The 110,611-nt window shown below is 35.7% G+C and overlaps 8 protein-coding genes and 2 pseudogenes across 15 annotated transcripts; 4 read left to right on the plus strand and 6 right to left on the minus strand.

Annotated features, from left to right (window-relative positions):
- The first annotated feature begins 7,569 nt into the window (after positions 1 to 7,569).
- LOC137741418 (beta-glucosidase 12-like) lies at positions 7,570 to 17,247 on the plus strand (annotated as a pseudogene).
- Positions 17,248 to 17,306: 59 nt separating this feature from the next.
- LOC137741417 (uncharacterized) lies at positions 17,307 to 21,673 on the minus strand. The gene is made up of 4 exons (XM_068481135.2): positions 21,101 to 21,673; positions 19,552 to 19,835; positions 18,909 to 19,136; positions 17,307 to 18,178 (listed from the first exon to the last, which is right to left on the minus strand). Exons 1-4 carry the CDS (start codon positions 21,525 to 21,527, stop codon positions 17,654 to 17,656), a joined length of 1,464 nt encoding a protein of 487 aa, XP_068337236.1. The 5' UTR covers positions 21,528 to 21,673; the 3' UTR covers positions 17,307 to 17,653.
- Positions 21,674 to 26,610: 4,937 nt separating this feature from the next.
- On the plus strand, positions 26,611 to 29,128 carry LOC137742683 (uncharacterized). Of its 3 annotated transcripts, none has more exons than XM_068482611.2 (7): positions 26,611 to 26,850; positions 27,166 to 27,426; positions 27,530 to 27,649; positions 27,732 to 27,890; positions 28,179 to 28,351; positions 28,614 to 28,719; positions 28,929 to 29,128. In XM_068482611.2, exons 2-7 carry the CDS (start codon positions 27,205 to 27,207, stop codon positions 28,956 to 28,958), a joined length of 810 nt encoding a protein of 269 aa, XP_068338712.1. In that variant the 5' UTR covers positions 26,611 to 26,850; positions 27,166 to 27,204; the 3' UTR covers positions 28,959 to 29,128. The 3 variants fall into 3 exon arrangements, with proteins under 3 accessions (XP_068338712.1, XP_068338713.1, XP_088535066.1); XM_068482612.2 differs by having other exon boundaries at positions 26,645 to 26,844; XM_088678940.1 differs by having other exon boundaries at positions 26,711 to 26,850; positions 27,175 to 27,426.
- A 2,409-nt stretch (positions 29,129 to 31,537) lies between these two features.
- On the minus strand, positions 31,538 to 34,700 carry LOC137741375 (uncharacterized). 2 transcript variants are annotated; one of them, XM_088679123.1, is made up of 7 exons: positions 34,244 to 34,700; positions 33,451 to 33,660; positions 33,211 to 33,354; positions 32,977 to 33,096; positions 32,794 to 32,880; positions 32,135 to 32,687; positions 31,538 to 31,941 (listed from the first exon to the last, which is right to left on the minus strand). In XM_088679123.1, exons 1-6 carry the CDS (start codon positions 34,601 to 34,603, stop codon positions 32,139 to 32,141), a joined length of 1,470 nt encoding a protein of 489 aa, XP_088535249.1. In that variant the 5' UTR covers positions 34,604 to 34,700; the 3' UTR covers positions 31,538 to 31,941; positions 32,135 to 32,138. The 2 variants fall into 2 exon arrangements, with proteins under 2 accessions (XP_088535249.1, XP_068337194.2); XM_068481093.2 differs by having other exon boundaries at positions 32,977 to 33,099.
- Positions 34,701 to 40,063: 5,363 nt separating this feature from the next.
- LOC137742673 (transcription factor bHLH122) lies at positions 40,064 to 43,758 on the minus strand. 5 transcript variants are annotated; one of them, XM_088680472.1, is made up of 7 exons: positions 43,389 to 43,758; positions 42,262 to 42,984; positions 41,528 to 41,868; positions 41,274 to 41,447; positions 41,075 to 41,140; positions 40,924 to 40,992; positions 40,064 to 40,795 (listed from the first exon to the last, which is right to left on the minus strand). In XM_088680472.1, exons 2-7 carry the CDS (start codon positions 42,857 to 42,859, stop codon positions 40,745 to 40,747), a joined length of 1,299 nt encoding a protein of 432 aa, XP_088536598.1. In that variant the 5' UTR covers positions 42,860 to 42,984; positions 43,389 to 43,758; the 3' UTR covers positions 40,064 to 40,744. The 5 variants fall into 5 exon arrangements, with proteins under 5 accessions (XP_088536598.1, XP_068338702.2, XP_068338700.2 ...); XM_068482601.2 differs by having other exon boundaries at positions 43,377 to 43,758; XM_068482599.2 differs by having other exon boundaries at positions 40,155 to 40,795; positions 41,528 to 41,874; positions 43,377 to 43,758.
- Positions 43,759 to 65,240: 21,482 nt separating this feature from the next.
- LOC148692649 (PKS-NRPS hybrid synthetase cheA-like) lies at positions 65,241 to 67,432 on the plus strand (annotated as a pseudogene).
- Positions 67,433 to 72,599: 5,167 nt separating this feature from the next.
- Positions 72,600 to 74,188, plus strand: LOC137741706 (uncharacterized). The gene has a single exon (XM_068481416.2). The coding sequence runs from the start codon at positions 72,885 to 72,887 to the stop codon at positions 73,986 to 73,988; it is 1,104 nt and encodes a 367-aa protein (XP_068337517.1). The 5' UTR covers positions 72,600 to 72,884; the 3' UTR covers positions 73,989 to 74,188.
- A 4,992-nt stretch (positions 74,189 to 79,180) lies between these two features.
- Positions 79,181 to 85,663, minus strand: LOC137742041 (uncharacterized). Its single transcript, XM_068481778.2, has 12 exons — positions 84,257 to 85,663; positions 83,692 to 83,894; positions 83,401 to 83,598; positions 82,971 to 83,042; positions 82,712 to 82,807; positions 82,350 to 82,429; positions 82,118 to 82,193; positions 81,603 to 81,813; positions 81,184 to 81,380; positions 80,723 to 80,828; positions 80,497 to 80,586; positions 79,181 to 80,385 (listed from the first exon to the last, which is right to left on the minus strand). The coding sequence occupies exons 1-12, from the start codon at positions 84,774 to 84,776 to the stop codon at positions 79,643 to 79,645; spliced, it is 2,592 nt and encodes an 863-aa protein (XP_068337879.2). The 5' UTR covers positions 84,777 to 85,663; the 3' UTR covers positions 79,181 to 79,642.
- A 3,197-nt stretch (positions 85,664 to 88,860) lies between these two features.
- LOC137743507 (uncharacterized) lies at positions 88,861 to 94,187 on the minus strand. Its single transcript, XM_068483410.2, has 8 exons — positions 94,066 to 94,187; positions 92,498 to 93,503; positions 92,062 to 92,251; positions 91,518 to 91,621; positions 91,317 to 91,419; positions 90,915 to 91,222; positions 90,229 to 90,534; positions 88,861 to 89,706 (listed from the first exon to the last, which is right to left on the minus strand). Exons 2-8 carry the CDS (start codon positions 93,422 to 93,424, stop codon positions 89,299 to 89,301), a joined length of 2,346 nt encoding a protein of 781 aa, XP_068339511.2. The 5' UTR covers positions 93,425 to 93,503; positions 94,066 to 94,187; the 3' UTR covers positions 88,861 to 89,298.
- Positions 94,188 to 102,152: 7,965 nt separating this feature from the next.
- On the minus strand, positions 102,153 to 103,746 carry LOC137742296 (serine/threonine-protein kinase UCN). The gene has a single exon (XM_068482127.2). The coding sequence runs from the start codon at positions 103,671 to 103,673 to the stop codon at positions 102,441 to 102,443; it is 1,233 nt and encodes a 410-aa protein (XP_068338228.2). The 5' UTR covers positions 103,674 to 103,746; the 3' UTR covers positions 102,153 to 102,440.
- Between the last annotated feature and the right edge of the window lie 6,865 nt (positions 103,747 to 110,611).

Raw genomic sequence — 110,611 nt, forward strand, 5'->3', positions numbered from 1 at the left:
TTAAGTAATAAATATTTGAATTCTAATGCATGAATAATTTGAAAACACAAAGCTTTGAAAGTCAATATGTTAAACTGGCAAACATATATATAAACTTGTTGCCTCTTTTGTTCTTAAACTCAAGTAATATAAAAGCCAATAATGTAGAAATCCAAAGCAAAACATTCATAATAATGCGCTGGAACAAAGTGTAAATGGATTCTTGTAAGTTTGGCTATGGGTTGTCCCACCACATCTACTACACTTCTTCACTATCTTTTCCTGGCCCTGAGATGAGATTTTGTTTATCTTGCGTCTTCTAGATACAGCTTGTTTACTTGGAGGTAAAACAACTTTATTATGCACCTATTTCGACACACTCCGTTCACTCTTGTTTCCAATTGGCCAAATGGGCAGGCATATACTATCATAATTGCATTGGTTGTGTAGAACTGGGATCATATGTTGTATATTGATATGTTGCGACTTCAACATGCAGCAGTTGCCACTGATGGTGAAGAGAAACTACATGCAATTAGGAGTTCATCTTCAGATTCATTTAGAGGATTTGTTGAGACTATATAATGGACTCTAGTCCGGTTTTGCAGAAAGAATTTCACGTACCTAGTTAACCACGTCATCTTGTTTACAATTAATCTTCATCATATTTTATATCCCTAAGTTGCTCATGCATTGCTAATGTACTAAGATTATAAATTAATTTGGACTAACACGAAGAAGTTTATATATACCATGCATAAGATCTTGATGAATAACTTTGGTTGACATTATCATTGCTTTCATTTGACCATTTATTTATTGGCTATCAATCCTCATCCACCCGTTGTCACACTCCGATCATGAGATTCTTCCAGGATTGACACGTAACATCATCAAGTACTTGTTGAACTATCATATCTCGCTCCCAAGACATGACCAAAATCTACCAACGGTCCAATATCGTAGTAACATTTCCTTTTATTTCATGGCTGCATCTAACCTCTGTGTTAGACTGTCTACGTACCCTAGAACGGAATTAAGTCATTCGCGGTTCACCTTTTGATAAGTTTTGGCACTCTAGATGGCACTTTCAAACAGAAATAACATAGAGTTTTAGAATCATTCAATTTCTAGAACTCAACGATATGATTCACTAGGTTTCAATCTATTTAAGGAAACCATATATCGGCCAAGATTGTCACTTCTTTTTTCACAAATATCATATTGCTTTCAACCAATAGTTCCACAATTACATCAAATAATAAATTCAATGAATAAAAAATGCACAATATTAACATCTAATCACGTTAATCAACCAAAGCTCAAATATCACATCACTAAGTTTAATAAACCAACCTCCACAAGGTTTGCCATATTTCTCTACATGTAATCCATATATCCATTATCATAACCTTAAGTTACAACAACAAGAGTAACCTTGAGCAACTTCTATCCACAAGATATAGGGTTCAACGAAGATAGAGTTCCGGACCACTCAACGGAACATAACTCTAGAATGTGTATGGTCCCCAAATATGGATTAACTGGGCAAGACCACTTATGGATCCAATGTGACAAAGTAGGCAGTGACCTCCTAATGCAGATTAACTAGGAGGAGTCACCCCTAGAATGCTTATGGTCCCTCAATGCAGATTAATCAGACAACACCATAGGCAACATCTAATAGTGTGGTCCTCCAATGCGGATTAACCAGGTAAGACCACCTATGGAAGTAAACCGAATAGGCAGCGACCCCAAATGCAAATTCACTAGACAGAGTTACCCCTATGATGTGTATGGTCCCTCAATACGAATTAACCAGGCGAGACCATAGACATACCTCTTATAGTTAATTCCCAATGCAGATTAACCAGCAAAACCACCTATGAGAATAATGTAACCAGGTAGGCAGTGACTCCCCAATGTGGATTAACCAGATGGAGTCACCCCTAGAATGAGTATGGTCCCCCAATATGGATTAACGAGACATGACCATAAGCGTACACATAATAGTGTGGTCATCTGATGCAGATTAACTAGGTAGGATCATCCTTAACTACTTCTACATGGTGCACTATCCTCACCATGCATCACACGTTAAATCAACATGAATTATAATTGTTAACATACACACTATCAATCCACAAGGCAAACGAATATCTAATCACACATACGACAAGTTCTATGGAATAATTCTAACATGGTTTTAGCTCATATTTTCTTCCTAGCAATCACATATATCATTTATATCTTTTAGTAGTTCAATAAACACGTAAATTTCGGTAAGGTGTCACCCTTACACAAACCGAAGCACACATGCCCCAAAATGGCTTGCTAAACAAACTATGCCCACTAGGCTCTATCAGAAAACCAGTATGTCAATTTCAATATTTAGAAATGATTCGAAACATTTTAACCAAAAGTCAACCTTGGTCAATGTGGTCAACGCCGGGTCTAGAATTCTAAAAATTTAATTTGGAAGATCCGCACATCGAATTTTCGATCCGTAAGTTTCTAAGGTCTTTAAAGAATACGTACATAACATACTAAAAATTGGTGTCGGTCCTTCGATCAAACTTTCGTTTGCTACAATGGTCAAGTGGCAGACCTCAATGAAACTAGGTTCAAACGACGTTATTTCATCAAACAAATTTCAAAAATAGTATTAGAGTATGAAATTTAGCTTAAAAAGACTACGTGGTTTCTTGGATCATGTGTTGCCGCACGTTGCAACCAGCGGCCACGACTCGTAGGAAAATTCACCTAACTCCAAAATATCTCAAAGTACACGAAAATGAACATCTTGAGAAGATGAGTAAAGTTTGTACCTTTGTTAGATCCAAATTTTTCGGGATATGTCTAAAAGCCGTGAAAAAAGACCGAAAAATCAAGAAATGACTGATCGTCGATATGACATCACCAGTGTTCTGGCATGGTGAACTTGGGTTGTGCTTTTCTCCTGGGGTCGATGAGAGTCAGATGATGGTGGTAGATAATGTTAGAATTTGCAGGAATGAAGAGATCGTCACCGTGAGCTTTGGGAATCCAACGAGTTTGCAGTGAAACATGGACCAAAACCCGTCGAATTTGGGTGGGAATGAAAGCTAGGAGGTTGCTGAGTAGCTTACAGGTGGTGGATCGATGTGATTCACCGGAAAAATCATAAAAAAAAAGGAGTTTTAATGAAAAGCCCATGGTACTGTTCATTTTAACGAAAAACCACATTTTTACACTAAAAAGTCAATCCTGGTACTATTCACTTTACCTTTTATTTTTTCCTTATCATTAAAACTCAAAGTTTTCAATCCTTTTTTATTAGTTTTCCTTAAACAAAAATTGATGGAAATGGCATCGGAATTTTTGCAGCAATCGGATCAGAGAACTAGGTCAGAAATGGGCCACGCGTGGTAAATAGGTCGATTGGTCACCTTTCCCAAAAAGTGAGACTCGCTATTTATAGTAAGTCCCAAATTACTATTTCGAACTAATTTTCGATGTTTGTAATAAGAATATACTCTAAGCAAAGAGGAAATAGTATTTTCCATTAAAATTATGAAACTATTATTAGCACTTTAAAAATCTCATTCTATACTTTCATAAGGGTATTTTTCTTTCTAATTATAGAAAGTTTGGAGTGTCAAATAAAATTTTTTGAGTGCTGATAACAATTCCCTAAAATTATTGTACATTAGATAGTAAAAAGTTGAACCCTTTTCCTCGCGTCCCTGCTGCTTATGGAGTCAAATTTTGTTTGGCCCCCAAAATCTCCAATGCTAGCAAAGACATCAAAAGAAATGATAGTTCAACAAGGTTGCTGGTTTTGCTTTTCGATCGATGCTTTCATTTCTTTCCGGTTTAAGGTGCAGAAATTCAGAAGATTGCAGAAATTATTAAAAGTTACAGAGAATAATGAAAACAAAAAAGTGATTGAGATTCATTCCTCATTTTAAGGTAGTTTAAAGATTGTGTTTTGAGAAACCCTTATATTAAGGGTATATTAGTACTCTTACATTAAGTTTTGGTTAAAATTATTATAGAATTAGAATTGTGGCTATAAAGTTATGTGGGGATGAAAGGAAAAATTACACTTAGAGTATACTTTTAATGCTTTATATTATATATTGAAACAACATTTTTTAAACATTTAAAGAGAGACAAAAGTTAATACATGTGAAAAATGACATCATTGCCTCTTTTTTTTTATCTAGAGTGTAAGTTACAAAATTACCCTTTATAGTGGAAAAGTCTTTTTTCACACTTATATCTCTTTAACTGTTGCTCATTTCTCTCTCTTTCTCTGTTCAATAAATATTGGTTCCATTTAATTATTCAAATGAATGAATGAACTTGTGGATCTATGACCTCTACCCAGTTTACTTTCATTCCCATTCCTAGTTGGACAATTAAAGTTCCCATCTAGTTTTAATTATTTGTTAGATGGGTATAATTCCCTTCTTTTTTTCCCTTTTCAAGTTCAATGTGCCTTAAAATTGGATTGAACGATGTTCTTGTTACTTTATAGTATATGATATTCAAATCAAACATGATTTATCACAAATAACCTTCCATTGACCAATTTAAGATGAGTTTCAAATCAAACAAATTCTGAATTAGAATACTTGGCCTTTGCCTTGCTTCTCTCCCCCAGAATTCTATTGTTTTATTTCAACCTCTGTTAACGAAAAAAAAATTCTATCAAAAATTTGAATTCATAAAATGAAAAAAAAAAAAAAAAAATACAAGAACTGGATTTTGCAAATGTAAATTTATCGAACACACCTACGACTTAATAAACCAAAAGATGAATTAGATAAATTTCGTAAACATTGTCATTTATCATATACGGGTTGAATTGATTCTGCAAAAATGGTTGAAGATGGGTACTGATTATGTAAAAACGATAGAAAACGGGTTGAATTGATTCTACAAAAAACGGTCGAGGACTAGTTGAACTGATTCTGCAAAAACTGTCAATGATGGGATGAACTAATTCTGCAAAAATGTTGAACAAATTCTACAAAAATTGTCAATGACGAGTTGGACTAATTCAACAAAAGTGGTTAATGATGGGTTGAACTGTGTTGAACTAATTTTGCAAAAACGGTCAAGGACAGGTTGAACTAATTCATAACAAATGGTCGATGATGGGTTGAACTGCGGACTAGTTGAATTGATTATGCAAAAACGATCGAGGACATGTTGAACTGATTCTGCAAAAATGGTCAAGGATGGGTTGAACTGCAAGAGGACGAATTGAACTGATTTTGCAAAAATGGTTAATGACAGGTTGAACTGATTCTGCAAAAACGGTCGAAGATGGGTTGAATTGATCCTGCAAAAATAGTCGACGATGGGTTGAATTGATTCTACAAAAATGATTGAGGACAGATTGAATTGATTATACAAAAAAGGTCGATGAATGATTGAACTAATTTTGCAAAAATGACCGAGGTTGGGTTGAACTGATTCTAATAATAAATGATACAAACTAATTTTGCATATAGTTTCAAAACTGATTATGCAGAAATAATGGAGGATGAGTTGAGCTTATAGCACATTAATTTTGTTGGAGTTGTGATGGCTTAGTTCTATTAATAGCCCCAAAGCCTTAGGGGTATGGCTGGTATTTGAAAACATTGTTTCCACGTTTTTGGGTTGTACTTTAGTTGTTTTTATAGTTTTGTCTCTCATTGACATGTTTAAAAACTAGTGAAATTCTTTGAAATATAGTAAAAGCTTTTGTCCGTATATATACATCTCTCTTTAAAATTTTGTTATTTTTCCAAATTTCGCATTATTTAGAGATTTCTTAACTATATGTTTCTTAGAGATTTCTTAACCATATTTATTGACTAATATTAAGGGTATATGTTTCCAAGTTTCCCTCTTTCAACGAATATAACATTTCTTAGAAATTTCTTAACCATATAAGGCGTAAAAGAAAATTGAATTGACAAAATGTACCCACGTAAAATATGTGACAACTGACAACATGAGAAATTAAACTCACATAAAGTACTAAAAGTCCAATTTAGACACGGAGAGAAAATAAATTTCAAAATTACCCACGTCCTTATCTTAATTAGGATATGATGACTTGGATAAAAGTCAAATTTTTATCTAGATCATCACCATAGTTTCCCTTGTTGCTATATATATATGAAGCGATGCGATGTTTCCTGATCTTCCCCTTTCTGTTTTCTTTGCATGGTTTCAGGCCCTTCTCTTGTACCAATTGACTGTTTCTCTTAGTCTTTATTTTAATTTTAATTTTTGATTTTTATCATAAATGGTCTTTAAGATTGACCAACTCATCATTTTGGTCCCTCATTTTCAAAATCAATCAATGTCGTCCTTGACATTCACTATCTCACATCAATTTGGTCATTCCATTAAGATTATGTCAACTATTATGTTAGTTTGTATGTGAAACCCATAAATCCAATAAAATGGTGACGCATAGATTACACAAAATAAGTAAAAGCTTTTGTCCGTATATATAAATCTCTCTTTAAAATTTGGGTATTTTTCCAAATTTCGCATTATTTAGAGATTTCTTAACTATATGTTTCTTAGAGATTTCTTAACTATATGTTTCTTAGAGATTTCTTAACCATATTTCTTGACTAATATTAAGGGTATATGTTTCCAAGTTTCCCTCTTTCAACGAATATAACATTTCTTAGAAATTTCTTAACCATATAAGACGTAAAAGAAAATTGAATTGACAAAATGTACCCACGTAAAATATGTGACAACTGACAACATGAGAAATTAAACTCACATAAAGTACTAAAAGTCCAATTTAGATACGGAGAGAAAATAAATTTCAAAATTACCTGAGTCTTTATCTCAATTAGGATATGATGACTTGGATAAAAGTCAAATTTTTATCTAGATCATCACCATAGTTTCCCTTGTTGCTATATATATATGAAGCGATGCGATGTTTCCTTATCTTCCCCTTTCTGTTTTCTTTGCATGATTTCAGGCCCTTCTCTTGTACCAGTTGACTGTTTCTCTTAGTCTTTATTTTTATTTTGGTTTTTGGTTTTTATCACAAATGGTCTCTAAGATTCACCAACTCATCATTTTGATCCCTCACTTTTAAAATCAATCGATGTCGTCTCTAACATTCACTATCTCACATCAATTTGGTCATTCCGTTAAATTGATGTGCGGTATTGAAAGTCAGAGACCAAATTTATCTAATTTTGAAACTTAGGGACCAAAATGATGAGTTGGATTAATGTCAGGGACCATTTGCGAGTGTAACCACATGTCACCATTTCATTGGATTTGTGGGTCCCACATACAAACTAACAGAATAGTTGACAGAATCTTAATGGAATGACCAAATTGATGTGCGGTAGTGAATGTCAGGGATGACATTGATTGATTTTGAAAATGAGGGATCAAAATGATGAGTTTGATCAATCTCAATGACCATTTGTGATAAAAACACTTTTTTTTGTAATGCAATTGTAAGGGCATTGTACATAGCTGAACTAGTTTTGAGCGTTAATTCTTACACCCAAAGTCTTGTGTTTGATTCCTGTCACACCCTGAAGACACTCTTACCAGAAAACTATGGCGATGCAGTTACAATGTTGGATCGTATGCCTGCTTTTACTAATAGTGTTACTATTAGACAAGTAGAAACTTAGTTGAAGTCTACTTATGTTTGTAATCCTAGTTGTAGTTGTATTCCTAACTTGTAGGGATAATATCCTTGCTGACCTAATTATGTAATTGTATATATTCATGTTTCACGAATAAATGAAATACTTCAAGCCAATATATTTTTTCTACATGGTATCAAAGCAGGTTCTAAAACCCTAGCCTTTTTTTAATTTTTTTTCTCGGCAGCCTTCTTCTACCGTTCTTGTTCTTCCATCATGGGAGACAATGATAACATCACTCATTTTTTCCTTCATCATTCTGATCATCCTAATCTTGTTCTTGTCTCCAAAAAATTGAATGGAGATAATTATACCACTTGGGTACGTGAAATGCAGATTTCTTTAAGTGCCAAGAACAAACTTGGCTTTATTAATGTCGACGTTGAGGAGCCCTCCGCCTCTGAGGATCATGATATGCACGCGGCTTGGCGTCGCTGCAATGATATGATTCTTTCTTGGCTTTTTCATTCTTTGGATCTTGAGCTTACCGAGTCCGTTCTCTTCTCTACCACTGCTAAAGCCGTCTAGGACGACCTTTACGAACGGTTCTCTCAAAGCAAAGCCCCTCACATATTCCAACTCAATCATGAACTCGCCACCATCTCCCAAGGTACTTCCTCAGTCTCCGCCTATTTCACTCGTCTCAAAGGTCTTTGGGATGAACTTGCCTCGTATAACGAACTTTGCACCTATTCTTGTGGCACCAAGAATGACCGACAACAGCTTATGCAATTTCTCATGGGGCTCAATGAGTCATTCTCTGCTGTTCGGGATCAAATCCTTTTGATGAACCCTCTGCCCACTGTTTGCTAGGCTTGTTCCTCAGTTTCTCAAGCAGAAAAACAGCATTCGTTGGGCTCCCTTCGCTCTGCAGACTAACCGGCAGCTATGGTGGTCTGTGGCTCTTCCTCCCGAGCATCATCTGACCGTCCTCCTCTTCACTACACCTACTACAACTATGACTTTCACACCTAGGATAATTGTCACAAACTCCGTTGTTATCCTGTTGGTCATCCCCTCCATGGGCAACCGTGGAGGCCACCCTGTCGCTCCTCCACATTTACTACAACAGCCGGATCTTCATGCAGCCATGCTGCTGACCCTCATGTGCGCAGCAGGCTACTAATAACAGCACTCGGCCCATCAACAGTCTCCAGGCCCATAATGCAACTGGACCTCCCTCAGCCCATCAAGTGCATGGCCCACCCACTTTGAAGGATGTTCAGGTTGCCATGCCACAACTTTCTGCGGAACAACACTTATGTGTCTTTACTGCCCTCACTGATGCTGCAGCCCCTCCTTCGTCTCCTCAGGCCCATGCCATTTTTAATGATGACTTTGCCAAAGGTTTGTTACCTGTAGCTTCTTGTCATGGTCAATGGATCATTGTCATGGTCAATGGATCCTTGACAGCGGCGCTACCGACCATATTACTTCTTCCGCTTTACGTTTGGTTCATACTTCCACTTCACATTTGCCACCTGTTTCTATGCCTAGTGGTGCTAACGCTCCAATTACTTTAACTGGCACTCTTCGTTTAAATTCCTCCATTAATTTGAAAGATGTTTTATGTGTCCCTAATTTTAAAGTGGAACTTTTATCGGTTGGTAAACTTACAGATGGATTATCGTGTTCCGTAACTTTTTTCCTTCTTGGTGTGTTTTGCAGGACTTGGTTTCGAAGGCGATGATTTGTGTGGGTCAGTGACGTGGTGACCTCTATTACCTTGTGGCTCTTGCCTCCTCTATCCCCACCTGTCACCCTCTCTGCAACGCCATCAATATCTCGTCCTCCCTTTGGCATAGGTACCTTGGTCACCTTTCATCTACTCGTTTGCAAGTTTTAGCTTCTAGTTTTCTTAATTGTTCTTTTATTCTAGTCATGTTTATGATGTTTGCCCTTTGGCGAAACAAACTCGTCAACCTTTTGGATTAAGTTCAATTTCAACAACTTTTCCCTTTTCTTTAATCATTGTGATATTTGGGGCACGAATCATCAATCTTTCATTTCTGGAGCTCATTATTTTTTAACCATTGTGGATGATTTTTCTTGCTTTACGTGGGTCTTTCTTATGAAACATAAATCCGATACTCAACAACACATTAAGGATTTTTTTGCTTATGTCACTACTCAATTCCATACTAAAATCCAATGCATTTGTACTGATAATGGTGGTGAATTTTTTTCTTTATGTACTTTTTTCTCCACCAGTGGGGGCCTCTTTCAAACTTCTTGTGTTTATACCCCTCAACAAAATGGCATTGTTGAAGGTATACATCGACACCTTATAGAAACCACTCGCGCCCTTCGCTTCCAATCACATCTTTCTCTTAAATTTTGGGGTGAATGTGTTCTTACCGCTGCTTATCTTAGTAATCGCCTTCCCACCCGTCTTCTTCATAATAAATCTCCCTTTGAGATTCTTCACAACAAACCCCCTACCTATGACCACTTCTGCGTCTTTGGTTGTTTGGCCTATGCCACCTCTATCCTTACCCCCACTAAATTTTCCCCTTGAGCCCATCATTGCATTTTCCTTGGATACCCTCATGGACAGAAAGCCTATAAACTATATGACCTTGAAACCCATCGCGCTTTGACCAGTAGAGATGTAATCTTTCATGAAGATTCCTTCCCTCATGTCGTTCATCACACCCATTCCCCATCCCCTATGCCTACACTGCCCCTTCATGTTCCTCTGGACCTTTCTTACCCATCACTTTATGCCACCATCGCGTCTTCACCTACTGCCACCTCACATGCTCACCATCCTTCCCCTATCCTTTCGGCCACACATGCTCCCTCATCCACCTCCACTTCCACGCCTCCTTCCTGTGCTATTACCTCTTATATCAACCCTCCATCTACGTCCCACTCGACCCCACCTGTTTCCTTCACTGACATCACCCCAGATTCTTATCCCTTACTCATAGACCCCCCAATCTCTCATCCTACGCAACCCCCTGATGCTCCCCAACCTCAACGCACTTCTTGCCGTACCCATAAACCCTCATCCTATTTAAAAGACTACGTTTGCTTGTAGGTGATTTTGCCACCACACCAATCCTCAACTTCGCAGCATGGTTCTGCCAAAGGTACGCGATATCCACTTTGTAATTTTCTTTCCTACCGCCATTACTCTTCAAAACATCTTTCATTTATTAACTTTGTTAGTCGGAATGTGGAGCCCTCATCCTATACCAAGGCTACTAGTGACCCTAATTGGCGTTGTGCCATGACTGAGGAACTTCAAGCTTTACATGACAATGGTACTTGGACTTTGACTACCTTGCCCCCTGGCAAAATTCCCATTAATTGTAAATGGGTGTACAAGCTGAAGTATAATTCTGATGGTTCCATTGAGCGTTATAAAGCCGCTTGGTTGCTAAAGGCTACACACAGGCTGAAGGTATTGATTATCATGACACTTTTTCTCCTACTGCTAAGATGATCACGGTACGTTGTCTTCTCGCTCTTGCAGCTAGTCAATCTTGGTCTCCTCACCAGCTCGATGTTAATAATGCTTTTCTGCATGGTGACTTGCATAAGGAAATTTATATGTCTGTCATCCTGGTCTTTGGCAACAGGGGGAGAATCTTGTGTGTAACCTTCACAAGTCTTTTTACGATCTCAAGCAGGCTTCTCACCAATGGTTTGCGAAATTTACTACTGCCATTCTTTCCGCTGGCTTTCAACAATCTAAAGCTGACTATTCATTGTTCACCAGAAAGTCTAGTACCTTTTTCACAGCCTTGCTCATTTATGTGGATGATATTGTGATTACTTGCAACGACGTCAGTGCCATTGATTCTCTAAAGTCTTTTCTCCGTGATCATTTTCGAATAAAAGACCTTGGTGATTTAAAATATTTTTTGAGTATTGAGGTTTCTCGATCTCAGCGTAGGATTTATATTTCACAGTGTCAGTATGCATTAGAGATTTTCAAGGATTATGGGTTTCTGGGAGCACGGCCCATTGCTTTCCCAATGGATGATACAAAATTATCCGATAAAGGAGAACTCCTTAAGGATCCTGAAAAGTATCGACGCTTAATAGGACGGTTGATTTACCTTACCATAACTCAGCCGAATATCACCTATTTTGTGCATGTCTTGAGCCGGTTTATGCACGAGCCACGTGTACCTCATATGGATGTTGTGCTTCGTGTTGTTCGTTATTTGAAGTCTACTCCAGGTCAAGGCTTATTATTCTGTTCTGACAATCAGACTAAGTTAGCTGCATTTTGTGATTCTGATTGGGCAGGTTGTCCTATCACTCGCTGTTCGACTACTGGGTATTGTGTATTCTTGGAAAATTCTTTGATTTCATGGCGGACGAATCGATAGAAAACTGTTTCACTCTTTTCAGCTGAGGCTGAATATAGGGCTATGGCAGGTGCTTGTTGTGAGTTGATTTAGCTTCGGTTTCTGTTGAAAGATTTGAGCATTCCTTTCAATGGTCCTTCCGTTTTATTTTGTGATAATCAAGCAGCGTTACATATAGCCGCCAATCCTGTTTTTCATGAGCGGACTCGTCACATTGAAATGGATTGTCACTTTATACGAGATAAGATTGTAGATGGCACTATAGAAACCAAGTATGTTGGTACAACACACCAGTTGGCAGATTTGTTTACCAAGCCTCTCGGGAAAGACAAGTTTTCAACTATGTTACACAAGTTGGGAGTTCTTGACATTCACTCTCCAACTTAAGGGGGAGTGTTAGACAAGTAGAAACTTAGTTGAAGTCTACATATGTTTGTAATCCTAGTTGTAGTTGTATTCCTAACTTGTAGAGATAATATCCTTGCTGACCTAGTTATGTAATTGTATATATTCATGTTTCACGAATATATGAAATACTTCAAGCGAATATATTTTTTCTACAGTTACTAATTAGCATTGCATTGACAAATGACAAAGATGCTAATACAGATCCGCACATTGATTGTGGCTTTCTCAGCAGAAGTAGTTTTGAACCAGGGTTCGTATTTGGCACAACTTGCGTCTTATCAGGTCAATCCCTTTCTGAGGTTGCCCTTTATTTGTGGCTTTGTATAACTACTAGGGTTTATTTTTATTTAAATTAGCATCCATGTATGCATGACTATCGGCATCGATTTCTTCGTTGTGTCGACCTCTTATGTGTGTGTGAAAATATTTCAGTTCGAAGGTGCTGCAAAAGAAGATGGTAGAGGACCAAGCATATGGGATCCCTACACGCACATCCATCCAGGTCTCTCTAATCAATTACCAATTAGTTGAACTTACGGATAAACTTGAGCTACTATTATCTGGTGAAATTGAATTCATTCATTTCAAAGAAAATTGTGTAGTTCTCTCACATAATTTTTTTAGGGTTAAATGCAGAAAGAATTGTAGATGGTAGCAACGGAGATGTCGTTGTTGATCAATATCACCATTATAAGGTTAAATAATCACAGAACTTTGAAGCTTATGGAAACACTTGAAACTGAAAGACAAGAACCTTCATTTTGAGCTTCTTTCTTTTAATTATTTTTTCTTCTGTTATTAATTATATGTAGGAAGATGTCAGGATTATGAAGAATATGGGGTTAGATGCTATAGGTTCTTTATCTCATGGTCTAGACTGCTACCAAATAAGTTGATCCAACTGAATCATCGTATTTTTTGTTATACAAATTGTTATATCTAAGGGGATGTGGGAATAAATTGGTAGTGAAATTCGTCATTTTTGAGATTTGAACATAAGATTTCTCACTTGTAAGTGAGAAACACCATTAAAATGTAGTATTAAGTGACCGAATTCATCGTATTCGGTTGGGAGTCTTGAGACCAATCATCATTATTATTATTGTGCATAACAACTGAATTCTATTTTGTGCGTGTAAAATTTTGAGTTATTTGCTTATTTACTTGTTTTGTACTAATTATTAGATAGACAGTTAAGCGGCAGTGTGAACCCGAGAGGAATCATATATTACAATAATCTCATCAATGAACTCCTACGCAATGGTGAATTCTTTTACCTTAATTACATATAAAATTATGCTACGCAACATGCATTATTGCACCAAATGATGTCTCATTGATTAAATTTGTGCTTGAATTCAAGGTGGAATTTGATTAATAATTATAATAAAAATTTATATGACGATGAATTTCACATTATTTGGTGCACAAATTGATGTATGAATTAGATGTACGTAGCACTACCTATCAAATAATTAATATTTAACAAGAGTTACATCCACTATTGAAATATTAATTTAATCAAACTTTCATATAGGTATAAAACCGGTTGTGACACTCTTTCATTGGGATCTTCCTCAAGCTTTGGAAGACAAAAATGATGATTTCTTAAGCCCTTGTATTATGTAAGTGAACAAATTTACGTGCCAAGTTTTTCTTTTGGTGCAAAAACTTTACCCGACGACCATAACTTTGTCCGCTGAATTGTTTTCATTGGGCCAAAGATTCTAAAGAAATTCAAATATTGACTATTTTTGTCACATCCCGGTTCGGATCCCCACCACATCCCGGGCTCGACTCCACCATAGCACGATATTGTCCGCTTTGGACCCCAACCACGCCCTCACGGTCACTGTTTTGTTTCTGGGAACTCACTGAGCAAAACTTCTCAATGGCTCACTCATCATGAGAGTGCTCTGGCCCCTTTCTCACTTAACTTCAAAGTTCCTACGGAACCCAATGCCAGTGAACTCCCAAAAGACCTCGTGTTAGGTAGAGATGGGAATATACACATAAGGCTTATAGGATCCACTCCCCTAGGCGATGTGGGATGTTACAATCCACCCTCCTTAGGGACCCGACGTCCTCGTCGGCACACTCGCACCGAACGGCAGAGTGGGCTCTGATACCAAATTGTCACATCCTGACCCGGGCCCCCACCACATCCCGGGTTCGACTCCACCATAGCATAATATTGTCCGTTTTGGGCCCCAACCACGCCCTCACGGTTTTGTTTCTAGGAACTCACGCGAGCAGAACTTCCCAATGGATCACCCATCCTGAGAATGTTCTGGCCCCTTTCTCACTTAACTTCAGAATTCCTACGGAACCCGAAGCCAGTGAGCTTCCCAAAAGGTCCCGCGCTAGGTAAAGATAAAAATATACATATATGGCTTACAAGCTCCACTCCCCTAAACGATGTGGGATGTTATAGTTTTTGCCTAAGGAACATAGATATTCCGTCGGGTAAAGAGTTTAGCCCGATGAATTATAGTTCGTCGGTTAAAACTTATTTCTGATAGTGGATCGACCATTTTAAATAAATATTAGTATATATTAATACATTTTAAATGTGTATCTGCAACAATCACTTTAGAGATTATGCAAAACTTTGTTATAAGGAATTTGATGATTGAGTAAAGCATTGGATCACGTTGAATGAACCATATAGCTTTACAAATAACGGTTATGCAATCGGGTCTCATGCACCAGGACGTTGCTTTTATTGGCAAAATCTAAATTGCCTCTCCGGGAATTCGGCAATCGAACCATACTGGGCATCACACCATGTCCTTCTTGCTCATGCACCTGCTGTAAAAGTGTACAAGGACAAATATCAGGTGTATTAATTTATTAGTTTTTTTTTGTTTTTCTTAATATTAGGTCCTATTTGAGAATTCTACACAAGTTAATAGTATTAGGTTGTACCTTTTCTGGCTCTTAATAATCAAATTCATGTTCTTGTGTGGGCATTTCAAAAAGGGGTCATCGGGATAACATTGCTTACACATTGGTTTGTTCCTGCTTCGGAGACAAAAGAAGATAAAAATGCTGCATTGTGATCTTTGGATTTTATGTTTGGATAGTAAGTATATTGTTTGGTTTATACACAGACTCAATTAAATTTAAAAGTATTTGTCAATTTGCTCCCGAATTTGTATAGAGCTATTAATTTTACTCTTGAATTTTTAAAAATTTTCATCTAATTTTCTATCTATTTCATCACGCGGACAAATCATGATAACTATATAAAGGCAAAAAGGATAGAAAATTAGATGAATGAAAAATTTTAAAATCTAACAGCGTTGGGGGTGGGGGGGGGGGGAGTTGTCTATTTCTAAAAGTTCAGGGTTCATAAGGAAAATTGATAGCTTTATACAAGTTCCCCCAGGGGGAGCCAAATCGATAAATATGCCTAAAATTTTAGGTTTTAGGAATTGGAATTTCTATGTTCTTGGGTAGGTATGTGGAGCCATTGACAAGTGGGGATTATCCACAGAGCATGCGATCTCTTGTTGGAAAACGATTCTCCGTATTCACCAACGAAGAATCCATGCTGCTAAATAGGTTTTGATTTTCTTGGCTTAAATTATTATACTGCTAGATATGCAAGCCATGACGAACCTAATAATTCTTACAATATGCAAGCTACATAACAGACCCTCACGTCAAACTTACAAGTGAGCACAAGTTGAAATTAAGCTTTTCTACTTTGACAAATATGTTCTTACAATATAATTGGATTCTAATATCCATTTTTGTCGTGGCAGCTGAGCTCAATGGAGTCCCGATTGGTCCACCGGTACACATCAAATCATTAGTGTTTTATATATATAATGTTTTCTACATTCAAACATAGCTCTAAAAGATCTTAACTAATTTCGTTTGTGTTGCAATCTACTTCAGATTGGTTATATGTTATGAGCTCACGATCTATTACTCTACATAAAAGAAAAGTATAATAATCCACTCATTTACATTACTAAAAATGGTACGTAACCAATACTTTTAAGCATTAATTATTGCATCATCAAGATTTGACATTAATGGTGTGAAATACAATTATGAAAAATTTTCTAGAACATTCAGGGAGCATCCTATATTTTCACTGTTAAATCTTAATTTTGTATTGAAACATGCAGAGTATGAGATACTAAATGTGCGTGATAATGCATTATATTGTAGGTATATCCGAGTTTAATGATCCTCAATTAAGAGGAGAATTCTCTACCCTCCTATTCTCATTCGCTTCAATCCCCTATTCTCACACATTATTTTTTGTCTAATTATCTCTATAAAAAAAAATCAATATAAGATGTTGACGTGACTTAACCATGATCGTTCAAATAGAAGTGCATGAAAGGGGTAGAGAGATTAGGATAGTAAAGAATCCACGTCCCCTCAATTATCACTTGAGGAAGCCTTTAGTGATACTAATAGAGTTGACTACTATTATCACCACATATTTTATACTCAAGCTGCAATCAAGTAAGTGTTTATTATGACACGTGGTGTACTGGTCCGGGTTTCCGGCACACTAAGAGATATCTTAGCTTTTTCTCACTATGGTTAATTAATAATTACATTGTCTTGAATGTTTCTGAGTTTTCCTGCTTTTACTTTGGTGTAGAAATGGTTCCAAAGTGAAGCGATACCTTGCACGGTCATTACTGGACAATTTTGAATGGGAAATAGAATACACTATTTGGTTTGGTATCAACTATGTGGGTTGTAATAATGGATTAAAAAGATATCCAAAACTCTTTGCATACTGGTTCAAAAGTTTCCTCAAGGACTCGAGAAGTGCGACAATCCGAAATGTTAGAAACACCAAATTTATGTATGAAATTTGAAGATCGAATTAAATAGATAATAAACGATTGTCGAGTTATCAGTTCTTTAATTACTGAACTTATAAGCAAAACCATTTATTAAGAAAGGTGTGTAAGTGAAAGCGATCAAATCCTGCTGTGTGAAATAGTTCTATATCTCTCTCTCGTATACTCTGTATTAAATTTAGCTAAACAATGCCTATTTGCAAATTTGCAAGACCTCTATGCATAACGATATAAAAACAAAGAGAGGATGGGGGCTTCCCCTTCTCCGAATGTTGCCAGAATCGCCCGGATCGTAGAATCCGAGCTCGAGCTGCAAACCGCTTTATCGCGAGAAGGGCGTTGTACCTTTTTGGAGTATACACCAGGGATTCGAGTTGACATGAAAGCAGCATTACAAATGAAGAACCAAAAGAACACATAATCATACCCAATTGCTTGAAAGTGCAAAATCATGGAATCTAAAAGAGGACTCTCCAGCTGTATCTCTCTCAAGCCTGACCTCTGATAATCTCTCAGTCACACCTTCGCTACTACTCTCGTCGAACGCTTCTAGTGGCAGTGGTTGTACTTGGTTCTCATTCGGATGTCGAGCCAATTGAACCTCAGGTGGCAATAGCATAATTGTTGGTGGGGAGATACTGCTCCTAAACCTAGTTTGGCCTCCGCTTGAAGAAACGACTGCTCGATCCCAGATGAACACGTGAAGGGAAATTGGAATCTTGGCGTGACGGTGAAGTGATAGCTTCTGGCTGAGCGAAATGGTGTCGAAGCATCGAATTGCTCCTGTTGAGGAAACCATCCATGGGAGAACCTTCTGGTTTGAAACCCTTGAGACCACCAGCAACCTTGATGCATCCATTGCTTCCTTGTACAAGTTGCTTAGCCCCGATCGAGTTGAAGGTGCATTTTCATCACCATCAACCACTGATGAAATGTAAATAAACCCCTGCAATCACAAAAATACTCATTTACAAGCCAAACCATCTAGTAGTGCATGGTCCATCAAGAAATGTTAGAGGGACTGCATTTGTTTACCAAGTTATAGCTTAACTAGCGTTTACATAAGATTTAATTGATTTTTAGTTGAATGCTCTCAACTTCCTTCATCATGGACATCAACTATCCCATATATAATACTGTGGTGAACTCAAACCTTTCCCGAAAGTGGCCCTTTATTACAGTGATGGAAATGATTTGAACCCTTGTATGTTGGCGTGGATTCAAACTTCGTCAGTGGCTAATCTAACATCTAATCTAATAAAATCTATCATTTGACCAAAAACAAAAAAAAATGTCAAATCTTTCCTTAATGGAGAATTAGGCAATAGGGGATCATATTATGTTGCATCCAACATATACTTACTACACAAAATTATTGTAAAATTGATTGTAAATTAGTACTTAGAACAAGCACATCAACTTTCACAAATCGAGTAATTTTGTGCCTAATGGAAACTTGATCAAGGCGAGGGGTTAGTTGATCATATTATCTGGAGATATGTGACAGGTGGTGAACCCTAGAATCCACTTGTTACTCATAGTTATTTCAACTAGTTACAACGGACACATTAATTGTGACATAATATGATCAAGTCAATCACCTGCCCAATATACAATTGGTAACAAAGAGGAATTGGTCATGGAGAGAGAAATGAATTAATATACAGTATATATACCTCTTCTGTGCGGCTAATCGCAAAGCCAAGCTTGACATCACCTTCTTGTAATTTGATATCAACTGCAATTTCACCACCAAGAGGAGCAAACCAAAGGCGAACTGCTCGGACAACACCAATGTCAACTCCATGGTAGTCCTCAAAACCATATAAGCTAGCACTTGCAAGATCAGCCAAGTCAGACAATGACCCCGCATTTACAGTCGAAGAAGCTGTCTCTCCAGAAATCTGTCATATATTTCACTCCTCATCAGACATACATATAAGATATACAATTATGCATTTTCTTTCCCTTGCGCTTCAATGAAAATCTCACTTTTGCCTTGAACATGCAACTGCATGACTTTTCCCCCTCCTGTGCTCTTTGTATCTCAAGTTACCCATTTTGTCAAGTCGATCAAGAAGATCGTTAACTTGGCAGATGTGCAAACTCGAAAGTTGGCATTTTCTTTGTTTTGCACGAGGTTCCACAACAATAACCAAGTTAACGATGTTCCTAACCAACTAACTTATGGAAGGGTAGCGTGAGACAGAGTACATATAAGTCAAAGTCACACAATTGTAAGTTCAGGGAGAAAAATGGAAAGTTCCGCAGCACAAGGGCATATAAACGAAAAAGCCTTTAGTGTGTGTGATTAATCACCTTGGTGAGCAAGGACTCAGTCTGGATGTTCATGAAGACAACGGGGACACCGGCAGCCTGGGAGGCATTCAGCCAGACATTTGCCCTAGCAAGGGTGTCCTCTAAGTCATTGTAGCGAGAAGCAGATCGATCTGAAGCCTTTGGAAGGAAAAGTACAGATAGAAAGCTACTAGAGTAGGGAACTGGTAGCAATTCCTGCATTCTCCTTTCCCATGGATATGACACATACCCATCTTGAAGCTTAGACCTGGTCAATGCACTCACCATCCGCGAGTTCCTTGAAGCTGCACATTGAACACATGCATATATGCATGCAACTCATCATCTACTAATTTGATTTCACACTTCTTTTTAGAAAAAGAAGAAAGTAACAAGTTAAACAAGTGTAAGTAAGAATGTGGGTTTTGATTTAATTGATTCTGGCACAAGTTTTCTGTGTTACTGCTTGTAGTTTCTCATACAAAATTTTAATTAATTCCTAGTTGCAGTAAGAAAATAAAACATAAGAAATATACAGTAGTTTTTTCCTTCCGTGAAATCAACTTATGTGCAGGCAGGCTCACAACTGACCCTTTGGTGTTCAAACTGCTCACAGGTTTTAAACCTAGTCATGATCCATAGAGATCGACTTATCGAGCATGAGAAAATTTTATATGAAACGTTGTCACATGGTGTTATAAATTAACTCAAATTTTAACACTTGAGTATTAATTAAAAAAATATGTGTGTTATAACACAAGTAAAGCCTAGTTTTCTAGCATTTAAAAAATAACATGTGTCACATAATACTAGGGCCTAGTAGTATTTCTTTTCACTTGTAAGTGAGATTTTTTAGGTTAGAATCTCGTGAATGATGAGGAACCCTGTTATAGCCAGACAAACTAATTACTCATAACTCAACAAGATCAATCGCACATACATAGTGTTTATTGTTATAGTGCAAATAATTAACTAGCTTAATTTAGAATGTTAATCCTATTATTCGATTTACCTTAGCTCTTCTAAAGTGAAGCAACGATCAAACAATAAAAGCTTAATTAAACTGTACATTCTGAACATTTTACTAATAAAAATGGCTCAAGTGTCACATTACTCGTTATATTACATTATATTCAAATAAAATTAAAAGATTTTTGATGCGGTTCCTAAACTAAACTATAATGAGTATGTATTGAATAATGGAAGTTAGGTGAAGTGCATGAAAAGAATAAAATGTTTCAACCGATCGAAGCTGTCAACAACCAATTAGGTTTGGTCTACTTATAATTTTCAACAAAGAGGAAGTCATGAGTTCTCACGTGGACTTGTTTTGTGCTACTTAAAGTTGGTTTGCATTCATACGACAAACACACATTCCATTGAAAATTATGTGCACAAAGGAAAGCTAGGCGTCGATAAATCATAATCATAATTAACATGCCACAATCACCAAGTGGGGGATAATTAATCACCAAAACAATAAAAATTTATAAAATATTAACAATAATTCATCTTCCTTACATGAAAGAAAGGCAGTATAGTGATAGTCAACGGATGATCGTAATAGTACCTTGGATCTCGAAGCAGTCGGCTTCCGTCCGATCGCAGAAGCCGACAGTGTAGTTAGGGTCCGCAATGGACCTGAGCATGTACTGCTTGGTCCTACCGCCCACTGAGTCATTGGGGACTATACAAGCCTGCAACTCGGCGAACTCATCTCGTCCGCGTCGGATACGGACGAGAATGGAGGTGTCCTTGGCCTTGAAGGAGGCGTGGAGGATCTTCTGGACACCGCTCCTTCCGTTCTTAAACGGCGACTTGACGGTCATGGAGCTTCCAATACGAAGCTCCTCGACGATATCTCCAGTTTGGAGCATGTCGCCGGTCCACTCGTCCGCCTTGGAGCTGCCTTTGAGGCACTCGATAGAGAGCACCACGGGTGATTTCGGCTCTCTGGTTGGGGAGTCCGAGCTTGGCTGCGCTCTGTCCATGGTCATCAGCTCTTGATGATGTGGTGCGTTCTACGCTTGCATCTCATTTAATAACATGCGCACGAGAGAGAGAGAGAGCAGCGGAAATGGTTTGGATTGAAGGGATTGGAAAAGGACTAAAAAGTCAATGATTTGGTGGGAGGTTATGGGCTGTTCTGATATCATTTCACACTCGGAACTCAATTTCTACGAATTTTCAGAGGGATTTTTTAGCGTACGGAGACCACATATTTATGTCATGAGTAAATTGAAGTAACGATTCTTTAATTAAAAATTCATTATTATTGGTCCCTTAACTCATCAAAACGTGTATAAATGATCTTTTTCGTCAACTCCGTTAAAATTTTGTTAAAATGAGTTATGTTGGAATGATCATTGTTACAATTGGGTTAAAGTTAAAGGATCATTGCTCTAATTGAGTTAAAATTGAGGAATCATTTCTCTAGTTGAATTAAAGTTGAGAGAACATTGATAGAATTTCTCTTATTTGATTTTTCATATTTGCCTCTAGATTTAGCCTCACGTGCATGGTATGTGACTCATTTTGACGGAAGTTCTAACGGAGTTGACAAAAAGGACTATAACTGCACGTTTTGATAAGTTGAGGGACCAATGATAATGGATTTTTAGTTGAAAGACCATTACTACAATTTACTCTTATATAACAACCACTTATAAAAAAAAAATTCATCTACTTATATTATGACACTTGATATATCGAACCGTGTTCTCAACGTATTAAAAAATTTCTCAAATTTTCTCTTTTGTTAATAGAGAAACTTTCACGAGCACGTACCAAGAATTTAAAAAAAAAATACAAGTATTATAATTTAAATAAAATAATTATTAATATTTCGTGACAACGTTCAAGAGACATAAAAAAATTAGGAGTTTTAACGAAACACTCTTGCTACTGTGCACTTTTAATGAAAAACTACATTTTTATCTTTCTCTGATATTATTTACTACACCTTTATATATCATTTTTCATTAAAACTAAAAAAATTTTGAACTTTTAGTTAGTTTTCCTTAAAAAAAAAAAATCTATTTTTAATGTCATAATCACATGTCCTGTACTTGAGAATAAAATAGGTGATCAACTTGTAATGTATCCTGGTTAATGATGCTTTGTTGAAACCATATGATGATAATATATTTCTTTGCGTTCTTTCTCTCGTATAAGAGAAATGCCAAGTATACTAATTTTTTATATTAAATTTACAAATTATGTGATGTGTCTTTAATTAAAAATAAATATGTTAATTAATATTTAAGTATAATCTAATTATCGACAATCACGTCATATGGTTTACAAAGTATAATTTAAATAAATGATCTTCCTAACATTATCCTTATTGGAAACTTGATTTGGATTTCATCCGGATCTAAATTGTGGGGATCTTAGGAATGCTCTCATCTTAGTCATTCATCGTTATCTTGTGGTCAGAAACTATTTGACTTTTTTTTTTAAAATTAAACACAAATATTACTTGACGAAAACTAACCGCACGATATATGATAAACGATTAAGATGTGAAGATTCCTATGACCTCTAGGATCCTCAGAAAATGGATCCGGAGAGTTCCCCTTCCTTGGAAACTAATCTTTGCAGAACAGCAGAAATCATATTACTGTATATTGGGATTGGATAAGATCATTGACATTAAGGTGTGGGCATTTTACAATGATCCATTTACTATTCACTGCTTGTTTTACTTTCGCTTGGGGTTCAGCCTAAGGTCAATATAACAATAGTAACACTTGTTAGCAAACAGCTCTAAATACAAATAGATAGTGCATATTCTGAGGTGAGTGAAGTGATATATTCTTGATATTTACTGTCGCAAATCTAATATTTAGTAAAAAAGAATTACATATGCAATGTAAGTAAATTTTTTGCTTAAGTCCATGATAAAAAAATTATTTGGATCAGAGGCGTTTTTGTTTGCATTGGGTTGAAGAACTCGATTCCTTAACACCCCGAAAACACATATGCCTGTTAAAAGATTAATATACGTGTTGCTGAAAAAGTCATATGTGTTTAGGTGTTTCACTTCTTACGAAACATTTCATTAAGTTAACCGTAGATGATGGACTACAACTGATTATTAATTCAAGTGACACATTGCTTCAAAGTTTTTTAACTGGCAAATTGCAAAATTTAGAGTAAAAGTTCAAGGCAATTTGAGAATTGTCCTGCCAATGTAATGTTCTCTTCCTTTTTTCTTACAACCTATATGCATCTTCTTCTTGCTAGTGAGCACGTTCAGTCCTTCTATGTAATCGGTGGAACCTACCCATACTACGAACTAATGAAAATTCTAAAAAATGGTGGGTACCAAACATTATTCATGAATGTTCCACCAAAAAAATTTCAATAATATATATACCAATTTAGGTCTTACGAGTCGGATAGTCGGATTCAAATGGTGGGTACCGTACATTATTTTGAATAATATTATTGATCAATGTTTGACCAGTCTATTTGAAATGAAGAACCGGTGGTTAGAGTCCAGGACTTGTTCAACATGAATTCTTTACATAATTCTCTCAAAACGAGTAGGGGAGAAACACATGTTAGTATTCTGTCCAGATGCAGGTTAATCAACTTGCCATGATCAACAACTTATTCACTCAAACGATCACGTCAGCATCTTCATTATTATCGGGGAATGAGACACCCAGCCATTTTATTTTGATATGTGCATATATGAGTAATTTTTTATGGGACTATCAATAGAGGTGGTAAATCAACTAATTGAATTATTAATAAATATTTGTTAAGATATGCTTAATTTGATATCATCATAATATATATGAGATTGGTAATAACATTAATGGTGCAATGTGAAATCAAATTAAATAAGTTTTAATATATCATAATACATTTAAATTGATAACACCGCGTTTCATTTAACCTTCACATCCTAAAATTTCTCTTGCTTTAGACACCACTTTGAAATAGAAAGGTAGTGGCCCACCATAGTACCATATACAATGCATGTGGTAATTAAGCTTACAAGGGGTGACAAAATAATAGCCCACCATGACATTGAACGACCCAACCATTTTCCAGATAAGATTATCATCATAGCACGTTAAGTATTGTGTGAGACTTTTGATAGATTGAGCTAGGGACAATATACATGACGTTGCAACATGATGAATGAATGACGATGATATTTGAAGAGCCATACCAACCAATAATTTGGGATTCACATTTTTAGTAAAAATGAACCCACTAATTTAGCCTCATAATTTGGAGAGATTTTAGCGTGTCGAAAATACGGTCAACTACACCAAATATTATAATACAATTGGTTAGAAACTTTAAAAAAAAAAAATTCAACTGATTGTATTATGACACTTAATGTATCCGATCGTGTTCCGGGCACATTGAAATTTTTTTCTATAATTTGGGGTTGACATTAATTTTAAGTAGGATCACAATGTCCTGTTCACCCCGGCCTTCTTTATTTCAGTATGCTAAACAATAGTGAGCTACCCCAAGAGTTTTATTTGGGGAATGATTTTTACATCACTTTTTCTCCACTATCTACTTGAACAAGATATTTATTTCCGAAGTACAATGTGGTACACCACGTCTTATAACATAAGTATACAATGGGGTGAGCATTTTAATGGGTGTACCGAACAACCTGACCAACCCAGCCTATCTGCGTGTTCACTGTTTGTAAAATCTCTACGTAAAGATGTGTTTGTGTTCGAGACTGATCCAACTGTGGATCCCAGCGCCAATATCACTAAGGAGGCCAATGGCTTGAAGAGCTCCCTACTAGGGAAGCACAATCCCATTCTGGTGGAGCACAACACGAAGACAAACGATATGCCCTTATTCAGTATCCTTTAAGTGATAACAAACTTATCACTCTCGACCCTAAAGCGGGCAAAAGGGTTTCTCTGGCGCCCCAACCCCCGCGTCTCGACCCTTGTTACCTTAGGGGCATCAACTTGGCTCTTTTGCATAAGGAATCTCCTCAGAACTGTCCTGCATTCCCCTCTGAACCTCCCGATCTTTAACAGTGGAAATCGGGGATGGGGGTTGGGTAATATTTGGTTGTGAGGACGAACGGGCCGGGACGCAGTTTGCAGGGGTACCCTATGCAAGTCTATCTCATGTCAAGTGACTATATTACTTTGGTTTGTTGGTTCATTCTATATTAATTAATTTGGCTACAATTTTGGTGGGCCACCAATACTACAGGGACTTGTTTTCAAACCCACCGGGAAGCCTTGGACATCATATATATACAAGGACTATACCATTGTAAGTACTAGATATAGAGCACCACGGGAGATGCTCTTAGGCCTTTCACTGTAAGTCGGAGTGAGTGTTATACAATTTATATAGGAATTCAGCAGCCTGAGTTTCATATCTATAACATTAATGTTACACTAAGTGAGTTCAATAGCTATGAGAGTGAATACTTTTTTTACAAAGTTAGTTTGGAAGTGTTACACTCAAGTTTAATAACACAGTACAATATATTAATATCACACTCAAAATTTCCGGCCTACTATAAAAGCATGAATTTTTCGGCCTACTATAAAACTGTGTTTCCTATATGAGTTTCATATATTAGTATCATACTCACTTTTATCGGCCTATTGTTAAAGGCCTTATGCATAATTTATACATGTAGCTGCAAATATTCACATACATATAATACTTATATCTCAAACATATAAGTATCGGTAATGTTAGGAAGATCAAAATTTAATTAAATTTAAAAAATAAATGATGTGTTACTAATAAAAAATAAACACGTTAATCACGTTTAAGTGATAATATTATCATCAATAATTACATATTTTAATTTGCAAATTTAGTTTTAAAAACTTCTAAAACTATGTATTGTAGTCAATCCATAATCAACACTCCAAATAAAATCCCCCCCACGCCGGTACAAAAAAAAAATGATAATAATGAAAAAAATGAAAAAAATGGATCAAATTAGAGTAATAATAAAACGACGCGGAAAGCAACGTCGTTATTAGAGTTGGCTTGCAAGTAATAACAAATTGGGAAAAATCCGCCAAAGCAGAGGAGGATTTTCGTACGCCAGTTAACAATTAGCAGCCAGAAATATTCTGAAAATCTTGGAATCAAATGGAATCTCCATCGTTTACCCAAAAAAAAAAAAAATTGGAATCTCCATCTCCGTAGCCCTCCATACAATAATTGGTGGCCTCAAAACCCCTCAAAATTCCACAATCACCCCACAAATCTTCACTTGGATAATAATTTGTGTCAGAAACCTGTTTGGTTCCCGGGAAAATTCAACTGCTCGAAACGGTAAAGGTAAAGGTAAAGGAGGAAGCTTTCTTTCCAGGCTTCATATTTCACTTGAATTAATCAATTATCCATTTTATATGTGCCTTGTGGAATTACAAAACTGCTGAATTTTGAATATGGTTTTTGGGTTTTGTCAAAGGTGAGACCTTTTTTGATGGATTATGCTTATTTGTTATCAGAAAAATGTGCAATTTTGAATTTGGTTTTTTGGGTTTTTTTTTTTTTCTTTTCTAAAGATAAAAAGTTTCAACTTTGTGATGGTTTATACTTGTTAATTATTAGAAAAGTACTCAATTTGGAATTTGGTTTTTTGGGTTTTTGTAAAAGGTGATATAGCATTGTGATGGTTCATCAAGTTCTGCAACCATGCTGATGGTGTATGCTTCAGGAGCTATTACATATACAGATTCTGCTCATAATTTTTTACAGCATGAGGCAGTTTTACCCTGCAAGACTACCCATGTGAATTTCTTGAACAAAATCTCTATTTGTACTAACCCAATTGGAGCTCCTTGTAATTCTGCACTCTCTGCTTTCTACTTGTCATGGAGAAGTCGTAATCAGCTAAACAGCCCCAAGAAATGGCTAGTAAGTGTTTCTGTAAGTTTCTTTTGTTTAAGATTTTCAGAGAAGGAAATGGAACTTGATATTTGTATGATTGTTTGATATGTTTTGATATTTCTCATTGCAGTGCCGGATGCAGGATTCGATTCCATCTGATGATGAGTATCGATCATCGCGCAACATAGCAATCAGTTTATTTAGGCGGTACAGGAATGTGGTCGACCGTGGAGGAGGTGCCAACCTAAACGTATATACAGAATTCGGTGATATTTTGTGTGTTTTGCTTTGTTTAATTTCTTTCACAACTGATGTTTCGTTTGGTTGATCAGGAGTTCATCAGTGCTGGGGTGAATGCTTATGCACTGGGCTGCACAGACGAGGGATTAAGAAAAGAACTGCTTGATATGAAAGAATCTGGTGTTGAAATTGAAGGAATGCAAAGCTATGGTGGAACCACCAGTTTGAAATTCAAGATCGCATCGGAGGAGGTAAACTCGCTCTTTAGTTATTAACGTTTACCCATTTGTCAAAATGCAACCATTGTAGTATACATTGATACATTATCTGAATGACTATAAGGATTGGAATATGAAGTTTTTTGCCCAATTCTGATGATCTTTGTGATCTCTTGACTAAACTGAGTGTCAGTCATAGTCTAGTGTTGGAAATGTAAGAAGCAGGAGTGCGTGTTAAGTTTTCTGTTGGTCATGATTTCGACTTTTTTCCTCTTACGGTGAATGATTAGTTCCCTTTTCCGTCTTTTCTTCACAAAGCAGGTTGATGAGTGCATTCTGTGGTTGAGCATTATATTCATCACCATATTGTGTACGCCACAGCCAACAATAGTTAGATGGTCATCCATACCTCCAGTGTCGGACGAAGAAAGGCTTAAATGGAAAGGCTTTTGTGCACTCATAGCAAATGCGTATTATGTGAGAGGAATGGCATGGTAAGCTTCTTTCAGCATATCCAAATCCTACTTTGAGTTATATATATCATAATCCGTATTAAACATGGCTGAATTTCTGCATCCGAATCCTACTTTGAAAATCCGGATTTTTTCTGTTCAAGCACACCGCTGTGTATTTCTCAAGTACATGCTATGACAACAAATTATCGGCCTCCACTTTGACCTTTTCAAACTATTCTTTTCGTGCAATATAAACCGGTTGTGAAGGTTCACCTCTTTGCTTAAACTTTTTTCCTTGAAGGCTTCCAGTAAAGACACTTCAACTAGAGCAAATGGCAGTGGTTGGACAAGCCGAGGAACCATCAGTTGTTGCAAGTCGAATGCGATTAGTTTTTAGCACACTTGAGGTTAGCTGAATATATTTCATTTTCTTAATTGAGAATGTGTTTAATATCAAGCCCCTTGCCCTTGTGGCGATTTCAGCTCTGTATTCTCCGTGTTGCTAATCTAATTTCTGTAATCTGTTTTTAGATGGTATTGAACCAAATTAGGCTCTGCCGTAGAATATGTGATAAGGAATTGACTGTGATGACCGAAAAATTATTTGCTTGTGCAGGTTGTGAGTCCACACTGGCCTAGAGTTTAGCGGTTCGGTGTCAAGAACAGATGACATGCCGCCCGTATTTTTACATTTGTAGTATGTGAATCTGTATGGCCTAAACCTTTTCCACTTCAGAATGGAAAACAGGGGAAAATACCATAGCCTCGTAATCGAATTTTTATTTATGAATGTGAAGAATTTCATTGTTTTGTTCACATGTTCTTTCAAAGGTTAAAAAGATTGACTTGCATCACAATCTTGTGCTTTCATGCCATGTCACAATGAAAGAAGAGGGCTTCCCTCATGGTATGCAGCTTTTTCTGTCATAGCATGAATTTCTCAGACCTATATAGTCTGATTCTTATATGTACTAGAAAAAATATCGACAACAGGGATGAATACCCGGAATTTCATGTATTGTTTTTCTCATTAACTTATTTTAATGAGCCGAAATCTCACTCACCGGCCTAAACAACGAGCAAACACTCAAACGTCAAAGTAAGGGATCAATCAACGAATAAATGAGCTCGACTGAGGAAGGAGAGAGGGGGGCAAGAACCATGCTTTCAGAGAGAAGTGCTGGTCTAAATCTTATCAGAACTGTGAGAATAACTGACTAAGCCATGTCATACTGACATCGTCCCTTTGCCTCTTTTACTTGGAATAATCAAGTATTTGCTTATCTAATTTCTCTTCTTAATTAACACTGATCACACTAGAAGTTCGAATTCCTCCTAAGATTAGGAAGTTTAACCCTCCCTTCACACCAACTTTAGACATGATAAGCTCCTCTTATGCGCACCATCAGGTTTCCAACCTTCATTCATTCTACGAATTTCTCATAACCAATAATACTACGTAGACACACAAAATTGACACATTTGTTTAGGAAAAATACAAGTGGGCTCGACTCTTGTATGTGTTAGTTTTGTATGTCTAAATAGCATCACCCCGACAATTGATATCTATATGCCCCAATTCTGAAAGGAAAAGCAAAAGTGGTGAGAGTGGAAAGGGAAACCTAAGCTAGTTTCTTGAAAGGCGATCTCCAAGTCCAAGGCCATTCATGATGTCTTTCTTGAATTCCGAGTCTTGAAAGCGTACGTTAAGCTTTGAGATCAAAACCCTAGCCTTTCTTGATTCCCAAGTATTGGACGAGCGTGACATCGAAGTATGGAGATGCAGCAGCACAAGAGAAGAAAGATGAAGATGGAGAAAGGGAAGGAGATAATTAATGATGATTCTAACACTTTGTACCTGTGTTTTTGTGAGAATATGTTGGATGGCACAATTGCTTACGCTCTTCATGCCATTGCTTTGAGCCACGTATTGGGAGACCCGCGGCCGCATTTAGGTTCTTCAACATCATTCCTGGCCGCGGGTCTACACCAAGTGGGTTAAACTTGAAGCGAAGGCATTCCCGACAATATGGGTGCGGGTGTCTTTGGCTCCAAAATTGTTTTGCCGGCAGACTGAAGGCCATATTCAGCAGCTTACCACCCTACCTCACAGAAACATGTCTATGCCTTCGAAACTGATCCCGCTCTCGATTCTATCATCAAGCAGCCTCCCATGAAACAAGGGAAATGTGGTCCCATGTCATTGGAGCACAAGGATAAATTCTATCACGTTCTCCTATGTTGGACCCGGTTGGTCTCCCTAAGGAACCCGCTTTCAAGGTTTTCGACCCTAGTGTGGGAAAAAGGGTGCCTATGCGACGATCCACTTTATCTAACTGTAGGCACCAACATCTTTGTCGCGTCATTTGGCTCGTCTTCGTGTAAATATGTGTTTGTCTTTGAGACTGATCCCAACGGTGGATCCCAACGCGGGTATCGTCAAGCATCCCCAGCATGTCTTCAACAACAGTCCCCTACAGGCTACAACAAGGGAAAAGACACTGCTGATGGTGGAGCATGACGGAAATTTATATGTTATTGCCTCTGATCCTTTCAAGAGCGTGATAGGCACCCCCGCAACACCCTCTTTCGAGGTATTTGACATCAGGAGGGAAAGTTGTTGCCTCTTCCCGAACCTCCATTTTTCGACTACTCTTGCTTTTCAGACTGTTATAATAATCCCTACCCTTCTATTAGTTATACAATTGTAGGCACCAACATCTTTGGCTCATCTTCAGATAGTCCTCTGTTTCGCTTCGATTCTTAACACGCATGGAAGATATGCAGATGCCACTTAAATTTTTACCTCCTGAACTTCCCAAAACATTTGACGATCGAACAAGTTGTTCCTAGGATTCTGTCCGTCTAGGAGGTCAAAAAGTCTGCCTTGTTTTGTGACTTCGTCCCTGTACTGAGAGCCATTCCACGATCGTCATGTACATGAAGATTTTGAACTAAAAAACAGCTTACAAGACAGAAGAGCAAAAAGGTCGGGAAGGTAAGGGTTGGTCTCGTAGTTTTTGAACTTAAACTTGCGGAGAGTAGGGACGCCTTAGATGTCAAAATATTATCTCCTTTTCTCATGTTCGGGGTTGAGGCTTGTTTCATTTCTTCTACATCTCTACCACCGTCCTTCATCCCTCTTTTCGCTATGTATTTCCCCTCCATAACTAACACAAAAGTGAAAACTAAAAATAAAAAACGAAATGGTTATTAAACGGTCTATTAGTTAATCCGGTGTTCGATTATAATCTATGGGAAAATTGGTCACAGCTTGAGCTTTTTACAAAGCAAATCATCTCTACATCATCATTCCTATCCTCTCTCTCTCCTCCATATGTTCTCAAAGTTGCATCAGATTGACTTGCATCACAAGTTTCCACAATTCATGCTGTATGAAACATATTCTGGCTAATTAACAAGATCTTCCGCTGAAAGAGCAATTCACAATGTAACCAGACGATTTCCCGACTTCTGCAGCTCTGCAGTTCTCTGATAAAATACAAAACTCTCTCAGCACCTATAATATATATCTATATACTACCTTGATTCTTATATCTACTTCAAAGTATCATCGACGCCAGGGATGAATAAACTCAATAGTTGCATATGCCGTTCTCCACATCAACCTACAAAAGGTAGACAAGACAGAGATATATGAGAGTACATTTTGGATAAGAAAGTACAAGTTGAAAATCTTGAACCCTCACCTCAAAACACATATTTCGGGTCACCCCCACCCAAAAACAGACCATTATTGTTTGATATTTTGAAAATCAAGTAGCTAATTGACCTAATATTGATGACAACAGCAACGTCTACCTTTCTATGCCCATCTTTTCTGTGGAGGAGCATCCTTTCGTTCAGATATAGAACGCCTTCGAATGGTCTTTTTTGAATCCCCACCAGCTGATGTCGGCCTTGGCCTTGAAAATTGAGTGGTACTGGATCTTGTGATAGGGCTCATTGGTTGAGATTTTGGGCTTGCCGGTTGAGATTTTGGACTCATTGGTAGAGAAGTTTTGCTCACTGAGTGTACTTGCCTTGAATTCATGGTGATCACTTTTAGAGGATTCAGTGGGTGGGATTTTATGCGACTTTTAGTTGGTTTTACCTTCGAAGTTGAGGCTTTTTCGGGCTCTGGTTTCTTAGTTGTTTGAACAGGGTCAAGGATCTGAGGAACCTTTCGAGTTTTAACAACAGGAGGAGCTGGTGATCGAATCCGTGGAGAGCAGTCTGAATCAGAAGATGAAGGGCCAGTAGTACTATCCATATCATAAAGGATGTTGTCCATCATGTGATGGATTCGTTTATCATCATCATGTGCATCTGGGGAAGAGAAAGAGGGTCTCTGAAGCCTTGTAAGGTGCACTACCTGTATATGTATATACATATTGACAATTTGACATGAATAACTCAAAAGTCAAATACATTATTTTCCGTAATTCTGAAACCCCACGCCTTACTTCGCAGCTCCGTACCTTTTGTTCTAGAACTACCATGTCCCTCTTTAGTCTTGTAATCGTTGAGTTCTTTCTACGTATTATGTCTTCTAACTCTGAAATCCTCTGATATGAATGATAAGAATAACTGTGATCAGTCAAAGACAAAATTTGGCAATAGAATTATAGAAGTACAAAACGAGAGCAAAAGAGGGAGGTTGCCTTTGAACCGGCACTTTCAGCTGACTGGAGTAAAATGGTCAGCTCCTGTATGGTCCCATCTTTCTCTTCACAATCCTTCTTGAGATTGTCTATTTCTTGTTCAATAGCTATGGCGTTTAGCTGCTGAAATCACAACGAATTACATCAAGAACATGAAAAAGTCACGCCTTAGAAAGTAGAAACTGCCATTTCTGGTAAGTTTTGCAGACCAAAAGATGAAAGCAGTTCCATTACCTGGAAGTCTGCAGCAGAAGTGACACTTGAGCACAAGTCTGATAAATCTGACATCCGGCGCTCCTCTTGCTCTTGTACATTTGGCAGAGACACTCTATATCGTAGTATATGATCCCCATCGGAGGCTTTCTCAGCATTGTTATCCTGATACCAAATTAAGAGATTGACCAGATCAAGATTTCTGCATTAGTACAAGATAACTCGAAACAATCTATGCAGCGACAAGAAACAAATTCTTACCACCAACCCATTTGGAAGGTCACGATGTTGATCACAGAGCCAACAACCACAATCAACAAATTTGATTTTATGGGAACTGAAAGATTCGTTGCGTTGCAGTTCTACATTTTCGAGGGTGGAAGGAACAAGAGTTCCCGAGTGATCCTTAATGTTATTCATCTGCTCGCACAGGCTGTCAAGCTTCTGCTGCATGCTTGATAATATCTGATCCTGGTAAACAATTTGACACAAGAATTTAAGTCAAGAATTATATTTCACCACTCGAAGGTTCTCAGCATTTAACAGAAAATCATACGCGAATTCAGTTAACTCGAAAGATTGATACTTTACTCAAAAACAATATCAAATCTGATATTTAAAAATTTAGACAAACACTTCGCTGAACCGAAGATTTCAATATCAAATGTATATGAGAATATATAAAATGAACTTTAACGAACTGTTTTCGATACCATTCACTTTAACGAAAATCATATTTTTATACTAAAAAATCAATCCTGGTACTATTCATTTTCCTTTTTCTTTTGTTTTTCTAACTATTTCCATTAGTTTTCTTATATAAAATTCATGAATAAAATTAAATTGATATTAAAAACACATGCCCAGTTATGAATCTAACCTCCATAACTACAACAGTTAAAATAAATATACAGAGAGAATCATGATTGAATTATACAAAATTTCAAAATTTATTAAAGAAAACGTCTAAAGATTCATAATTTAAACAAACCCAAATCAGCAATTAAAGAGAGAATTGAAAATTTAATAAACCCAAATTAATCAAAGTTCAAACCCGAAGTTCCACAGATTTCTTCAGCTGCGAAATGTGGCGGTTTTTCTTCGACTCGGCGGCGGCGACACTTATCACGGCGACGAAGAGGAACCTCTGGAAGGGGGTAAACAGCTCCCAAGCCGCGGCTTGCTCTGGGCTCAAGCCACCTTTAATGGCTCGAGCCGAGCTGGCTTCGTCGGCATTGACCATTCGGCCTTCGAGGTTGACCCAGGCCAGCTTCCGGCGAGCCGGCACGGGGCGGCTCCGCTCATTGAAGCTGCTTGAGAGGCGGCGCTTGGAAGAGGGCGTGCGGATTGGGGTTAATGTGACCCGAACCGCGCCGAAGCCGCCGGAGGGGAAGTCTTGGTCGGACACTTCCATGGCATGAAGGGCGGAGAGGAGAGGAGGGGGAGAGAAAGAGAGTGTGAGAGAGAGGAGAGAGAATCGACCAAGTTTTAAAATGCTTTTTTTTGGGAAGTTGTTGGTATTTTTTTCAAATGCTTTTGAATTGAGAGGGAAACCGCAATAACCGTTTGTCCAACGTCCCTCTTCAAACGTTGGAATTTTTCTCCTTTTTTTCTTTTCCATATTTTTATTTTTGATTTTTCTCTGAAACTAAATATTCAATTTATCAAGAAAAAGTACTTTTATTTCTGGGCGTAATCCAAATAGAGTTGTTTTCTAAATACCTAGAATATGTTAATTAGTCATTTATTTAGGTAATTTAGTCATGAATTTAACGCTGATCTACGTAGACATGTTTTAGTTATTATAATCAAATTATTTTTATTAAAGAAACTGCAAAAATCTCGTACTAATAGAGAAGATCAGATGTTACGAGATGCATGAATTGGAATGAAAATGAAATACGGATATCATAATCATACTCAATTTGTTAGCATTATTTCTCACTTCTTTTTGTGATTCACATAAAACAAATTTGAATGCTATAAAATACAAGGGCATAAAGCGTCTATAGGTGACTTTTTATGTCCATCGTCAAATACCAGGGTCAACCTGGACAGGAAGTGAAAACTACCAAGCTGGAGTATGGTAGAGGCAGAGAGAATATTCGGCGAAGTGAAATGCGTAGAGATCGGAAAGAATACTAACGGCGAAAGTACTTTGCTGGGCCGACACTGACATTGAAAGACGATTTGGGGGATATTGGTAACAATTAGCGAGTTGGAGGGCTCAAAATCAAATTAAAATTTTAGAGGGCAAGTATAACAAGATCTAAATTTTAGAACTTCAGAGTAGACAAATATATTTTGTGAAAAAGCAATTAAATAGTTAATGTCTTGTTCTTATCCTTATTTATTGGGCTTTAGCCCATGTAAACTTTTGGGTAAAAGATAGACAGAGGCCCAAAAATGCCCAAATGTTCCCAACCCAGATTTTAGCCCAGCAAAAATGAGGTGATGTATCCAAAAAAACCCAAATATTCTGCATGAGTGTTCTTTTCTTTCATTAAACCAACCACACAAATCAAGAGTACGTATCTCTTTTTTTTTTCTTTTTTTTTTTTTTTTGGTCAAACAATAAATTTGTTAGATTAACCATTGAGCCGACGTCATCATACAAGGATTCAACTCATTTATACCACTATGGTAACGAACCACCTATCTTTTTCTCTCTTGAACGATTAGAATTGGAAATATTTTTTTTTTCTTCAGTAAATTAGAGGAAAATAAGGGGATAACTATAAAGAAAACAAAAGGACATAAATGTTTTATTCCACAAGGTGATTCGCTATACGCTGGTTGAGAACGGGGCATACCCTACTACTCATAAAGCTTAGAACATACTTAATTTAACCTCAACATAAGTTGTGATAACAAATTACTCACCCAAATAAATATAAAGAAAACTAATGAAAATAGTTTGAAAATTTTAAGTTTTAATAATAAGGACAAAATAAAGGGTAAAGTGAATAGTATCAGGATTGACTTTTTAGTGTAAAAATATGATTTTTCGTTAAAGTGAATACTACTATGAGTTTTTCGTTAAAACTCCAATAAATATAGGGGTTTTTTGAAATGGGTCCAAAGTAACTAAAAATTGGATCTATTTCAAAAGTTAAAAATCACTAAAAATTGAACCTATTTCAAAAAGTAGTTTATAAAATTAGACCTATTTCAAATTTTCTCATAAATATAACCCTAACCCATGAGATCGGTGTAGCCTTTTGCCTAATCTCTTTCCCAATACCAGAAAGTGATAGATTCTCTTGAGATAAGACCTCAATCTTAACATAACACTTGGCCTGTGAATAGAAAAGGAGGACAAAAGTTATTGATTTAGGATGAGGATCCCTTCTCCTGGTCCTCTTTGTGAGGATCGTAGAGATCCTCATATTATGGTCATTCATCGTATATCATGCGATCAGTTTTCGTTACATAGTATTTATGTTTAATTTTAAATAAACAAATTTAAAATGATTTATGACTGCACGATATACGATAAACGTTTAGGATGTAAAGATTCCCACAACTTGGATTTGGATGGGATCCATCTCCATTGATTTATTAATTTAGTAAACACCACTAGGATCCTCTCCGGATCCTCTTCTAGAGGATTTCGGGATCTGTAAATCGTGTTCGTTCATCATACATCGTGCGATCAATTTTCATCAGTTACTATTTGTGTTCAATATTAAATAAAATAATTTAAATGATTTCTGATCTCACGATGTATGATGAATAGAAACGATTTACGAATTCCTGAGATCCTCACAAAGTAGATCCTGAGAGGATCTGGATTTTTAGTAAACATACTCATGTTTCGGTTACATGGTGGCAATGCCAATTGAAAAAGAAAACTAGAAAATAATATTAGACCAAAAATGTTTTTCTTACTTTCTATGTGTACCATTGTTTGTTCTGTTTTTTTAATATAGATGAGATTTACATGTGTTAGTGTGCTTTACCTCTATTAGAGAGATGATACAAATAGAAAATAAATGTAATACTACTCATATTACACCGAGCCTTGCCGACCTTGTTAGAACTTAACAGTAAACTAGTAGAGGTTCACCCCATATCAGCAGTCATGCATGTTACTTAATTTTTTGATAGGTATTCAAACTCTCTGATTTTTTTTCAATGGTAATTAGAGAGTGATTTCCTAACGTGCTTAAAAAATTCAATGACCAAGATCTAACGACTAACCGAAATTTTCAATAAACAGGACACATCGAAAAATTATAAACTTTTCAATAAATGAGGTTTGTGTGGGTCTTTTCAACACCAACAGGATCCTCTCAAGATCATTTTGATGAGGATTCCGGAGAGGATTCAAGAGATCCGTAAATTGTGTCTGTTCATTGTACATCGTGCGATCAGTTTTTGTCAAGTACTGTTTGTATTTAATTTTAATAAAAATATTTAAAATAATTTCTAATTGCACGATGTACAATAAATAAATATGATTTACAAATATCCGAAATCTTTACAAAGAGATCCGGCGAGAATCTGGATCCTTTTCAACAAACCAAGTTTAGAATGCCATTCTGTATTAACTAGTTGGGAGGCGGTAGCTTCATCATGCAGCTAGAAAGAAAAAGCTCCCCACTTTTCATAAAAAAAATAAAAATAAATAAATAAATAAATCCTCACTCAGAAAAGAAAGTTATGTAATTTCATGTTTTAGAGAGAGGATTCTCGTCAGATTTTCTTTGTGAAGATTTCAAAGATCTTTAAATCACATTCGTTTATCATATATCATGCGGTTAGTTTTTGTCAGGGACTATTTATATTCAATTTTAAATAAAAAAATTTACAATGATTTCTGATCTCACGATATACGATTAACAGATGTGATTGGAGAAACCAGCGAAGATCCTTCTGGAGGATTCCAACTAGTACACCTATATCTCTCTCTTTCCAACTAGGAATACAAATTCTCTTCGGATCTCATTGTCCAGAGCTCAAGGAACAAGTAATTTGAATTGTTCAAATTAAATTTGACGGTCATCATTAACTCATTTCGATGATCCATCTCACACAAAGTAAGAGTCCAAATCTTTTTTTTTTCCTCTTTTGAGCTATCCAAATTCTGAAAAAAGTTCGAAGTTCTAGACTATAAGGTTCGAAGAGGATCCAAAATCCTCCAACTAGTATCTGTGATGACCAAATACACACACACATATACATACGTACACATATACATACGTAACATAAATATCACACACACACACATATACATACGTACATAAATATATATGAGCGTTCTGGGCTTCCAGGGAATAAAAACAAGAAAGCAATCTCTCTTTCATGGGCAAGGAAATACAAGTTTTGGGAGGGACGTGACATCAGATATGACATGGCAATCACTTACATGCAGAAGAAAGTGAGTCGCCTCATCCATTTGGTCCAGCTTGTTATAGCCACTCATTCTTCCAACAATCCTTCTTCGCCAAGGCATCCAGCCTCATTTTATCAACTGGTTTTTCTTTTCCTCATCTCTTCAAACTTGAAAAAGCTCCCACTTTATGCTTATGAAAGCAAAGTTGAAAAGGAAGCTGCAAAGAAAAAATTCGAAAGAAAAAAAGAAACAACTCATGTTTTTGCTATAGCCTTCTCACAACATAATAACATGTTACGAGTCTACAACCACGAATAATAAAATAAGTCTTCGTATCAAATTTTGTTTAGGTATGATTCATGGTGGGTTGATATGTTTATATAACACGTTAATTGAAGATTCGAGTCGGTGTTCATTTGCAAAACATGATAACGACTCTTTATTTTTGTGAAATATGTTTTTTTATTTATTATTTAGTCTTAACTTAATTGGATTCTTGTGTATGTTTGTTGGTGAAAGGTTGGACATTTGTTACATGATGTTATATTTTGATATTATTCTATATATTTTATTTGTTTGGTGTTTGATTGATAGAAGGAATGAAGAAAAACGAGTAAACATGTGAAACACAACACAACCAACAAGATCTGCCAAAGAGATTGGGTTTGATGTGGATCGGAGAGAAATAGACTGTCAGAAGACCGGATACATTAAGAATATGCCGATTTGGTGTTTGAGCTCCGATTTAGGTCCGTGATACTTTTTTAGAAAGGGAACGACGTCATGAGTCAAACTCACCGCTTTGCTATGATATACGATGATTTTGGTCATCTAAAGTCATTTTAACCTCCAAACAGTGTTTATAGTTTCGTAATAAAATTGGACCTTTCGGTTTCCCGTCCAATTAATGTTTAACTAATGACGTTTTAATACTTAGAGTCCTTTAAGTTGTTTCATGTGGTTGTAATCTTTATTTAAATCATCTAGATGTATCAATAATTGGGAACCGGATCTCCTCCAAACCCAAAGGAAATGAGTCTACTCATCAAATGATCCGGACCATTGAAATTTAATCTAACGGCTACAAACAGGAAGATCCTCTAAATTTATAACAATTGTAACCGTTAGATCAAATTTCAATGTCCTGAATCATTTGATCCTTGGGCTCAGTTCCTTTGGATTCGGAGGGGATCCGGTTCCCAATAATTGTATTCATTCAATCATTAATCAATTCAATCCTTTGGAATTTTTCTCAATTTTCTGATGGATTTTAGACTTATTCTTCAAGGAATTACGCCGATAAGCCTTTTAATTATTTTGTGCTGCGTCAAAATTTATATACTTTGGAACGAGAAGTTCAGGCTTTAAAATTTTAATTTAATATAATTTTACATGACATGAACATTATCATTAGAACACGATACGCTATGAGATGTCTAGTTCAATAACCCCACAAAACCAACACACATCTACCATAAAGAAACTAGTATTACGAGTGGTCTCCTTGTTGCATAGAACAAGACAAAGGCCAATAAATTTAGGATGCCAACCATGTTACTCTTACATAAAATATGCATTTCTTTGAGTTTCATCTGGCCCTCCATACCCATTTATAACAACAAAAAAATGAAATATTTGAACCTCCATTATTGAATCGAAAATGGGCAACAAGAACAGTTAGCATCCTTGACTGCATGGGTGCAATTTGATGCCTAAAAATAAAAGCAAAGAGAGAATGCTCATTTAGTAATCATGTGCTCTTTAATTTGCTTCACTCATTTTTCCTCCAATTATACCAGGAAAAAGCATGTTTGTCCGTAGACGTCGCCATGTGTTCTCACTTTATATGTTACTTTCTCACATAACGTTGCATAATTAGAATCTTTGTGTAATTCCGTCTCTTCTGATGGGAAGTGGGGATTTGATAAATTGCTTGAGCTCCACAACCATAAGCATGTAACGTCACATTCACCACAGAATATTACTATACAGCATGCGTTCTTTTAATGCCAGCAGTGGGTTTTGGATCTTAGACATCAACTTTTAGCAGCCCCTTTTTTCTTCTTTTCCCTCTCCACCCACATAAAGAAATAACCGAACTGTCAATTTTTAAGTACAAAAGAGAACCCCAGATAGCTCCAGCGGCCATCTATCTTCTTTCCAACTTCTAATGGTTCTGTACATGAAAAGCAAAGTCCCTCCTACATTTTGGTGTTGCTACTGCTGCTTGTTTGAACAGGTACACTTGGCACGATTTTCAGAGAGCGTCTGGAAAAATTTAACCGAAAAGAAAGGACAAAGCAGTGAGTGAATAGGTTACAAATGCAAGTCAGAAGTGTTTGAGCTACACAATTTGTAAATTTTCGTGATTCGATTTGATTTTTTATAAAACATACCTGGACTTGAGTTTTAAGGTCTTTAATGTACTCAACTGCCAAATCCAACATGTCTGAAGTGTTTGTTTGCTGCAAAGTAAAGACATTAGATGTTTTGAGTCTAGTGCACACGCTAACTGGTTCATAGATCGAATGGCATTGAAGATTCTACCTTGTCCATGTTCGGTACAAGCTCTTGCAGTTTCCTCATTCGTTCGCTAATTCGAGTTCTTCTCACCTGACCGGAACAAAAATAAACATTTTGAGCATTTTAATTTAACATACATGTTTCAATGGTGCTTTTCGTTTAAAAGCGTTTAAAGCAATAAGAAGAGTGTACAATGTGTGACATTAAGACACTAAAACAGTACCCTCTCAGCAATGCTTCTTGGGTGTGTTGCACAGCCCCGCTTTGCTCGAATCTTACAAGGAACAGAATCTTGGAGCTGTAAAAACTTTTCAATGGCAGCCATCTCAGTGGCTGTTTTTGGCAAGCTCAAGTGATGAGCTAGAAGTGTAGGAGGGCGACTTCCAGCCTCTACATCCTGCATGACAGCAACGAAAACTATATCAGACACCAGATAATACACAACCAAGCACATTACATTCAACACAAATTTGGTACCTGAGTTTCGGATGGACTTAAACCAGTGTATGCTTTCACATCGTCATCCCTAAAGCCTGTTGAACCGCTGATATCATCACCTAGAATTGCAGAGTCATCCCATGAATCCATTGGGAAACCAGTCACATAATTGTTACCGCGGCCATCCCCAAAAGCTCCAGCATCTTGACTATTCGATCGCATTCTTTTGTTCCCAATTTCAGAAATCGGACTAATTAGCCCCGATGTAGATGGTGGAACTGAAGAGAAATTTTTCAACCTGCTTGCAGGAGAAAAAGATGCTTCTTCATTAGTGCTATCACGTGCTCCGAAGTTTCCCATTCCTCTCAATGCAGCATAGCCTGCCACTGCCAAATGCTAAGTATCATTCACAAATCGATTCCATCATTTTTATTTCGAATCTAAACTAAGACTAGAATCAAACAAACCCAAGAACCAGAAATATTGCTTCTTTCATAAAATGTTCGGTAAAGATTTCGTAAGCAACAGTTATCACTAAGCCACTTTATTTCCAACTGATTTATCAGAATGATATCCGAAGTTCATTAATTTTCTGTATAAAATCAATCCATTCAAATAACAGAAAGCAAATACAATTCTGCATACGGTGAGAAAATTAAGCATCCAAAAACCGAAAGAAACAAAAATCTGCCTCGCAATAATCAAAATTTACTTGATTTAGCACCTTTTTCCTTTTGAAATTCATCTATGCCGAAAAACAAAAAAGAACATACCATCAATGTTCACATTGGAGAACCATCCAGCAGGTGAGCTACTATGCCGAATGAGATTGGAATTCGCGACACCACCACCGGTTTTCATAGGAGGCAAATGACTTCCCCTCATTGAATAAGCTCCTTCATTAGCTGATGTCAAGTTCTGATTAGGTAAAGGCGGTTTTGCCGCTGGACTTTGGTAAAATCCTTGAGCAACAGATGAATAGTTGTTCAAATTGCTCTGCTGCTGTTGTTGCTGCTGCTGCTGTTGCTGCTGCTGATGCTGTTGAATCACCTCCATTTCATCATCCACCTTAGGCACCAAAAATTGTGGTTGCTGGTTATTAACCTGTGTTGCTACTTTGTGTTGTGATGCAATTTGTTCTGTTCCTTCACCACCGCCACCTCCTCCTCCTCCATTACCACCACCTTCACTAGCCAGAAACCGGGACAAAATCCTCTCGGTTTCAGGGCTAGAAGGCCGATTGAGAAACGGCTCATAAAGCTCTGAGTCCAAAATGTTTGTGAAATATGAGCTGGGAGCTGACCGGTACCGCATCAAGCCAGAGTTCATGTGCTGCTGGGGTTTGTGATGCTGCTGAAGATCCGATTCCATTGCTTCCTTAATTCTTCAAATTCTCATCCAAAAATAGAAACTTCAACAAAGTAATAAACTTCTCCTTTTCGATTTTTCTGACCAAAATCAGATCAAATCATAAGTAAAACCTCTGGCTCTTTCCCCTGCAAAAATTCTCAGAAAACAAAACAAAAGAACCCAACTTTTAGATACAACCCAAGAATTTAAAGCTACCCAAAAGCCAAATCCATGTAAGTTTACTTGAGTGAAAAGATAAATTGATTCTGCTATAAAAGTAAGCTTCTGAAACCAAGAAAAAATGGGGAGAAGAGACACTAAAAAGTACCATTTTTCATTGTTCACTCAAAAAAATTTCTCACAAATCCCAACAACCACCTAAAATCTACCAACAACCCAATTTTCTATTCCTAAAATCTCAATCACCCAAGTAAAGAAGATAACATAAGAAATCCAAACAACCCACTGAAATCAAGCACAGTATCAGATGATAGAAGACAAAACCAAGAACTTAAGCATAACAATATAAAAAACAAACCTTTACACTCACACACTCTCTCTCTAGAACTTTGTAGAAAATTTTTCTCTCTCTAGAGATTTGCTTCTTCTTTCTCTACAGGTGCTAGTGCTGGTGCTGGTGTCGGGCATGGAATATTATTGAGAGTGGTGGTGGAGTTCTCGTTGAAGCCAGTGAGTTAGGAGACATAAATAAAAGGGAAACCCACAATTATAAAAGTAATAATAAAACCATTTGTTTCCTCTTCAATTAGTTAAGCCAACCAGAAGTAACTGAGGACTGAAATCTAGTCCCTCAGATTTCGTATGTTTACATTTTTTACATGACCATATTGCCCTCGAAGACTGGTCATTATCACAGAAGAACCATTGAATTTTAAGAGAGAAATGGCTGCATTCAGATTGAATGGTGGGGAGCAGAGGCATAATTAATAAAGCAAGAGAAAAATTGGCTGGATTGTGTACACGTTAGCCAAACACAGAAATGGGGCTGGGGTTTGTGTGACAAATAAAGAACATAATCCAATCCCATTTGCAGCTGAAAAGCAAGGTTTTTGGTGCGGTGGATGACCACTAGGTCATGGACTATATGCTGCCCTTCGTGATTGTTTGGACCACTAGTATTGTGGGTGCTGTTTTAGACAGAGACAACGTAGTTGTACACACAGGGAACTTAGGGATTTATTGCTAACGTACCGACATTATATGGTATACAGATGTACAGATGCGTGTGATCAACGTATTCTACGTGTATAAAAAGTTAGGTATGAGGAGAAAAGTGTGAGTGAACTAAAAAACTGCTGGTATACCTTTCTGTAGAGGAACTGGTGAATTCACATTAGGGCCGGTTTTGATTCACCTTTTTCTAGTTTTGCTTATTTTTTTAGAGAGTTTTAACGAAAAGCCTATGGTACTGTTCATTTTAACGAAAAATCATATTTTTATACTAAAAGATCAATCTTGGTACTATTCACTTTACCCTTTATTTTGTTCTTATCATTAACACTCAAAGTTTTCAAACCCTTTTCATTAGTTTTCCTTATTTTTTACGTATGAAGCAGACCGAGTTCTTTAAGTTTTCGTACTTCCCATTACCATTTCTCTGTAAAATGTGATCACTATGCTCCTCCCATGTAATAAATGTATTTCAAGTTTTGGGATTGATCTGCAATCATTTGATGCAGTTTCAATGCACTTATTCCCAGTTTCAGTTTTGTGAAAGTAAGCAGCCTAATCAGGTAGGCTTTTGGTTTCAGTACTTCACGTTGCCAAAGTGTGCAACTGAATCAATCCATTTACTGGTACAAATAAAATTAGAAAATGTTTCCTTGATGTTCTCCTTAACATGATTGCCGTGTGGACAAGATGCTCTATCAAAATGCCTCAAAGAAAAATTCCTAGATCTGTCATTGAAGAGATGAAAAACTTTATTATCACCTTGTGTACAATGATGAGCCTATCTTTCTTATCATGCACTTGATGATTTTGTAGAAGAATAGTATATAATTTCTTACTCACAATTTATCGGCAAGAATTTTTTTTTTTCTTCTAAGTTTACTTAGATGATTGTAGCACCAATTGTGTTTAATATTGTGAGAATGGAAAACGAAAAAAAATGAGTTGTGGTGGGTATATATCATATGTCATATATGTGGTTTTGCTTTTACTCTCATGGTGGTCAACACTGGTCTTGAGATTAATGGAAGCACCTTTGAACTATCGTAGCAGATGAAGCAACTCATCAAATGGCTTTGGCTTTTTTCTTTGTTAAATCTGTTGTTAATTTTAGATTTTAATTTTGATCATTGAATTGAGTACATTAGTGCGAAAAAAAAAAATATAGAGAAGAACGGTAGATTGTGATTTTGGTCATTCATCATGATGTACCTTAGTCAAAGCATCGAAATTAAAATTAAATCAGACAACCATAGTTTAATACAGAAAATTCATCTCATCGGTTATAAAGTCCTAAGTTATTTGTGGATGTTAATCGAAGGCAAGTTACCTCCTCCACTTTTACAGAAACCCAAAAAGTAATTAACAATCCTCCATCACTTTTGGAGAGACTAAATAAATAATGATCTTCTATTAGATTTACAAATCTGGAGGACATTATTTTTTTGCTTAATAATTCGTGACGTGCCACAGAATACAGGTTGTGGGAGTTCAAGTTTAATGTTTTCAAAACAAGGGATTACTTTCTTTAATTATTGGTGCTTAAAGAAATGGTCTCTTTTTGCAATTTAGTGGGGACCAATGCTTCCCCGAGGAGTCATATACATATAGAAAGATGCATATATTGGCACATGGATTTTAATAAGTAGAGGAAGCCCTCATACTAACAAACAAATTCATCACGTTAAATCAAATATTAATATGAATTATTGAGTTTGAATTTGTCTTATTAAAGTTGTTGATTAGGATTTAAGAGAGATTAACCATTGATTAATATGCATTATTGTCTTCCCTTTATCTATTTTTTTCTGTTGGTGTGCTAGGGTTTCATCTCAACAATTTGTCTGATCAAATTTGTAATGCACCAAATGGTCAAAAGTTAATGGTCAATATTATCTAATGCGCTAGCTATTTTTGGACTTTTGGGTTCACTAGTTCATTAATATATAGGCATTCAAAAGTGGATTTCGCCAACTTTGTGGTTAAAGATGTCCCAATAAGCTAATTAAACTAGTTAAAACGTGTTTAGAGCTTATTGCTTAGAAGGAAAGTATAAGGTTAATTAATTGAGATCTTACGACGAAACGGCCATTCGATTTTCAAATATTATACTAATCCACCTAGTACTACAGTCCAGTGATATTTTTCTTCATTTGTAAATGAAAGGTCTGATATTCGATTCTCGCTAAATGCAAATTTGAATCACTTTATTATGGCTTAACTATTGTAAGGCTTATGCCACTCCCTCACCTCTTAGTGTACATAATATCGTTCTTTTCTCAAAAATAAAAAATAAAAATAAATAAAAAAGGTCTTATACTAATCATTAGTATTTAATATTGTTTTTGTTATCAAAGGTGCTTTTGCACGTGTAATCATATTAGATTGACACTTAATTTGACCGTAAAAAGGTTAATGCCAGCTTATCGGGGATTAATTTAGTTTGTAGTTTAAAACCTATGAGAATCTCCACCTGTTACTCTAGCCTTAATTAACTAAGCTTCAGATCTTGATGAGATTAATCAAATCACTAAGTGACAAAGATGGTTGAGTGGAGAGTAAGGAGCTATGCATTAGATTATTAGATAATGTTGTATAATTCAATGGAGAATTAGACAAAATATTTTGTGAACATTTCTAGTTATTGTATACGTGTCATAACATAGAATGGCATGTGATCAATGGATGACCCACCACAAGAATACATAATAATTGCATCTTATTTACGAATTGACATTATCTTTGAATTTTTGTGTCTGTAATCAACGGATCTAGAGATCTATACTATTTATTTTAAATTTTACTATCTCTATTAACGTATTTCATTAGCTTACCTCACATAATCAAGTGTCTGAATCTCTCTCTTTTGAATGCCCTAGATCTGTGTGTTCGTTGTGGGATCTCGATTCCTTATTTACCTTAACTTCTTAGGATTTGGTCACTAATAAGTCTCATATCCACTTATTTGGTAAAGCAATCGAGTTTGACATATATATATTGCAGCAAAAATTATAACTACCACATAAAACCAACTAATTTTTGTTGTCTTCGCAAGCTATATATCGAACAAACTTAGAACGCCTAGCTTCCTAGTCCTAGGGTACTCCAAAACTTATTACATCAGCGAGAAAATGATCTGATAAATCCAGCTATTATGAGTTTTGAATTTTCTCGGGAACAATATATTTTGAAAGATATATATATATATATGTAAATAGAGTGGTCAAATTTAATAAATTTTTCATTCTATTTTGTGACATGTTTACTCATTCAAGAAAAAAAATTCAAATTTCTTATGTTTTATGCGTTTGTTAACACATGGAGAGAAAAAAAATATGAGTCTCATATTGCAATCCGTAACATGAACAACAATGATTTTGGTTTTTCCTTTCAAAATTAGTTAGCATGCGATTATTATATTCTTAAATGTTACTAGAGGTAGAGTTTAAGTTTATAATTTCGTTCAAATGAAAAATGAAAAACCATATAAGCCTTAGTAGAATTAGTGATAATTCTTAATCATAGTCCCCACATGTTTTTTTTTCAACGCAGGTTCATTTATAAAATGAAGAACTCATGGTGTCCGCACATTTGTCAAAGGTAAGCAATTTTATAAAGTGAAGGGCCATCGGTACCCCACATTTAAAGAAGACATTTATAAATTGGAAGCTGACTTGATAGTTGATGTATATGAATTTGTCCCTTTTTTTATTTATATATTATATTTTCTCTTTTTTTGAATTTGGCCGTCTTTTGATTTCGATGGAAATGAATGTGAGCTTGATTATCATGACTCATGCATCACATTTGAGATAAAACTCACTGCAGTAAGAAAAAATATTGCAGTATATAATACAAGGAGATCCTGAATGTTCTTGTTCATGATTAACCTAATGATTTTGACTTAGTTATATATAAAATAACACACACACACACACATATATATGTATCATGTATGTATATGCAATGATTGAGAAGTTTATAAAGTTTAAAGCTAAAAATAGACTGGCAATATTTTAGTCATACTCTTGCTGAAATTGATACACACACACACACGTATATGCAGTGATTGAGAAGTTTATAAAGTTCAAAGCTAAAAATAGACTGGCAATATTTAGTCATACTCTTGCTGAAAACAACATGATTCATGACTTCCATGATTTACTGAAGAACTAGCTGGAAAGGACTTATGAAGTGCCAAGAACTCTTTGGTATTTGCGACAAACTCAACCTTTGGCACTTAGTGAGTGAGGTATATATGCAGTTGTTTCTTAGTACTAACACAGCTATAACGGAAGCTTACGAAGGGAAAACTACTCGTGAAGTTTCTATTAGTTGTCTATGCATGCATCAGGATTCTTAGTCACAGAATGATAAAAAGCTTAGTGAGAAGCATGGCAATGGATGACTGAGCGCATGAGACTTGGGTTACGGAAACCACCCTAAATAAAATACATGTCCTAGCTAGCAAATGAGGTCTGCAGTTGTTTCTTAGTACTAAAAGCAAAAAGATATGTAATTTACATAAGATTATAAATTAAAGTTCTTGTACATATTGACTAAGCGTTTTATTTTTATTAGTTGTTTACACATGCATGAATAATTCATAGTCACCTATGTTGTGAGACACTTACATAGCTATAAATGACTCTGTTTGCATGAGATTATAGGGTTACATAAAAAACCTAAGTAAATCACAAGACGTGGATTAGTAATTAAACCTTTGGTGTCTGTTGGAATTTGTTTGTTGGTTTTGGAGGGAAGTGACTAGCTAGTGTGAGAGATGAGAAGAGAATAAATTGTACATAAAGTGGTACGGGGAGAATGGAATCCATGGGAATGGATCATTGAAAGGTAAGAATTATATCGACCATGCATTGTTGGCCTGGTGATGTGGAGCAAAGTCGAATAGAGTCAAATGTCATACAGTGGACAGTTCTCATGAGTCATGATCATAATAGTGGAATCCAGATACAAAAATAGATTCTCTCCCAAAACTGAGCAAACCAACAACGACACAAATAGGTATTTAGAGCCGCACACAACAGCAATAACTTTGTTTGCCTTTTCTGTTAAGAATTGTGGTCCTTCCCTTTTGGAGTTAAGGAGGAGGAAGGCTATGGTTCTTTGGTTTAGGAGATGGGCTATATGGCCATCAGGCTTCACTGTTTGTAAATCCAAACAAGGTATGCAAATCCAAGGACTTTGAATAGTAGATGATAGACCAACAATAGGGCTTTTCCTTTACCAAAAAACCAACAGGGCTATCCACATTCCACATTCCACATGCAGCTATTGGGCTTTCCAATACCTCCTTCCCTTGACCACTTTTGCCTACTTTAGGCCTTTGATCAACATTTTGATGAAACGATATCCCACATTGAAAAAGTGGCAAGTGGCAACTAAGATGAGAATAGGCAATCTTATGAGCTTAGCAAATACCGAGATGTTCTCAATTCAAGTCCAAATTGGGATATACACAAGCTACAATTCTTTCATTTTATAGTATAACTATGATTGACGTAGGGTTTTATTTATGAAAAGACTTGACTTTCTCTAACATGAAATATTGAAGCAATCGTGAGTCCCAATTAATAGTAACCAATCGAAAATTATGTAACGGTTTAATAGCCAGCAATAAAAAATTCTCAAATATTCAGTTACTTTTTGCTGAATATTGAAAGTCCACATGAGTCCATTGTATTCGACAAAACTACAAAAAATTGTGAACATGTTCAACATATCTAGCAACTGAAAATCCTAAAATATTTTAACATGGGTGATCATGAAAAGATGTCTCCAATTCCCAACCCAAGAAACCAACCAAGAAATTCAAACAACTTTCAGGAAAACCCTCAACCAGTTCTTTAAAAACTGGATATACAAAATATATTTTGAGAATTGTTATTGGCATTCCAAATTTTTTATTCTGCACTTCAAATTTTCTATATTTAGAAAAAAAAATACACTTGTGAGCAGTGTTTAATGAAATTTTTAAAGTGCAAATAACACTTCCCTGTATTTTTTTCCAACTTTTCATGAAAGATCAAATAAATAATAAAATGATTACGCGACAGAACATTTAAACGTGCCTTCAGGTGCAAGATAATTAGGGCGAAATATAAAAGAGAAATAATAATGAAGCAGGTAATTAAGAACCTCACGAACGTGGGGCTTGTTTTTCTACAAATTCCCAAGTGTCTGGCATGTCTTACGCATTTCACATGCAAATTCCCAAGTGTCTGGCTATCAAACCTCACGAACGTGGGGCTTGTTTTTCTGGCAGGTCCTGCTGTTGTTGACCGCCCCAGATACCACCCAAACAGGTGCAGGAGAAACCATTTTTATTTACTAACATAATAATTAATTACTGCAGTATATATATCAAATCCATCTGCTGTTTTTTGCTGAATAATATTGTTTGATACATTTTATTAAACAAAATAAAATGAATGATCTCAAAATTTGTGTGGTTGTGGTGGCAATAAAGAAACTGTGAAAAATAAATTCATTGGCAATGTGGGTTGGTAGGATTTGTGGTGATGCCATGCCAAAAAATATATAAGATCATCATTAAATGCCGAGAATAATGGTGGGGCTAGGAGAAGTTTTTTATTTTTTCATTTTTTTTAATCTTCTTTATTCTTGATGGAGTGATCATAATTGAAAATAAGATAAAAGAAATCAGTTAAGATGGTTTGAATATGTGAAACGAAGACTGACAGATGCTCAGATTAGAAAATGTGATTCTGAGACACGCAGATACTCATGGCAAAGGAGGTAGAAGAAAAGACATGGAGTACATAGAGCTAATGGAAGAGCAAAATCGAACATAATTGTGGACTAGAATTCATATAACCAACCCCTGTAATGAAATAAGAATTTGTTTTTGTTGTTTGTTGTTGTTTATTCTTGATGTAAAATACCATGGAGATCTAATAGTGTGATGATTGCTGGGTTTATTTATGGCTCCGCAGGTTAATTTATAAAATAAAAAAGCATCTAAAATAAGTACAAATAATTGGTATTGGTCAATTTCTGGTCTTGTAAAAAGTGGGGTGTGTGTGTGTGATTAGTGGTAAATCCTTCAAATTTACTTCAATAAGCACGATATCATTTCCACGCAAAAAAAAAAATAAAAAAAAATGTCATCACTTTAATCCAATATGTACACATAATTTAACATCAATTTGCAAGACTCTTGAAGCTCAAATTCAGAATAACAAGTGCTCAAAATAATTTGTTTGATTCGACGACGGCCCACACACCCCATAGTCACGTGTTTAATGTCTTAACTAACTAACTTTTAGGCATTGATATATATTTTTTTTCAATGTTCAAATATATCTTAAGTTCGAATTCTTATTTCTTTGCTAATTAAAATTAAAAAAAAATAAAGAAGAAGAAGTTCATTTTAGTGTTAGGCTATATCACTTGATCAATCATATACCGTAATCTTGTATAGTGAAGTAAAAATAGAAGAGAGAGAGAGAGAGAGAGAGAGAGAGAGAGAAGTAGAGAGAGAAGAAGAACAATCAGTATATTTCTTAATGAACAAGTAACTACATGAGGTTAGCTTTATATAGTTTGTCACAAGCTAGAGAGATAAGTAACTAACTAACTGATATAGTAGGATTATGACAAGTGTCTCAATCTTAAGCACTATATTCTAACATCCCCCCTCAAGTTCATGCTTTGAGGAACCAAACATAAGATTGCAGCAATGAGTTCTGAAAAGTGGACCACTCAACCTTTTTGTAAGGATATCAGCAAATTGCTCATGTGAAGACACAAACTGCACTAAAAGTTGTTTCTGTGATACTCTTTCTCTGACGAAATGCACATCTATTTCTATGTGCTTAGTCTTTTAATGCTGGAAAGGATTAAAGGACAAAGCAATTGCTGATAGATTATCACATAACAGTATAGGAATAGTGGGCAGTGGTATATGAAGAAATGCTAATAATTGTTTGATCCAATCCAACTCAGCAGAGGTAAATGATAAGGCTCGATATTCAGCTTATGTTGAAGATCTGGAAACAGTTTGTTGCTTCTTACAGGACCACAAAATTGGATTGTTACCCAAGAACACTACCAAACCAGTAGTTGACATCCTGTTAGTAGAATGCCCTGCCCAATCAGCATCACTAAAAGCCTTTAACTGCAAATCTCCTTTAGGATAGGATATACCAAACTGCATTGTACCCTTGAGATATCGTAAAATGTGTTTAACTGTAGTGAAATGTGACACCATTGGATTATACATTTACTGACAAACTTGGTGCATTGAAAATGCAATATTTGGCCTTGTAAAAGTTAAGTATTGTAAACCCCTTACAATACTTCTATACAAACCAGGATTTGAATAAGGGTCTCCATCCTCTTTGAGTAATCTGTTGTAGGGTAGACATGGTGTATCACAAGGTTTAGCATCAAGCATTTCATATTTAACCAATAGATCCTGAACATATTTGGTTTGTGACATAAATAAACCAGTTGCAGTTTTGGTTATTTGTATCCCCAAAAAGTAGTGTAGTGGCCCTACATCCTTGATATCAGACTTAGTATTAAAAGCATTAATAACCTATGTGATTGCATCAAAAGCACTACTAGGCCTGGCAAACGGGTCGTGTCTATCGTGTTCGTGTCGTTTTCGTGTAACACCTGTTATCTTAACGGGTCGTGTCGTGTCACACCCGTTATCTTAACGGGTCCTTAACAGGTCGTGTCACTTTACCCAACGGTTAAAGTGACCCGACCCGTTATGACCCGTTAAGAAAAAAATATATTTTTTTTAAATTTGCACATACCACACATTGCCACATAAATATTACTTCAAAACATTAAAACATTTCTCGTTCAAGTACTATATCTACACTCGAAAATCCAAGCATATACAAACAATTTTGACGGTTTGGATCGTTGAAATTAGTTTTGGAGAATTCGTAAAACGATAGATTGACTAACACTTAGAGTTTATTTATACTTTCATTAAGTATAACATAAGATTTTGTGGTATCCACTTGTGTAAATATTTTAAATTGAAGATCGAATTCATTCATTGTATTCATATAGGATCAAGGAGTGTAGTTATAAAAAATCATCAAAATCGGAGTTAAAATAACCGTTAAATCGTGATTTTTCGTTTATAACCGTTGAAAAGCTTTGTCCCATTACTTGATCTCTGAATGTTTTTTTTTGTGATTTTTTGCTGATGTGATCTCCAAGCATATACAAACAATTTTGACGGTTTGGATCGTTGAAATTAGTTTTGGAGAATTCGTAAAACGATAGATTGACTAACACTTAGAGTTTATTTATACTTTTATTAAGTATAACATAAGATATTGTGGTATCTACTTGTGTAAATATTTTAAATTGAAGATCGAATTCATTCATTGTATTCATATAGGGTCAAGGAGTGTAGTTATAAAAAATCATCAAAATCGGAGTTAAAATAACCGTTAAATCGTGATTTTTCGTTTATAACCGTTGAAAAGCTTTGTCCCGTTACTTGATCTTTGAATGTTTTTTTTTTTTTTGTGATTTTTTGCTGATGTGATCTTCAAGCATATACAAACAATTTTGACGGTTTGGATCGTTCAAATTAGTTTTGGATAATTCGTAAAACGATAGATTGACTAACACTTAGAGTTTATTTATACTTTCATTAAGTATAACATAAGATTTTGTGGTATCCACTTGTGTAAATATTTTAAATTGAAGATCGAATTCATTCATTGTATTCATATAGGGTCAAGGAGTGTAGTTATAAAAAATCATCAAAATCGGAGTTAAAATAACCATTAAATCGTGATTTTTCGTTTATAACCGTTGAAAAGCTTTGTCCCGTTACTTGATCTTTGAATGTTTTTTTTTTGTGGTTTTTTGCTGATGTGATCTCCAAGCATATACAAACAATTTTGACGGTTTGGATCGTTGAAATTAGTTTTGGAGAATTCGTAAAACGATAGATTAACTAACACTTAGAGTTTATTTATACTTTTATTATGTATAACATAAGATATTGTGGTATCTACTTGTGCAAATATTTTAAATTGAAGATCGAATTCATTCATTGTATTCATATAGGGTCAAGGAGTGTAGTTATCAAAAATCATCAAAATCGGAGTTAAAATAACCGTTAAATCGTGATTTTTCGTTTATAACCGTTGAAAAGCTTTGTCCCGTTACTTGATCTCTGAATGTTTTTTTTTTGTGATTTTTTGCTGATGTGATCTCCAAGCATATACAAACAATTTTGACGGTTTGGATCGTTGAAATTAGTTTTGGAGAATTCGTAAAACGATAGATTGACTAACACTTAGAGTTTATTTATACTTTTATTAAGTATAACATAAGATTTTGTGGTATCCACTTGTGTAAATATTTTAAATTGAAGATCGAATTCATTCATTGTATTCATATAGGGTCAAGGAGTGTAGTTATAAAAATCATCAAAATCGGAGTTAAAATAACAGTTAAATCGTGATTTTTCGTTTATAACCGTTGAAAAGCTTTGTCCCGTTACTTGATCTTTGAATGTTTTTTTTTTTGTGATTTTTTGCTGATGTGATCTCCAAGCATATACAAACAATTTTGACGGTTTGGATCGTTGAAATTAGTTTTGGAGAATTCGTAAAACGATAAATTGACTAACACTTAGAATTTATTTATACTTTTATTAAGTATAACATAAGATTTTGTGGTATCCACTTGTGTAAATATTTTAAATTGAAGATCGAATTCATTCATTGTATTCATATAGGGTCAAGGAGTGTAGTTATAAAAAATCATCAAAATCGGAGTTAAAATAACCGTTAAATCGTGATTTTTCGTTTATAACCGTTGAAAAGCTTTGTCCCGTTACTTCATCTTTGAATGTTTTTTTTTGTGATTTTTTGCTGATGTGATGTCCAAGCATATACAAACAATTTTGACGGTTTGGATCGTTGAAATTAGTTTTGGAGAATTCGTAAAACGATAGATTGACTAACATTTAGAATTTATTTATACTTTTATTAAGTATAACATAAGATTTTGTGGTATCCACTTGTGTAAATATTTTAAATTGAAGATCGAATTCATTCATTGTATTCATATAGGGTCAAGGAGTGTAGTTATAAAAAATCATCAAAATTGGAGTTAAAATAACCGTTAAATCGTGATTTTTCGTTTATAACCGTTGAAAAGCTTTGTCCCGTTACTTGATCTCTGAATGTTTCTTTTTTTGTGATTTTTTGCTGATGTGATCTCCAAGCATATACAAACAATTTTGACAGTTTGGATCGTTGAAATTAGTTTTGGAGAATTCTTAAAACGATAGATTGACTAACACTTAGAGTTTATTTATATTTTCATTAAGTATAACATAAGATTTTGTGGTATCCACTTGTGTAAATATTTTAAATTGAAGATCGAATTCATTCATTGTATTCATATAGGGTCAAGAAGTGTAGTTATAAAAAATCATCAAAATCGGAGTTAAAATAACCGTTAAATCGTGATTTTTCGTTTATAACCGTTGAAAAGCTTTGTCCCGTCACTTGATCTCTGAATGTTTTTTTTTTTGTGATTTTTTGCTGATGTGATCTCCAAGCATATACAAACAATTTTGACGGTTTGGATCGTTGAAATTAGTTTTGGAGAATTCATAAAACGATAGATTGACTAATACTTAGAGTTTATTTATACTTTCACTAAGTATAACATAAGATTTTGTGGTATCCACTTGTGTAAATATTTTAAATTGAAGATCAAATTCATTCATTGTATTCATATAGGGTCAAGGAGTGTAGTTATAAAAAATCATCAAAATCGGAGTTAAAATAACCGTTAAATCGTGATTTTTCGTTTATAACCGTTGAAAAGCTTTGTCCCGTTACTTGATCTTTGAATGTTTTTTTTTTTGTGATTTTTTGCTGATGTGATCTCCAAGCATATACAAACAATCTTGACGGTTTGGATCGTTGAAATTAGTTTTGGAGAATTCGTAAAACGATAGATTGACTAATACTTAGTGTTTATTTATACTTTCATTAAGTATAACATAAGATTTTGTGGTATCCACTTGTGTAAATATTTTAAATTGAAGATGGAATTCATTCATTGTATTCATATAGGGTCAAGGAGTGTAGTTATAAAAAAATCATCAAAATTGGAGTTAAAATAACCGTTAAATCGTGATTTTTCGTTTATAACCGTTGAAAAGCTTTGTCCCGTTACTTCATCTCTGAATGTTTTTTTTTTGTGATTTTTTGCTGATGTGATCTCCAAGCATATACAAACAATTTTGACGGTTTGGATCGTTGAAATTAGTTTTGGAGAATTCGTAAAACGATAAATTGACTAACACTTAGAGTTTATTTATACTTTCATTAAGTATAACATAAGATTTTGTGGTATCCACTTGTGTAAATATTTTAAATTGAAGATGGAATTCATTCATTGTATTCATATAGGGTCAAGGAGTGTAGTTATAAAAAAATCATCAAAATCGGAGTTAAAATAACCGTTAAATCGTGATTTTTCGTTTATAACCGTTGAAAAGTTTTGTCCCGTTACTTGATCTCTGAATGTTTATTTTTTATGATTTTTTGTTGATGTGATCTCAAAGCATATACAAACAAGTTTGACGGTTGGGATCGTTGAAATTAGTTTTGGAGAATTCGTATGCCATCAATCAAGTTTTGTGTGTGTGTGTGTATATATATATATTTATTAAGTAGATTTAAATCTATTTATTTTGTATGTATAAATTATAATTGACTGGTTCACGGAATAGTACATATATCACGTGTCACGTGTGTCATTATAAAAATAGTGAGATATGTCATGACAGTCATGTGTGTGATAAAAAGTTAATAACTTAAAAAAAAAAAAAATTCTCACCACTTCTATTAATTTTCATTTTTCGCTCTCTTTTTTGTTTCCTTTTCAACTTTTTCTTATCATTTTCACTTTTCCCTCCAACATCTTTTCCTAATTCCCTCACTTTTTTGTTTTATTTTCAACTTTTCTTAACATTTTCATTTTCCCTTCATTTTTTTTTTCAAAAAGGGCGGCAAGTTGGCAACGGCAAGAAATTGATTATTGAAATTTGAATGGAAAGAAATCACATCAAATTTCAATGGATGCAAAATCATGCAATGCATCATGCATATTAAATTATTAATCAATAATTATTATAGTTTTTATAAAATTTAATATATATATATATATGTATATAATTATTATAGATAGACTTAATATTTTGGGGGTATAATTATTATAGTATATATAATTATTATAATTATTATAAATTTTATAGTTAATTTAATATATATATATATATTTATTATAATTTTTAGGGGTATAAAATTGAAAAATTAATGTATATAATTATTACAATATTTTTTTAGGGTTATAATGTGACATCCCGTCCCGGAAATATCGAAACGCACGTGTGAAATGACTAAATTACCCCTAGTTCGTTCTTTGACATTATTGGTTGTTTTGTGTGTTGTGGCAAGTGTTGGACCACATGCACACCTGCACATCCACTGTCTCTCTCTATCCTTTTCTGTCTCTGTCTTTCATCTCTCTCTCCCTTCCCGTTCTCACCCTATTGTGTACGGACAAACCTATAACCCAACAAACCTCACAGATCGAAGAAACTAAGGGTACCATTGGACTTGTGAGGTCAAGGCGAGCACAGCCATACCATTTTCAGGTAAGGAAACTTCCATTTTCACGTCGATTCGAAGTGGTCCGAATTGTGTACTGTTCATGCAAGATTAATTTGGTGAGTTTTTGGACTTTTGAAGGTTGTAGTTGTGTTGGTGAGGTCCCAAGGAGCTTGGGAGTGCATCGTTGGACGGTTTTGGACGTTGGAACCAAGAACTGTAAGTTTGGCCGATTTTCCATGTTTTTGAAAAGTTTATTCCAGTTGTTTTTTGGCTCTAAAACTAGTCCAACGTGGTAGATGAGGTTTAGGGCTTCATTTTGGTATAAAATACGTGAAAAATGGATGAAAAACGAAGGAGAATAGTGAGTTTAAAGTTTTCCCAGTTTTCCGGCCAGTTTTCCGGTGACCAGAGTCCGGCGAGGGTGGTCGGAGAAGAAACAGGAATATTCCGTCAGTTTAACGGAATATTCCTAACGGCAGGGGTTAAGTTTAACGGAATATTCCGTCAGTTTAACGGAATATTCCTGACGGCGTCAGTTGACACCGTCAGTGTGCATGGCACGTGGCCGCGCGTGGGGGCCCGTGCGGGGTCCAAAAATTATTTTAAAAATATGGATGTGATCCTGAGGTTGTGTAGAGCACGTTGGTGTATTCATTTGTCCATTTTGAGAATGTATGAGAAGTTATTACGAGAATTGGGTTATGTGCTTTAAAGTTAACGTTTTTATAGTTGTTTCGCATTTAGGTGACACGTACCCCGAGGACGAGCGTGCACACGCGAGACAGGGGGGCTACGACCCTTCTACATACCAGTGAGTGGGCTTTTGTTTTCCGTATATACCTATATACATTGTGCCATGCACTTTATTATTATCGTTTACGCATCATTGCATGCATTATTAGTGGCATACATATACATATGCATATTGGGTGCTGTGGACGCACAGGTAAGTGCCAGGTAAGTGACATTCACGTTTATGTTTCAGTAGTGGTTTGAGATGCCTAGAGAGCTCATAACCTGCACCCCCGGTGTTAGTGCTCCCGCCCAGAGTAGGGCACAGTCCTTCACGTGATGTTCACCTCCCGCACCACACGCTCAGCTTGGATCCAAGTTAGGTGCATAGGCCTGTCGTACAGACCACATTAGGTGGTTCCGACTCGTAGGTGACTCGCGATTATTCGCACAGTCTTCACGTGATCGTAGCACTAGAGCGTATATATATGTTACACCCAGGCCTGTCGTACAGACCACCTTGAGTGGTTCCGACTCGTGGGCAGGTTCAGTTATAGAGTTGAGATTTGAGCTCTAGATGCAGCCGTACAGGTCACGTTAGGTGACTCCGGTTGCCAGATGTTATGATGTTGATATGATTTATACCTGGGCACTTACATTTATTATGAGGCTTTGGCATGGCATATCTTGAGCATGATTGGCATACCCTGGAGCATGTTTGGCATATTTATACATACGTATATATGTTTATTTTCTGGGAAGTATACAGGTTTTACGGTGAGGGGTTAGAATGCATTTTGTTAAATGGTTTTCAAAGAGCTTGTTTTTGCCCACTCACGCTTTTGTTTTGCGCCCCTCCAGGTTCTAGTTGCTTAGCCGTTGCGGTGGTTTTCCTTGAGGGCTTTCCGGTGTTCTGACAGACACTCACCATTGTAGGGTCGCCTTCGGGCGTACTACTGTTGTTGTTTTATTTGGGCTGCTATAAACCTGCTCTGAAATTGTATCTCACTTACTAGCACTTATTCTAGTACTTTGTATGCTAGTTTTTAATTATTCGAACTTTTATATTACTACTTTATTAGCTTCCGCACGTGCACATGGCTACGTCACCTTTGTGTGACGGCCAGCACGCTCCGATCTCGGTCAGGGTGTGTCATATAAAATTATAAAAATAATATTCTGCTTATCGTGTATCGTGTTACCCACGTGTATACCTGAACCAACCCGTTATCTTAACAGGTGCTTATTGGGTTACCCGATAACGACCCGATTCGTTATCGTGTCGACCCAAACACCTGTTAATTTCGTGTCGTGTCGTGTTGGGTTATCGGGTCGTGTCAAAAATTGCCAGGCCTAAGCACTACTAATGATGATTATATCATCCACATAGAGTAACAACACCACAATTTCATTTCCAACATGCTTGACAAACAATGATGAGTCAGAGTATGTGTTTAAAAATCCCAAATGAGGAAGAAATTAAGTGGACCTTTCATTCCAGGCCCTAGGAGCCTATTTTAGACCATGACCATAAAAAGACTTATGTAGCCTGCACACTAGATGAGGATGAGTTTGATCTTCAAAACCAGTAGGTTGAGACATATATACCTTATCTTGTAGGATGCCATGCAGAAATGCATTTTTGACATCTAATTGTCTAAGAGGCCAATTGAAATGTGCAACAAGAGTAAGAACTAACCTTATTGTGGTAGGTTTAACCATATGGCTAAAAGTCTCCCCATAATCCAAACCTGGTTCTTGACTAAAACCCTTAGCAACTAACCTTGCTTTGTGTCTGACAATGGACCTATCTGAGTGTTTCTTAATCTTGAAAATCCATTTGTAGCCTACCAAGTTTTTGTTTACAGGTAATGAGACTAGGTTCCAAGTCTCTTGAGCATGTAATGCATTAACTTCTTCTTTCATAGCTTTTAACCATACATGAACTTTGATTGTTGACTTGTAACTTGCTGGTTCAATCAAGGACATACTAGTTCCCCTAGAATCTTGAACACTTGCTAAGAGAGCCTTTTTTTTTAATAATCCCACTTTTGCTTCTAGTTTGCATGTGATGCAAGTTGAGTGGTGGAATAGACAAAACAACTTACAAAGTATCAAGATTAAACTCATGTGCTTCTGATTCAAAAGTAGAACTTATTTTAGATGCCACAAGGATCTGTGATGAAGCTTGTATTGGAACAGTCATAGACTAAGAACTTGGAGAAATATCAGGTGAAACTGGGGCTAGAGTTGGTAATGAGACCAATGCTGGTATAATAGTGGTTGTAGGTGTACATACACTAAGAGTTTGATGAGATGGATATGGTATAGGTGTGACAACTACATTATCTGGAGTACCATAGGCACATGACAATTTAAGCTATGATGTATTTATGGTGATGTAAAAGTGTTTGAATGTGTAACCAATAAGTTTGTATAGGGAAAATTTTGTTCATCAAAGATGACATGCCCAGAGATCATTCTCTTAATATGCACATATTAGCATATATAGTCTTTATATTTTGTGGCATACCTAGTAAACACACATTTTTGTAGTGTTGGCCTGTAATTTGGTGCTATTATATGACTTGAGTAGAGGAAAACAGGCACATCCAAAGATTTTAAGGTGAGTAAGGATTGGATATGTCCCAAACAACAATTCAAAAGGAGATTTGTTATATTAAGAACAACAATGGGCATTCTATTGATTAGATATGTAGCTGTTTGACAAGCATAGACCAGAACTGAGATGATAACTTAGCTGTTTGTAACAAGGTGATAGTGGTTTCAATGATATGTTTATGTTTCCTCTCAGCTAACCCATTTTGTTTAGGGGTGTTTGGATAAGATAGGTGATGGGAAATGCTCTTTTCAATGAGAAAATGTTTCAATTTGTTGCTGGTATACTCTCCCCTCCCCCCAACTCAATTTGAAGGATCTTAATTGTTTTAGAAAATTAAGTAACAACAAATGAATGAAAAACAACAAATGTAGGAAACAAATCTAACATTTATTAATGGGAAAATCCAGCAATGTCTGGTACATTTATCTACAAAAGATGGTGTAATATCTATAACCATCAACTGATACACATGGTGCAGGACCTCACAGATCAGTATGAATTGTCTCAAATGGAATTACAGACTTATTAACATGCTTTTGAAAAGGTACCTTGTTAAATTTTCTTTCTAGACATGTATGACATAACACATGCAATGAGGTTTTTGCAAATGGTACATTAGCTTTGTTCAACATCAGAGAAACAACATTATTTGTGGGATGACCTAACCTATGGTGCCATAGATTAGACTGAACAAGTTATCCAAGAATTGCCTTAGCTTGATAGTTCTTCTATAAGTTTGAAGTTGTCAAGGATTGGATAGGGTACAGCCCATTACTGCACAAGCCTTGTAAAGGATCCTCCATGTGGCTTTGTCCTGAATCCAAAAGCAAAAAGCATTAAATATAAGCCAACAATTGTTGTCAAGGCAAATTTGATGTACTGAAAAAAGGTGCTGAGTTAATTGAGGAACATAAAGCACAAAGTTCAATTGGATTGGAGAAACTGGTGTATGAATAGTAGAATAACCAACATGAGATACTTTCAAACCTTCACCATTTGTAGTTTGAATTGTTTCATTTGTTGGATATGGTGATGCTAGTGACAGATTAGTCAAATCAGCTGTCATGTGATTGGTATCACCTGAATGAGTGATCCACACTTGAGAATGGCCTTAAGAACCTAAGGACTAGGATGCAGAATTAGGCATTGTACGCATTGCTTGCATATGTGGTTGCTGTGATTAAAACTTTGAAGGTGTGAATGAAGATTGCTGAGGAGAAGCCTGATATGAAGAGTAATTCATATTCTGTGGTTACATGTGATAACATGACTGCTGTGAATATGATGCATTGTTATGCACCCCAATATAATTTAGACCTTTGTCATTATAGAAGCAATACCATGTGGTATGATTACTTCTACCACAAATGTGACATTTGTTTCTCTCAGGTGAAGGAGATCATAATGGAGCAGTGTGACCCTTAGAATTGCATAACTGGCAGATTTGGATCATAGGTGCAGAATGACTACCAAACTATTGACCAGGTGACTGACCAAGAACTCCAGGGTTAGAATTGGGAAGCACATGTGCTAGAGGTGGAGACACTGGCCTAGAATTATAAAATGTAGATCCTTGATTAAATCTTCATTTACCTTTGTTCTTATTGCCATTATAAAGTTTGAAGCCTTTAGTAGCAACTTGAGATTGACAATGAGTGTGAGAAAAACCCTGAGGCACATGTGCTAGAGGTGGAAACACTAGCCTAGAATTATAAAATCTAGATCCCTGATTATATCTTCATTTACCCTTGTTCTTATTGCCATTATAAGGTTTGAAGCCTCTAGTAGCAACTTGAATTGACCATGAGTGTAAGAGAAACCCTGAGGCTAAAAATTAGTCCTTTTAGAACTAGATAGATCTGTGTTAGCAACCATATCTGTCATGAAAGGAGCCATGATTGAATTTTCAACAATGGCTTCTTTTACAAGTAACTGTGATCTAAAATCTTTTAGTGAAATCACACTTTCACACCCCTTATAACACATTGGAAGATGTTATACTTAGCTGGTAGCCCATTCAATGCAAGAATGACAATGTCTTCATCTGCAAAATACACTCCAGTAGCAAAGAGATAGTCCCTCACTTCCTTTATTCAATGAAGATACTGAGATATTAAATCTAAGCCCTTTTTAATTGTTTGCAAATTAGACTTCATTTGAAAGATGCTAGTCGTAGATACAGTGGAAAATTGTTCCTTTAACCTAATCCACAGATCTTTAAAGCTAGTGCTAATTGCACATGACATAACAATAGGAGATAATGTTGCAGTAATCAATTGCATAATGGCTCTATCATGCATTTTCCATACTATATATTCATCATTCTGAGTAGAAAAAAGAGTAACGGAATTGATACCAAATTCTCCTAATATCGAAACATGTTGAAAGGGACAGGGAATCGTACCATTAACATACCCCATGATTCCATTGCTTTCAAGCAAAAGCTGCATCTGAAAGTACCAATTGAGGTTGTTCGAATCATCAAGCTTGACATTAACCAACATATAGATGGATAAAATGAGAGCCGTAACATAAGATTGAAGTAGCTGAAGTTGCAATGCAGTCACCGTCATAAATCCAAGATCAACTTATCAGTGAGACTATATAACAAAACTTATCAATGAGACTATACAAAAAACACTAGCTATACCAGATTCAGAAAACACCGACCAAGAAATGAAGATCAATATGGAAACCCTAGAAATTTCAGAAACCAGAAATTGGAGAAGACGAAATATTGAATCGAAGAATGTAATCAATCCGAGACAGAGAATGCAGAAGCAACACAAGATCGAAACTTCAAGTATGAGCAACAATGGGAATTGATACCATGTTAAGCTATACCACTCAATCAATCATTTACTGTAATCTTGTATATGGAAGTAAGAATAAAAGAGAGATTAGAGAGAGAAAGAGAAGTAGAGAGAAGAACAATCTGTATATTTCTTAAGGGTTGTGCTATTCACACCCTTAACTACTTTTCCCACACCTTTTTTACTTTTTAATACTTAATTGATATCCTACTATGTAATCTTCCATCTATACCCTTCCTAATTTTTGACTTTTGAAAGTTGTTTTTTATTTTTGATTTTTACACTTAGAAAGAATCAACACTCAAGATAAACTCCCAGACTTCTCCCCTTTCTCTGTGCCTCTGTTCCCTTGTCCTATTTGCTTCCATTCATACCTTCCATGAAAAGCCAATCTATTACCCTTCTTTATTACTTCTTGTGAAAAACCACAATGGATGACCTGATAATAACAGATGAAGAGCTCTAGATGGACATTGAGTTGCAAAACATATTGGATATGGCATGCAAGGAGGATGGCATGGAAGAAATTTCAGAATGCATTCCTCCTCTTAACACTTTTGATGGTAAGTTTCTAAAGTATTTTCTCAAATGATTAAGATTGATTTTGGAATTTAGGGTTTTTGTTCTCTTCTTGTGTTAGGTTTTTATATCAATTTGTTTTTTAGGTTTATTTTTTTCTTTCCCTAATTTGTGGTTCAAATGTCAATCGAATGAATGAATACTGGTGTAGTTTTAATTTTTAGAGAAGATTTTCAAATTATGGATCAGAAAATTAAAAATTGATTTGTGTTGGTTTTGAGGAAATTAATTTTCTATTGGAAGGCTATTTCTATTGGTCCCCAATACACTTCAACATAATGGTAAATTGGTATTAGGTTTAATTGTTGTAATGGTTTTACCTAGGCTCCATAACCACATGGAATTATTGGGTGCCTAATCTCAATGTACAAAAATCGATGTAGAGAGCCACTGTGCAGCTTAAATTTCGAGTCTATTGCCAGTAAATACCTACACATTGTTCAATAATTCTTGTATATGAATGAATATTCAATCCATTTACCGCACTAGTTTGTCAATCAATACTATTCCATAGGTTAGGATGATAAGGATTCCTAACACCACCCATACAAAAATTAAGAAAGGAAATTTTAGGTAATACCCATGTCGGCATAGGAATGTAAAAATTAATACAAAAATAATCATGTTTCATACATTTACCAATGCACTGCTTAAAAGTTACAATTGTTAGAGTTAAGTTTGATACATACAATGTTTTGGTGTAAACTTGATATAATGCATACAATGCTTTAGTATAAATTTGATACTTAAATGTCTAGCCCATTGATAAAACCAAAGTATATATTCTACATACTTAAATGTCTAGCCCAACGATTGATGAGCCTGATAAAATGCTCTCTTTGTTGGCGAAATGTTTTGAAAGTTGAGAAGACCTCATCGGTCAAGTTCGTAAGATAGCATTAATGCAAGGGTTTGCAACCGTTATTAGAAGATCTAAGACAAATACATATGTTGCTATTGGTTGTGATAGAGGTGGGGTTTATCGAGCCTCTAAAACTTCACTAGATGAAAGAAAAAGAAACTCAGGATCTCACCTCATAAATTGTCCATTTGAAGTCAAGGGGCGTAAAAAAAACGTGAAGAATTTTGGAAGCTAGAGATGAAAAGTTCATTGCATAACCATGAACTTTCGAATGACATGTGTAGACATCCTTCTTGCCGTCAATTTTCACAAGAGGAAATCTTACGAATTAAAGAAATAAGTAAGGCTGGTGTACCACCACGCCAAATTCTCTCTTCGCTTCGGCAAGGTAATCCTCATCTTCAAGTAGTTTCTCGAAACATCTATAATCTGATAGCTAAGATTGTGAAGGAGAGTCTGGCTGGGCATCCAGTTATTCAAGCATTATTAGAAGAACTTGGTGAAGGTGGTTTCACTTATAACATTGAGTATGATCATGAAGGCCACTTGACTCATTTGATCTTTGCTCATCCCTTGTCTATAGAGTTGACCAAGAGCTACCCATATGTTTTTTGATGGATTGCACATATAAAAACAACAAGTATAAGATGCCATTATTGGATATAATAGGAGTTTCAAGTTTCAACACATCCTTTTATTCTTGTTTTGTTTTCATGCAAAATGAGAAAGAAGAGGATTATGTGTGGGCTCTAAAAATGTTTAGTAAGATTTTGGGAGTTGATAATCATCCTATGGTGATTATAACGGATAGGGAGTTGGCATTAATGAATGCTATATGCATTGTCTTTCTGAGTACTTCCAATCCTTTGTGCATGTGGCATATTGAGAAAAATATACTTGCAAATTGTAAAGCTCATTTTGAGGAATAAGTTGCTTGGATAGATTTCATTTCTACTTGGACAATTTTAATCCAATCTCCTAATGAAACATCATTCAATGAAGCTTGGGTCATTTTGAAGTTAAGTACAAGGAGAAGAAATTTGTTGTGAAATATATTCTTAGTACTTGGCTTCCATATAAAGAAACGTTTGTAAGTGCATGGTCTGAAAAAGTTACCCACTTTGGTAATCGTGTTACTTCAAAAGCCGAAGGTGCACAAGCAATGCTAAAAAAATATCTTCAAGTTCCAACTGGAGGTCTTTGCGAGGTAAAAGAAAAAATATGCCTTGCTATTGAAAATTAATTTCAAAGAAATCAAAACTCAACTTTCAAGTAAAAAAGTTAGAGTTTCACTCAAGTTTCGACTTCCCTTCTTCAAAGAGGTTGTTACTCATGTATCTAGATTTGCATTGAATGAGTTATATAATCAATATGAAGCATCAAGTTCTTGTGATCTTCCATCTCAATGTAAGGGTCATTTTCTCAAGACAATGGGTCTTCCTAGTGCTCACATGATTAGAGAGATGAATATTGAAGTCTTGCAACTAAATGACATACATCCACAATGGAGGGTTGATAGAAGATTGTTTGTCAATGATCGTCATGTAAGCTTGGGCAATGAACAAGATCAAATAAGCGGCATTCTATTGGAGTTTAAAGATAAGTATGAAACGTTGCCTCTCACTCAAAAAGAGGATACCAAAAGGCAACTTTGTGAATTTCTTGATACTTCTCTTCCATTAATTCTTGAGCCTAATGTTAAACCTCACAAAGGTCGTCCAATGGGGTCTAAAAATAGAAAAGAATCAAGCTTTACAAAGCATGGTCCTTCAAAGTTTGAAATAGTGGAGAAGGCTCATAAACGTGCTCGACAGGTGTGTCATTTTTTATTATTTATCTTTCAATATTGTCTACTATGGTCATGATTATTTACATATACGTATAACTTAATGTTCATTGTTTATAAGTGTGAGGAGCATAATGATTTGCCAAAGAAACTTTTTGTTAATAATAGCTTAGAAGTGTAAAGAACACATGAAGGTACATATATTTTTGATGATTTTTACCCATAAAAATACTAATCAAGTTTGTAATTTTCTTTCCTTTTGTTGACATGTTTTTATTTTCTTGTAGGTTGGAGTGCAGTGGGTTTCATATCTTTTTGGTAACATTGACATCTCCTTTTGAATACAAGATTAAAGGCCAAACATAGTGTAGGCAGGATGTGAAAGCTTGTAATGATATCTGATATATTATTTGGGGCATGAGACTACTATTATGGGGATTAAAGTGTATGTGGATTGCTTACTAGTATTTTGTACAATTCATGTAACTTATGCCTATATGCTATATCATTAGGTAATCATTTTATTTTTATTTATATATTGCTGAAACTTTTTTTTTTATTTTTTATAATAGGTGTTTTATACTTGTTTTGGGATCTCTGAGGTTAGGCAGTAGAACTCAAGAGTTACAAATGGGCATACATGGTTGAGTGTTTAAAAAAAAAAAAAATTTAAATAAAATAACAAAAGTATTCTAAAATTTCAAAGGTAAAAAAGTAGGAAGGGTATAGATCGAAGATTAAATAATAGGATACCAATTAAGTATTAAAAAATAAAAAAGATGTGGGAAAAGTAGTTAAGGGTGTGTGAATATCACAACCCATTTCTTAATGAACAAGTAGCTACATGAAGTTAGCCTTATATATAGTTTGTTACAAGCTAGAGAGATAACTAACTAACTGATATGGTAGGATTATGACAAGTGTCTCAATCTTAAACATTATACTCTAGCATTTAGATTCACGGCTGCATCTTGTCTTATGTAATATTATAACATGAAAATTGGATTACACTTACATCTTTGCTTGAAACTAATTAATTAATTAATTAATTAACTAGTAAACTCTAATGATCTTCCCAATAAGCTCGTGGTGGAGTTGGAGATCTCTCGCACATGCACACCACATGCATATACATACATAGCTAATCATAGATCATATAGCTAGAGAGAAGGCATGATTGTAGTTTGGTCAATCTAAATTCAAAGGTTCTAATCCTTTGTTGTATGTTATTGATATTTCCAACAGAAAAATAAAATAAATACAAGACTCCCTTCATTTGTATGAGCTGTTACTGCTAACCCAAAGACAAAGAATCCAGTTATAAACCCTTTTCTTGTCAAATATATATTGTCAAAGAATACAGTTAAACTCTTAAGGCTCCCTACTTTACGAGAGTTGAATAGAGAATAACGTCTATCGTCCGCAACATTATTCGTATTTTGTAAAAATGTTAATTCCACTAGCTAAACTCGTGACTTTTCTGTCACAACAGAGCACTTTGTTACGCTAGGGCCCCCTCTAAATATATATATTGATGATTATATAAATATTGGATCCGATGCGAACTTTTTTTTTTTTTTTTTTTTTTGAAAGAGATGCAATTGTTTTATTTGGGAACTAATTTAAACAGTATCTTAAATCATTTTTCTAATTAAGTTTGGGAAAGGGTAATAAACAATTTCAACTATTTTATTATTTAACATTCATGTCGGCTAGTTTTGTCAGTCAGATTATAATGCAAAATTTTAGGAGAAACAAATCCATATGTGTTTATATTTCTTTAGTCATTTTATGTTTCCCCAAAACGAAACGAGTATCTTCTGGATAAGGTTCTTGAAATCAATAATTAAATCATGAATCCTAAGTTTATGCATTGCCGGTCAAATTAAACATGGTATAATTTCATTATTATTTTGTTGAAGTTAATAAATAACTTATGAATCATATAGACGAAGGAGAGCGATTACAAATATAAAGATTTTTTTTGGCAAAAAATAAAAAAATAAAAAAATAAAAAAAGCGACTACTGCTAAAGATAAAGAAAAAGCAGGATTGTCGTCGACCATAAAGATTGGGGTCGACACTTTTAGGGTTTTTTTTGGTAGATGAGCACAAACGTACCGGGTTAAAAGGGCAGCTGTTTAATGTACTACTTTACTGAGTTCCATGCATCTCAATAATTGCCGCAATGCAATCGTGTCCATTAGTTATCTTTTCTCCTTTTAGATCATGAACTTTTGCCCCTAATCAAATATGATCTGCAATTGGGGAAAAGGTTCTGAAGTACCATGCCTTTTTTCAAGAAACGACATTCTTTTGGAAGGGATTTTAACACTTGCAGCAAGGAATTCATATGATATGGCACCGACAAAGATAATTATTAAGTAACAATATTACAAATTTTATATTATAGGTATCCAGCCCTTTACTCATTAAAAAAAAAAAGATTAATTGTGGCTACTACTCCACATCAAATTTTAATGATCTGAACCGTTTATTTTGTATGTCTCGATTCATAGATTATAAAATTCAATTCAAACCGAAACCATATCCCCATTTAATAACGATGAAATTTCAATGTTTTCTAGAACGCAGTGTTCGTCAAATTTTTTGAACTCAATTAGATGGCTCAAATATTTTCGACTTGGTTAATATTTTGTAAGGATGATATACGATGTGCAACTTCGAAAATAGACTATTCGGATCGTAGAAGTTCGAAACTAATCCTCATTTGAAAAAAAAGAGAGGATATATTCCCTTAAACGCTCTCTATTTTATTAATATCGAAAACCACCGATTCTAGTTCAACTTCTTTAGTTATATAATTAACACTAGATTATGGCTACATGTGTTATATATAATTCCTGTGAACTTGTAACCCTAAATCGGCATGTTCCAGGGTGTAACTAAAATATTACATATAAATATATTTTTTAGGATAACTAAAGTGAACTCAAGAAAATTAGACAGAAAAACTTGTAACCAGCCTAAAAATAGCGTCAGAATTCAGCAGCTGAAAAATCAAAATTCTTGGAACAAGAAAAACAAGCAGCTACAACGTCGAATTGAAGAACATGAATATTTAAAATCAGTTAAACTATATAAGACATATAGTAAAGTAATCCAAACAGTAGAATAAATCAAAATCATGAAAATGTAACTGGAGATATGCATGCTTTTCATCTTTCCCAAATCCAATCGACATAACTTTTCATTTGTTTGAAATCCTCCTAACATGGACCAATGGTGACTGCTTGTCCTCACATTACGATCATCCTCATCCACATGCAAAGATCAAGCGATGGTCCACATAACATGATCTCCAGTCTTAGCATCGGCCTGTTTCTACTGTTTGATGATAGGGCATTTGGACCATCCAATGATGCATAAACCCTAATTGAAAGCAGTTTCCAAAAAAAAAAAAAAAATAAAAATAAAAAAAAAGCCCTAATTGAAAGCTATATGGGAAGGGAATTGTTATTAGCACTCCAAAAATCTCATTTGACACTGCAAACTTTCCATAATTAGAAAGAAAAATATCACTAGTGAAGAGTGTAAAATGAGATTTTAGAGTGCTAATAACAATTCTTTATGGGAAAATTGCCTCTATAAATTATCATGTATTTATTGGTCATTTATTATAATTGACCACTCTCTGAAAAAAAGCCAAAATTGGTGATCCTAATTGGGGAGACAAAGATTCAGGTACTGGTAGGGACAATCCAAAAAGACCTAGCTAGCTATCATTCACATTTTCGAAACCTAAAATTTGGACAACTAATTAACCTTCTCCTAACTCAAGCACAATAGCACTAAAAAATTCATTGAATTTGATCAAACACTTAACATGTTTTTTCTTCATCACAATTAATAGAACACATGAAACAATGGGAAGAATCCTTACATTGCACTTTCAAAAGTTTAGGCTAGCGGTTTTGACACTCGTTTTTTAGATTTTTGCATTTTTTTATCCTAATGTACCAAAAAAAAAATTAAAAAAAAAAAATTCCGTATAATATTTCATCTAAAGTGCAAATGGTTAAAAGAATAGTGTCAAAGTCGATATTCTTCTAGTGTCATAATCATCTAAGCATAATTGCAAAGACAATGACAAAAAAAGGAAGTGCTCATCCAATCAAGTAACAAAAATAGATTGCTTGGGCGCATATATATTCCCTTTTCTTTTTTTTCCCTCTTAGTTCTATCTATCGGTTGTTTTTTTTTTTTTTGTCAAAGTTCTATCTATAGTTCTTACTCTATGAAATGTTGCTCGGTGAAACTTGTCATCTCTGGCTGTCATCTCCTAACTTACATTGTCTGCCTTATTAGTGTGGAATCTACTAATTAGCTAGACTAAATATGTATATGCTTAGAGTTGGAGAGCTCTTCTCAAGTTCTTGGTGTTTAACTTCTTTTTTTTTGCCACATGTAACTCAATTGATAAAGAGTATTATTTTTACAAATGAGGTCCCGAATTTGAGTTTTTTCCTCTCACTATCACTTGTATCAAAAAAAAAAAAAAAAAAAAAAAAAGAAGGTTTCTTCCTCTTCGACGACAATTACTTTATTTGTTTTGTTCCATACGGCCAACCGATTCGATGGTATTAACTCAAAGTCAGACCTTATTTTATGCAGATACATCATACATGGCCTTAATATCCTGACAGAAAATTTATGAAAAACCCTAATTAACATTCTCCCTCTCTAAACTTGTAAAATGATTTAATCTATGGACCTCAAGCTGCCATGTGCTCCAACTCTCAACGTACTCCCAGCCAAATTTAGCCACATAGACACACCCCCCAATGCTTCTTTTCCCCGAGAGATTTTTCAGTGTAACCGTCACATAAGGTGGTACACTACGTATCCTTATATAAATGGTGGGTTATGTGTGTTAAAAGGTTAATAACTTAAAAATTAAAATTTTTCACCACTTGCATAAAAATTTCTATCACAACTAAAAATTTCTCACTCTCCCCACCCAATCCCATATGCCACCATGTTTTTAAGCCCCACCTCAATACTCAAATTTCATCTTAACCCTTTATGCTCTTCTCCTAAATCGATCATATTAATGTTAATAAAATAGAAATACCATCCAATTACCTCATACGTATATTTGGGATTTTTGTACGTATTTAAACTTTACCTTAACCTTGTACTCAAAAAGTAAGTTTTTTCTCATTGCCTAAAATAAAGAAAGTTATCGTTTGCACTTTGAAAAATCATTTTGTACTTACTAAAAAGAGGAAAAAAAAAGTTTGAAAGAAAAAAAAAAACCCTAATCAGCAAGACAATCTGCCATTTGAAACTGTATCGACTATTTTAATCCATAGTTTGTGAGCATGAACTCTCCAAATCTTCTAACTTATACACTATTATAAAATGTTGCGTGAATCAATCTTGTGATGATGTGGCAATAATACAATGAAAATTCGTGGAAGCATATGAAATGAAAATGACACTCATTGTCATATATACTCCAAGTCTTGAAAGTTCAATCACCCATCACCCAAGCAATCCAAGCTAATAAACCCTAAAAAACCCACGTGAGGGACAAAACCGTCACAAAAAATAGTCTCCCTCATCTTATATATAAACCTACTGAAACTCAGTGAACCCACGCCCATCTCCTCTTCCGAGCTTCAAGTTCCGAAACCTGACATCACACAGCTCAACATACATCTCCACTTCTTCACTTATATATATATATATATATATATATATATATAACTCTCACAGACAAAAACACAAACATTTTTGTAAACAAAAAGTTTTCAATCCTTTCGAAAAATGGGAGCTGTGTGTCTTTACGTAACGGCGGTGGCCGCTACGCTCTTCGCCGTTACATGGGCCGTCCAGGGCTGTCCGCCTTCAGACCTGGTAGCCCTGATGGCGTTCAAGTCGGCGCTCCACGAGTCGAAGCACGGGATCTTTAACTCATGGGTCGGCACCAACTGCTGCCACAATTGGAAAGGCATCAGCTGCGACCCGCAGTCCCGCCGTGTTGCTGACATAAACCTCCGTGGCGAGTCCGAAGACCCGATTTATGAGAAGACCCACCGGACGGGGTACATGACCGGTACGATCTCCCCCGCCATCTGCCGCCTCACCCGTCTCTCCAGCGTCACCATCTCCGACTGGAAGGGAATTACGGGTCAGATTCCAAAATGCATCACTACTCTCCCTTTCCTCCGAATCCTTGACCTCATCGGAAACAGAATTTCCGGTGAGATTCCGTCCGGAATCGGCCGGCTCCACCGTCTCACGGTCCTCAACGTCGCCGATAATCTCATTTCCGGCCCAATTCCGGCATCGCTCACCAACCTCTCCAGCCTCATGCACCTGGACCTCCGAAACAACAAAATTTCGGGCGAGTTGCCCCAAGATTTCGGCCGACTTGGGATGCTGAGCCGGGCTTTGCTGAGCCGAAACTTAATCACGGGTACAATTCCGAGTTCGATCTCACAAATATACCGGCTCGCGGATCTAGATCTTTCCTTGAACAAGCTTTCGGGTCCGATTCCCGCTACGATCGGCAAAATGGCGGTTCTTGCGACGCTAAATCTCGATTGCAACAATATATCAGGTCGTATACCGCCAAGTTTGATTGTATCGGCCGTTAGTAACTTGAACTTGAGCCGAAACTCTCTCTCAGGCCTGATACCGGATGTTTTTGGGCCGAGATCCTACTTCACGGCGATCGATTTAGCGTTCAATAAGTTGAGGGGAGCTATCCCGAAATCTATCGTTTCGGCTTCGTATATCGGGCACTTGGATTTGAGCCACAACCACCTCTGCGGGCGGATTCCGGCCGGACCGCCGTTCGATCACCTCGAGGCGTCGTCTTTTAGTTACAACGATTGCTTATGTGGCAAGCCACTAAAAACTTGCTAGCTAAACATTAGATTGCGAAGGTGTTTGTATTATATTGTATTGGTGAGTTTGCCGCACTTAATTACGGTCAATTTTTGTTGAATCTAAAAATTGTTATTCAGATTTGAGTTTAGCCAACTTCGTCAAGAAGTGTGCTTTTAAGTTTGAATTTTCTTTTTGTTGTTTAAACCTATTTAGTAAAGATATCATATCATTTGTTAGAGGTTGTGTTTATTGAGAATGAATTCTACATTATTGGGAGGAGAGGCTTATATGGACTTATAAGTAAGTTGAACTATTGCCCATATTATCAATTGATTTTATCATGCAATCCTAACTTTCTTCAAAGTCTTAGTGCAAAAAAATAGTAGCAACCTTTGTGACTCAAATGTTACATATTTGATTCGTGGAAGCATCTTGGCATAATAAATTAAGATTGCGTACAATAAACATGTTTTAACCCTCACAAGCGAAGAGTCAAGTGAGCTTGGGTCGCTTTATATCATTTATTATTGAGTAATGCTATTCATACCATATTTTCATACCACCTTAGGTGGCATTTGATGTGGACAACCATATCATTTGAACTAATCAGATTTTTAAATTTAGTTCATTATTTAATAAACTAACAATTAAGAAAAACTAGTTAATTAAATGATGATTGTGGTATACGAGGAGTCTTTCTCCTTCATTTCCTTGGGTTTTGCAAAATTTTCAAATGATGTGGTTGTCCATGTCAGATATCACCTAAAGTGGTATAGAAATATGGTATAAAAATATAGTATGAATAACATTACTCTTTATCATTTGTTAAACCGCTATTAATAGGACAATTGAATTGTTTTTTTTTCATGCACGTAATTTTGCATGAATATATGGAGTGTATTAGGTTGGGGCCCACTAATTATGTTTGACTGATGACTGAAAAGAGAAATATCAAACTCCGTCTCCTAGGAGAAATTGTTCATTGACACCGAAATATAGATGGTGCATTACGTACTTTTATTTAAGTAAGAGAAAATTTTATTTTTTAAATTATTAATTTTTTAACATTCATATTCTATTATCTTTATAATAACACGTGATGTATTACTCCGTATTCCGATTATATTAAAAAAAACTCTCAATTTCATGAAAATTGATGTGACCATCGACCAAGAAAATGCAAAATGTTCTTTTAGAAGAAGTCAATTTTCCATTTTATAAGTTCAAAAAGATGAAATAGTTTTTTTTTTCTTTTTTCTTATCTTTTGGAATACCAATAATTGAAGGAAAGCTGTTTACAGAATTACATACCACTTTTGAAATTCGAAAAAACCTTTTTCCTTCATTTTAAAAATGTTTTCGAACCTAAAACAGTTTACCCAATGATAGAGCTAGGTTTTTAAATGAGAAGATTTTTAATATGGCAAAATAATGATCATGTCATTTGTAGGATACTTTTCATAAACACGCGAATATCACTTCACTTGTGTTTTATCTTGGTCTACATTAATCTCACACTCGTACAAATTGCTTTACATGTGACGAGATCAGGTTGTACCACTAAAGATTTTCTCCTACAGAGGAGTCCTTCTAGACTAGGAGAGAGCAATACAAGATCACTAATTAGATTCAACGCATATTGTATGTTGAAACTAGAGCGAAGAAATGAATATGCCAACTTTTAAATTTTGTTTATGTTATAATTAAAAACGAATTAGTTAATGAAAGAAATATAAGATTTTCAAAACCACAAAGCAGTACGAATTCATCGCCTTAAAACATCTGACTCCTTCAACTTGAAAAAAAATTTGAACATCATACGTTCATTTTTTACTTCAAGAAACCTCAAATCTAATGAGTAATCCAATAGAATCCTATGCTAAGCACCAAACATGCGGCCAAATGTGGGAATAAGCCTACAACCCATCTATATCCACAAGGTTCGCACAACCCCATTTGACTATTTGCATAGCTGTTGACGTACACCAATATATTTACTTATACGAAACAGGTTAACGCCACATGATGTTCCTTCCAATAATGCGCACACATTATAATGCATTATTCAATGGAGTGCCACAGTCCGGTGATCCTATAAGTTGCTCTCACGTACACTTCACAGACTAAACTTCGATATCAGTTTCAAGCATTCAAGTACATCAAAACAAAACATCCCACGTGAAGCAATAGTGAGAGATGACTCTCCCAAAGCCCAGCTGTACAATTTGCATTCAAGAAGAGGGGTCCGAAACGGTGCAGAGTAACTGAGAAAGCGTGACGTTGGACGCTTGCCGCTTGGCGAGATAAACATATCAATTTATTTCCAGTATTTCTGATAGCATATGTCATATGATCTCGTGATGCCAGAAGAAACCAGTAATGGCCACCTCAAACCAAAAGTATGGTCACAGAAAAAAAAAGGAACAAAAAAATCTTGAGGCACATGAAAGTTATGAACTAATGACAGATAGTGCATTAGAATCCGAGTTACAGAACCTCTTGAGTGTTAAGGAGGCTATGATTGGTCAAGGACCGTGGTGCCTAATCCTTGTTAGCGTTTGTTCTTTTTGTGTAGTTCGAAAGAAGAAAGAAGATGAATACAAGAAGAAGAACGAGCAACTATTCTCTCTGTCTTTCACAGAGGAGTATCTCTTTTCATTTAATAGCTTCACACTTTTCACGCACATCGTGCAAAGAGGAATAATATTGTTAACAAGGTTGAGCCGGACCAATTCAACTAGAAACTGATCACAGCCACTCATCTTAGCTAATAGCTAGGATCATCACACATGGCACTCATGGCCTTACATATTTTGATCTTACACTTGACAGTAATATACTCAAGTGAATACACAAATAATCTCATCTTATTTCACTAATACTAATCAGCTATAGACTTCCAATTCAACATTCCCCTTTAAGTCTTGAGCTGATTTCACTCCGAGCATTCTCCTGAGATAGTTGAAACGATCCTTAGCCAAAGGTTTTGTGAAAATATCTGCTAGCTGCTCTTTAGTAGGACAATACACCAAATCAATGATTCCCTGCCTGCAATGCATCCTTAATAAAAATGGTACCTTCTATCTATGTGTTTAGCCTTCTGGTGAAACACAGAGTTCTTGGTGATTGCAATTGCAGAGGTGTTATCACACTGCAATGGTGTTGCTTCAGTTTGAAGTTCTCCAAAATCCTCTAGTACAAACCTGAGCCAAATTGCTTGTGCAGTGGCATCAGATGCACTTATGTTTTGTAAAAGTTCTCAAAATTGATTGGAAAACGTGCGTTATAACCCAGTTTTTGTAAAAAAAAATTAAAATTTTTAGTTTTAGGAGATATTTTGCACGAGAATTAACGAAAATATTGCAAGACCTTTGTATGCGATTGTATCCTTTATTAGGTCCGGAAACTATTTTCCAATGACTTTTAAGTTGAAGATAGAAAAAATAATGAAAACTAATAGTGGGGCCCCCAAAAAGATTTGTAGGTGTCTAAAATCTTAGGAATGTCCTGGATTAATTTTAAGAAATATGTGATGCGAGTATGATGACTCTAACTTTAGTTTATAATAAATGTTGTAAAAGTTCTCAAAATCAATTAAAAAATTGAAATTTTTAGCTTTATGAAATATTTTGCGTCAGATTTCAGAAAAATATTGCAAGACCTTTGGACTTGATCCTACCATTTATTAGATCCCATAACTATTTTTTATTGAGATTTAAAGTTTGAAAATAGAAAAATATCTTTAAATTTAAGTTTTAAATCATTTATTTTAAGTATTTAAATATGAATTATAATAGATTTTACATAGATAAATATATTTTAAAGAACATGAATATGATAGGGTATGGTAAGGGAAATAAAAGAAAAATTAACAAAAAAAAAAAAATTAAAAAAAGAAAAAATTGAAAAGGATGGATCGGTAGCGACTTTATAGAATACTAGTTGCTAGCTCCGTAACGACTATCTTTGAAAAGGATCGGTCGTAAAGTCTAGATCATATCCTTTTCTATTTTTTTTTTCCTTTTTCTTTTTCCATTGAATTTTTTCTCTTTCTACGTTACTTTATTTAGATTCAAATACCTTTAGATTTTATATTTAGATTTATGTCATTGTTTTCGAATTTTTAGATATGGATTATAAGAAAATTTTCACTAGGAATACATCTTGTAGAATATGAAGATGATAGTTTGGTGTTGTGATATGAGAAAAACGAAAATTTAATAAAGTAGGGAACTGTTATTAGCGCTCCACAAATCTCATTCCACACTCCTCACAAATGTATTTTTCTTTCTAATTATAGAAAGTTTGAAGTGCAAAATGAGATTTTTGGAATGCCAATAACAAATCCCATGAAAAAAATCATAACATAAACAAAATTAATGGTTTATGAAAAGGGAGACGTGCCCCAAACTCACGTCAAAGTCCAAACTCATCCCAAGAACTCATGCCCTTGAGAAGGCCAAGGCGAAGAAGATGTAGTGGAAACCCATGAGGTTTAGGGTTTAGGGGCCTGTGAATAGTAGGGGTAGTATTGGTACGATTACTATACCAAAATCCATCTACCAATTACCATACCAAACTTTTAGTATGACAAAATCTATTATCATTACCGTACCAAACTTTTGATACACCAAATTTCGGCATGCCAAATAGTTCAGATGACATGGTATGGTAATGGTAATTACCACGTTATTTTGGGCCAAAATTTGACTTTTTTTTTCCGACCCAATTCAAGGCTCAAATGTGTTTTGGCCACTCTCTTTGGGTTCCTAAAACCTTTTTTTATTTAATTATGAGAATTTTATAGAGATTCATTTAAGAAACAAGAAGTAAATAGATGGAAGAATTGTTGAAAAAACCCAATATCCGTAAAAAAATAGTACAAAGATTTCTAAATTCCATCCCTTTTCCCCTAAACGTAACCATTTATCCTACTAGCACTATTGTTAGTAAAAGAAAATTACAAAGTAGTCCCCTTTTTATTGCTTGTATAGTACTCTACTGATTTTGTTTTTTGATTAGAAATGTTGTAATCAGTTCTATTTGTACATAATGACATGAACAAGATTTTTTGTGTCATTTGGATTTTTGTGATTTTTTTTGGTGTTCTTATATATATATATATATATATATATAATATACTTTATCTTGTGTCCTTAGAAATTTATCTGTTGCTCCAGCCAATTGATCAAACGACCTCTGTTTTAAATTGATTTTTGCAGACATGATTTTACAAAATAATTTATAATATAATCGATTCCAATCATAAGCACATATTTACGTGAATCAATTACAAAGTAGCTTGAGGAGGAACTCCTACGTCAATCATAAGGAGCCAAGCTTTCCTCATTACATATTTCAAACCCTGAATACTCTTCATGAACAAGAGTACACTGCAATGTCTAAGCTACAGTGATTATTCTTAATGGCATGGATACAAATGGCAAGAACCCTAATCAATTAGAAAGCTGAGAATGTACAAGATAATTACTAGAATAATTAACCTTCTTTACCAACTTCTAAGTTCTGTGATCCCTAGTAAGATTCCTGAATGAGTAAATTCATCCCGCCCTATGTGCAGAAGCGATGAACTAATTTGAAGCAACAAGTGCCATCCCGAGAAAAACCATCATAAATAGTTTGTTTATCGCATAGTTCAGCTCCGGCTTCCACAATCCAAACCCTACTTATCAGGTCGAAATGTTGAGATAAGCGGCATAAGATTCGTCCTTGAAGGTCGACAATGGCGCTAGAAGAAAATTCCTTGGTGTCCCTTTAGCAACAAAGCTGATAGGATGATACTGATTTATTCCATTGTTCATCACAAAGCTGGCTGCCTGACTGAATCCAGCGCCCGATGACTCTGAACTGCAAACAAGCTTCAAGCTTGCATTAGCCCTAACTGTTTCGCTATACACATAGCAACCTTTGTTGCTTTCAGACTCTAAGGATACTGTGGTGTTCTTTCCATCCAAACCTGGAACCAAAAGAAAAGCTGAAGTGTCCTTACTAGTGGACATGTCTGCTATACCCAGGTTCTTGCCTTTCCCTTGCTGCACTACAACCTTTCCTGGAAGATCAAAGAGTTCTAGCATGACCGACTTGCCTTTAACATCATTTGCTGAAGAGAGTTTTGTGGACAAGTAATTTATAACGAGCCTGAAAGTGGCATGATTAGCAGCATCAGTGCCGGTTTCAGGAAACTTGTCCAGTCCAATTGATTCGTTTAAGTTGGCTATGACGAAACTTGAGCTTCCAGACTCTTGGGATAAAGAAACCAAGAGGTTATTGTATGAGGAAGGGATTGGAGTTATCCAGTCAGAAAGAGACCTAACAGAGCCAGTCTTAATGTCCCAGTTGCCAGTGGTATGAGCCGCTAGCAGATATGGACCATAAAGAATTGCTTGAATCGAAGCATACTCAGGCCGATCATCTGAGTTTTGTTCAAAGGGCTTTGTCAGTTATATATCATTCACAAAAAAATATATATATAATATATATATATATATATTTTGTTCATCGATAGGATTGTACTGTAAACTACCTTTAATAGCCTCTGTTCTTAGACTAAAGGGTAGCTGAAGTGTCAAAATGTCACCAGGACTCCATTTTCTTGTGACTGTTAGGAAACTACCTGCAATACGAATACAGAAATAATATCAGTTAATCCTATAGTTTGCACCCAAAATACAAAGGAAAGAGGTTTCTAATGAACATTGAACTGACTCCTACTGCAGAAATAGAGGGGAAACTGTGAGTATATCTCTCACCTGGAGCTGGAACACTCAGAGTTTGACCATTCAATGCTGCTTTTGCACCATTTGAATCTGTCCAAATTGGAATTCGCAAGTTCAACGTAGATGATATGCCTGTCCCCTGCATCATTTAGATCCAGTATTAAAATTCTAGGTTAGATTTACAAGGACATGAGACAAAATGACGGTATAAATATTTGTTTTAGTGAATCTATAAACCAAAACATAACACATGTTTGTCTATAGACAAGGGTGACTCTTTTACAGGTTTCTAAATGAAGGTCAAATATTGGAGGACGTGTTTACGATGTCCTTGAAAGTGTTTCACAAATCCTTATGAAAATAAGAGAGCTGCCGTGTGTATCAGAGAAACAGTAGAAACACAATTGCAACTGAAAGACTAAGCAATAAGATGGAAGAAGGATGAATTGTGAACACCGACTGTGTGATAATGTTAATGACAATGTAATATATACCTCCGCTGAAGAAAATGTTAGCGTGACTCTAAGGTAAGGATCCCATGAATTGACAGGATCAACTGTCTGATTAAGCACAATTTGTCCGGATTTCCAATCAAGAAAGCTTGAGATATACTGGATAATGAAAAGTGCAGGAGCTTCTTTCTCCTCTTCAAAATATATGGAATCTCCTAGCTTTGAGAATGACTCAATTCCTACAAAAGCATCAAGAAGTCAGACATAACTGACGGTTGTTACACAGTACCTATAATAGGAACAAGTCTGAAACACAATCTAAATTTTTCTTCCATCAGAACAAATTGAAAATAAGAAGGCACATCATTACGATATATAGATCATGACGGTTTCAGAAAAAATCTGAAATGCCCTTTAAGGGAAAAGATAAAAGGGACAAGGAAATTTAAGCAATCCCATACCAGTGCCATAGCAGCACCAGAAAGAGTCGAACGGTTTTCCCCAACCATGGTAGCTTCTGGCCTTGGAAGTTCCACGACCTAGTGGAAGCATGTAAATCATGACTCCAGGCTCTGTCCCTCTTTGGATGCCTAGCACACCATTTGTCAGAGCTCGCTCATAATAATCTGCATATGCTGTTTCTTTGGTCCATCTAAACAGGTGGCGAGAGACCTACAAGATCATCAAGATGTGCTAAATGAGCAGCAGAAACAAGGCCTTTATCGTACATAACAGCAAAACTCAATCGATAATGATGAACTCATGCACTACACAAAATTATTTTGACTTCCCATAGTTGCACCTCTTTCAACAATAGACTAAATTATAACCACTATGTGTAATATATAAGGCACCCCAGCACCAGTTCTAGCTTTATGAAATGAAATAAATTTAAAATTTAAATCAATCAATCAATCAACTTTTCGCATAACTCATAAAAATCCATCAGCCTTGAGAAAGGTTACAACGGGCATACCTTCAGCATGTTATAAGTTGTGCATGACTCCTCGTTCTCTGTATTTAGAGTGCTTGCCAACCTTTTAGGGTCGGACCTGTTCACAAGTTGAGGAAAGCAAATCCAAACAATTCAGGATCCATGTTAAGACTTTATAACTACTTATCCTCACAGTAGTACTGGGATTCAGGCAAAAGGAAGAGCTTATTATGAATGAGCTGAAAATGAAACATTAATATCTGAATTTTAGTACCAGAACTCGCCGACTGATGTCCCTCCGGTTGCATAGCTATGAGAAGAGTTAACAATGTTCATAAAGAAAGTACTCATTTCCTGAAAATTTCAGATATTTTAATAAATGTCAGAATAAACAACCCTAATACCAATGGTATAGACATTAAGGAAATAGAAAAGATGGTAATCGAAAGATTAAAAATTAAAAATGAAAAACGCAAGTGCAATGCTGTTTTATAAGAAGAGAAGTAACATCCACGAAATTTGAATGGTGTGCAAGGGGGAAGCCGATTTGTTGAGGTCAAACATAAACCTTAGAAAGGATCTTAGGTTTTGTTGAATCGTAGTTCAGATACTCTGTAAGATGAATAGATCATTTACCTTATAAAGTGGATCACCGGTGACTTCATATCGCATTTGAGCACCGATAACAATTGGGATATGTGTGTTAGCATGAAAACCAGATATGTCATCAGCCTACAAATTTCAAAACTACTTGATGAGAAGGATTCTAAGAGATAAGGTTCAGAGAAGCTAAAAATTTAGCTGTCATAGCTGGTGTTTACCAACGGAAAGAGAGAGGAATACAAAATATGCAAGAAACCTAGGGGTCTCGCTACTGAACCAAAATAATGGTTACCTGCACTGCCAGCACTCCCAGAAAGCATGGTTTGTCGAAAAGATGAGCCAACAATAAATGCTTTGCATCTCCCTGAGCACAGCAACAAGAAAGGTCAATGCCACAACTCTAATGTTCAAAATACTATAAGTCTATGAAGTAGTTCACATATCAATGGAAACTAGAGTTCTGATACGGTTGCCATCGAAATAGTAAATTCCATGAAACTTCTACACGGGCTTTTTCCTAATGTTTAGAACGGGGCATATTACATACATGAGCAGTGTAATCTCCCAGTTAGCATATTTTCAAAGAAAGGTCCTTGTATATATGAATGGTAGTTCCTACTAATGCTAATTTCAACCAGGTCAAAGTCGTGATTAACTGTCTGCACATAGAATGAACGATCTGAAAGAAGTGCCAAGAGTACTTTACAAGAAATCTTACACACCGTAATAGCATACAGCTTATAGAGAACATCATTCATCCCACCAGTTTCTTCGTTAAGTGCCGTATAATGCCTTTCTACACTGTACTTCGATATCACATTGTGAACACGGTTGTAAAAGTACTCAACCATCCAAGTGACCATTTTCAACGCTTGAGCATTATCAGCAAATGTATACTGATCCAATAGGCCTGCCAATATCTGTCAAGGTAGATAAGTCAGAAAAGCTAATGACGCGTCCCTTCGAATCAAAACGAAGTAATGGCAATAGGTAACAAACGAAGTAGATTCTACCTTGTGAATGGTGTAATAAGGAGCCCAGACAGGTTTAACAGCTTCAAATCGATCAAATTCTTCAGACGGAAAAGCAGAAAGATATCCACTGCCAATTTTCTTCTGACAAAGAGATAGATTGTCCACTATTGCAGACATTTTATCTTTGAGGGTCTGGTTATGAGTGCTAGCCCACATTTGTGCTGTTGCACTCAAGTAATGCCCTTCAAAATACAAAAGCAAGCCGTTCTTTATACAGATCCACACAACCCGAATTTTCAAAAATTAAAATCGCAATTAAAAGCAACATCATTGCTGAATTTCAGTTATATATCAGAGACAAAGGCAGTAGAATGTGGAGGCAGGGAATGCATCTATAGTATATCATTCATTCCCAAAAAAAATTGGAACAATGTACAAGTGTTCTCCAAACTAAAATCGAGGTACAAACGGTCACATCGTATAGACTGAGAAGACAATATCAATGAAGAAATGTATTAACATGTGAGAAACAAAGAAATTACACTAAAGCTATGATTATGTTGACAGAGAAAACAAAGTGAATGAGTTAACAAACAAGACTAACCAACGAAATGACCCCGAAGCTCACAAGTCGGGTCCTCCCACCCCTTATATGGTGTTCCGGGGGTTGACAAACCCGCTGTCTGACGAAAGTTCCAAATTAAGCTATCAGAATCCAACATCAATAAGTACTCCAAATTTGTTTGCTGTGCCCTTCCATGTTGTGAAGTTGGATGCAACCTCACATCATGCAATGGCACTTCCTTAAGAAAATCTCCGGAGGCCTCAAAACCACCCAAAGTTTTCATCTTCCGGTACATCATTCCCCATTCAATTTCATCTTCATCCCTCAGTAACTTTCTTGGGAGCAAATCCATCCACGCCGAATCATCGGTAGGTATCAAGTGGTAGTATGAGAACATCTCCTCCTTGAGTGTTTCATTGTGGGAAGATAAGAGCTCATAGCGGTAAGTATGCGATGAAAGCTGAGTAGGACTGTTTGTACATTCCTTCCCCACAGCAAAACCATATAGCAGAAAGACTACAAACACAGCTAACAAATGGAAAAACATAAAACCCTTCATTTTCTTCAAAACCCCAGATTAAAATTTCCCAAATGTGATTATATATAACCACCAAAAAACCCCCAGCAAACCGTCGAAATTCAGTCCACAACTTCACATTCAACAGCCAATTATCAGAAGGTTCGAACTTTACCAAAACCCAACAATTAAAACCTCTAAAAGTCACGAATTAATCAAAAGACTCAATTTTAACAAAAACCCAACAAAGAAAAATCTCTGAAAGTCACAAAATTCAATAAGATAAGAGCACAAAGCACCAGAAAACAGGCACTTTGAGCTCAAAATCCAATTAAAAAAAATTCAAAGCATCTGTTTTTCGCAAAACCCAGATGACAACTCACTCCAAATTCAAAGAACAATTGTATAATCTATATAAGAGAGAGAGAGAGAGAGAGAGAGAGAGAGAGAGAGAGAGAGAGCAAGAAAAAGATAAGAACAGAAGCACATGTGGGAGTGAGAAAGTGAGAGTGAGCGGGTGGTTAATCTTCTATATATACACAGAAAGTAGAGAGAGTGAAGCTAGAGTCTGAGATTGCAAGTTATATCCAAAACCACCCCGCGTGAAGGCAAAGAAATGGTCATTATTTGGGTCAATAATTCTACAGACTACATATTTACCATATCTATCTATCTATACATACACAGTTACACAGAGATACAGAGAGGGAAGTGAGGTGAAGATCACGGATACGGAGTCGTGTTTTGAGGCAGGTTTGACCGAGCGAAGGGTTAGGGGTTGAGGGCCATCTGAGATATATCGGAAAAGAAGAAGAAAAACGCACAATAAAACAGCACCACAACAACCCCCACCTTTGAAGTTTTGGGAGCTTCTATTATTCCTAACAAATGGCCTTCTTTTCGCTCCCTTTTCAACTGAAATTTCAACCGTTTACTTCATTTTTCTCTTATTTATTTTACTCATTATTTAGTGGATATTTTTTTTTTATTATAATTTCTAGTACTATAAGAAATTTTAGACGCACCTCTGAATTTTTATTTCAGTCAATTATTTTCCGTATAGTTAGATTACTCAAAATTGCGTAAGAATTTTATTCACATATTTATAATATGAACCGCATGAGTGGATAAAAACTTCATTTTATCACACTCAGATAATTCACAATTAAGTACACAAGAGATTGATAGATCAAACCTGCACTTAGATAAAATACTTTTTGGTTTTTTTTTTTTGGTAACATGGAAGAAAAAGAGAAGAGAAACACAAAAGAACAACTAGTCTAACTCTAGCGACTATACAACCGTCATTTGAAAAAGTTTAAACTAATCAGGGAGGAGGCTCCGCAAACTCTTGAAAATCCATCTCCTGTTGAAACCCAACTTGGCTAACTTGTCAGCTGCAAAATTACGCTCTCTATGAACATGTTGCAAATTGCAACTCCAGTTCTCTATGATCAAACTTATGCACTTCGAGACAAAACCATAGAGATGATGATTAAGGCTAGAAGAACCATGAATGATGGAGACCACCAAAGCAGAATTAACCTCCACAATAAGATGAGAGAAATTTCTAACTTTAGCTTCAACCGGTAAAACAAAGCCTAAAACTCAACATGGAGACCTTCTCCAACTCGTACTTTAACAATAAAACCAGTAATTCAATTACTGTGCTAGTCTCTATTAATTATCCACTTCCGGTGGTTCTTTTCTTTCTGGGGAAAGGTTGTGGAATTTTTGCTTTACAACAAAATAGCTTTGATTAGTTTTCATATATCACAGTGATAACCTCCAAGAATTCATATTGGCGGTATCTTTGCATCGTACAGCTGTCTTGACCTCCAAGAATTGATGTCCACCTACTTCCAAGGAATTTTCCTTTCAATTGTTACATCACATGATTAAAATCTTAGGTAATTACAATTTGTAATTCTCTCTTTTATCCCTCTAGCTAGTAAATGTTGCATAGTCCTTAAAACATAAGAAGAAAATTTGAAGAAAATGTTTAGTTTTTCTCATGTTACACCAAAACCAGAAGTTTCAGAACGTACGTCGTAATTAATTGTAACTTGTATTATTTTTATTTTAAGTTATGAATAAATGTATGTCGTTCAACTTTAATTATTATTTCCACTTAAAAATTTATTCAACATGTTCACATCTTAACCTCATAAAATAAAATTCTGAATCCATCAGTGTACTGCCGACTTAAGGAATTATTCGATGCGAACACTGAGGTGAGCTCAAAGTCATGCACTTTCTTTTTTTCCTTTTTTATGCTCTGCTACATGTGGTTGTGGTGGGACATATATGCAGCATGCAGTACCGACTTCATTGTCTTTTGATTTATTTTCTTATCTGCTAACAAGTTGCAAAATAATCTGCCCCCTAAGAAGAGTGAGATCGACTCTCATTTAATCTAGTAGCATTTGTTTTCATTTGGGTAGACAAGTTCTCAAGTTTGACGCATGTAGATATTGAAAATAATATATATTTGTAATAAGTTCAATACAAAGTTATACATTTATATATGCATGGATGTATCCATCTTATCTTATTTCTTTTCAAATGCGATATTGTGAGAAGAAAATATGAACATAGGACATCGAGTACGGAAATAAATTAACATTCTTAATTACTTGAGCAACAAATTCCTCACACACCCTTATCCAAATAGTTCTGACCTATATATATATATATATATATAGAGAGAGAGAGAGAGAGAGAGAGAGAGAGAGAGAGAGAGAGAGAGAGAGAGATGGATGTATTGTTGCTTGTTGCTGTCGTTTGTACTTAAGCATTGCTTGCAAGGCTGCTGAGGATCCTGAAAGTTGAGAAGTGGTTGGTTTATGTTGCTTTCAAACAAACTAATTTGCATTTTCTGACTACATGTGGAGGTTGGGATCATTCATTACTCAATACTCAGAGGGAAAGATAAGGGTGTGAGCAAAAATCTCTACTTTTCTAAGACAAATTGAAGAACAAACAATTAAGAAGTTCAATCAAATTCCTTCGTAGACCTACAAAATTAGTCATTGTGTAGTTGGAGAACTTTTTCAATATGCCGGAAACACGGTAAGGTACATCGAGTATCATAATACAAGTAGATATAAAAAAAAAATTTAAATATTTAATCACTTATATTATGACACTTGATGTATCAGATCGTGTTCTCAGCACACTGAAAAATCTCTTGTGTCCTTGAATGGGTATGGCAACAATGACAACATAGGAGCAAGTATTAGAAAATGATTTAAGGCTTTAAATTACGAAAGAGATTATGACGTGGCGAAAGCTACAAGATGGGAGGAAATCATGGGTAAACCCTAGAAATAATAGGGATGGGAAAACTCTCCAGCTTAAATAACTCTAGCTTGTGCCACTTAATATTACGGTATAGTGGTAATCATCTTCATTTATAAGTGAGAGATCTTATATTCGATTTTCATCAAAGACGAATTTGAAACATATTATTGCTAATCTGTTTATTCAAAATAACTCTAGCTTGAAAAATAAGTAAAGCAAAAGATTACAAAAGTACTTGTAAATTTATTTTAAATCACAAACGTGACATAGTAAACGACATTAAAACGAAAAAAAATGCCCTCAAATCATAAACAAATAGCGTGATTTGTTTCTCTCATTGTTCTACTTGAAACCGCGTGTTATAGGCTTCAATCGACCATCGGGGTAACTTAAGAAAACCCAATATGTTTTTTTGCCAGTTTACACCTACGGAGTCACGACATGATCTGATTCGTTAACTATTCTACATCAGACTATTGCATTGATGCTTAGACGCTACTTTCTAGGAAGAGTGCAAGGGTTGTAATTCCATCAAAATCAAGTGACTTTGATGAAAGTTAAGTTTCAACTACATCGAAAACGGTAAAGTTAATACAAACTAAACAAGACATTAAAATGATTAGTTCAGCCTAATGGCAACGTGTCTAATTTGTCCACCACCATTTGGTACCGTTTAGCATATGAGGTCAAATTAAGCATGTTGTAAACCCTCAGATTAATAGGGCACCCCACTAATTATAAGTGCGTAGCAAACAAATCACCAAGTGCAATAAAAACCGCAGAGAGAGAGAGAGAGAGAGAGAGAGAGAGAGAGAGAGAGAGAGAGTCCAAGTTTCATAATATTTCTCATACAATGCCAAAACTGGAAAACTAGTACAATAACTAAAAGGCGGCAGAAATTAGAACTAGAAAAGTGCAAGTGAAATTTGAAGCTAGTTACATGATCCACACAACATTCCTACAACCATCTGTATTAACATTCCACCAACCGTTACGAGGAAATTATCAACTCAGGAGAACCTCTTCCTTGGTGGGAGTACATCCGGTACTCGAGGAGCAGAGGGAGGAACAAACCGAATATCTTGCAGACGATCCTGGAGATGGAAATTGACAAACAGGGTTTTGAAGGGGGCTGATAGCAGACCAGAATCAGTCGAAAACAATATACCCTTACAATTAGAAGCGGAAGTGAAAAAATTTCAGATTCTTAACATCAATATCCAAAACGTGATATGTAATTCCAAGGCGCGGTAAAAGAACTCTAATCTCTCCTCCTGCGCTTCTCATGTCTTTCGTCCCTCTTGCTTTCACTCCTACGCTTCTTGCGTCTTTTGTCCCTATCACTTTCACTTTCAGAAGAGCTTGATGATTCTGATTCAGACTCAGAACTAGTTCCCGAATCTGATGAACCAGAGCTCCCAGATTCTTCTTCATCTGATTCTGAGTCAGACACTTGTTTTTGTTGTTGCATAATGAGTCGTGGCATATGCTTCAAGTACTCCCGCAGGTTCTCGGTAATGCCACCAAGCCCAATGGATGTGAAAAAATTAATGGCAAAGCGGGTGTTCTTGGGATTATCCTTTGGGAAGATAGAATCATAAGACTCCTGCATTGCAGGATCTGTGAGCCGCTCATTTAGCAAACGGATACCAAGATGCTCCGACAATTCCTGCACACCAGAAACAATAGAAAATCATAACTGTATACAATATGTAAGTCAACATTCTCTAAGAAATAATCTTCAGACAAGTGAAATACATCACAACTCAAGAAATTACCACAGAAACAGGCGTCAGTTTGTAGGTAATGATATTTCAAACGTTAAGTTTCAGAAAATAAACACAAACATAGGCATAAGTCTCACCTCATGGTATTCAAAACAACGTTTACATCGACAAGGATTTATTCAGAGGCAGAGATCACTAATGAGTGTTGGCAAACCTAAACCTATCAGATACATTTGTGATTCAAACCTATTATTAACTAAGCCACATTATGTATTTTTATCTCATGATATTTTCGCCTTCTTTTTCTCAATCAGACTTATCATTGCCAGTCACTTAAAAAGATTTGGAAATAAAATAATTATTTCAGAGGTAGAAGTAAACTAATAATTGTCAACATAACAAGCAATGGTAGGCTTCAGAAAACCAAACAGAAATGTAGAAATATAACATTTCTCTTTTGTTACCTGGAAAAGGATCTTGATAAAAATACGAGAAGATGAAGTAGTATCCTCTTCAGTCAATCGTATATAGGCCAACACATGCCAAGGAAGGGCGTCTGTGCCGAGTAAATGGGCAAAGAACTTTGCAACATTCCGTAGCTTATTTGTTTCAAGCCGGTGGATCATGGAATACTGTTGCACAAAGCATTTCTCGAAATTTTCCTGGTGGACTTTGTTGATCATGCAGAACCTTTGGCCCAAAAGACCATAATACCGGAGGTAGGTTCTTTCTTGACTGCAACATTCCAAAAGCATGACACATAGTTCCATCTGTAAAAGGTCAAATCAAGACGATTATTACTTTTATGAGAAATCAAGGTCAAATAAAACAGATTATCATTCTTCAACTAAATTGAAAGTCAATCAAGATAAACACTATGTACTCACAGAATTTCAAAAGCTTTGTTGTTAAATTGCTACTCTTGGGTCTAAGCATGAATCATATACTTTTAGTCCGTTTCTATAAATTCATATAATGATAATTTAAATTCACATCACAAGATTGTGGTTAACAGATTAGCCTAGCACAAGCAGTTTTACATTGATACTAATATTTTAGTTCATTCAAAGTATGGCACAAAGACACCTCTAGTTCCCTAGTTATCATGTGAAATAAGATAGCTACATCATGCATGACTTGTATCACTCACCTCTTGACCGGGCTCAAGTTTAATCTTCAGGAGCTTATGACCCGCCTCCTCAAAATCTACACTGGACATGATTGTAAGATAGATAGTTCTTCTAAGATTCACTAGATTTGTTTCTGTCTCGTCTCTTATCTGCATCTGCTCCTCATCCTCTTCCTCAGATTCCTCATCATCATCATCATCGTCATCTTCACCATCTGAAGCTGCATCAGAACCTTCTTCATCTTCAGAATCCTCACCAAGTATAGTTTTCTTCAGTTCTTCATAGCGCTTCTCATTCTCAAGGAAATTAGGATCGGCCTTGAAAAGATCTAAATGAAGACAAATCAAAATGTTAACATCTACAACGAATATAACCCTAGGAAAGTCAAAAAGCTATGAATAAATTAACACCATAAGACATACCAAGGGTAACTTCTGAATCTATTTCCTCTTCAAGAGAAATTTCATGTGTCAACTGGTCTTCCTGCTCTACAAGGTCCAGTTCTGGACGAACAGCTGGGTGCCCCTGCATATGGATATGAAACAATAAACTGTAAGCTCTCAGTATTCTTCGTTTCTATACAGTTTACCATCATAAAGACAAATAGAATCAAGTCACAAAACCTGAAACTTCGCTTTCCGTATTGCAAATAAGTTTTCAATCAGATATTGAACTCTCTTGTCTATTTCTCCCTCATGAAGAATTCCACGAAAGCGTTCAAAGATGCCTGCAAAAGTTCCAATGTTAATAGCAATGTCAGACAACTCCCTGAAAAATAAAAAGAACTACGAAACCCATGCAAGACAAAGTTCAAAATAATTGAGACAATGGAGTAACCAAGAGCAGAACCCAGGTGACCAGAGTGAAAATTCACTTACTATAGCATCCAATTCAATCAATTTAATAAAATAATAGTACTAACTTTAACTGGTCTTCTAGTATCCCATACAGATCAATTTAATTTGTCTACTGATGAGTTGATAATAAAAAGCAAACAAACAACTGAAAAAAAAGGGTATAATCTAGCTATGTAAAACTTCCAATTATTAGTAAGATGCAATGCGTGATAAGCATATAGATATATATTGTTCCTAAAAAGAATGGATCACATCAATGAATAAAACCAAGAAAGCACATAAATGCTACCAAATCAAACAGCATACCCACCGTGCAACCCTTTAGGCGAAAGGTCCTGCAGTAATGATCCACACTCGGTGACAAAGCCAACAGCGACTTCAACACTGTCATCTGTAGGGTTCTCCAGCAGAACAGTGAGCAATTCCAAGGCAATAATCTCATGAGCTACTTGCTGGTTGACCAGATGCGCTATAAATTTAACGGCAGCTAGTAGTTGCGGCTGATCACAGAATAAAGCCAATTAAAGAAGAGGATTAGAACCAATATATGTAAAAGATATATTCTGTCTTCTAACACATTATTAAATAAGCCAACGACCCTTGGGTGTAGTGAGAACTCCTCCTTTCAAAAAAGAGAGCGAAGACTGAGTCGAGAGCTCAATACTTAGCATGAGTGTGCGTAAAATTTCTGAGAATAAACATAAAACAGTGGAAGTAAAATAATAAAGCATGGGAAAAAAATGCACCTTGTCATTCCGCTTAAATGCTCTTTTAAGCTGTAAGACAATTCTTCTCAACAAAAGTTCACCAACCTCAGGAAACTTTGTGTTGACAACAGCAACCAAGGCTGCAAACACATCAGTGAAACCTGGAGATGCCATCTGTGATTTCATGCAGGATCGGCAGAAAAGGCCCCTTCCACGAATCAGATTCTCAGCAAAAATTTCAGGAATTATATTTTTTATGTTTGCAGCATTGACCTTGTTCACAAGACCATTGATGCTCTTTCGAAGGGCATCCCATGTCAGTCGCTGATATTGAACGCTGCTTTTATCTTCAACCTCTTTCATCATACGGGCCAACTTAAATGGGGGAATGTAAACTCCACCACTCTTTCCTGATTTTGCCACATCAGTGTTCATGTTCCCTTCTTGCGACCGTCCTTGAGGTATTGAATTTGCATTCTTTTCCCTCAAAGTTCTACTGTCTTCTCCTTCTTGTCTTTCATCTTCCTGGTTTTTATGCCACCTTCTCTGATCATCATCTCTTTTATCATTTTTCCGTTCTGATGTTCTGAGCTCTTCCCTTTCATCCTTGCGCTCTGAATAGTGACGTGAATCTCGACCCCTACTTCTATGAGCACCATCAGTATCTACCCCTCTATGTTCATTCTCACGCCTATGTGGTTTATCCCTTTCATCCCGGTAATTACCTTTTTCCCATTCTCTACGCCCATTCTCATGCTTTCTTTCATTCCTCTGGCTGCCCCTGTCTCTCTCTATCAACTCCCCTTCTTCATCAGAACTTTCTCTGCCTCTAGGATCCCTCTCAGTGGACTTCTCTCTGTCCACATCTCTATGACGCTCATCATGTCGCTTAGTTCTACTTCTACGATGACGATATTCACCTCTCGCATCATCATCACTCGAATCACTACAATATCTTCTAGCCATTATCTTATACAGATGCAAACTTCACAGGAGACTAAAAGACCAACAGCTCACCAATTTCCAACACCTGTTACTCAAATCCCTGCCATAAATGACATCACACAGTTAGTGTTTGCGCCTATAGAGGTGCTGAAAGATCCAACACAAGTATAATGCATATAATTCACGAAAACTTTCTCGACTGTGATACTAGGGAGGACGACACTTATATAACCATCCACAATGAGCAGAATTACCATATGTTGTATGCTTGATTTACTTAATTATGATGTTCCGTAATCACATATTCGCAATTTCGGGTGTCTCAATTTCACTAAGACAAATCTAGGTTCCAGCGAGATTGAAAAATAACTTTTCCAGTTACGAAAACAGAAAACAGTATACAGCGTTAAAGGATACAAGCTGCAAATTGAAATCTGAGCTTTCGAGAACAATAGGAAATAAATTCCATAACTTTATATATATTTAACGCCTTTTACAGAACAACTAAACCCTAAATCGCTAAATCATGAAATTATCCAAAAACCCTAAAATCGTACAAAACTGAAAACTGCAGGAAATCGAAAGCTCAAGAATTTTACAAAGAAGCTCAAACTTTCAAATAATTAAATAAATAAATAATTATGGAGAGAAGATAAGGATACCTGGGTAAGGAGGTGCTTCAATGGAGGAGAGAGAGTGGAAGGGAGAGAAGTTCCGAAATCGGGAGGAAGAAGCCGCGACTAGGATTTTGATTTTTTGCTTCGGTAACCAAAAGATTGGGGGTTTGTTTTTTATTTTTATTTTATGTTTTATCAGAAAAGGAGGAGGAAAAAAGCCCAAAAACAAGTGCAAAGCCCAATGGTTGGTTTTTCTTATTTTTGACAAAAGCCCAATAATTGTTGATAGTTTAGGCCCAACTTTGGTTTGAGTAAATGAGTTCATTGGGAATGAAATAATTTTTTTCCTTCCTTGGAAGTGTTGGGAAAAGGTAAAAAGAAAATATATTTTATTTTATTTTTCATTTCAAACTTTGTTTATCTTTATGTAGGAGGATCCGGAACTCTGTGTTCAGTGATGACGAACCTGGACATCTTGATCACTCATTTTAAATCATGTGATCCTCATTAACTGATTCCCTTACCTCACCTCACACATACCAAGGGTCTGGATATCTCTTTCTCTCTCTTCAACGGCCTGGATATCCCCGTCCTTGGGCTCTAGACACAGAGATCTGGAGAGAATCTCGACTCTAGGAGGATAGTGCTGGTAGTAAGTAGAGTTGTACAATGCTTATGAAAAAGCGTCATCGTTCTTTTGTTTTTAGTTTGTGTCATGTGTGGCGTTCTATTTTACCTCGAAATTATCCTATGTGATTTTCTTTGGGACAAACTTCCTACCTTAAATAAAGCCCTTGTTGATTTTGAAGTTCATATGTAAACAGCCTATGCAATCGATCCATATTTCCTACAAGAAACTAGCTAGTGCTAGTTACTTTCAAGTTCCTATATCTCAGAGATATTTTTGGAATCATATAACGTAGACTAACAGCTGTTTACATACAATATTCTGCTAGATATAATTTTAGATCTAGAGAATAAATTTGTTGACATGCATTTTAAAGTAATTAAATCGTGAAATATTCTAACAAGTTGTGAGCTGGGTTGCACTTGCACATCCTCCTCAAATCAATATTCCTGTTTCTTTGGACTTATATGCTAAAGAAGTCTAAGTTACTTTGTTTTTCTGCCTCCCCGTTCTTGATTGGAATTGCCTTCAAGTTATATATAAAAGGAGACCCAATATTTCACATAATTATTTCACTCTAAGGTTTTGAGAAAGTTATTGTCGAGAAAGATTTGCTCCAGATCACCCAAGCGTTAAGATCTTCTTCCATTGATTTGCCTCTTGTTGGACTTTTTATGGAGGACTCAAAAGCTCTTTCTTCGGGGATCATTGGAGTTCTATTCACCCATATTAGATGCCAAGCTAATGAAGTTGCCCACCTCCTTGCCCGGTTCAGTCTTTTTGTCTTTCTTTCTTTTTCTTTTCTTTTTTTTCTTTTTTTTTTTCCAGTAGCCCTTGCTTGTGGTTTGAAGAACCACCAGACTTTATTGTAAACATTTTGTTTGAGGACTGCAACTATAAGTAGAGGCTTGCCTACGAACATTTTGCTTTAAAAAAACAAAGCTAATTGGAAAGCTTCCTTGACAAGTGTAAAGAATGTAAAGTGTGATATATATGGGGAAAGTTGATTTACTACGACCATTTTTACTTTTCTCTTCTTGAATGAAAAGCCTATAAAGAAATTTTATAGGTATTAATATAACGTGTTGTATCATATCACATGTTATAATAAGAATAGACGATAAAGTTAATATGTTTAACTTTTAGGATATATTAACAAATTCATGCGTTACGACTAAAGTGGAATATTAACGTCATGTAATTGCCGGTTCTTGTCGCTGATAGTATTGTAGCAAAAATATACACTATATAGAAGTGGGTCCTGTCTGCTTTTGCTAAGTTGAAAAGATAGCCCATAAAGGCTTTGAAAGTGTATTCAACTTAATTAAGTGGAAGACCTCTCGTAACCCTAAACAATAGATATTCAACCTATGAAACCGACCATGCATCAAAAAGAGTTGTTCTACCGTCGGAAAGGAAACCTAATTTTTCTCCTACTCAAAACCATCATGGTGCATTGTGGTATACTAAACATATATACCACATTATTGGATGAGATGAAAGAAGACATAGATATAAATTGGAATTATTGGTGATCATCATCAAATTCTAAAAGCTTTTCTTTGACTATGTTTAGTCTAAAAGCTATAAAGCTTCCTTAACTTGAGTATGAGGTTTGCCCCCCTTAAACAACTTATACAAAATATGGTTCAATTGGATTTATCGGTGTATAAAGATTCCATATGTTCAACGTCAAAAAATAAAACGCATGGCATGATTGCAGAGATAGGTTTCCCATGCCTAGCCATGGTACAAAAGTTAAAGGAGAAAATGAAAGAAAGAACAAATCAATTGTGTAAAGGCTTGCTAGCTAATTTGTTTGTGCATAATTTGCTTGAGATCGATGACAAGGGCAAATATTAATTAAGCAGAAGTAGTATTCTTCTAGTCAATTGACTTAAATCGCCGGACTGAATAAATCAAGAGAAAACTACAAACAAGATTAAACAATCATTTCCCTAAATCACAATATTTAGCTCACATCTTCACAACTTAGTTAAAATTATTGTAAAACAATTTTAATTAGATGAAGATAGCTAATTAATGAACCCAATGTCATATAATTTATTTTCAGTCGCCATGGCCTTTCAGTGTTTGTGAAGCTTTTCTATTCTATTAATCTCAAATGGCAAAATGCTAAAACTGGGGTACTTTAGCATCTGAAGAAGATTGACATTCCATTATAAAATTAGCAATATGAGGAGTAGCCTAACATGTTATAAAGCCTTGCAAGGTTTCTTATTTCATCTATGTGGGACTCTTTTACCTTCATATCCTCACACAACTCCTCACGTGTGGTGAATTTTCAAGCTAAACACGTGGGTAACACAAATTAGGTGACTTGGAGCAAGTTTGGCCATTGAGTTTCACACGTGGGCCAACCTAGCTGCTCTGATACCATGAAGAAAGTTGAAATTCCACCATAAAACCAATTGGCAATACGAAAAGTAGTCCAACCTCTTATAAGCCCTTGCAAGGTTTCTTCTTTCATTGATGTATGACTCTTTTCTTAACATCCATAGATGAACTCAAGAATTGCAAATGTAAAGGAAGCAAAAAAGCTTAAGGAATAAGAAAACTATTCTCAATTGTATTTCTCTACCTAGAAACAGTTATCACGTACAATAATAGAAAAGGAGGGAAATATTTTTTATACAAGTGAATTGAAAACCTCTAGCTTAACCCATACTCCAATGCACATGTGGCAATGCTGACCTGGCAATGTAATATGCTAATATTACATGCTTATACCTTCCTCAATCTTAACTAGGGTAGCCAAGCTTAAGATTGAAACAGTGTTTAAGAAAATCAGGACCATGAAGTTCTTTGGTAAGAACATCAGCTACTTGATCTTGAGTTGGGATATACTGCACAACCAAATCACCCTTATGCACTCGTTCTCAAATAAAGTGAACATCCGTTTCCAAATGCTTAATATGAGAATGTTGAACCAGATTTAGACTTAAGGCAATCACAGATTAATTATCACATTATATGATAGGAGGTATAGACAAGAACTTATGAAGATCTTTGAGTATCAGCCGAATCCATGCTATATCCGCAGTTGTATGTGCCAAAGCTCTATATTCAGCCTCAGTAGAGCTCCTGGACACCGACGCTTGCTTTTTAGATTGCCAAGAGATAGGATTATCCCCCAAGTACACAACATAGCCAGTGATGGATCTTCTAGTATTCAAATCTGCTGCCCAGTCAGAATCACTATAGGCAGCGAGAGATAATTAATGAGAAGCTGAAGTAAAAGTCAATCCACACTGAGTGTCCCTTGTAAGAATCTCAGGATACCATCTTAACATCCATGGATGAACTCAAGAATTGCAGACGTAAAGGAAGTAGAAAAGCTTAAGAAAGAAGAAAACTATTCTCAATTGTATTTCTCTCTCTAGAAACAATTATTTCAATACCGACTTACTTAATAGAAAAGGAGGGATATGCTATTTATACAAGTGAATTGAAAACCTCTAGCTTAACCCATACGCCACTGCATATGTGGCAATGCAGACATGGCAATCTAATCTCCTAATATTACATGCTTATCTAATATCTTTTACCTTCACATTGGATCCAAATTTTGGAATTAATATTACATTTAATTTTTTAATCTTCTTTGCAGAAATTAGACAGTGTATGGTAGCGTAGCTAGGGCTAGACCTAAAAGCCTCGCCGTTGCCCGATTCATGCATAGTCGGAAAGCCAGATTGTTTTCTAGTGCAAGGACCATTCCAAACGCAGAAGAGCTAATTAACCCTAGAGCCTAGAGGTAGAAGACAAAGATTGCATTTGGTTTTCAGTCACTCAAATTCAGTGTTTGTGGGCCTCAAAGTTTAGCTCTCCAGTCACAAGAAAAAGAAACAACAATAGTTTTTCAACACGTAGCCGGTAGCCCTAATAAATTAACCGACAAATAGAATAATATGTTCGTGTTTATTGCATGTTAATTGGCATCCGATTCCAGCATTTCTTGTTTAGGTTGAGCACCAGATGCTACATACTGTCAAACAAGTACCGACATTATATATATATTTTGATTCTATTGTCGTCTTTGGTATGAATTTTCCATTTTTGTAATTGCCCTACTACTGTGGGTTTGTTTTTCTATATAATTCATACAGGATATAGTTAGATATTTTGCTCTTTCATGTGATCTTCCTTTACCCGACTATACATGTGTGTACTTCAAGGTTTTAAAAAGTGTTGGATGCTAGTCGGGCGGCTGACAAGAGCTTAGGGTTTAGAAGCCTAGGTGAGTTTAATTTTAATTAAATCTATTATAAAATAAGAAAAACATATAAATAAGTGGTTACAAATTGTATGTATTCAAAGTTACTTACAAGAAAGAAAGTTCGGAGTTATTTTACAAGAAAATTATCTTCAAAAATCTTATGTAAAAACTTTGAACTGCTGAGGACCGCCTAGAGGCTTCACCGATTTTGTAAACGGCTAGGCCCTAATTGGCGCCCCTGGCCTTTGCTTAGTGCCTAGACGACCTTCTAAGCCTGTTTTTAGGATAGTGGTGTGCTTATATTCTACTGTATAATACACAGATAATTAATGTCAATTATAGTATTATTTTTTTCCTCCTTTATGTTCTTCTTTTCCTTTTTTTACCTTAAAAACTCACATTATACACTGTTTTATCAATTACACATTCACGTATCATATAAATTGAGAGACTCCATATATTATTGTATATGTAGTTCAAACTTAATAATAGTGTGTAGAAATGAGCGAACACGAGTGGTTAATATGTTTGTTAGAGTTGGTTATGATTGGTTGAGCAATATTGTAAGAGAATATAAAAGCTCTTTTTAATCAATTTTTTAATCTTCACTTGCGAAAATTCATTTAACATCTAAATGTACAACTCGACCTCTTTTATCGGTATAGTATTGTGCTCGCTTAATCACACAAGGATGTGAGGAGATCTCAAGTAAGTGATTCTTTTGGCCGGTTTTGACTAGGAAATAACGTGCTAAATTAATAATTTACTAAATTTATAAGATAATACATTATAAAAATTCATATGAGTCTCACGCATATATAAATTAATAATTCTCTATTATTCTGCCTTTTTTATTTATGTAGAGTTTTTGGTTTGTTAAATGTTCATGAAATGATGAGATAATGTAGTACATTGATGATTGAAAAATGGACAATCTATTTTTGAGAAGAAAAAAAAGAGTAGATTCATGCATTTTATTTGATTAAACAAATACATAAAATTGTTATTTTGTAAAACGAGAAACTAAATACACAATATTTAATATTTGTTAAATTAATAAATTTACCCAGGGTGAGGGAGGTGGCAATGGACTAGCAAATTAATAAATTTATCTTAGTTTCAAAGTTATTAATTTACAGAAATTTAACTGTATCTGCATTAAACTGTGATTAGCATAAAGCTCACTGACATATTCACTGTTACAATCTCCAAAGCATTATCTCATCCACTACCACTATATATGTTAGTGCAAAATCCTCTAAAAACAATTACCACTGCCACTATCTTTTCTATCTTCTCCTTAGAAAGTTTGCAGACCGCCATTTTTAAAGGCTAACTATTTCATCCACTTGCTGGTAAAAGCTGAGTTGCAAAAGTGCCCAAAGCTAGTAAACTTTATTGCTTTTTGCACACGAGTGGTCCCTGTATTATCGGAAAATAATCGATCACGTGCTTTTGGGATTTTCCATATTTTCCCCTCATTATCAAATTATATTCAATTGCACCCTTCAGGCCTTTGCCAACAAATGGTCCATGCATGGATTTACTGGCAAATTATTCAGCTGGTGGCTCGCTGGCTCTGAATATTATGCTAATTTAACCCTAATCCTTTGCCAACCAATACTTCATTTTCTAAGTTGGAGAAATTTTTCATGTCGCCGAAAGGACAGTCTGGCACACTAAGTATTATAATATAAATGGTTAAAAAAAATTTGTTTCGAGTATCAAACTGCTTGTATTATGAAACTTGATGTACTGGATCGTGTTTCCGGCACAACTAAAATTTCATCTTCAAGTTGAACAATTGCAATTTTTATTGGCAAAGTTGTAATCATTACTAATACAACTCTCTATCGGGCGCCATGGATTAAAGTCGTATGAATTACTGGTAAAGTTGGAACTAATTAAGACCATAATCTACTAATAAACAGCGTGATTTAAGAACATTTTGTCTCCTAATCATAACATAAGCTCTCACCTTTTTTGTGTCCAAAGTGATCATCTTTATACAGGTAACCTCTTTAGTTTATTTATAATCTTTTGGCTTAGAGAGATTTAAACCAGCATTAGTAATGAATACAAGTTTTTTTTTTTTTTTTTGTCTGGACAAATAATAAGATATTTATAAAGATAATGTTATGACATGTTAATCCGCCCACTATAATGATATGTCATTGCAATAGATCGTCACAACTCAGTACCAAACTCATAAAATCTGCTTAACTAAAGTGGAGATGTAGACTAGAAACAGGTTTTTTTTTTTTGTACAAATGATATTTTACACTAAACTCATCTAACTAAAAGCAGAGAAATTCAAATTTAAGTAGAGATATTGTTCTAACCAACTTACATAACTTGAAGTTTACATACCATAAACTAGTAAAAATAAACTTGGCTAAATCCAAATTTACATACTATAGAAACTAGTAAAACTAACACAATATAAAAAATGGATCAATTTAAGCACTCAAAGCCAATGAGCTTGAGCACGTGTAAAAGGAATGGCCATTCATGATTTCTAGTCCAAATATATATAGTTTTCTAATTATGATGATCATCCGTGAATTGGCATATACCACTCTTCACGGAACAAAAATAGTTGTTACTATAATTATCTTTTTGGTGAGTAAAATGATGTCGATTATAATTCTTGACCCTACCAATAACTTTTCACTCAAGAAAGATGTGTTTTTCCTTGTAATGTAATGAATCAAATCATGTTAGCCAACGAGGTTGGTTGAGTTGGTAAGCATCGTTCTCTTTGTTAGACTAAGGCCCGCTGTCAGCAATTTCTCTTGGTAGGCGATTTGCAAAAATCAAAAAAGAAGCTAAGACCCTTCTGTAGGTCCTCAAAGAGACTTATAGTATGCCCTAATCCTGAGATGGGATAGCCTCCCCTCCCTCTAAACTTTTATCAAACAAAAACAAAAGAATCAAAGTATAGTAAAGTTGAAGTTAAACGAACCTTAGACAAAGGGTTTTCCAATTTCAAAACAACCTTTTTTAACTTGTAATCAAAGCTCGAACTTTACCCATCTTATCGCCCTTTTTTCTTTGCATTCAAACAAAACTTCGTGCGCGAATAATTGAATGAACTGTAACCTCAAGTTAAAGAAAGAATGGTTTAGATCAGGGTGAATTACGTACGTGATGCGTTTGAACAAGTACTTTGAGATAGTCAAAATTCGGCTGTCTATACACCATTAGATTAGCGTTTTCAAGCCAAGTTTTCAATTTCTTATGTAAGGAAAAATAACTCCTAACTTAATTAAGACGGATTAATGAGATTTTATTCATTACGCTTCTACAACAACAAAAATTTAGAGCGTGGCAAACAACCGCCGCCTTGGTGCGAGTAAAAAATACCCCGGAAAATAAGGTTATACACCGTTTTGAATTCGTATATCTTACAAGTCTATTGCTAACTATCGTCTATTACTATTTAAAGTTACAGCCCATCTACCGTTATTATATACAGAGGATACACTTTTTTTGTTACTTACTTCTGCATGTATTTCTCCTTACACATGCATACCAACTCCCACACGTGCGTCAGAACTCGGTCAATTGGTAGTCCGGCGACGGCGGCATCGACGGCGGAGACCGTAACTTTTGAAAATACTCCCTCACGCTGACTCCCCCTCGAGCCGTGGCTTTCTCCGTTAAATCACCATCCTCCCGCGACGGAATGCACGGTGGCCGCAAAACCTCCGTCAGCAGGTCCCACCGGACCCCGCGAAAGAACTCATGCTCCTTGATCTCGCACGCGCCCCGGTGGTACCCCAGCCGCTTTGTGGGGTCCTTGTTTAGCAGCCGATCGATCAAGTCCGTTAGAGCAGTCCGCTTCCCGATAAACTCCGGTGTCTTCGTCAGGATGTTCCGAAACGTCTCCTTCCGGTTCTTCCCCTTGAAAGGCGTCGTACCGTACAACGCCTCGTAAGTTAGAATTCCTAAGGCCCACCAGTCCACGGCGAACTCGTGGCCCTCCCCGCGCACTACCTCGGGGGACACGTACTCCTCCGTCCCGACAAACGAGTTCGCTCGCTCACCGTCCGAGAAACTCGGCTTCCGTCGACTCACCGGGCTGACTCGGGCCGACTTGGCCTTCTTCAGCCCCTTCCCACCGCCGCCGTTCTTGTGATTGTCGTTTATAATCGTGATCCAACGTGTCAGGTTCCGCCGGTGTTTGCGGCGGACCTCCGGGGCTTCGATTTCCGAAACGGCGTCGTTTGGTTCGACGGTCCGGTGCTTGAGGCTTATCGAGAGGTCGAAGTCCGTGAGTGTCACGTGACCGGACTGTTGGATGAGTACATTTTCGGGCTTTAAATCTCGGTAGGCGATCCCCATGCTATGGAGGTGGTCGAGCGCGCAGACGATCTCCGCCAAGTAAAATCGGATCACGGCGGGGGAGAAAACGTGGTCGTTTTGGCGGTATCGGAGTACGTTGAGGTCGCCGCCGGGGCAGTAAGGGACAGCCCATCCCATGAACTCGTCGGACTCGAACGACCCCATGATGGAGGGTAGAAACGGGTGTGGGTTCGGGCTGGATAGTCTGGTCAGGACCTGGATTTCCCAACGGGCGCGGCGCTCGGCGTCTAGCTTGGAGCGGAGGGCGGACTTGTCGACGACTTTGAGAGCGAACGGGCGGCGGGCGGAGGGGTCGGATGACGGGTCGTGGACTAAGAAAACGGTGCCCATTGCTCCCTTGCCTAAGACTTTAAGGGCCCTGAGGTTTTCGAGATCGAGCTCCGGCGAGGTTTCGGATGGTGAGGGCGAGTCGTCCATGGCTGGTTCTAGAAAGAGTGAGGGAGAGGGAAGAGACAGCGGAAAGAGAGAGATGGTTTTGAGCGTTGGTTTTTGGCTTATATAAGGAGGGAAAGGGAAGGGATGGTGCGAACTTCGTTTCTTTTGTTTCGGTTTCTTTTTCTTTTTTTGTTTCGGGTTTTTCGCGTATTTTTGGCTAGTGATTGATTGATGTAGCTGTGTGTGTGTTTTTAATTTTTAATTTTAACTCTTTTTTGTGTTTTTCCCAATCCAGAGGTTAAAATAGCGTGCATAGGCAAGTGTAGTCAATTGCTAGTTTGAGCAAAGAGTGAGATGTCCATACACTTAAAATCTAACTTTCCTTCTCTTAATTTAGACTAAAAATATCTACTTTACCATCGAAGTCTCAAGTTCGATTTTTCATTTCAAAACTTCTGTATAAATAAAAAAAATCACTCGAATTAAGAAAAAAAAAAAAACCTATAAATAACGTGCATAGTGGGTTTGCACGTACTTATACACTTATACGTAATACTTTTAAAGAAATTTCCATTCACGTTTACTGAGTAAAAGATTCTATATTTGTCTTACAAAATCAGCTGTATAGTATTGTCCTTAACTTTCAATTTGACCATATCTGCGGTTCAAATGCAATGCTTAGTCTTTTTTCTGTGGAAAATAGAATAATTAGTGAGTTATAGTCACAAATCTAGTAACTCTTATTTGTAATTTAGGGTTTAATTGTAGAATTGAAAATATTGAATCAAAATCGTTAAAGATTTGTAGAGTAATATGCCTTCATCAAAGGTTGAGTGAGAACAAAATAAGTAGAGAATCCAGCTATAGTTCTCACCAAAAAGAAAAGAAAAAAGAATCCAACTCTAGTAACCTATAGACTCAACCTTTTTCTTTTTCGAAAAGCATTTGTACAAATACACTTGGATTTTTCTGTTCATCCATTACTTTATAAATCTACAAGTTTCCTGTTGTTGATTCAGTAGGGTTGTTATTAAACCACTATGGGGTGACTCAAAGATTTGGAATGAATTTCAGGTTCATATTTTTTATGTTATTGGGTTCAATTTCTAGCACAGTTGAATCACACAATAATCATGAGCAGAGAGATGATGAAATGTCGTTATGAGTTTTTTCAACCCCCGAAATGGTGGACTGCAGTGACAAAGCGGCCACAACTTGAGCCTTTTTTTGTTAAAACAAAATATGGTGGTTCTTAAATTTGTTACTAAAATAACAAATTAATTTTAGCGAACTCGCACCAACTCATGAGTTTGGTAATGTACTAGCTAAGGAAATAGAGTGGGGTAGATATGTATAAGTACCTGTATCAATATTCATTTATTCGTTAGTGGAAATGTATGGAAATATTTAAAAAAAAAGGGGTCAACAAATAAGACATCAGAATGCTTGATATTTGTAAATAAATAAAAAGAAAAAAAATATATATATAACGAATTATTATTGGTACTTAAATATCTCGTTTTTTTACTACAAACTTTTTATAAGTAAAAGTAATACATTTATAAGGAGTACAGTGAAATTTTTAGAACGCTAATAACAATTTCTTATAAATTATTTTAAATTCAATAGAAATGTTATAGTACCTGTGTTGGTTAACTTGGTTTGTTTCGTAGCACATCACGAGACCAACATTCGTATTACATGTGGCACGAAGTTGTATCAGCAGTGCGCTGATCCCGTTTTAGTCTTTTTCTCTTTTTTTCTTTTTTTTCATCTGGTGAACATCCCGTTTTAGTCCTTATCACGCATTTTCTGTTGTTTTAACGTAACTTACATAATTGTTTCATGCATGCAACACCGCAACTTAAATTAATAACTGTGAAGCAAAATTTTTATTCAGTCCATAAGATACAAATTATTTTGAAACATCTTTATAATAATTAAGTCATGCTTTGTACGTAGGTTCCAACATAGTGCGTAGGATTTCAGAGGGGGCCAACTTAGGTACTAAATATCATCTAATTTGGGCAGTAATTATTTATATATAAATAATTGCACTTGGTGCTTTTACCATTACAGATATAACAATTATACTTGAGGAGAGATTTTAAGTGTGTCAAAAACATAATCTGGTACATCAAGTGTCATAATACAAGTGGTTGAATATTTAAAAAATGAAATTTTCCAATAATTTGTATTATGATATATGATCTATTGAGCTGTGTTATCGGCACATTTAAAAAATTCTACAAATTTCGGTGTCTTGATGTATTGAGTTGGTTAAGTGGATGGGAGCTTTTCTCCAAGAAGGCAAAAGAAATGAGGACACACGTGTAAGACAAAAACAAGAAAATGCATAGAGCCAAACGAAATGACAAAGAAAACTATTTGAACGTAGGGTTCTCACATGGGAGCTGCCATGATCTAAGGAAAAATCTCAACGTACACTGTATTCTTTGTTATAAGCTTCCATGGTTTGTTGTTGGAATGTCATCTGTCGCCACCTTCCTATTCTCTTATTCATTGTATTAATGCTACATTCTTTATACTTTATTTTAGGCAGAGTACTAAAACACTGATTAGTAACTTAATACGGCGCTAACCAATAATCTATATATTTTCACAAAACAATCTCACGATTTGAACATCTCATTTTTTGGTCTTCAATCTTAGATCATTCTTGCAAAAATTTGACTCAATTTGAAAATATCATGATCGGTTTAGATTATATAAATATTATATGAGTGACTCATACGACTGATTAGCGTCATGTTGAGTTAATAGCTGATCAACGCTTAATCTATATATCCGATTATTTTATGTATAGATATATTCTCCACTTTATTAAATTCATCGAGATTTAACTTTACTCGATTTAAAAAATAAAAATTATTCTCTCTTAAATTATGTTATTTTCATTTTTAATTAAAGTGACCATGTGTGCTGCACTACCAATTAGTATTAGATAAGATGAATACCCTTCTTAATTAGTTAGCCAACAGATAATGATTTGCTTAATTAGAATAAGTTTGATCAAATTTAGGGAAATGTCGTATGTCGCGTTAAGCTGGGTCCATAGATTAAGGACTGCCCTTCATGAACTTTGGCTATATTATTCACAAGTGAAGCTAAACCCTTGTCTTTTATGTTGTTCATATTTCTTTGGGGGGCCTTGAATGCGATGTTCATAGGAGTGTCACATAATCTAAGGGTATATAGAGAGACAATGCGCATGACATGTAGATAGGGACAATGTGTTGTTTGCTTTCACCGGTGGTTCTATTTAAAAAAGGTATTTACCTTTGGGTGAGGGAAAGAATAAATATGCGTCACTGCGTCAGTCCATGACCAGTCTAAGAGGGAGTTGGATGAACTGGAGTGAGTTAAACCTAGACTTATAAGGATTCTTATATTTATTAGAAAAGTTAAAAAGTACGCATATAATTATGCACGAAGAGTAACAAACTGACTAACAAATCAATTACAACGAATATAATTTTATTAATTGATGAAATAAAGATTGTCATGACGGCTACAAACTAGAGGACTACTATAATTTAATTATGTTTAGTATTTATTATAGGACTTATTTGGAGTTTCATTACAATTTGATAGACAGTTAGGGTTTTAAATATTTGACCATCATTGGATTGGATGAGGTTAATGACATGGTAAGTTGATGAAGCAACTAGTTAGACGACATGGAGGTGCATGACATTCTCCAATAGAACCACTCAACCAAAATCTCCTACCTAAATTATATATATACTACTTTGAGTATATACTTCAGCTCATTGTGCATTTGCATACCTCAAACATATAGAAAAACGTACTGTCTGTCAATAAAATATACATAATATTGGACACGATGAAAAAAAATCTTGAACGTTGCCTTATTTTGTGCAACCAAATTTAAATTTCGTCGGGCAAAGAAAGTTTGTCCAACAAAATTTGGTTCGTCGGGAAAACAGTATTTTATGGTAGTGATGTATGATTTCTATGACAATTACGTCATGGACAATGCAGTTTTGCTGGCATGATATAGGAACCATATATAAGGTTAACCCTTCAAGATCTTTTAGCAGGCTGAAGGGGGTGGGGGTGTGTTTGTGTGGGGTGATGTGTTTGCTTGTGTTGTGATAGAGAAGGAGAAATTATGATGTGATTTTGATGTTAAGCCATCGCCAACAATAAACAAGGAATTCTTTGGAAAAAGGATCACCTAAAACCTACCCCGTGTATTCCAACTTTAGGTTACACAAAATCTTTGTTCACTGTTTTCTTTTAGGGTTTATCTTTTGAGTCAATATATGTTGGGAACACTATAGCCCCACCCAGAATTGTTTAAAATCTCCCTTATAAATTCCACCTTTGAAGTTTCATTAGATGTGTTCCTGTCTGCCATCATTTGGTGGGAGAAAATGCAACTTCCACCTAAGCTCAAAAGTGAAAGGAAATAAGAGAAACTACTAATTATATTCCTCCACCCATGTCAAAGTTTGGAACATAGATAACTTTAAAGAAAATAGCTTTTCATACTCGATGATGCCCTTGTCGGCCATGATTCCACCATCAAAAGAAACCCATTACCTTTATTCATTTGAAAAACCTTGTAGAGAGTTTATACATAGACAAGAATTCTTAATTGCTTTTGTGATTGATTTAAGTAATCAAATGTAAAATACAAGAAGCAGGGGACTGGTAAGAGCTAGACCATTACCTAACTATTTGCGTGTGCATGAATTAACATTACAGTATGTATTACACACACAAGTGTGTGTGTGTGTGTGTTATATTAGTCATATTATAGTATAGATGAACAGTATGATATCTTACATACAAAACTCATAAAATCACCATTCAACAAATTAAATTGATAATTTCACAACATGGCATATTATGTCTCACTTCTAGCTAGCCTATGAAAGAATGAAGTTTTTATGGTTCTTTTGTTTTCTATTTTGTAAAAGGAGTTTTGGGCACACTAGAATTAAAAATTCACGAATATTAATCTTTAAATTCGTCACAATACAAAGTAATGGTTATTTAGTGTAATACCATTAGAACTCTTATCTCTTATCTTCCACTCAAACACCTTTATTACTTTGGACAGAAGTTTTAATGAGGTTGCTCAAAAGGACCATTGTTCTACATTATTGTAACAAGTTCATGGACCAATACTAACAGATTTTTTTGTTCAGAAATCAAAACTCTAATTGGATCAAAATTTAGGAATTGTTACTCCAATTTTCTCTTATTTAAAAACATATATTCTGTTTTATTTGTTACACCAAATGATTGCACAATCTCCTCGATCGTGAAGGGACCCCAAAACAAAGCATCTGCGACAACTAGTGTTACAATTTGTTAATTTAGTTGGTATTCAAACTCCAAAAACTATTTTGGCTACCCATTTTAACTTAGCATCTCCAACAACACTAGCCATTTTGACTAATTATAGATATTCTTTTTAGTTTAATAACGTGGGAGGTAGTGGAGATCGGGGCAAAGGATGAAGAATGCAAGGAATAGCTATTTTAACTTGAGGTATAACTAGTTTCTCAGAACAAGGTTTTTGGGTTTTTTGAGTTCAAATAGCTGTGCAAAGTGATATAACTAATCTCTTGAAGATGCTTAAGAAGGTTCATAAAATTTGTATTCAAGCTAATTCATACATAGACATAGTGGACCTGTGCTCGATCAACTGTCAGAAAATGAGAAAAGCACTGAAATATGGTACGGTTATTTTGCATGCTTTCTCATGGGGCATGACGATTCTGCAAAAATATATCTGTTGTGTGCAGCTAGTTGCATCCAACTCCTATGCTTGGGCATTTTCATGATGGACAAAGACGATATCGATAGTTTTAGTACGTTTGTGCCACCCCACTCTCAATACTGGAAAAAGGGGAGAGCTAGCTGATCACTCTGCTTTTGGTAGCCTTTTTTCTTTCTCTACTTTTTTTGTTTTTTGGGTATTTAATTATTATGGTTATTATTGTGGAGGTTGATAACATGAATGAATTCAAGTAGAATATCATTACAAACGATTAGGAAACATTGCCAATGGAGTAGAGAATGTGTCTACGGCTGGTTTGGGAAGTGATTTTAAATGACTGAAAAAAAATTTAGAGAACAAATTTTAGAGAAAAAATTTTGGAACTAACCCATAGTAAAAATGCAAGTTAATCATGAAAAAACATTTTAAGTGTTTCGTGGAGGAAGGACATAACTTATGCTTCTTGCAGAAAGCACCACAAGTAGTTCTTTTGTAACCGAAAAATATTTTCTCTAAAACCATTTTCAGTCATTTAAAAGCACTTTCTAGACGAGCCCTACATGTTATCTTAATTATAATCATGTTATCCTAATTTCTTTTCTTTTTTTTTTCCAATTATTAAAGAAGCAATGGCATTATGATTATTGTTATAATTATTTTTAGTTTGATGATTAAGTAGTAGCTAGTATAAGATTATAACCTTTTGATTATACTAATAACAATTTGTATAAAATAATTATATATACCGAGGTGACTTAGGAAAGGTAGGCATGTATAAGTGATTAGAATTTCCTTCTAATAAGGAAATAATAAGTTTGCATTGTTATTTGAATCTGCAATGCTTCTTTTCATCAACTTGATCTGTTAATTATACTGTTAATTTTTTATTGGTAAGATTTTGTTTTGAAGCGCAAGTAATGCAATATGTCATAAAATTCATGTATTCCAAACCTTGCATCTAAACGTGTCGAGGAACATAACCACTACTAATTAATTTTGGATCAGTTATAATGTGCGTTACGTACGTAATTCTACATATATTTTATATATTTTAATCCTTTTAGGGACATATTGAAGAAAGTTGAGGTTTTATCATAATATGAATGTAAGATTCATTCTCAACACGCACCAGTATGTACCTTAGGTGTGGCGAATTCTCAAGCCTAACACGTGGACAACACAAACAGGGTGACATAGAGAA

Source organism: Pyrus communis, chromosome 11, assembly GCF_041283825.1.
Source record: "Pyrus communis isolate YQ-2024b chromosome 11, ASM4128382v1, whole genome shotgun sequence".
NCBI lineage: Eukaryota > Viridiplantae > Streptophyta > Magnoliopsida > Rosales > Rosaceae > Pyrus > Pyrus communis.

What these genes read in the sequence shown, in the direction of transcription:
- LOC137741417 (XM_068481135.2), bottom strand. Translation starts at nt 21,527, where the DNA reads ATGACCATGGACAGAGCGCAGCCAAGCTCGGACTCCCCAACCAGAGAG. An exon ending in CGACTGCTTCGAGATCCAAG is followed by an intron (nt 19,836 to 21,100) that starts GTACTATTACGA and finishes TTCAATGTGCAG; the next exon opens with CTTCAAGGAACTCGCGGATG. An exon ending in CGATTAGCCGCACAGAAGAG is followed by an intron (nt 18,179 to 18,908) that starts GTATATATACTG and finishes TTGTGATTGCAG; the next exon opens with GGGTTTATTTACATTTCATC.
- LOC137742683 (XM_068482611.2), top strand. Translation starts at nt 27,205, where the DNA reads ATGCTGATGGTGTATGCTTCAGGAGCTATTACATATACAGATTCTGCT. An exon ending in TCAAGATCGCATCGGAGGAG is followed by an intron (nt 27,891 to 28,178) that starts GTAAACTCGCTC and finishes TTCACAAAGCAG; the next exon opens with GTTGATGAGTGCATTCTGTG. An exon ending in TAGTTTTTAGCACACTTGAG is followed by an intron (nt 28,720 to 28,928) that starts GTTAGCTGAATA and finishes TTGCTTGTGCAG; the next exon opens with GTTGTGAGTCCACACTGGCC.
- LOC137741375 (XM_068481093.2), bottom strand. Translation starts at nt 34,603, where the DNA reads ATGGAAGTGTCCGACCAAGACTTCCCCTCCGGCGGCTTCGGCGCGGTT. An exon ending in AGAAATCTGTGGAACTTCGG is followed by an intron (nt 33,661 to 34,243) that starts GTTTGAACTTTG and finishes ATTGTTTACCAG; the next exon opens with GATCAGATATTATCAAGCAT. An exon ending in CTTCTGCTGCAGACTTCCAG is followed by an intron (nt 33,100 to 33,210) that starts GTAATGGAACTG and finishes TTGTGATTTCAG; the next exon opens with CAGCTAAACGCCATAGCTAT.
- LOC137742673 (XM_068482599.2), bottom strand. Translation starts at nt 42,859, where the DNA reads ATGGAATCGGATCTTCAGCAGCATCACAAACCCCAGCAGCACATGAAC. An exon ending in CTCCAATGTGAACATTGATG is followed by an intron (nt 41,875 to 42,261) that starts GTATGTTCTTTT and finishes AGCATTTGGCAG; the next exon opens with TGGCAGGCTATGCTGCATTG. An exon ending in CAAGAAGCATTGCTGAGAGG is followed by an intron (nt 41,141 to 41,273) that starts GTACTGTTTTAG and finishes TGTTCCGGTCAG; the next exon opens with GTGAGAAGAACTCGAATTAG.
- LOC137741706 (XM_068481416.2), top strand. Translation starts at nt 72,885, where the DNA reads ATGGGAGCTGTGTGTCTTTACGTAACGGCGGTGGCCGCTACGCTCTTC.
- LOC137742041 (XM_068481778.2), bottom strand. Translation starts at nt 84,776, where the DNA reads ATGAAGGGTTTTATGTTTTTCCATTTGTTAGCTGTGTTTGTAGTCTTT. An exon ending in CAACTTATAACATGCTGAAG is followed by an intron (nt 81,814 to 82,117) that starts GTATGCCCGTTG and finishes ATGATCTTGTAG; the next exon opens with GTCTCTCGCCACCTGTTTAG. An exon ending in CTGGTGCTGCTATGGCACTG is followed by an intron (nt 81,381 to 81,602) that starts GTATGGGATTGC and finishes ATGCTTTTGTAG; the next exon opens with GAATTGAGTCATTCTCAAAG.
- LOC137743507 (XM_068483410.2), bottom strand. Translation starts at nt 93,424, where the DNA reads ATGGCTAGAAGATATTGTAGTGATTCGAGTGATGATGATGCGAGAGGT. An exon ending in TACGGAAAGCGAAGTTTCAG is followed by an intron (nt 91,420 to 91,517) that starts GTTTTGTGACTT and finishes ATCCATATGCAG; the next exon opens with GGGCACCCAGCTGTTCGTCC. An exon ending in TTATCAAGATCCTTTTCCAG is followed by an intron (nt 89,707 to 90,228) that starts GTAACAAAAGAG and finishes TCTGGTGTGCAG; the next exon opens with GAATTGTCGGAGCATCTTGG.
- LOC137742296 (XM_068482127.2), bottom strand. Translation starts at nt 103,673, where the DNA reads ATGGACGACTCGCCCTCACCATCCGAAACCTCGCCGGAGCTCGATCTC.